Genomic DNA, 113314 nt, shown 5'->3' with positions numbered 1-113314 from the left:
TCCTAAGAATTCACAACCAGCCCTTACAAGATTTGCAATCTCGCCAGGTTTCATCATTGATTCCCTTCCCCTCACGTACCTCGGAGTCCTGCTATCTAAAGGGAGAATTCGTCCCATCAATCTTATGCCATTGACCCATAAGTTTTCAAATAAGTTTGATGGATGGAAAAGGAAGCTTCTCAACCCAACAATTAGATTGGTGTTAATTAAGCACATCCTCTCCAGCTACGCTGTACACATTCTCTCAGCAGTCAATGTCCCAAAAGCCACATGCAAGTTCATGGAATCAACCTTTGCTAACTTTTTTCTGGGGTGAATCTGAGGTAGGTATACGTAGGCATTGAGTGATCTGAGCTGAGATTTGTCATCCAACTTCAGAAGAATGTCTCGGCATCAAGCATGTGGGGGACGTTATGTCTGCTTTCCGAGCTAAGATGGGATGTAACCTTTTGTGTGGTCTGTCTGGGCTAAATACTTCTCAAAATATCTCCCTTACTTCCTGTGAAGCAATGGTGTTATTCCTGCTCATAGTTCCTTCCAATGGAAGGACATTGCAAAAACGTTGCTCTTCATTATTCACAGATTCAGATGGCTGGTGGGGAGAGGTGATGTAGAGCAGGTCCCAGGCAGTTTCATAGTCAAGATAGATCAAAAAAGGCCCGATCGACAACAGAAGTGATCCGGACCGTCATAACTTAAAACAGACGTATCTTGCAAACCGGAATGAGCCATCGGACGTACCATATATGATTTTGAAGTAGGACGAGCTACTTTAGCCACCCAACCCACTATACCGGGTTGCCCACGCCGAATTTGCGAAATAACATTAGATCGATGGTAGAAATATTGTTTTAATTTCGTTTTTACAGTAAGTTTTAGTTTGAGTAGACCTTCTGCAAATAGTAAGTTGCAAATTATAAGAGTTTTAGTTGTAGTTTGATTCCGAAACTTCTTCCATGGCTTAGTATCCCTATTTAAAGGGGTGTAATCTCATTTTTCATAATCAATTAAATTATTTCGAATTTCATAGAATTATTTCTATTTTCTTCTCCTCATCATGGATTCGAGGTTTCTCTGTGAGGAGTCCAGAGAAGTTCCGTGGATTCGGAACAGTTATCCCCCTGAGGAAGACGTGCTCGACCTCACGTCCTTCACTGCGTCAAGAGGGAACATTAATTTTTGGACTTACAACTGGCCAGGGGAAGGAATGCTAGTAGGAATTGCGTCTTCTCCGATTCCTGATCAGCTTCTTAATGCGTTGGTCAAAGATTTTTGGAGGGCGGAAGGTGGATGGGACTTCTCTTCTGTGGAAGGCCTCCTTCCCTCTGCAGTTCTTCAATCTATCTCAAACCGCCATATTCGCATTTCGAACAAAGAAGATAGGTTCATATGGAATTGGACAACCTCGGGCAATTTTGAGCTCAAATCAGCATGGGATGAAATCAGGCTTTGCAGCCCAAAGCTGACATGGCCAGACAGGACAGTAAGTAAGCTTGTTCCTCCAAAGAATGAGATTTTCGCTTGGAAAGTAATGGGCATGGCTGTCCAAACGGATACAACGATTCAGAAGATGGGTGTTTGTTTGGTATCCCATTGTGATTGTTGTGATGACGGGTATTACACTGTTACTGTTAATTGGGCCTACTGTGAATTCATGTGGTTTATCCACGCCGTCCATCCGTTTTTACAGATCATTTTAGGGGTTGAACCCAAAATTTAAAGTATATCAAACTCGCAAGTAGACCATACCAAAGGAAACAGTTGAAGTATTGATTTCCACCGTTGAAACCTTTCAAAGGCCCCATTGTTGTTTATTTATCATCCAAACTGTTCATAAGATCACAAAGACATAGATGGAAGGAAAATACAAATATCATCTCGATCTAAAACTTCCGTGGGCTCCCAAGAACTTTTCAACGGTAGACTTCCATTTACTCTTTTTCAGGTGGTGTGGTCTACTCGAGGTTTGGATATGTTTAATTGGTTTAAAGCCATAAAATTATATTATAAAACGGATAAACAGAGTTTACTCACTACGCAATCCGCTTCCGCTCAAATGGGCCCTGCCGTTTGAGCAAAATGTGAGTCCAACCTTGTTGAAAAATTTGAAACATTTATGACGTCCATACGGTCTGGGTAATTTTTTAGGGATAAGGGTTTAGGGCACGTTCCATCCATCTTTTTTTTTTTTTTTTTTTTTCGACTCTAACAAAATTTACTAAGCTAGACCTCCACCTGTACAGACAACCCAATAAAGATGAAAATACCTCTACTTTTTTAGTTGCTTTTACCTAAAAACTATGAATATTTTTGTCCAAAACTCTCTTTTCATACCTGAAAATTTTACTTTCGTAACATAGTTTTCAGCCGTTCAGGAAAAAAAAAAAAAAAACTATAAAAAGTAAGTGTCTTTGGTGCTAATTTTTTCCGTCCATATGGCATAGGTCCCACCTTGATGTATAGCATAGAGCACCCACTGTTTTGATAAAATGCGGACCTCAACTTGATGAATGTTTGTACAACACGCTGTTTATTCGTATCATTTACGTCGCCCACATGTGTTGCCACTTTATTTGGAGTGTGTCTATTGCTCGAGACCCACCATAATACAAGTGCTTTATATCCACGCATTCGTTTTGATAAGTCCCACCTTGATGATATATAAAATGTGGGCCCTTAAATCCACCCACTTGATAGGTAATTATATAATATTGGGCATTGATTGGGCCACACAAGTATTGTGTCAGAATGTTGTAATTGGGCCACCTTTGGCATGTAGGCCGGCTACATGAATGGCTCCTTTAAAGCGAGATTGTAATCACGAGCTTTGACACGTTTGATGTGTGATTGTGATTCTTGCTCATTGGTACGTAGCTGTGATGATTATGATTTGGTTCACTTGGTATGATTCTTTTGTTACCTTCATTCGGTTCGTTTAACATATGTGTAATGTTTGTAATAAGCCTACTAGGGGCATGGTTATGATGTCAGAAATTATTTTACTTGTTAAATTAATTGAGCCTTTAAAATGGGTCACTTCCTTATGGAACATGGGTCTTAAGACGGCCTATTAAAGATATATTAAGGGTGCTAATAAGCCCACTTCCATGATCAAGTGTGCTCAGTGCAAATATTTGAAGATGGTCAGTGCATTCAAGAGTGTGTGTAAATGGTCCAAGGGATTTAGGAAATGTGGCTTATTGGATGAAAAAAAAAAAAAACATAATAGCTCGTTAGAAACTAATATGCATATATGACTCCTTAAATAATGTGAGATACTTGCATACATGTACCATCCATTTCATGTTCATACATGCATTACAGGAAGATGGTGTAACCTGACTTTGGGACCACACGTTAGTCGAATTGAATATATTTGAGCCCTCTTGTTTGCCAAATTATAAATTGGAATTTTATGTTGGGTTAGATATTTACCAGTAGCCCATCATATACGAGGGAGTGACAGGACCCAGTGCTTATATGAATGTGTATTGCCGGCCCATCGTACGTGATGTGGAGATGGACTCAGTGATTATATGAATATTTATTGGTCGCCCAGCAATGTAATGACAGGACCTAATAATTGTATGGATATTTACTGGTAATCCATCGTACACAGTGTGATGGTAGGACTTAAAGATTGTATGAATATTTACAAGTGGCCCATCCTATTCGATGTGGTGACGGGACCCAATGATTGTATGTATATTTATGGGCGGCCCATCGTCCCCCGATGTGGTGAAGGGACCCAATATCATATAGCTTTGAAATTGGATGTTTGATAATAGCCCTTGTATTGGTCAAACTATACTTAGTGATGGTTCAATCTAGACTTGGAACCATGATGAACACCTTGAGGATATCAGAGTAACCTCCCTTTTGAGGCAAAAAGGAGCCCCATCTGAGCAGATAGGAGTAGCAAGTGACCCTAGGGAACCAGACCCAAAACCCCCAAGTGGTTCATGTGTATTTGTTATAAGAGGGGAGAAGGGGTGTGGAGTGCCCACTACGGGAGGAATGATAAAATGTGCATTTCCGTTCTTATGTAAGGGAGTGTGAGGTTGTCCTGAGATAATGCTTATTATTTATTGTACTAGAGGACCTTGCCTCCCCCTCTTTCTTATGGTCCCTCGGTTTGGCTTGGCTTGAGGGAGCCAGTCTCTCCTGAGTATCCACTGTACTCTCAGGGATCTCCTTTTTGGCTTCTTCTCTGTTTTCCCTGTACATCATTGTCTTGGTGCTCCACGTGATAGGCGCAGCCCGGATCTTTTTTGTTTGGACCAGCCCGAATGTCTGGACATCCCAATTTTCATGAATCTAATCCAGTCACACAACTTTATAAAAAAATTAAAAATTTTAAAAAAAAGAAAAAGAAAAAAAGGAAGAGTTGGCCATGGCAAAAGGTGCACCGCATGCATCCATACAATTGCACTCATGATTACATCTCATCCCATCCGGTTTTTAATTCTAAGTAGCATGTTTACATATGTGGATAACTGTATTTTACTCTGATTCAAATTACTAATGCTATTTGATATGGTAGATGTATCCACTGAGCTCAATAGCTCATCCTAAGCTTATTTTCTTTTTCAGAAAAGGCTCACCACTAAGGCTACGTAGGCCAAAACCTAGAATTACATTTTCGTGACTTTAGTTGGTTTTTTGTTTTTTTCAATATAATAGTAAGTAAGATGAACTTAACTTATGATCACTTAATGTTTATATATCAGATTTTGATTATTCTCACATGTTATACTTAGATACCTTATGATGTGGTGGACAATACCACTGGATTGGTAATTATGCTACTTTGACAAGTCCTTACCTTTATTTTTATAAGCGATTTTGACCGCCTCGATGTATGGTCAAATTCCCTAAAGAGATTCAACCTTTCAAATATTCTGAGGGTGACCTTCTGACGAGCTTTTGAAAATTACTCGAGTGAAAATTCTCTTGTCCTTCGTTCAATAGTTGTAGGGTTTTTTTTGTGAATAAGAAGTTGCGTCATATTTAATGGCAAGAAAGTGATGTGTAAGGAAGCCTTTTTTGTGCGTGGGCAAGGCCCAACTCGTGGGGCTCACGTTGATGTATGTATATAATCCATGTCGCCCATACTTTTTGCCGTGTCATTTTAGGGCTAGGGCCCAAATATCAGCCTGATCCAGAGCTCCTGTGGACCATATAATAAAAAATAATGGTGACAATGGCACCCACTGTTGAAACTTTCCAGGCTCACTATGATGTTTGTTAGAAGTGGACACTGCTTAAGTCAGGACTTTTTGAGCCCACAGCGAGCTGACCGACAAGGTGGATGGAACAGATCACTTCATTGTAGGCCTCAACTCTATTATTTAAAAATAATCAAGTTATTAATTACATAAACCTGGAAACCACGACTCTTACCACATTACAACCACGACCGTTACCATGTTATGTAAGTATGGGTCGTGGTTGTCATGTGGTAAAGGTCGTGGTTGTCATGCTATATGGGTCGTGGTCATGTTATATGGGTTGTGGTCGTCATGTTATATGGGTCATGGTTGTCATGGGCCTGGGAAAGGCCTAACTCGTGGTGCTCACATTGATGTATGTGTATAATTCATGTCGCCCATCCTTTTTGCCATGTCATTTTAGGGCTAGGGCCTAAATATTAGCCTGATCTAGAGCTCGTGTAGGCTACATAATAGAAAATAATAGTGACAATGTCACCCATTGTTGATACTTTTCAGGCTCACTATGATGTTTGTTAGAAGTGGACATTGCTCAAGTCGGGACTTTATTAGGCTTATGACGAGCTCTCTAACAAAGTGGACGGAACGGATCACCCCATCGTGAGCCTCAACTCCTATTATTTAAAAATAATTAAGTTATTAATTACATAAACCTGAAAACCACGACCCTTACCATGTTATATGGGTATGGGTGATTGTCATGATATATAGGTCGTGGTTGTCATGTGGTAAGAGTCGTGGTTGTCATGTTATATGGGTCGTGGTTGTCATGGGCCTGGGCAAGGCCCAACTCGTAGGGCCCACATTGATGTATGTGTATAATCCATGCCGCCCATCCTTTTTGTCATGTCATTTTAGGGCTAAGGCCCAAATATTAACTTGATTCGGAGCTCATGTGGACCACATAATAGAAAATAATGATGACATGACACCCACTGTTGAAACTTTCTAGGTTCATTGTAATATTTGTTAACAGTGGACACTACCCAAGTTAGGACTTTTTAGGCCCACGGTGAGCTGGCCAACAAGGTGGATAGAATGAATCACCCGATTGTTGGCCTCGACTCATATTATTTAAAAACAACCACGACCCTTACCACAATACAATCACGACGCTTACTATGTTATATGGGTATGAATCTTGGTTGTCATGATATATGGGTCGTGGTTGTTATGTAGTAAAGGTCGTGGTTGTCATGCTATATGGGTCGTGGTCATGTTATATGGGTCGTGGTTATCATATTATATGGTTCGTGGTTGTCATGAGCCTGGGCAAGGCCCAACTCGTGGTGCCGACATTGATGTATGTGTATAATCCATGCCGTCCATCTTTTTTGTCGTGTCATTTTAGGGTTAGGGCCTAAATATCAGCCTAATCTAAAGCTTGTGTGGGTCACGTAATAGAAAATAATGGTGACAATATCACCCACCATTGATACTTTTCAGACTCACTATGATGTTTGTTAGAAGTGGACATTGTCCAAGTCAAGACTTTTTAGGCCCACGACGAGCTGTCCAAGAAGGTGGAGAGAACGGATCACCCCATTGTGTGCCTCAACTCTTATTATTTAAAAATAATCAAGTGATTAATTACATCAACCTAACAACCATGACCCTTACCATGTTATATGGGTATGGGTCATGGTTGTCATGTGGTAAAGGTCGTGGTTGTCATGCTATATGGGTCGTAGTCGTCACCACCATCCACCTCCTCACTTGATTCCACTGTATTAGTCTCTTTCAGCGCATTCTCAGTCTTTTCTCCCTTTTAAGCCTTAGGGTTCCTGCAGTCCTTCGTCATATGCCATGTCATCTCATAATTTCAACACTTTACCTTACTATTTCCTTCTGATTTAAATCATGATCGAGAATTACCCTTTTTTCTTTTAATATTCCTTCCCCTGTCAACCAACGCGTCCATAGAGGTACCTTCGCCATTGTCCTTCTTTCTCAATTGCTTCTCATGAAGGTCTAGAATCACAATCTCAATATCGATGGTATCATACCGTAGATCAAAATATCTACTAAATTCTCGAAAGATGGTGGAAGCGAATTCAAAAGAATTAAAGCTTGATCTTCATCTCCAATCTTAACATCCGCATGCGTTAGTTTATACAGTGATTCACTAAAAGTGCTTATGTATTCATTAATGTCAAACTCCTCTGTCATCTTAAGATTATGGAATTGCTTCTTAAGATATAGATGGTTACTCTGGGATTTCTTCATATACAAACTATTCTGTTTCGTCCATATCCCTGTAGCGGTCTTTTGATGTAAGACATTGTATAAAACGTTGTCCTCTAAACACAATTGTATCGAGGTTTTAGCCATCTCGTCTAGCTAGTTCATCCTACTCTTCTTCGGTTATAGATGCAGGACGCTTCACCTTAACAAGGAAAGCATGTTGCAATCCTTATAGAACTAGAAGACCTGTTATCTTAACCTTCCGTAGTTCAAAGTTATTCTTCCTCGTGACCTTTTTTATTTCATACTTAATATTAGATCCCTTAGATAATATGTTTTTATATTTAAAAAACTCAAAACTCCAACGCTAGCTTTGATACCACTCATTTGGAGGGGGGGGGGGGGGGCTACTGTGATGTATGGGTCTTATCCACACCGTCCATCCATTTTTCCGTATCATTTTAGGGGACAAACCCAAAAATGAGGCAGATCCAAGCCTCAATTGGACCACCCCACATGAAGCATCTGTGATAATGATTCTCACCATTGAAACTTTTCTAGGGCGTACCATGATGTTTATTTTTCGTCCAACCTATTCATAAAGTTACATAGACCTGGATGAAGAGAAAACACAAATATCAGCTCCATCCAAAACTTATGTGGCCCCCAAGAAGTCTTCAATGATAAAAGTATTGTGATGTCTACTTGAGCCTTGGATCTGCCTCAGTTTTTATTTTAAACCCTAAAATGATATCCAAATTTTTTTTATTTGTTTTATTTTTTTTAAAAAAAGGAAAGACGGTGTGGATCAAACCCATATATCATGGTGGTCACTCAAAGTTGTTGCCCATTCCCAGCAGAAGAGGGGCGGGGGTAGGACGCAATCCGCGTCCACGTTAGAATTAAACAATGAAATATCAAATAAACCTAGCACACAAAACACAAGGATTTTATATGAAAGAACCTTCACGGAAAAAACCACAGCAGAGAATGACCGCAGATCAACTATAATAAACAATATTACCAGAGACGGAAGGACTTGCCCAACCAAAAAAGAAAAACCCCAAAAATCATACAAAATCTTAGCTTTGCTCCCTTTTGCTCAAAAAACAGCCCTAAACACGTGCTACATTCTCTAATCCCTGATTACAAAACCTTAATATAGTTAAAATCAAATTAGGAAATAAAAATTACAATTTTACAAAACTGCACAAGATGGTCCACGGGAGCTTGATTAGATTGAATACCCATCAATGAGATCAAAGCCATCTTCGATTAGATCGATTTGAAGCTTTTAATCCATTCAGCGAGCAAACATCAAAATTAGGGAATTACCCTATCTAATCTAATCCAGATTGATTGAAGACATCTGTTAACACCTTTAAAGCCATTTTTGCCCTTATCTCCCTGCACTCCATGACCATATCCATGGTACCTCTCAGGTGGACCGCACCACGTCTATGTTCAACGTGAACCCAGGCGGCTCCATTTGAGTTGCAGACCCGATTTTCTGAACCGTATTTTGCAGCAACCAGGTCCCCTATCGGATCCCAAATCTAGGTCCTCCTATCCATTTCTGCATTGTCAAAGTAGAGAGAGAGAGAGAGAGAGAGAGGATGAATTTGAGCCCCGTGTGGAGTCTTCCTCTCCAGAGACCGAGTTCGTGTTGGAGTCTAAGACAGAGAAAGACACCTCCATCTAGAGTTGTATTCCTATCACAATTAACTCCTTCCAACAACAGCAGCAGCAGCAGCAGCAATCACAGTACAACGGAGCAGCTGAGAGGCCTACTCGACCAGCTTCATACCGAAGCGAAGCAAACCAGTATCAAAAGTAAATTTATTAATGTAAAAATCGAATAATATTACAATTTCTATTCGCTTTTAGATTTCTCCAGTCGAAATTTTCAATGATTCTCTTACCACCCATATAATTCAAATTTTAACAATTCTTCTTCAGTGCTGCTATTTTCCACTGATCTTGTGAGATTCCCTGCCTTCTGTTGATTATCTGTTTACGATCTCAGCAAGAGTAGCTGTGTTCCTGTGAGCGGGCGCATGGATTGGCTTTGACCCAAAATTCTTCTGGATTGGATGACCTTAAACCCTTCTATCGGCATCCTGAGAATTGACAGTTAAGAAAAAATTGTAGTTATGGTGCTCATTCAATGCTTAAATAAAGGCCATAGATCATTGAATCGTGGAGACTGACAGTCAGGATCATTGAATCGTGGGGTCCAACTTGTTTGGGAATATGATGCATATCATTGGACCAAGGATCATGCATCTCTCGCCTTTACGATAGTTTGGTTTATTTTTTTTTCTTCGTTATTTTTGTATTTTACCTTACTCTATAGTGGTAATGTGTCATTTCTTGAGTTCGAATGAGGATCGTTTTTTCAGATTTTTAATGGCTCATCTCTGCATCGACAAGTATTTTTCAGTAAATCTATGATTTTTATGTATTTATTTATTTTTTTAATTTTATAAATCTATGATTGTTGACTCAGCAAATAATGCAAGAATGAGGCTTATGAGGTTGTCAGAGGCTGCAGAGAAGCTTCGGCGACAGGCGGCAGTTGAGGTTCAAGCTGGCAAGGAAAATGAAGCGAGGGAACTGCTCCTGCAGAAGCGGAAGGTGATGCAAGCTTTGGAGAAATCAAAGAGACGCATTGAGTTGCTCGATAAGCTTTCAGCAATGCTAAATGAGGTACATAATTAGTCACCGAATTAGGCTGCGTTCAGTTTAATCAAGAGAAAATGCCAAAAAATGAATGATTTTTCCTAGCATCCGTGAGAGGATGTAGCCCTTGGATTGCAATTCTTTACAATTCAAATCCAACTTGAGGCTTTGTGGAGGATTTGTCTCCTCACTGGCTTATGGTTAATTTGGGCTGAAGGGAACGGAAGATGCTTCTGTAATGGAAGTAGGGGGGTCGATCGGATTGCTAGCAATGTTTGGTTTTCTGTTGTTGAGTGAGTGCTGACCAGGGGATGGATGGGGCAATTGTAATTTCTTTTCCTTTTGTTTTGTTGTACATTTATGTAGCTTTCTGGTGCTATCTCAGTGCCTGTGTAATGAAGTTTGTTGTTATCTCTCGAAAAAAGGAAAAAAAAAAAAATCCAACTTGAAAGCAATATAATTGCAATTTAGAGACCAAATAATCAATATGAATGCTAAAGAAGGAAATCACATTTTGTTTGTTTCCAACTTTTTTGACTAGTAACTGCAAATCAATTTGATAGTGCATCCAAACAGACCATCATTGTTGATTTATAGTGCTGACATCTTGGTATTGTTAAAGTTGGTTAAGAACTTCTTGATAGGAGTCACAATTGTATTCACATTTCAGTGGTGACCGAAGGAAATCTCACTATCTTAGTTTTTTATTTGTGCTTGCTCATTTTGTCTTTTGAAAGATTTATTGATATGAGAATTTTTCTAACATGTGAGATTATGGTATGTGGTGTATATTATCCTCTGGCCCAAGTGGAAATATATGATCCTTGACCAAGATATATATGCATCCTTGTGCCTTCGTTGGAAAAAAGGTTCCCATGGTTTGTTGGTCCCAAACCATCTAATTGATGGGCCTCGCCTGGATGGACCATTTCTTAAAAAATAACCCAAATTAGAAGATTCCAACCATCCAATCTTTGGTTTTTTTTTTTTTTCAGTTGAGGATAGATTGCTGCATTTTTTTACCCCTCCTAATCATCTATTTATAAGCCAGCTAAGGGTAAGATTTTTCCATCTTGGAGATCTTTATGCATGGGCTATCATGGTTGGGCCCATGAGAGAGGCTGAAGAACTTATATATATATGCTCAGTTCAAGGATCATGTAACACAGCCCACCCCTCCTACCTGGTCCAGTTGTGTTTGACTGTTCATTGTTGATTCAAATCATGCACGCCATTGCTTGTCAAAACAAAGGATTCATCTATAGGAATATACTGACAGAAGAGGTGCATAGCATTCACCTGCCTCTTCGCTTGTCAAAACAAAGGATTCGTCTATAGGAATATACTGACAAAAGAGGTGCAAGGAAGCATTCTTCACTTCGTGTTAGAGAAGGCATAAATTATCAATGCAGTCATCATCTATTCTCATTATTATTGAGCACCCTAAGACCTGAGGTATAAGTGATGATCCACAGAAGCTTTGAAAAAAAAAGGGGTCGGCATGAAAAAAATCACCATATGGGAAATAAAAGAATGAATATCATAAGCTAAAGCAATGCATGGATTGGTAGACAATGGACATGATGGAAATATTTTAGCAACTTGATGAGTTTACCCAAAACTCAGACAAATTGACTGAGGTATAGTCCTACAGTTTTTTTTTTTTTTCAACTCAACTAAACTTGTGATGAGCTTTTTGCCAGAATAAAACCAGCTTGGTTGGTGCCGGCTTTACCATCACCACCCTTGAAACCGTAGATCCATGATCTTTGGCATTTTTCTTAGAAAACCTGCCTTGTTGCAAAAAAGGTAATTACTATTGTTTTTTCATCTTATACAAATGTTCAGGAGATTGTTTCAAGAAGCTGAAACTAGAAGAGAATTCTAGCAACTTGTCTACATGAGACACTACAAAGGACATTATAGATCTGTATAAATGGCTGAAAGTCACCAAAATATATGATTACCTTCTCCATAAAAGTGAACTTTTATCTTTTCAGATTGGCAATCAACAGCATCATCTTCTCACCATATTATCAAAACAATTACGAATGACCCAAAGCTTCATATCCCATGCCTCCAAGGACTTCTCGCATTAACTCAAGACCATAGCTTCCATTACATTTTCTGTTTCAGAGTTATGCACTGACACTGTTACACATATTCCATTTTGCTAAGGGTCCTTCCTTACATGTGAAAGTGTGTAAAATAGCCGTCTTCCCTGCTTAGGCTTTGATCCCCTTCAGGAAAAGATGGTTCAAACCTGAATTGAAACCTTACATTGTTTCAGGCAATTTCAGTGAAAGAAACACAACTAGTTGGGAATGTTGCTTTGGATCTTCAAGTTAGCAGAGAAGATGCTTCTCATCCAATTCGCATCATCTCTCCAAAGGAAGATGTCATAGAAGATTCAAAAGAAGCCAAAGTGTTTGAGTCAGGTGGCACTAAATTTGGTGAGGATCAAGAACTGGAGTTCCAAGAAGAGTATCAATCAAATGCACCTGTTGATTATCAGCAAGAGGATACTGAAGGGGCTCTGAGCATGGGAACTTGGAATAAAAACGAGAAGATCAGCAGTTTGAAGAGCATATCCTCGTATGAGAACTTTCTCAAAAGACTAGATCTACAGTTCCATGAAATTGAAGCAGAACTTCTGATGATTTTAAGGCTCACAGCCTTGGGAACAGAAAGCAATCAGAAGCAAAATAATTTGAATTTGCAGCAAACATTGGAACTTCTTGAAGATGTGCATCACATTAGATCAAGGTGAGTTGGGATTTTTTTTCTGTTATAGCAAATAGGAAAAGCAAAATGCAATTTGCAAGGATGCTAAAATATTGAAACTAATCATGCAACTTTGCTGATTGGATATGATTGGTACATCACCAAAATGAAACACCAATGGCGAGCTCTTAGTGATTATGATTGCAACAATAAATAATAAAAAAGAAAGTTCACATTACAGTTAATATGAGTCTATTTTTATTGAAATGTCTTGGTTTGTTCCTAAAATTCCCACTTTTGCATATCACAGGGTTGCAAACATCATACTGACCACAACAGACAGCAGATAAGCTTTATGCCAGATTTTTGCTTTTTCTTGGGAGGTAACTACGACGAGCATATCATTGTCTACTGCTTCTTAATCACTCATGTGGCCTATAAGTTATTATAATCTCCTTTTGTATTTTCAAAAGGGACATTCCAAAGTCCAAAGCCATTTGGACATTATTGGAAGAAGCTACAATAGAAGGTCAATAATCAGGTATCGTTTCAGTTGTTCCTTCCATATTTCCTCGTTCCTTCTTGCATTTAAAGAAAAATATAAAAGAAACTGCATATATGAAGGGAAAAAAATAAAATCATAGAATGATTTTATTTTCTGGGTGACCTTTCCACATAACAAATTATGTTGTTTAGTTGAAACAGTACGTTAGTCTGAAAACTTTGCCTCTAAATTTGAATTGCGAATATTTTTAAATTTCATCTTCTTTCTTTCTGCCAACTTCTTTGGCTTTCTAATTCAGTTAGTGCAGAACACAGGAAAAGCTTGCTTCAGGGTGTTTGTCGGCTGTCATTTACAGGTGATCTTTCCTCAAGTGAACCACAAATATCATTTGATTCGCCAAGAAGTTGTTACAAAGTTTGGCCTCCCTTCTGCATATGTAAATTGTCACTGGTGTTTGGCATAAGCTCAATAGGTTATGTGATACTAATATGCTTACGCCACTGTACAAACCCTCTCGTTTTCCTATCACTTAAAGAAAATAAAGCTGTACTTTTCATCAGTTTCTGATACATCTACGTATGCTGTTTAGGGTGCTTGCCCATTTTATTGGCAAATGTTGTTTCACAAACACAAATGAAATATGCACCACACACAACTGATCATGTTGCTTACTCCTAGTCTGAAAAAGCAATCCCTTTCAAGCCTTGTGCTTTAATCACCATAGCCCAAAGGACCCCCACTCTCAGACCACACATCCCCATGCCAAATGAATGTTGCTGTGTTCAATCATCTTTGGCTTCTGATTTTAGTTCTGTTGCAGCTATGGTAGAAATCAAAGAAATTGGCATGAAATAAAGTGGCAAGTACCAAAGATGGGCGTAATGAGCTTAATGAGCATCACCCTTCCAGAAAGGACAGATAATTTCTTTTCAGAGAGAGAGAGAGACCATTGGACCCAGTTCCTTTACTAGGAATGTCATCGATTTGAGAGGTAAACTCAAGTCCTTGCTATGTAAGGGAGCTGAAGATTGATGTTAGCTCCCAAGTGTATGAACCGAATGGGAACAAGAGAGGGATGGCTTGGGGACTCACTCACCCAAGAGGTTGTGGAATTACTTCACTCAACCAAACGATTGGGGAATCACTCAACTCTCAATGGAGATAGCAAGGCTCTCACAAATATAAAGCTTGTAGAAAACAACTCTAGAATGCCCTCCTTCATAGAATGACTACTACTTATATAAGAGGAAAATAAAAAGGAATCATTGCACTCTGAATAAAAGGGGATATAGCTAGTGGAGGGGCATTAAATGCACTCTGAATGTTGGAGAGCTTCTCTCCTGTGATTGTTGGTATCTTTAAAGCAGTATGAAATGGTGCTTCTTGGTGTACCAGGGGCTGCATCAATCTCCTCCCCATAAAAAAATTAAAATAAAACTTGTCCTCAAGTTTGGCTTAGTAATTCCTTCTCACATTCTTACTGTCGAGATCCTGTAAGTCATTGTCGTTGATCCAAGTATCTTCGTATTGGGTCTTGTTCTTCCACTGGAGAAGATATTTAGTATAGGTACCTTACCTTGTATAGTTGTACTCATGGAACATCGGTAGAATGTTACTAGGCCATGGAAGCATTGCACTTTGATAACCAATTTTGGAGTTACCCACTCCACACTTGCTTTGATCTCCTCTTCATCTACTTTAATGCCTTTGAATGAGACAACATAGCCCAAAAAGACTACATTGACAGCCATGTATGAGTATTTCTTGAGGTTGATATATAGCTTCTCTTCACGCAAAACGCATAACTAATAGTCTTCAGGTGCTCAAGGAGCGGCAAAAACTTTGCTAATAATAAGACTTTCACTTTCACTCAGTCTGATCATTTCATCAAGCACTTCATGAGCATCTTTGTCATAAATCAGCCCATCATCATTAAATTCCATGTATTAGTCGTTCACTTCACTTTCATTCTTTTGGTCCAGTCATTCTATCAATCACTTAACGAGCATCTTCATCTTAAGTCAGCTCATCATCATCAGGTTCCATGTGGTCTTCGTTACCTTCATTCGATTTGATCATTTCATCAAACATTTCATGTGCATCTTCATCATAAATTAAAATACCTATAGAGGCTTGGTGTAGGAAGTCTTCACAAAACCTCCTCCATCATGCATTGTAGATTGTTGTTGGCATGTTCTTTGCGGAAGTTGACATCTTGAATTGAAGTCATGTGTTTGGCCCAGTTTCCAAAGATATGCAATAAAGAAAAAGGAAAGAAGAAGAATTTTGTTGTTATAACTTGGATCAAGAGTATATAGGCCAAAAGGAAGAAGAGAGAGCTTGGGGACTCACTCACCCAAGGAGTTGGGCATCACTCACCCAACATTAAAAGAATCATTCAACTCTCAATGGAGATAAGTAAGGCTCTCACAAATACAAATCTTGTAGAAAATAACTCTAGAATACCCTTCCTCATAGAATGACTACTACATATATAAGGGGAAAACAAGAGGGAATAAATGCACTTTGAATAAATGGTATATAGCTATTGGAGGGGCATTAAATGCACTTTGAATGTAGGAGAGATTCTTCCTTGTGATCATTGGTACCTATAAAGTCACAATTGAGTATGATATGATGCTTCTTGGTGTACTAAGGGATGCATCATGAAGTAAGAAAAATAAGGACAGTCTATGACCAGATAATGTGGACCCGACCCAGGTTTTTAGAAGACATCTCTCCGAAGTGGAGGAAGACTTTGTGAGACTTTCTCACTCCCAGCTCAAGTGAAGATCAATGTCTCAAGAGAGGATCTTGTGGTATGCTGCTGGGATCCTTCTCTCCGGTTCACAGTCAAGTCTGTACAGGGAGCTTATAGAGGAGAGCCTCCGTGAAGCTCCCATTGGTTGGATTTGGAAAGCAAAGGTCCCTAGAGCCATTGCCTTTGCATGGCTTTGCAGATTGGGACCGTATTCTCACCATCAATTGGCTTCATAGGAGGAATATGGTTCTTGTTAGTAGGTATTGCATCTCTTCATCCATTGTTCATTCAGGCCTGCTGTTTGGGAGTAGTGCTTCCAACAGTTTAATGTGGTCTGGTTGATGCCGTGATCAATTCAGCAATTGGCAGCAGCTTGGAAGTTAGGCCCTTTGGGCCAGAAGTGCAAAAATGGTGGAATTTCTGTTTTCTGGTTATCCTCTGGGCAATTTGGAAAGAAAGGAACAGCCGCACTTTTGACGGCCAAGTTACTCCAGTTTTAGCCATTATATCTCTTGTCAAATACCTTGTTTCTTCTTGGATCGTGGCATCGGGTTCCTTCTATGTGTTTTCTTTGGTCAGCAATTCTCTCCTCTGGTCAGAGGTGTCTTGTAATGCTTTAGCTGTGTAGTGGCCTTTTGGCCTTCCTTTTAGTAAAAATTTTGATTATTACCAATAGGAGGACTGTTTGTCCCCAAAAGTTGGAATAAAAAAAGGATGGCATGTCTTTGGTATCTTTTTTTTTTTTTTTAAAGGATGGGATGCCTCTCGAAAAATGGTGGAATAAAGATGGCACATGTTTCATAAAATCCGTACGATTTTCCCGATCTAAATTGAGCAGGTTTTACAGGAATAAGATTTTGTTCAGCATGTTCTATTCGATACTGGTAGGAGAAGATTGGCATTTGGCCAAGATGTGATCTCTCTCTTTCCTTGGTTGGAGTGGAACTTTGGTTTTCTTTAGCGAGGAACCGTTTCACCCCTATCTCTTAAACAGACAGTCGATTGATCAAAGCGAAATGCTTTAGGCATCTTTGGAGCATGTTCAGCTTCAAAAATTCATGGAAGAATACGTATCTGATGAATGAAGGAATCAATCCCCTCCCACTCACACGGGTTCTTCTATTGAGGAGGTTGCCCTTTTCTATGTGAGGTGGCTGAAAGTCTCTCGGTACCAAATAAGACCTTTCCGAAGAAAGCTTATCGCTAGTTCGGTGTATGTGGGAAGATAATGTTTTGCCCACGTGTACATGTGCAACCAGCCATGTTCAAGAACCCTACATGTACCACCATCAATCTCAAGCGCCACTCATGTACCACCATCAATATTCAAGCACCCTACATTTTTATTTTTATTTTATTTTTTACACGCGCACCCAACACACACACCCACGCACACCGTAGTGGGATTTCGCCACATGTGCCACCATCAATCATCAATATTCGAGTACCCCCACCATCAATCATCAAGCGCCCTATGTGTAATATGTGTCAATGTGCACATGTGCCACTATCCATCTTAACCTCCCTAGATGTGCTAAATGTGTCATAGTCCATCTTTACTCCCTTTTCTAGGGTGTTTGACAAACAGCTACTTGAAAAGCTAGTTCAAGATAGCCTATCCAAGATGGCATGACCTGGACAGTTTGTCCAGAACAGAACTTTGCTTGCAGCCCCTAGGTATTGAAATCGTAAATAGTCTTTTAGCTATTGACCTTGTCTTCTTCCAGTTTAAATTACGCAAAAAAGAACTGTCAATTTACTGCTGTCACAAGTGAGGGAATGTCCCGTCTAGAGAATATGACTCTAGACAATACTCCAATGGTTCAGATTCTGCCAATGAATTCCATAGGATCCATAAGCCAGTCAATGTATTAAGACTGCCAGGTGACTAGGATGGCAACCACCATACAATTTCATCAACCAAAGTGTAACGTCTCGAAAAAATCCGTACAAAGACCCGAGTACCACCTCAGGCAGAAATCACATAGGACCAAAACCTTTAGAAATTAGGTTAATATTAGCAAGTGCTAGAATAGAGTACTTGTGAAATTAGTACTAATCGCTTTAAATATGATCTACAAGACCTAAAACATGCAGAATCATTGACACTACATTACCCTAAAATCTAGAATCCATCCCTAAACCCGGTTGCTCTCTGGAGTACACCGAAACTCCGTATCGGACTTGAACCGCACGTCGAAAGTCTGATGACCGCAAAACTATATAGTTATGACCGCATTACTGGACTTGACAACCCCCTCGGAAATCAAGTCTTAATTGTGTCTAGAAATGCACAACTTAAGCCTAGATCAAAGTGTGTGAGAAACGTGAATATCTTTAGAAATGAAATCCGAATTTAAGTAATCTAAGTCGTGTCGCTTGTGGGCCAAATATAAGGATTCAGACCATCAGAATCTGACTCAAATATACCCTCGGATCAGGAGAAATGTCCCACACATGTCGATGCACTTGTGGCCCTGATCGAGTGTCGGTGACCGTTAAACTGAAACTGGTCCGCCACGGCTGATCTGCAAACCCGATGGAACGAAAACTCAGCCTGACCTAGATCCATGGTCAGGGAGCTTAAGTCCGACCGCACGTGGAAAAGGGAGCACCAGAAGTGCTCCGTTGGGCTGAAACAGACACCCTTTGGATATAACCTAAGTATACCTTGGCCCTAGGGCCATTTCCATCAGTCTTGGGCCTATATAAGGACCTTAAACCATCTCTCTCTCACCTCATACGAATTTGAGAAACCCTAGGGGAGAGAGGAGAGAAAAGAAAAGGGAAAAGAGAGAAAGTGAGAGTGAAAGTTGGAGATTTTCCTGGGATTCGATCCCGCTATTCCACGCACTCAACCACCATTTCCGTGTCGCTATACAGGCGATTCCAATTCTGTTCTTAGGTAAGAAAACCTAACCCTAATCTATTTTAGGGTTTCAGATAGTGTAAGTGATGAAATAGCTAACCTAATTCATGCTATAGGTGGTCAATCCGCCGTTGACGAAGGCTAAGTGTCTAAAACGAATCCGTTACGCGTTTACCGGCGTAAGGTGAGGACTATAAACGTATAGGTTATGGTTTTCAAGGCTTTCAATGTCGGTTAATGGTTTATTATTGATGTGGGTGCTATTTTACATGCCAAATGCGATGTTTATTTCGCGTTTCAGATATATATGAATTAATTATATGGAATTTAGTGTATTCCATGTATTTATAGAAAAGATCGTATACGTATGGAATTTGAAAGTGTGTTTGCCATGATTAATTGTCATGTGTTTATACTAGTTGTATGTGTAACAACTCCTTGGCAAAAGGATTTGCCCTAGTGTATGTTATGGCCAACGTACGTTGTATATGTTATAAAGGTGTAGTCTAAGTGTTCGTAGAATTGTCTGAATGAGCAAGTACTTGGCATCAGGTACTTTATATGAGTGTTAAGATAAGATTCTCAACTATCTTGACTATGTGTATGATTTCCTCCATGCAACTTATATTATATTGTCTGTTTTACTTATGAAATGCGCATGTGTGAATTCCTGTGTATGTTGTATTTCATAACATGCTCAAATGGTTGTAAGATTGGAAGTATATGTCTATTACTGCTTTGACTATTTCATACGAATACTTGTTGGAATTGGATATGTTTGGGACTGCAATATAGTCCAGGCAATCGGTAACAGGCCCTGATTTGGTGGCTGAGGTTATTTTCGCCCTAAAGGATGTATTCGATAAGTCCGAGCTGTACTTCAGTTGTCAACAGTGGTTAGGCCACACGGAGTGCTCATGCATTTCATGTCGATCAATTCGATGTGCGCTTGTACCAGTCGAGCTCGTCAAGTAACCCGATTGACCCGATTTATGTTCACTATGTATGGACGCTACTGCTTGAATCTAAGGTACCAAACTCACCAGTGAAAACTCCTTTAACCTTGGTACCTCGATCCGCCAAGACTCATGAGCCGGGCATGGTGGTATGAGACACCGTGGTCGAGCTGTCGGCCTACGCTGGGGTGACGAGCCTCCTCGTAGTGTCCAGTGAGCAACACAGCCTCGTGAACCGAATACGGTGGTATGGGACACTGTATTCGAGCTGTCGGCCTATACTGATAAGGTGACAAGCCCTTTGTAGTGACCTCGAGCGTACGCTAAGACTGCGTAGAGGCGACGAGCCTTTCGGTAACAACAAGAGTACAAACTAGGCCTGCACTGATAAGGTGACGAGCCCTTTGCAGTGACCTAGAACCGTAACATCGTATGAGATTTACTAGGATTAACGACCCTAGAATGGATCATCGTTTGGGAATTAATATAAGGGATGTACCTTAGCTTCTCAATCCTGTTGTATGATACGGACTAATAAGAACTTGGTAATCACGTTCATGCACCGCACTGCATGTGCCGTTTGGCGTTGGGCAGAGCACTGAGGAAGTGACTGACATGCGCGACCGTTAGATGAAGATCGCAGAGGTAGTGCAGGCGAGGGCATGCATCATTTATACATACCATTCTTGCATTAATCAGAGTACTTAGGGATGTTTGATTGTATTGTTTTATCATTACTGCTTGATTGAGTTAAGAACATGTTAACCTTTGCTTTATTATTCCACTGAGTTGATCACTCACTCCTACATTACAGGACGGTGTTTTAAACACCAACCAGACTCTGTCTTAGTTGCAGATGGAGACCCGACTGATAAGGCAGCGGCGGACTTCGCAGACGATGAGGATGTTTTCTCATATATGCAGTATTCAGGCGGGTTCATATAGGCCGTTTTGATCGACGGGGCTTCAGGGTTATACTTGTAGAGGACTCTCACATTTTTGACATTTGTAACTTAAAACAGTAATTGTAATATTTCACCTAGGAGGTGTTTATACTCTGGAGATATACCACGACTTATATATTTTATATCCATCTATTACAGTCTTCCACTTGCGTAATTTAACTATCTCTGGAGTATAATACGCTGTTTTGGTATGTTCTCACTCATGTTTAATGTATTAATATGGACAACATTAATCATCATTTTCTATGTTGCATAAGTAATGTGTTGGAACTCGGGAGTTGGACTTCTACTCGACTCCCGATTTTCAGGGCGTTACACAAAGAGAGTTCTTACTTGCATGCAACAAAAACTCCATCTGTTTTTCCAGCTTGTGATAAAGTTGTGCATTACAAATCAATGTCTGGACCATATCTGGTTCAGTGTTAGCATCAACTCCCATGGGTTTGATTTCAACTGTATTTAACTTCCAGACAGGACTTGCCTTTAGAAGAAGTCTTTTTAACCTTCGCCTGGGTAAAAGGCTCTCCAAAGAGATGAGATAGCTTACTCAATCTTTTATCTAATTTTCCCTTAATGCTTGTCTACACCCCAATTGTGATACAAAACTGGCATCACCTTCTCTTGATCCGATGAGAAGAGATCCTTCTGATTTCAAGATTATAAAACTGAAAATGTGAAAATTAGAATTACTCAAACACCATTGACGATGCGCATGATGGTGTTTCACTTTTTTGTTTGCACTTATCAACACCGGGTATAATTATGAGGATTTTTTTTTTTCAAACAATTAATGAAACTTTTATTTATTAGAACAAAAGGAGTGCAATTGGATAAGTGGCATAGGTTCACATATATTTATATTGGAGAAGTAACGCTATTTTCTTGAATAGAAGAAAGAGGGCATAGATGAGGAATCCACACCCCAAAATCACAGATTGACCAAACATTCGCAGAACCAATTGAACAATTAGCGAAGGACTTGAGAGACGAGGCCCAGGCCATGACATCCAACTTCACCCTCCTGAACACCTCGTCAGGGAGCCGATGACGATTACAGAAGTTTCTCTAATCGTGATCTGCCAAAATGGACCACAAACCTGCTAAAAGAGAGAGATTCCACAGAGCTCTCCCTTTGTTATGCACTCTTTAACCATCTGCTGAATTGTCTCTCTTCCCCAGTCCCTGATGTTAGACCAACTTGCGTCGTAGGTTCCACATCCGTCTTTGTTGCCCATGAAATAACATTAGCTAGAGTTCCACCACCATGAGGTGGTTCAGCAATTGAGACATTGAACAATGTCAAAACTTCTGACAAAGCTTTAGCCTCAACTGCACTGGATCTTTGAGTCTGATTGGGATAGGTACCTGAAACAAGCTAGTGATAGTTTCATGAACATGAACAAGCAATTATAGAGGGCCCTGTTTTATTCTTCAGGGTTTTGCCAATGTGTAACTTTACATAATATGGTTTCTTGCCTATACATGTTGTACATGAGAGATGCTAAAGCAAAGGGCTATGGCAATTAAATATCCTGATGTTGCTGCCTCATTCTCTCTACCATCACTGAGAACCACCCTGAGAAAAAAATCAATGTTCACTCTCCATGAGATCAGAAAGAGTAATCTTCCCACACTTGCCCGTGTCTAATCCATCGAATTGGTTGCAGATCTGCAGTATGTCCTTCTCTGCTATCTTCCCCATTTCTTTTAGCTTGTATATAACATACTCAGATTTACTGCAATTTAGAAAAAAAGAAATGGAAGAAAATAATGAGCGGGTTTTCTATGGAAAGGAACCATTAAAAAATGTTCAAACCTAATATGATAAACCAGAAAAGAAGAAAAACTAAAGGAAATAGGAATATCAACAACCCTACAAAACTACACTCTCATTAGTAGGGACATCTTGGGAATAACGACATAGGTAGGATTACAAATTTGCAAGATAAGCTGTTGAATGCCAAGCTTATTCCAGATTGATTTGTTTGGTATTCACTTACCAGGAATGGTTTGTGAGTTCTAGTGTATTATGCTATTTTATATATGAAAATGATCATATCCAACAGGTTGGAGTATAAAGGGTCATTTGGATGCCAGTATGTTTTAAAGTTGTAAATAACTTTCAGGTGAAAGGCACATGTTGTCCGTCTGGATGTAACTTGTAAGTCACTTACAAGTAGTTTTTTGTGTTTGGGTAATAACTTACAGGTAAGTAGTTGCGTACTCACACCAAACAGAGCTCTCCCCCTAGAATCACTCCAAAATCTTTAAATAAAAAAATTAAAAATAAAAAAGCTTGGCATAAGATATGTCATTTGGTTGAACCCATTTAGATGAATCTTTGAGCTGATTCTTAGGCTAAACCGATCATTAGGTGGGCCACAAAAGTGGGCCCACAAATTCAAAAACTTATGCCAGTCCTCTTCACTCTTCATATCGGACACACTTTTAACTTGATTGTGATCCATCCAATAAATTACCAGCTAACATGGACCATTTAGCAGTAACTATCCATTTATAAGCATTGTTCGATGGTTTAGGATCAGGGACATATTTGGCCATGGCTCGTCTCTTAATGGGGCCCATCTTATTGCAGTTATTGAGTTTGGTTCCCTCATTCTTTTACTTTGAACAATCCATATGATAGCCACTAAATTGATGATTAGAATTGCTAAAAGGTGGACCCCATTTCTAAATGAAATATCAATGGCACATAGGCTGTTGATTAAGCCATTGAAATATGTTTTGTTTGGCAATCCATTGTTCCATCCAAAATGAGTTCCACGAAAACAGAAAAGGCCGAAATACAAAAACTACGCCCATTAACTCATTCTCCAGGCCCACTCGAGTTTCTCATTCTCTAGGGTTTTAGAAAACCCATCTCAAAAAAGAAGCATCGGCTGCCACTACTCGATCCTGGGGAAAGAGGAAGAGGAGTGTGCCTGATGCAGCACCAGCAGCTACATTGGGCGCATGCGTGAAAAAGCCTTCAATTCCCTTGACACCGCCTCCATCCAAGTCCTAAAAAATTCTAGGACACTTGGGGTATGTGGGTACACCATCCTATACTTCAGTTCTTTGAGAAAATTGTTATAAATTTGGAAAATAATGAACCTAATACAATTATAAAAATTAAATAAAAAATTTAAATTTTTTGTTAAATCGTATATTGCAAATTCTTGTGTAGCGTCCTTTGCCAGCATTGTTTGATACAGTTACTCTAGAGCATGTACAAGGATATAGGTACCACAAGATAGTCGTTACCGCTGTATCTAGCTAACCGGATCTGAAATTTAAGTTTGAATGTGCAGTGCAGATCATACCTTACAGACCCATCATTATCAAGGTCAGCAGCCACCAAATCACCTATAGTCATCTTCTTCTGGAGAACCCATTTGGCGACGGTCCGATTTCTCTTGTCAATCCTCAGCTCAGTCAGATAGAGGAAGGCTCTAGCAACTGCCAGCGTGCTAACTAATAGCCACATGCTCGCAAACAACCTCCCCTTGATCGTCTTGAATGCGTAGTCACCAAAGCCGACTGTGGTCACAGAGGTAACAGAAAGGTAGAAGCTATCCACCCAGTTCAGTCCCTCCAATATATGTACAGTGACCATCCCCATAGTTACACAACCAATCACAACCACCAATGCCAAGCCCACTTTCATCCTAATCCTCATCCTGCCCTTCTTCTTGTCGATTATGTATGTCCGAAACATCGCATTACGCCAATTCTCATCCATTGTGCTTAAGAGCACGGCTTCTTGTCTATCAAGCACGTAAGTTACCAACCCATTGAGCAAGATGTCGATGAAACCGAAACCAACTAAGATGAAAACGCATGTGAATATCTTGGTGAAATTGGTGTTGGGCACAATGTCACCATACCCAATTGTACATAATGTCACTACACTGAAGTAAAGTGCATCTACAAGCCTATTTGTGGAATTGCCTTTGAAGCCCTCACTCTTAATTGTGTAGAAAATGATGCCGATCACTACGTACAAGACAACGCCCACGAAAGCTTGCATGATGACCGATGGGGTAGATCTCAAGGTGGCTCGTCTGTCAGCGAAATCCTGGGAGGAGTCTTTGGCGTCTGTCAAGAGACAAGGAGCAGAGTGTGATCTATGTGTGATTATCCGTTTCTTGCTCAGATTGGTTACAAGGTTGATGAAAGATGAATTGGGTGTTGATCGGATGAAGGATCGGGAGAAGGCAGGCGTGATCGCTTCTATGCTTATGTGATGGATGTCCTGTAGATGGTGCCAAGATGATCTGTTATTAGGGAAATCGAAGGCGTCCTCTTTGAATTGTCTGCTTGACCCATCTAGTCTCTTGGGGAGCAACATCTCATCCATGATGAAGGATTATCAAATGGCATCATCCAGCTTTTGCAGTAGTATGCATTCCGTTGGATTGGATGAGTTCTTGGGACCTGTTTTTTTTTCTTTTCTTTTTTTTCTTTTTTTCTTTCTAAAATGGCATATGAAAATTAACGACGAGTCCAACACCAGCGTTTGACTCAAGAGCTCTTCTAACGGTCAAAGCTTCTCATTGAACCGTCGTTCCTGGATTGGAGGGGGTTGCTGGATGTTGGAAGCATCTCATTTGGGGCCCTGTTGTGGCTCCTCAGCCCCAATCTGGTCATCAGGTGAGTCACATGTCGTGGACTGTGGTCAGTTCATTTTAACCGTTGATACTTTTTCATGCCTAGCTCACCTTATGACCAGAACATCCTGATTTGTAGACCATTGCTTAGTACAATCTTTTGGAATAACATCGTCAAACTCGCTGACATACAAAGTAATGTATTTTCATTGGTTAATATAGCCTGGCCCACCCATATTTGTTTAAGAAATGGGAATGGATTAGGTGCGGCCCCGGCCTCACCCAAGACAGAGTGGCCCTCATCATGGGGCCCACCTTGATGTATTTATTATATATCCATGCCGTCCATATATTTTTCCAGATCATTTTAGATCATGAGCCTGAAAATGAAGCCGATCCAAATATCAGGTGGACCATGCTATAGGAAACAGTGGTGATTGAACGTCCTTACATTAAAAACTTCCTAGGACCCAATGTAATGTTTTCGTAATTTTTATTTTCCATCGAACCTGTTGGTAAGGTCACATGGACCTGGATGAAGGGAGGGAAAAAAAAAAAAACAAACAAACATCAGCTTGATTCAAAACTTTTATGGCTCGTTATAAGTTGTTAATGGTCAATCACCACTCTTTCCCATGGATGATATGATCCACCTGATATTTGGATCTGCATCATCTTTGGGCTCATGCGTTAAAATGATCGAGTAAAACGGATGGACAATGTGGATATAGAATACATGCATCAAGTTGGGCCTCATCATAAGGGTACACCACCTTGGGTGAGGGCAGGGCGCACCTAAGACCTACCTTAAGAAATCTTATACTTTCTAGCTTTTGATCCCATTTATGTGGGTTTTTTTTTTTTTTTTTTTTTATAATTTTTTATCACAATGGTTTTATGGTATGATGAAATCAAAGTTTTAGCATTTCCCAGGCCTTTTTTTTTTTTCTTTTAAGCCCTTGGGGCTTTTTTTTTTTCCAAGACAAAAATGCCCTTCTACCACTTGCTCCTAGGGGTGCACACGGGTTAGTTCGGTCCGATTTTAGGGTGAAATTGGAACCGAACCGTTCCTAACGTTTCTACTATTTTCAGAACCGGAACTGGACTATTAGCACCCTAGAACTGAACCGGAATCGGACCGTGAAAACTAGATTGGTTCCACAGTTCTGGGCTTTTTAAAATCCAGTTCAGTTGGTATGAAATGCATTTATATCTATTGTACATTCATGTTTAAAAATCTAGGATTTGTAGTTTTGAATTAGAATCCAAATCCATGTTGCCAAATGACTCCTGAGAAGTTTTAGATATGTCTATATAAGAAGACAATTCAATAAGTTTCGCATGAAAGAAACGGTGAAAATGAATGAAAAGACCTACACCCACATACATCACTATTTGCATTTTTCAAGTCACAGTTAAAAGACTTTCAGAGCAACGGATTATTAGATTCAAGAAATTATGTTCCATGGATCAATTTGCCGCCCAATATATGTGCATTTCCAAATCTGATTATTGTGGCTACAATGAGGTAATCTAGGCAACTTAACTATTTTTTTCACCCCTAAAAAAAGTAGGACTTCTAAAGGGGAATGGTATCCAAATGAACCTTGGATCCACAGTTCGGATCCATGGTTCGGATCCACAGTTCGGGTCCACGGTTCGGATCAACGGTTCACGGTTCAGTTCGGTTCTACATGCCCCTAAACTGGAACCAAACTGTATCCAACGGTTCTTGGATTTTTGGAACCGAAACCAGTGCAGTCTAGAACCGGATCATTTGATCGGTTCCGGTCCAGTTTCACGGTTCTACCAGTTCGATGTGCACCCATACTTGCTCCCTCTATGGTGATAGCTTCTCTGGTAAGTTGAGAATGGCTTTTCATATAAGGGATTTTAAGTCCCACTAAACCATGAATGGACCCACTCCTTGGCTAATCTGATCCATTCATTTATTTCAGGGCATCTTGGGACATCAAAGCACATTGATTTCATCTTCATCTAAAACCTCTATAGCCCCCAAATAGAGTTAATGTTGGCATTTCTCTTACAGTTGTTTCCTCTAATGTGGTCCATCCCTAATGTCTTCTTCTCTCATTCTTGAAGCCATGCTCTAAAATTATTCCCTCGAGCTAATGATTAGAGTGAATTTCACCATGAAGTCATGGTGGGCTCCAAAAAAACTTATGTTGGGCTATATCAAAATTTCTAAGACATTTCATTTCATTTTATTTTATTTTATTTTTGAATTTTTTTTTAAGAGGAGGCCATCACCAAGAAGGCTGTTAAGACCATTGCGGCCACTTTCATGGAACCCACTCCGGAGAGCATTCAACGCCATTCTCTCCATTCCAGCAAGCCTCTAAAATTTTTTTAGATTTCATACCACACTCTAACATAGAAGCTATAGTGGCCAAAGGTAGGTTTAGGTTAGGATAATAATAGCTTTTGTATGTTGTTTTTGTTAGTAGATATTAATGGAAGGGAGGAGGGGAGGGCATGGTGGTTCCCTTTATAGTTTTCTTTCTTTCTTTCTTTCTTTGGGAGTTTGTGAAAGTGGTGAATTTTGTAATGGATAAATTTTGAAATAACAGAATATTTTAATGGATGAGTATAATTAATGTTTAAATGAATGTTGTAACGCATGAATGCTGAGATGAAAGAATATGATCATGGATTAATAATTGTAAGTGGGTTGTCGTACTCATTGTGGGTCGTCGATACTCACTTTGAGTTGTCAATCTCACAAAAACATTCAAAAATCTCTCATTACATGTTCGGTTGAGATGATCTTGTACTCATTAGAAATATAATTTGATAACTTTTAAATGGCTTTAGAATCATCTCATTTAAATGCCATTTGATAGCCCAAAAGTGAGCCCAAAGTTCATCGTGGCATAGATCCACAGTGAACATCGATGATCCATAATACAAGACTCTTTCATTACAACATTCTTTCATGTCAACATTCAGCCATTATAGCATTCTTCCACTACAACATTCATTCATTTTAAAATTCATTACAACATTCATTCATTACAAAATTTATCCCTTTTAGAAACTCCCACCATTCATAACAACAAAAACTAAAAAATAATAATTATAAAGGGAATCACCACACCATCCTCCCTTTTATAAACTCCTACCATTGATATCCACCAAGAAAAACAAAAATAACAACAAAAAAAAAAATCATTATTATCCTAACATAAACCTACATTTAAGTGTTATAGCTTTTACATTGGAGAGTGTGGCCAGAAATCTTAAAAAAAAAAAAAAACTCATTTTTCACCTGAAAACTATACTCAGCTTCGTCAAATATTATCGTAGTCCCCTAGAGAGTGGGGTGGAACTCCATACAACTACCAATGTCATGGAACCTTAAGCGCTTGTACGGTCTCCTATAAATTATTTTTAAAAAAAACTGAGAAAAGAATAAGGAAAAGGCCAAATGGCTTTCCTGCGGCAGGGCTCCACCATAAGAACCCAACAAACATCTTATATGGGGCCTATTGGCTTGTTATGAAGCAAATCCAACCTGGTCAAATGAAATGAGTTTTAATTTCATGTCATGGACCCAAGTTTGTGGCAAAAATCATCATAGATGAACCACAATAGAGGAAATATTTCACAATTAACGAACAACGTTAATGTCATTGTGGGTCACAAAGAGCTTCATAAGAAAATTAAAAAAACATCCTTCTGTGATTCACAGTTGTCCATTTAACATGAACGGATCAGATCGGTCAATGAGTAGGCACAATCCTATTTTAGTGAAGGCCACACTGACATTTTGAAAACAACCTTTTGAGCCCCGAGACATGCAGGCACTTAACCATCATAAGGGCATTTTTGTCATAAATAAAAGCAAAAAGTGACCCCATAGCCAAAAAAAAAAAAAAAAGTTTAGAGGGAGGCCAAAACTTTAATTCCATCGTACATAAAGGCCATTATATATATATATATATATATATAAAAGGTTGCAAATAGAGATAAACATAAACCAAGTCAACTTTGTTGCCTTGCTCGGTTCAGTCCGATTTAGCTTGGCTTGGTTCAGCTCGAACAGCCTATTCGGATCGAGCCGATCTAGAAATTGTTCTATTTGATGTCTTAAATCTAATCAGATTCTGCGCAGATTTTTTGCACAACTGCGAAAGCGTGGGATTTGTTTCCTATTTCATTTATTATTCTTTTCAATTTTGTTTAGGATTCTTCCTAGAACTATATATAGGTGTAAACGGGATTGAAATATATTATTCTAAGGGATTTTAAAGCTTTCTAAAAGGGTTCTAAGGTTTGCAAAGGGTGTAGCAAGGGTGAGATTCAAGTTTGTTTGAATTGGGTAAGTCTTTTCACTTTGTAATTTCTGCTTTCATAGTGAAGATTTATCGCTCTGTGCCATGGTTTTTTCCCAAAAGGGTTTTCCACATTAAATCTTTGTGTTCTCTTGTATTTGCTTGGTGCTCTTGGATTGCTATCCTAGATCCATCTCTGTGTGATTCCGCAGTCCAAAACCCAACAAGTGGTATCAGTGCTATTGTTGGAGCATAGCTCTGGATTTACAGGATTAGCATCAATGGGAAACACCAAGTTTGATATTGAGAAGTACTCAGGCAAAAATAATTTTGAGTTATGGAAGATTAAGATGATTAGTCTATTAACTAAGCAAGGTGAAATTGTTGCTCTTGAGCAGCGAAAATCGACTATGAAAGATGAAGAATAGGATACTCTTAATAGTAAATGCTTTAGCCTCCATCCGTTTATATCTCACGGATAACGTTCTTTATAATGTTTTTAGGGAGAAAACTGCGACTAGTTTATGTGCGAAGTTAAAGGATATTTATGCAAAAAAATCCTCCGAAAATCGCCTACACTTGAAGTTACAGTAGTATAACTTCAAGATGGCAGAGAGCAGAGATCTAGAGGCCCACATCAGTAACTTTAACAAATTAGTTTGCAAACTGCTGGATATAGAGGAAGTGATCAAAGATGAGGAACAAGCATGTATGTTGTTGAATTCTCTTCCGGCATCGTATGAGTCATTCAAGGATACAATGTGTACCGCAAATAAAACCCTGATTGTCGACACCGTTATCTCAGTCCTTCAAGGGAAGGCCATGAGAAAGCTAAACGACATCATGGAGACATCTTCCGATGCACTGCTTCCGAGGGGAAGAAATGCTGAGCGAAGTATAGGATCTTCAAGACCTAGATCCAAATCCAATGGTAAGGGCAAAGGAAAATTAATGTGCTGGAACTGTGGGATGACTGGACACATGAAAAAGAATTGTACCAATCCTAAAGCGAAGAAAGAAAACTTAGAGGCTTCTTCCAAAGATGTCAATATTGTCACATCTGATGAAGAGACAAGTGGTGGTGATGTTCTATCTGTGACCATGATTGGTCACTTGAACGACAATAATAAAGATGAATGGATACTTGACATAGGATCATCATATCACATGACTTCTCATCGAAATTGGTTCGCCAGTTATAAGGAATGCGATGGTGGACAGGTCTTTATGAGTAATGACAATGCCTGTAATGTTGTGGCTATTGATACGGTGAGCATCAAGATGTTTGATGGGATGGAGTGTACCCTAACTGATGTCAGGCAAATTCCTGATATAAAGAAAAGTCTAATTTCTCTCGGTACACTCAAGGCTATAGGGTACAAGTTCACTGGTATTGATGGTGTTCTTAAAGTTTTAAAAGGGGCACTCGTGGTTATGAGAGCGCAAAGGTACGGAAATCTTTACAAGTTGATCAGGATCACTTCAGCAGATAGAGCGACAGTAGCTATTGTAGATTTCACGTTTCTACGTATGTGGCTTGCTCGTTTGGGCCACATGAGCGAGCGGGGCATGAAAGTACTATCTGATCGTTGTTTGATTCCAACTTTTAAAAATTTTAATTTAGATATATGCGAGTATTGTATATATGGTAAACAATCTAAATTATCTTTTAAAACTGAAAAACATGTATGTAAGGGACTACTTGATTATGTGCACTCTAACGTATGGGGGTCATCACCAGAAGTTTCCGTTGGAGAGTCGTCATGGTTTGTTTCATTCATTAATGACTACTCCAAGAAAGTTTGGGTTTAGTTCATGAAATATAAATCCGAAGTTTTCACCATATTCAAACAATGGAAGGCAATGGTGGAAAAACAGTTTGGACGAAAAATAAAAGTTTTAAGGATTGACAATGGTGGAGAATTCACTTCTACTAAGTTTAATAAATATTGCAAGGATGAAATGATCATTAAGCACAACACAGTGGGCCACAAGCCCGAACAAAATGGTGTAGCTGAGCGAATGAATCGGACTCTCTTGGAGAAGGCCCAATGCATGTTAAGTAATGCTACGTTGGGCAAGGACTTATAAACTGAGGCCGTTAACACGGCTTGTTATTTGGTGAACCGGTCTCCTTCTACGGCAATTGAATGTAAAATCTCAGAAGAAGTATGGAGTCGTCATAAGCTAGACTACTCAGGTTTGCGTATACTTGGTTGTGGGCTTACTCTCATGTACCGTTAATTAAGAGAGATAAGTTAAACCGTAAAACCAAAAAGTATATTTTTGTTGGCTATGGTATTGGTGTGAAAGGTTAAAAGTTATTCGACAAGGTCACACGCAAGGTTATCTCTAGCCGTGACGTCAGATTTGATGAAAACTCTTTATTCCATAAGAATGATCAAGAGGAGTAAGAGGAACCAGAAAAGTTGATCGTAGACGTCCAGATTGACACAAATGATACTCAGACAAAGACAAATGCACAAACAGAGGTACAGGAGCAGGTGGAGCAGCCGCCTGTGAGGAGGAACTCACCACGTAATCACAGGTTACCGACAAAATACAAGGACGACTATAATATCACATATGCCCTCACTATATATGGGGGGACCCGTCAAATATTCAGGAGGCTCTTGATGGGCCTGATGCAGAAAAGTGGAAGGCGATTATAGATGATGAGATGGACTCGTTGAACAAAAATCACACATGGAAACTGGTGGAGCTTCTAGTGGACCGAAAAGCGATCAGATACAAGTGGTTATTCAAAAGGAAACAGGATAGATACAAAGCGAGGTTCGTAGCAAAGGGATATGCTCAAAGAGAATGAATCGACTTCATAGAGATATTCGCGCCGGTGGTTAAGCAAGTATTCATAAGATTCATATTGGTGCTGATTGCCCAATACGATCTCAAGCTGGAACAGGTAGATGCCAAGACTGCATTCCTACATGGAGAGTTGGAAGAGTAGATCTACATGAAGCAACCAGAACGTTACGAAATTAAAGGGGCAGAGAAAAAATTTTACAGGTTAATAAGGTCATTATACGGCCTGAAACAGTTACCTAGGCAGTGGTATAAGAAATTTGATTCATTCATGTTGAGTCAGAAATTTACTCGAAGTAAATATGATCACTGTGTCTATTACAAGACACTAAGTAACGAAAAATTCATCATCCTAGTATTATATGTTGATGATATGATGATCGCTAGTCATGATATGTCTGAAATCAACGTACTGAAAACTCGGTTATCAGGGACATTCGAGATCAAAGATCTGGGGTCTACAAAGAGGGTTCTTGGCATGGATATTCATAGAGACGGAAAGAGGAGCAGGCTTTGGTTATCACATGTAGAATACCTTAAAAAGGTGCTGATCAAGTATGGGATGGATCACGCAAAGTCAGTGAGCATTCCCCACGCGGCTCACTTCAAGCTTTCCTCAGAACAATGTCCTAAATCAAATGAGAAAAAGTAAGCTATGTCTCATGTGACTTATTCGAATGTGGTCGACAATTTAATGTATGTCATAGTCTGTATGAGACCAGATATTTCACAAGCAGTCTGTCACGCCCCAAACTCGAAAATCAGGCTCACAAAATCTCGATCACCGAATCCGATGCCGACACCCTCCGTAGTACCCCATTCTCGGCTCCTGGTACCCATTTACCAGGTTTCGATCCTGAGATCCTACAAGGAGGATTTTCGACATCAGTTTGATTCGTAATAAGCATAACCAAAAGCATAACCCACAAACAACAACCAAAAACTCCATCACATTTCCACTATAATCAAAAACATATAAATACAGTGCGCATAAAAGGAAATACAATGATGATAAACAAAAGCTCCAAGATGATCTGTTATGCGCTCCTGCCTCAGCACTGCTACGATCCAACATCACCTGCGCACAATAGTCGTACATAAGCTTACAGAAAGCTTAAAGGGTGGTGAAAGTGTGTGCGCAATGTAATAATGCAATTATACAATATCAGGGTAATGTGGAACATGCTGAAGAATCCATAAACACTATTGGTCGTACCAAGGCCATGTGATGAAAGGCATGAATGATGTCGGCCATACCAAGGTCATATGATGCAAGATGTAATCCAAGCACACCAATCCTCATCTAAGTCCACATATCAATATATCTCAACTCTAGGATATCACCGGGGTCTAGTACACTCCAAACCAGATTGCCGTCCCATCGCGCGCAACAAGGTGAGTGGAAGAGACCTCACTATCCACCTGCCAATATCAGGCCCTGCTCGTCGATAGCGGACCCATTCCTCGAGCTGGTCAAACTCAGCCTAGCTTTGCCCCCTCCTCTTGGGCGGGTAAGGCCGCACCCCCTTCCAACCAATCACGACACAGTGGAAAGCGCGATCTCCTGTTATTCGGCACTTGGCACCCGGCGCTCATGCATCCACTCGGTCTAGACGTTGGAGCAACCTCCTGGTACCATAAGGGTTTAGGGACTTTCACCCAGGGACATCTATAGCACCCCATGTAGAACAAGATTTTTGGTGTCGAATCCTGCCAACCACGATATGCCTGGGGAGGCTACGGCCCTGATGTCCCTAAGGCATACAGTAATCATGTCACACAATGTGTAATGCATGAATCACACTATCCAATCATGCAGAAATCTTGCGCGTATCGTGCGCTCATGTAAGGCAACTCCGCCTATTCGGGAGCCCATAAACAATTTGCCCGAAGGCATATGTTATGATCAGTCACTCCTCATATTAAGCATACATATGATGCGTATGAGCATGAATCGTGGAACTATACTAAACATGTTATATGGTGATGGATCCTGTTCATAACGAAGATGGGCCTAGACGGCATACACACTACAAGTATGGGCCTAACAATAGGCCATCGGGAGAGTTACAATGCGAATATTTAACCATCATTGCTCTTACAATGTGGACGTCAAACCATCATTGCTCTCAAGGCATGACCGCCAAAAACTTCATCACATACATCATGGTAGAATCTCACATTGCAATGGGCCTCATATAAATCAAATGGGCCGAATCAAATACACCGAATCAAATAGGCCGATTCAAATCGGCCAAATCAAATGGGCATCATGTATATCAATTGAGCCCACCCTTCTGTATTTTGTGATCCGACCTATTCATAAGTTAACATAGAGATAGATGAAATGAAAACAAATATCAACTTAATTGGAAACTACTGTGGTTCTTAGGAGTTTGAACGGTGGATGTCACGGTCCACTATTTAAATGGTGGGGTCCACTTGAACTTTAGATCTAACCCATCATTTTGCTCATGCCATGCAAACGATATCTCATTATGGTTGGATGGTTTGGATACAACGTAGCATCATGGTGGGCCCCAACGTCGAAACAATGGACGGTGTAAATAAGACACATACATCATGTGGGGCTGCGGGCTTCCTACTATCAAGAGGAGCAGCCACATAGCTGTTGTACGTGCAGCTTACTGCACACAAAAGGCAAAGGTGGGTCCCACGTAGGGCCCACCATCATGAATATTTTATTTAATATATATAATATTATATTATATTATATATATATTAAAATATATAATATATATATCAACGTCCAGGCTTGGACGGCCTGGACAGTCACATGCAACAGGGGAGGAGGGGTATCCCCACACGTGTGATGGGTCCCACCGTCCTTAAACAGTGGATGCATCACATGCGCGTAGTGTGGCCCATCTAATGGATGGACGGCGTGAATGGGTCCCACGGACCTTGCTGTCCACCACGCTGCTGCACGCTGCTGCGCTACCTTTAAAAGGGAGAGGTGGGTCCCACGTATGGCCCACCATCATGTATATTTTATATATAATATAATATAATATTTATATATATGCCAACGTCCAGGCCGACGGTCACGTACATCAAGGTATGGCCCCACACGTGGGCCACCACACATGGTGCATACATATAATATATTATATAATATATAATATTATATTATATATTAAAAAAAATAACCAGGGGTAGTGGATAGTACACTCCAGCATCAGATCACACTTCACGTTAGCTACACCCCACTATCCGTTTACACTTCACTGCTAGCCATCCCATTGCAATTAACACTTCACTGTTAGCCATACCCCACTGACGGATGGTGTGGGTGTATACCTCATCAAGGTGGGTCCCACATGGCCCACCTGTTTTGAATCAACCTGATATTTGTGTTTCCCTTTCATCCGGGCCTGTGTGACCGTCCGGTCATGCAGGCCCCAAACAGGGATCAAGGTGGCCCACTAGTTAGATGGCATGGGTAAAATACACACATCATAGGTGGGGCCATGATCATAGAAAGAGAGAGAGAGAAGAGAGGAGAGAACGGAGATAACGGAGGGGCCCCGCCACTATGGGCCTCTCTTGGATATAAGCATACATCAAAGTGGGTCCTACCATATGTGGGCCCTTAGATCTCAAAAAGACAATTACAAAAGAATAAAAATATGGGTCCAAGATCACCCATCGTCCACTTCTTCTTGCTCCCTTGGCTTCCTTTTCTCCGTAGCTTCGATCCTAATGGAAGAGATGGAGTTTGGATGGTTGAGATGGGAGATGAGAAGGTAGGAAGTGAGCCACACACAAAGCTCTCTTGGAGGCTAGAAAATGCTTGGACATGGGATTTTTTTTGCTTGGGAAAGTGAGTTTGAGAAATGAGAGAGAGAGAGAGAGATGGGTGATGGAGTGATAGATGTGGTGAGTGATGGGTGTGTAAGAACTTTGTTGACTTTAGGGGTAGATGATGTAAGAAGGGTATGGGGTGTGTAAGAAATTGTTGACTTATGGGGTTGCTTGGGGATGGGTGTGAGGTGATGGTATACTTGACATGTACTTGACCCTTGATGGGATTGATTGATGGATGGATGTGACATTGGGTAGAGATTCTCTTGGATTTTGTAACGCGCGACGTTTTTCTCGAACTGAACGCGGGCCCACATCTCCTGGCCTGGGTATCGCCTCGACACGTAAGACACCGCATCGGAACCGCGGCGACGGCGCAGTCACCAGGGTACGAGTCTCGGGTTAAGCCGACTCTGGTTTGCAAGACTCGGCTTAGGATCATGCGCAAACGTTGAATATAGATCGAGAGTTACCGGAATTCAACAGGGAGGATTGCAGGAACCTACAGAATGGTACAGACTTTGATGCGGGTCTTACACAATCGATGTTATGAGCAGATACATGTCAAACCCCGGCAAGCAACATTGGGAAGCAGTGAAATAGCTCGATACATTCAAAGTATAAAAAACTACGTCTTAACTTTTGAAAAGATAGGGGCAAAGTTAATAAAGTATATGGATTCAAATTACGCAGGCAGTGTGAATTCAAGAAAGTCAACTTCAGGATACTCGTTTGTACTAGCGGGTGGAGCAATTAATTAGATGTCGAAGCTTCAGTCCGTGGTAGCACTTTCCACGACCGAAGCAGAATATATGGCAATGACGAAAGCATTTAAAGAAGATTTTTGGTTAAAATGCATCATAAATCAATTGGGACTTCAGCAGGAGGTTATGCCGGTTAATTGTGATAGCGAGAGCACTATTAATTTGGCTAAAAATTTTGTTTATCACTTTCGCACTAAACATATTGATATTCGTTACCATTTTATCCGACAAGTACTTGAGGAAGGAGGCGTAACTCTGAGAAGATTTACACCAACGTAAATCCAGTAGACGTGCTCACAAAGGTTGTTCCTACAAAGAAGTTCAAGTTCTGTGCAACTTCTCTGGGCTTGGCGATGGCGTAAAAGGAAGACAGAGTGTGCACGAGAAACATTGATGAAGCTATGATGCGATGCAGAGATAAGAGAAGAGGATAAGGAGCTACACGTTTGAAGATTGAAGACATGGTGGATATTGTTGTATTTGATATCTTAAATCTAATCAGATTCTACACAGATTTTTCACGCAACTGCGAAAGCACGGGATTTGTTTATGAGTTCGTTTATGATTCTTTCCGATTTTGTTTGAAATTCTTTCTAAAACTACATATATGGGTGTAAACGGGATTGGGAGGTATTATTCTAAGGGACTCTAAGGCTTTCTAAAAGGGTTCTAAGGTTTGCAAAGGGTGTAGCAAGGGTGAGATTCAAGCTTGTTTGAATCGGGTAAGTCTTTTCACTTTGTAATTTCTGCTTTCATAGTAAAGTTTTGTCGCTTTGTGCCGTGGTTTTTTCCTGAAAGGATTTTTCACGTTAAATCTTTGTGTTCTCTTATGTTTGCTTGTGCTCTTGGATTGCTATCCTAGATTCATCTCTATGTGATTCTGCAGGCCAAAACTCAACAGAAATCCCAACTCATTTAAAAATCAGGTCGAGCCTGAGCTATATGCAACCCTGGTTTGGTTCAGCTCGAACCTTAGCTCGATTCGGCCCAATTTGGCTCAACCGAGTATTAATGTAAAAAATAATAATAATAAATAAATAAATAAAATAACTTGAATGTTTGAATACGATATTATTCTAACTTTTGTTTAGTTTACAATAAATTATGGTTCATAAGGTTTGAGTTTTATTATTTATTTATTCTCCAATTCACTTCTTTTGTCTACAATTACAAAATCAAATCAATTAAAGGTGCTAAACTTGATCCAGCCTAAAATATATATATATATATATATATATATATATATATATATATATATATATATATATATAACTTGAATGAGCTTGAATCTGGCTCAAAACTAGCTAAAACTTGAATCATCCCATACCTGGCTTGAGTTCAGCTCGATTTGATTACCAAATCAGGCCAAGCTTACCAAGTCAACTCAATAATCAAGCTGAGTCGGGCGCTCCTTAGCTGAATGAGCCTAGCTGAGCCAGGGTAGAGTTCGCCTAGTTCAGCTCGTGTACAGTTCTAGAAAAAGACAAAATTAGACAACTTAAATACAAGCAAACCCCTTCCGTGCTTGAGAGGCGCAGATTAGGTGTGGCTCAGCCCTTGCCATGGGCCACCTTTATGTATTTATACTATAACCAAGGTCCCTATCTGTTTTTCCATATCATCGTAGGGCATGAGCCTAAAATTGAAAATCTCAAGTGGACCGTACCATAGGAAGCCTTGGTGATTGAATGACCCACCATTAAAAACATCTCAGGGCTCAGCTTAATGTTTCATATTTATTTGTCATCCAACCTGTTGATAAGGTCACATAAACCTAGATGAAGAGAGAAAACAAGTATCAGCTTGATCCAAAGCTTTTGTAGCCCACAAGAAGTATTCAAGTGTCAATCACCACTCTTTCCAATGTTATGATCCACTTGAGATTTGAATTTATTTCATTTTTGGGCTAATGCCCTAAAATGATATGATAAAACAGATGGGCAGCGTGGACACAGAATATATATGTAACATCCTGGATTTTCACTGTTTTGGATTTTCAAAAAAAAAAAAAATCCTTAAAAATTTCTTTTAATTAACTTATAAAAATCACTTAATGACCATTAGCACTCAATGTTAGTGTATACTGGGGTGGACCAGTCTGGTCATGATAGGACCTGGTGTGGCCCGCCAAGCCCGATGGCTGTTTACATTTAACAACAGCTCGTGTGGGCCGCCCAGCGACCGAGGAAGGTCAGAAAAATCTAAAAATTTAGAAAATCATAGATCTCACTGGACTTGTGGTCCATCGCGGACTGCGGACTCAGTGGACACCCAGAAGTACCATCTGGCGCTTGCCCAATGCGCCCCACCAATGCCAGATAAAAATCTGGCACTGACAAAAGAAACTGAGACTCCGGGCCTTCCAGCCGTCGGATTTCTTCCAAATTTACGGTGAAGGTTTAATGTATTTTTCAACGCCTGCCCACCAAATCTGGGCCCCGATCGTGGCACGATGACCGTTGATCGCGAATCGGACCCGTACGACCAAACCCCGCATCCGTTCGTTCCCAAATTTTGTAAGGCCCCTCATCGGGCCATGGACCACTTATCCTATAAATTCCATGGCCAGAGGGCCATCAGAAATGCTCCAATCACCAAAATGGCTCCCACAGGACCACTTAAAGGTTGGAAACGCTTGCTCAGATCATATATCCGTTCATCCGTTCGCCCTAAATTTTTGCATGGACCCTAGTTAGGCCATAAGGCACCTACACACCAAATTTGGTGGCCAGAGGGGTGATAGGGCCCTAGATCCTAGAAAGACCCTCCCATAAGTCTAGTATAGTAAGAACCTAGCCCTTGGGGCCATTTACACCAAACGTGGCATTATAAAAAGGCCCCATTTGGGCACCCCCTCTCCCCATACGATTTTACCCTAGAGAAGGAAAGAGAGAAGAGAGAAAAAGGGAGAGCAAGAGTGAAAGGAGAGAAGAAAGTGTGGGTGAAGAAGAGCTAGGTGGACCTTAGATCAAGGTGGGGCCCAAGGAAATCAACCATTTCAACTTCCTACTTCTCCTCAAGGGAGAATCTCTCCTCCACAACCTCCATAATCATCCGTTGGCCGTCTAGGTAAGATCCTTCACTTCTTCTTCTTGGAATCCATGCATTGAGAAGGGATTGACATGAAATTTCTCACATGCAAGGTTTGGTTTTAGGGATTCCGGCCGATCTACCCCGAAATCCATGTCTCCTAGGTCGTTTCCAAGCCTCCATCAAATCCAAGGTGTGGACTATTGTTCTTAGGTGGCCTAGCACCAATTTTATTATGGGTTTAATGATTTTGATTGTTTGGATGTTATGATTGGAGAAACTAGAGAAACCCTAGGAATTGCATGATTGTTGAAATTCGTATGGGATGCATGTTGATTCTCATTTGGTGTTGCTATTGCCTTTCACATGATTGGGTATTTGGATAATTAGGTGTTCATGCCTTGTTGCTTTTTCCCTACATTGTTGTTTCATAAAATGTATGATGATCGTGTGCATATGATTTCTTGCAATGGTGGAAGTGCTTAACTTCCTCCCACACACACACACACCTCACTTGCACTTGTATTATGATATTGTTGACCTTACTTGGTATGAGAATCTGAATTGTATGTTGAGAAGCATGAGAACATGAACGTTGTATATGCTAGATGACGCATTGGTAGTCGGCATGCTAGGGATTGCTACTCGAACCCTTGGGTTAGTCAGGAAACATGAGGAGAGCGAAGGTGGCTCCATTGGTAGGACCGCCTTGAGGCTAAACCCGCGGATTTGGGCGAGTGCGTGAGGGCGACAGTAGTTGGACTACATGGGTTGCATGCACCCGATGTCGTACCACCGTGTACTCGCCTGGACTCGTGTGGTCTAGCCTACCGTTGACCAACCATGATTTGTTAACCTTGTTTGCTCACATCTGTATGGAACCTGTGACATCCTGCAACCGAGGTAGCCCATCCATAATCCACCGAGAAATGGTCCACAGCCTCGTGAGCCGGGCATGGTGGAATGGGACACTGTGTTCGAGCTGTCGGCCTACGCTGGGGTGACGCGCCTCCCCGTAGTGACCGCGAGCGACCCCATATTCAGCACCCCCATGTGCTTGAAGTCGGGGATGGGGAAAACCCGACGGGGTCAAGGACCGCGGGGTCTCGGCCTCACGCATTGGGGGGCCTTGGCCTCGCATCTAGTTCAGGGCATGTGATATGTGGGGTGTGACAGATTCCCAAACCTGCTAGATGAATGGACTTAACTAATAACTCGGCTAACACGATCGCATCGCATCGCACTAGGTAGGGTAGCGACTCGGCAGTCGAGGTCGTACTGAGGGAGTGTTGGCATTGGCGATCGTTAGATGTTGTCGCACGAGGGAGCGTTGTTGTGAGGGCATGCATCATATCATGCTGCATACATGCGCATTAATAAGATTTATGTGATTATATGCCTTTCATTAAGACCATATTTAAATTGATGCATATGATAACCTGAGATTAATAGCACCCACTGAGTTGATCACTCACTCCCACTCTGGGACGGTGTTTTAAAACACCAACCAGACCCATTCATAGATGCAGGTGACTCAGGGCATGAGGAGCCTGGCGAGGCGAGTTTGGACAAGGAGGACGGACTCTCCTACTTGCAGCTGATGGGCGGCTCTCCATGGCTTGATCGGGCTGAATTTGGATTTGCTGAGCCGCGAGCTCAGCTTTACTCTTTTTGGACATAGCCTTCTTTTATTATCCTGTTGGGCAACGCCTTGGGCGACCCTTATTTAGTTTTGGACCTGTATATTTGTGAGATTTCCTTCATTTCAATAGACTGGTGCAATTGTGCTTCATGCTTCAGGTGATTCCAAATTGCGCAGTTAAATTTGATTAATCATAAAAAAAACCATAAATGCATGATAAGTGACACTCGGGAACTCGGGAGTCGAGTCTATGCACGACCCCCGATTTTTCGGGGCGTTACAATATATACATCCAGATGGGTCCCACGGTAAGGGCCGCACCATCCTGGATGAGGCCAGGCCGCACCTAATCCGCTCCTGTGCGTGAGTAGACTCTTTTCAGTTGTAGGGCTAAATCATGGATGTATCTGATTTTTGGTCCTTGGCCAAACAACGTACGCCGATGACCATAGTAGATTTTAAAAATACATCATGGTGGGCCATCGTTACAAAGGCCAAAGTTCTGACACATCATAGAGGGAGGAGTCGGGATCCTCTGTTATGAGGTCAACAGAGAATTCCTGTTACCCTAATGGTTTGGCGTCCGAAGCTGTTTTTTTTTTTTTTTTAATCTTTTTAGTGAGTGGTGACGTGGACCAATGAGAATTTGGGTATCAGGAATTCTCTGTTGACCTGATAACAGAGGATCCGGACTCTTATTTGTCATACAACATGTTAATAGGATCGTACATATATGGATGAATGGAAAATATTAAAATAAACTTGATCCAAAACTCCTTTGGCTCCTAAGAATTTTTCAAAGGTAGATGTTCGCTTCACACTTTTTCATGTAGTGTGGTCCATTTAAGCGTTTGATATGCTTCATTTTTGGGCTAAAGCCCTAAAATTAGGGTGAACACACAGAATTTACTCAGTATGCTTTAGTGGGTGTTGTCCTTACTGTGTTGGGCCCACATTGATATCCACACTGTCCATCCAAATTTCCAGCTCATTTTAGAATGTGATTCCAAAACTTTTTTTTTTTTTGGTTAGTTTGTTAGTACACTCCTGTCAGTTCACACCTCACTAGTAGCCACCCCCACTAGGATATTCATACCATGACCTATGTGATTCCAAAACTTAAGCATATCCTAATCTCAGGTGGACCACACTACTAGAATTAGTAAATAAACATTAAAAACTTTTTGTGAGCTACAAAAGTTTTGGATCAATCAAATCTATGTATCTCTCGGAAGCGGATTGTCTACCGAGTAACTCAGTATGTTAAACTCTGTGGGGTCCACCATGATTTATGTATTTTATCCACTTTGTCTATCCATTTTAACAGATAATTTTAGGGCTTAAGCCTAAAAATAAAGTATATAAAAACCTCAAGTGAGCCACACCATAGGAAAAAGTGTAAATTGAATATCTACCGTTGAAAATTTCTTGGAGGCCACAAAAGTTTTGGATCGAGCTTGTATTTGTGTTTTATCTTCATTCATGTCTGTGTGAACTTATGAACAAGTTGGATGAGAAATAAACATCACTGTGGGCCCTAGAAAGGTTTCAACAGTGGAAGTCATTATTCCAACTGTTTCCTATGGTATGGTCCACTTGATCTTTGAGTATGCTTAAATTTTAGTCTCAATCCTTAAAATAAGAAAAAAAAACGGATAAGCCTGGATAGACCGGATACATTCACAGTGGGTCCAATAGAGTTTACTCGATAAGAGCCTACTTAGTAACTAGTGAGCAATCCGATTTCGTATTTTTCTGCAGAAGTTCCTGCGCAAGAATTCTGGGTGGGAGCCACCTCCATGTTTGTAGGACATCTACCCCATTCATCCGTTTGGCAAGCTCATTTTAAGTTATTTGACCAAAAATGAGGTTTATCCAAAACTCAATTGGGCCACACGGGGAATCAGTGTATATTCAGTTAAAGCCATTGAAACATTCTCGTGGCCATAAAGCTTTTCTTCAGGCTAAATATTTAGTATTTTCACTTCATCCCACTGGTAAAGACCTTATAAACGGTTTCGATGGCATATAAACATCACGGTGGATCCCAGGAAGGTTTCAATAGTAGGTATTTTTTTTCCCCAATTTTTCCTCTCCTGTGGCCCACTTGAGTTTTGGATCCACCTAAAATTTTATTTCTTGCCTAAAATGAGCTCGCCAAACGGATGAACAGGGTAGATGTCCCACAAACATGGCAGTGGGCCCCACCCAATACCTTTGCGCAGGAACTTCCTGCGGAAGGCTTTCTCAAAAATTCCGCGTCCTATTATTTTTTTCCTGACATTATCAACAGGTTGGATGGTAAATAAATATTATGGTGGGCCATATGTAGTTTTTATTGGTGGGCGTTCAATCACCATTGTTTTCTTTGGTATGGTCCGGTCGAGATTTGGACACCACCTCCTGTAATGGACCAGAAAAACGGATGGACAGTGTAGATCATATACAATAATAATCAAGGTGGGCCCCAGTAAGGATAGTAACACCTAATCGGCTCCCTCACGAGTCCGGATCCTCTGTTATCAGGTCAACAGAGAATTCCTGATACCCAAATTCTCATTGGTCCCCGTCACCACGCACTAAAAAGATTAAAAAAAAAAAAAACAGCTTCGGACGCCAAACCATTAGGGTAACAGGAATTCTCTGTTGACCTCTTAACTGACGCAGGGATGAACGTGATGAGGATAACTACCCCGAATCCACGGAGCTTCTCTGGACTCCTCACAGAGACTTCTCGAATCCACGAGGAAAAGAAAGCAGAAAATAGAAATAAATTCTAATAAATTCGAAATTGATTAATTGATGATTAAAAACGAGTTCACAACCCTTTAAATAGGGCTACCAAGCAATGGGAAAGAAATTAGAAGCAAACTACAACTCAAACTCTTAGAATCCGCGACTTACTATAAATAGTAAACTTACTATTTATAGACGGTCGTGATGTCTACTAGTGCGCAAGGTTTTCGGCCAAAAATAGTAAGTGTCCTATTTGGCTTCACCAAACCGTTCTCCTAATTATTCTAAGCTCTTTTCACGTTGGGCGCAACTCCTAAAGCCCGACGGATGAAGAGTTATAATCAAACTAAAACTTACTATTTATAGTAAAAACGAAATTAAAACGGGGAAACGACCATCGATCCAGGGGTTTTTCGCAATTCCGGGCTGCGCAACCCGGCGTAGCGGGTTGGTTGGCTTCAGTAGCTCGTTCTACCCCAAAATCATATATTTTACGTCAGATAACTCATTCCGGATTGCAAGATACGCCCGATTTAAGGTTCGATGGTCTGGATCACTTCTGTCGTCGACCGGGCCTTTTCTGATCCATCTTGGCCATGTAATTGTCTGCGACCCGCTCTACATCACTAACAGAGGATCCGGACTCGACAAATAAACATCACGGTAGGGCCTAGCTAGGTTTTGGCAGTGGAAATCATTAAAGGTGCTACCCACCTAACGAAATCGGACTGCATACTGGGTTTCTCAGTACACTTTTACCGTACCGATTAAAGTGTAAGTTGAGTCTACCGTGAACTGAAAACATAAATACAAGCTTGATCCAAAACTTCAGCGGCCCTCGAGAAAATTCCAACTGTGGAAGCTCAAGTCAATTGTTTCTTGTAGTGTGGTCCATTTGAGCATTGTATATGCTTCGTTTTTGGGTTCAAACCATAAAATTATACGGAAAAAATGAAAAAATAAACGAGCGTAGCAGATAAAATACATAAATCATGGTAGACCTTGTAGAGTTTACTCGGTAGGTTAAATGTAGTGAGTTACTCACTACGCAATCCACTTCCGGGCACAGGATTTGAGATCTGCCTATTGTGAGGACTTGTGGGCCACAAATCAATCACAATGAACATCATTTGAATGGTCTAGATTGACAAACAATATGATGATATGGATCACATTCCCTCTATCCATGAGCTTCCCACTATTTAGATGTGTGAACTGCTGTACATGAGCACGGAGATCGATTGGGTACTACTCCCACCATGACCTAACCTAGGATTCTGTGTCGCTCATGTGTTTCATACACGGCTTCGATCCATTTTGACGAATCATTTTGGGGCACATGAGCCAGAAATGAGGCAGATGGAAGGCTTAACTGGACCACACCACATGAAGCAGATGTGCCGCTGAAAATTCATCGGGGCCACAGAAGTTTTGGGTCAAGCTAATATTGATTTCTTTTTCCCTTGATCCAGGTCTATGTCATGACTTTATTAACAGGTTGGATGGTAAATAAGCATCAGAGTATGCCTTAGGAAGGTTTCAACAGTTGGTGTCACTGTCACCACTACTTCATCTGGTTTGGTCCACTTGAGTGTTACATCTGTCTCATTTTTGGGCTCATGCCCTAAAATGATTTTTCAAAATAGATGGATGGCGTGGATGAAACACAAATATATCACGGTAGGCGTCCGTCTCTTACTATGTCCAGGTGGGGGGAGTACCCAATCCGCGTCCCATGAGTACATGCGCGCCATGTATACGGAGTCACCACCGTTTAAAATTCATCAGTGTTTTGATAGAGTACGATGCCCCTGCCACATTACTGTACGGGATTGCATCCTTAGATAGATCTAAACCGTTCGTTTTCTCGTTGCAGTTAGGGGGCGTGTGGCACAAGGTATTAGATGGGATTATAAGAGGGATAGAATTGCATTGGATCCGTGCAATTCCATTTAGCATTGGGAGAGGATGGGAAAGGTCGGGATTAGGCGGGATGGAATTGCATTTGGTCCCACCGAATTGCGTTTGGTCCCATGCAGTATTTCAGTGGATTTTGAAATCCACTACACATGTGGGCCCCACATTGATGCATGTGTTTATTCATGCCATCCATCTATATACACTATTCACACATGATATTTTGGTTACATGTGTACAAGTGAATGACATTCATTGTGAATTTGATACGTTGATTACAACTCTATGGTCCATTAAATATGATTTTGCTTAATCACGTACTCTCCCATAGCAAATTTTTTATCCCAAATATAGGATTGAATGGCTACAATACCATCGTATTTCTGGACATGCAATCATCTAGCAATAATGATATTAATCTCATCTAATACAAATCAATACCATTCATTTCCACTAACCAAACACCAGCTTGTTTTAAAATTGAATAGTATGAAATAGTGTTAGATGCGATTAACATTATTATTACAAAATGATTGCATGTATAGAAATACCAGGATATTGTAGCCATCCAATTCCATGTTTATTAAGTAAAATCATGTTTGGTGGACCATAGAATTGTAATCAATGGACCAAATTCACAACATATTGTTCACTTGCATACATATATAATTAGAATGTTACTTGTAAACAGTGTATATGGATGGACGGCTTGGATAAAGGCATGCATCAATGTGGGCCACATGTGTAGTAGATTTCAAAATCCATGGAAATCTGGATGAGACCAAATGCATTTCCATGATACTAAATGCAATTCCATCCCACTCAATCCGGGCCTTTCTCATCATCTCGAAACGCGGGATGGAATTGCACCTACCTAATCCCATCTAATGCCTCGCGCCAAACGCTCCTAAAATCATGATTCATCGATGATCCTGTCCTTTGAATGTTGGGTTTGAATATTAGCCGTTAAACATTCATCATCAGACACAATCAGCCGTTCAATGTATTTTTCTTAACATGGCCCAGCTAGCATAGAATCAAGACCATGAACGGTTCATATCATCATTTAAGATCCACTAGGGCGTGGAAACAGCCCCGTACAATATTGTATGAGAAGGCAACGTAATACCGTACCCTATGGACGCGGATTGCATACTGAAAATGCCAATAGTCAGGTTGCTACTGGTAGGTTCTCTGTGGGCCCTACAATGATGTATGTGTATTATCCACGCTGTCCATCCACTTTTTCATATCATTTTAGGGCATGAACCAAAAAATGAGACAGATCTAAATCTCAAGTGGACCACACTACTGGAAAATAGTGGTAATTGAATGCCCGCCATTAAAAACTAATGTTCATTTGCCATGCAACCATTTAATTAGGTCACACGGACCTGAAAACACAAATATAAGCTTGATCCAAAACTTTTGTGGCCTACAGGAAGTTTTTAATTGTGCGTGGAAAAACGGATGGACGGCGTGGATATACAATAATATATGTAGATGGGACCCACTGTCAGGGTCGCACCCACCTAGCTGGATCCGCGGTCGCAGCTAATCCGCATTCGATGCGCCGTAACTTGTCATTAGGGAAGCGGAATTAGGTGTTACCCGAGAAACACCATAGTGGGTTTTACCCTTACCGTGGGGACCAAATTGATGATTTTTTTGATGATTTGTTGTATATCTACGCGGTCCATCAGTTTCTATTATGGCGTAATACCAAAAATTAAGTATATCCAAATCTCAAGTGGGCCACACGAAAGGAAACAGTGTTGATTGAGTGCCTCACCATTAAAAATTGCAAAGTGCCCATCGTAAGGTTTTATTAATGTTTATTTTCCATCAAACCTTTTGATGATATCAATAAGACATGGATAAATGAAAAAAACAAAAATAATATTGATAAAAAACTTTCGTGGCCCATAAAAAGTTTTTAATGGTCATTCGTCACTGTTTCTAGTGGTGTTGTACATATGAATTTTTTATCTATTAGTATTTTGTATTATGTATTAAAATAAAATATAAAACATATGGACGGAGTGGATCTACAACAACTACATCAAGGTGGGCCCCAAATGGTTATCGTAACACCCACTAAGGTATTACCCGGTAACCGCTCATCCGCTCCCTGTAATCAGTAGAAGGGATGAGATCCAGCGCTCTTGGAAGCATACTACTTTCGTACCTCCACCTTTTACGTCAGGACACACAACATATCTATATAATGATCCAAACCGTTAATTCATAAAAACAATCCTTAAATAGACCACACAATGAAAAAAAAAAAATCTAAATGATCTGATAATCCGAAACCACGTAAATATGGCCCAAAATGGTTAGAATTGTCTGATCATTATGATTTTTGTTCTGTGGTCAGTAAACGATTGTTCTTATGAATTAATGATCTGGAACATCACACACAGCTCCACGTGTACGAAATATTTGGCTACCCTTCCTATACAACCTACCAAGAAATTCAAACATATTCAAACACAACTCACCAATCATCCTAACCAATTACAATAGAATGAGGAATGTAATTTTATCTATCCAATCAAGGGAGACGTAGATTTTATCTTCACAGAATTCTCGTTAGAGAGTTATTCGATCTCCTATCCAAATCCGAAAATTTTAAATTTCAGTTTTTAAATATAGTATCCAAACAGCTTTCATTCCTCTCTCCTTCTATATATAGTCTCTGTCTCACCTCAGTTCCACGTCCAAAACCAATCAACCCATTTCAGATTTAAGTCTTCTATGATGGCTTTACGTTCGAGTTCTATGGAGAGAGATCGACGACATCTGGGTTGGTTTTTTGTTGTCGTTGTCTTCGCTCTTTTGGATTTGTCGGTTTCATGTGGAGAAGATGGTATTTCAGCTTTGGGAGATCCTGGAATGAGAAGAGATGGTTTGAGAGTAGCTCTGGAAGGTTGGAACTTCTGCAATGAGGTGGGTGAAGAAGCTCCTGGCATGGGAAGTCCGAGAGCGGCGGATTGCTTCGATGTCTCTCAGTCTTCTCAACATATTGGTGAGCTCCTTCTTCTTTTGCATCGACCATCCATAATGTGTCACTGATCAGACAATCCTAACCATCTGATTGATATATATTCATCGCATCGATTTGCGGGTCAACGATCCAATGGTGAGGATTGATCGATGGGTGAGACTATCTTCGCGTGGATTCTGTTTCTCTGTGGTTCTTTAAAGTTAAAAAGATGTTTCTCCACCGTCCCTGTAACTGACCATGTGCAGGATGATTTTCAGTTTTGGACCGTCCATTAGATAGGGCCCACCATGGATGGACTGTATGCTTAAAATCTCCACCGTCAGGCAATCCTGTCTGCTCTTTGGCTGGTTGTATTTAATGGGGGGAAATCAATTAGACAATTAGGATAATTCAATTGGTGTGTGCTGGCTAATGCATGGTGTGGCCCACCTCATGGACTGTTTGGATGTGAACAATGTCTGGAGGGGAGATTGGACAATGTGGAGTATTTTCTTAAGTAATCAGATTGGCCCACCTGCTCTAAGTAATTAGATAGTGATAAGTGTGGATGTTCTCCCATGTAGCGATGAGATCAATATGTGGAAGAACCATGCATGCCCATTGTTTCCCGAGCTTATAGGCTAAGCTAACTGACGCGGGGATGGACGTGATGAGGTCGATCATCGTCTTCCTTAAGGGAATAATTACTCTGAATCCACAAAGCTTTTCTGGACTCTGACAGAGATTCCTCGAATGCACGAGAACAATTAGAAAATATAAATAAATTCAAAAATAAAATGATGGATGATTAAAAAAAAAACGAATTTACAATCCTTAAAATAGTGATATCAATTCTAGGAATTTAAAGTAGACTTTCGACTGTCGACTTATAGAATCTCGCTTCGACTATCAATTTGATAGAATCTCGCAAATCTGGCATGTGCAATTGGTGTAGCGGGTTGTAGCTTCTCCTACCCCAAAATCATATATGATACGTTGAATAACTCATTCCAGTTACCCCTGCTTTAGGGTTACGACGTTCCTGATCACTTTCGCATCCAATCAAGCCCTCTCTGGTCCATCTTAGCCATGAAAGTGTCTGCGACCTGCTTTACATAACTAACTGTGAAGACGAGTGGTGGACGGAATTGTGCATTTCAGGCCTGGCTGGAATGAGTGACCTTAGGTGGGCCCATGTGCGGTCCAAGACCTGACGATGTAAGCTTGCTTAATGATCGGGCTGAGCTTGGACCTAGTGATTAGGACCAATCAACACAACATGGGTATGGTTTAATCAGGCTAGCTAGGTCCTAGGCCTGGGCCTCGAATGCCAATCTTCTTCTTCCTCCTTGTGATCATTAAAACATTTTTACATCTTTTTTTCCACTTGCTCTGAATTTTCAGGAGGTGATTCAAACAAGTACACATTAGTCCACAAGGTCACAGAGTTAGACAACAAGCTATCCGTGGGCGAGCCGTATCTCGGTGGCCCACCTAAAGACCTGCACAACGTCGACCTTTACGCCGTCGACAAGGAACTCTACTTGGGTTCCAAATGCCAAGTGGACGACAGCCCAAATCCATGGCAGTTTTGGATGATCATGCTCAAAAATGGCAACTTGGACACAAAAGCAGCACTGTGCCCTGAAAATGGGAAGAAGGTGGGACCCTTCAGCCAACGTCGGTTCCCTTGCTTTGGGAAAGGGTGCATGAATCAGCCCTTGGTGTACCACGACTACACCAGCTTACAAGGAGATAATGGGACTACTCTGAGAGGAAGGTTCTATGGCACATATGAGTTGGATGCTGATCTTAATAAAGGGTATGATGACATCTCCTACTACTCTGTGACTTGGGAGAAGGAACTTGGGAAGGGCGGTTGGGTCTTCCATCATGTCATGAAGACATCCCCTAAGTACCCATGGCTCATGCTTTATCTGAGGGCTGATGCCACCAAAGGTCTTTCTGGTGGATATCGTTACCAAACTAGAGGGATGATGAAGACTGTAAGTTCTTTCATTTCTTCTTTATTTTGATTTCCAGGTGCAAAGACGCCTACGGTGAAGTTTGCCGGTAGCGAATCTTATCACTTTGCGATCTAATCAAGATCGAACGGTAGATGATTGAGTGGACCCCAACTCATCCCACTATCCATCACTGTATAATCTTGATCAAATGGCAGTGAAATTCATCTGATCTGAATCATAAGTCCTATTTGATACTTATGGAACTGGTATCATTAGCACATTTTCACAATCAGATCAAGATCAAACAGTTTGTGTTTAAGTGGGCCACACATCTAACTGCCTAGTTTAATCTTGATAAAATGGTGATAGATTTTCCTGTTGATGAATTTTATCTAAGCCATGTATGATGGCATGTGCAATTGGTATTGTTAGCACATTTGCACAATCAGATCAAGATCAAACAGTTGGCATCCAACCGGTCATTACTGTATGATCTTGATTGAATGGTGATTAGATTCACCTGCTGATGTATTTTATCCGAATTGAGACATAAGGCATATGTGATGGCTTGTGAAACTGGGTCCCATCTCATTCTACTACCTGTCACCAAAATGAAATCCATCTGAATTGAGTCACAATGCTAGTATCATGACTTGTGCAATTGTTATCTTTATCACATTTGCGCGCCGAATTCTAGTTCTGTTTAGCTAAATTCACTACTTGAAAATCAACTGGTGCAGATTCCAGAGTCACCAAATTTCAAGGTAAGGCTTACACTCAATGTGAAGAAGGGTGGCGGCCCGAAGAGCCAGTTCTATCTGATGGACATGGGAAGCTGCTGGAAGAACAATGGCCAGCCCTGTGATGGCGATGTCTTAACCGACGTGACCCGTTACAGCGAGATGATCATCAATCCTAGCGTGACCGCATGGTGTAAGCCTGATAACCTCAATGTGTGCCCACCATATCACACTCTCCCGAACGGGACCCGCATCCATCGTACCGACAAAGCGAATTACCCATATGGGGCGTACCACGTCTACTGCTCCCCTGGAAATGCCAAGCACGCCGAGAAGCCATTTAACTTCTGTGACCCATATAGCAACCCTCAGGCCCAGGAGATAATGCAGATACTGCCCCACCCAGTTTGGGGTGATTATGGGTACCCCACCAAGCCTGGCCAGGGATGGATCGGCGATCCCAGGACGTGGGAGCTGGATGTTGGGAGGTTGTCACAGTCACTCTACTTCTATCAGGTCTCAGCTCTTCTCCCTTCAACAATGTTCAATAATACAGGAGTGCCCCACCTTTTAGTAATCTAAGCATGGATTGCTGACTCATCCTGGTCGACTCAATCCATGAATCTGAGCCATTCATATGTTGTCTCCATCATGGCTACTGTAAGATTATCCTAGCCATCAAATTCATGTCCTGCAAATAAACGGCTAAGATCATGTGGGACACTGTTGAGACACCTCCCATATATGAAGGGGAGGCGCACCGTATGAATGCTATGTACAAGGAGTGTGGGCCCACATGATCAGTTTGGTGGGCCTAGAAAATAATTGATTGATTGGATATTGTGTATTTGTACAGGATCCAGGGACCCCACCAGCAAGGAGAAGGTGGTCATCTTTGGACGTTGGGACAGAGGTGTATGTGAGCCCTGAAGGTGAAGTTGCAGAGTGGACGCTTAGCGACTTCGATGTCATTGTTCCAAAGGCCAGTCATTGAAATTTCTCCCTTCCTAATCTAACATGCGCCTGGGAGAAAAGTTACCCACACACTTTTGATTAGTGGCTTCGTCAAACATGTGGTCATTTCTTGCACACGTGTGTGACTTTAGTATCTTTTCTTTACATTTTTTTTTTTTTAAATTTTTTTTTTTATTGGATGATGCGTTGTGTAGATCTCACGGATATGACCGAATTTATTAGTTTTATTTCAAATGTCATGATGATGACATGAACCTTCGGTGGGACCCACCAAACCATTGAACCTTTTTTGTGCTTTCTTTGTTAACCGTCCAATATGGGATGTTTCAATTAATATGAAATTTTGGAAGATGATGTGTACAAATTCAATATGTACAGTTCAAGTGCCCACATACAATCAATCATATCCATTCCTGCCGTGCCAGAGTATCAAATACACACACGGTTGAATATGTGGCATACATTTAACTGAAATCGCCTAAATTGTGGGACCCAATATAGATTAGGCCATGACACCAAATCATATTGATTGAACTGGACTGATCTCTGGCGGTTAGGTATTTTTCATCTTGCCCATTGAGTAGATCCCTGTCCAATGGTGCAGTCACGAAATCATGGCAGTGCATTACTTGGCTGGTTCTCTGTCCAAAGTAGGGCCAAGGATTGAACCCCATAATTGAGACCCACATAATTGATGGTCCACATCCAAGGTTGGCTTCTAATGATGAATGGCACACATCTAAGATAAGCCCCACATGATGGGCATCACACATTGAAGGTGGGGCACACACAATGGATAGTCTACATCAAAGGTAGGATCCACATGGTGCATGGTGGATATTGCCCACATGATGGACAATAGCATCGATGGTGACACACATCTAAGGTTGGCCCAACATGATGGATTGCCCACATTTGGGGCCCATGCAATGGACAGTCTACATTAAAGGCAGGCCCCACAAGATGGATTGCCCACATTTGGCGCCCACGCAATGGACAGTCTACATTAAAGGCAGGCCCACATGATGGACTCCGAAGGTGGATGGTCCACATTGAAGGTAGGCTCTACGCGATGGACAGTTAACATTGCAGGCCAAGGTGGGCTCAACATAATGAACATTCCACATCAAAGATTGTGTCCCAGATGATGGACGGTGAATACTAAGAGTGGACCAAACAAACTGGAGGTATAAGTGTTGGACAACCAAATATGCTTTTATTTTTGGTTGGTACATTGTCTACTAAACATGCCTATTTGGTGAATAAGTAGAAATTAAGATAAGCTACTTGAAACATGAGTATTTATTTACTAAATAAGTAGAAATTAAGATAAGCTACTTAAGATATAAGTAGCTTATATAAAGTAACTTATGCCAAATTGGCAGAGGTAATACGAAAAGACATGATAACCTATTATTTACCTCAAGATATGACTTTGAGGAGCTTGACTGATTGGAAAGGTGGAACAGGATTAATGTTGCTGACCCGAATTAGCTGATTCAACAAATAGTAAATTAGGGTAATTTAGCATAGAATTAATTAAATATGAGAATGTGATTGTATATCTATTTCTGAGATATTTATTCAAGGGTTGGCATATTTCAGTCTGAGAGAACTTTGGGCACCCGCAATCTTAAGTAGAGTTCAGATCAACGGTTTTGATCATAACAACATAGCCACTGATTGCATGGACTAATAAATTGAGAGGCAGTTCGTTCTTATAATTCGTCTTTCTAGTGTTTGAATGGGTCATCATACTATAAAAAAACAAAATTAATATGTGAATACCTAACCCTCTTTGATAGCTAAGATGGTTCGGTTCACACACATGATTCATGGAACATGTGCCAACTAGGCACACGTGCAAGGCCAGGCAATTTATCATGTGTGCCCTAAAGTCCCAAAAATAGGCTGGTCTGCTACTCAGGTGGGGATGGATTGAAGACTGGGGCCACTGGGACTGACTCATTTGGTTCTGGGTCAAGTCGGGATCAGACTAGACCCGAGAGCTATCGGATCAAACTCTACTCGTGGTCAGACTCAGAACGAATAGTCAATCCATGCATGCATACAGACCCATGGCATTTCTTTCATAACAATCTATATTTCTTGAACGATACCGTCCCCACTTGATGAACGGGCCAACGCTGATTTTTCGCTCCATGTTAATGGATGGCCCACCCAGATGAACTGAAGGGACACATGTGAGCCATAGATTGCCTCTTCAAACTATCCTCATGCAAATAGCGTCATCATTTCGGAAAGAAATATAAATGTAGCACTCTTTTAGGTTGCAGATAAATCACACAGGGTCCATCCAAGACATTGTTTCTTTCACTTTCTTTAGGTACCAGACTATAGCCGGTGGTCCGAAATTTGGGCCCCAGTGTGGAAGTAGATATGGGAAGAAATGTGAAATAGATGCCTTCTTATTCCGGGTTCAGTCCAGCCAAAAGATGGATGACCTTGTCTTCTTCAATTTGAGTGGCAAGCATGTCATGTGCAACCCTTGTTGGAAGTGGTTGGCATGATTCAACTTCAGCCCAGTTCGACATCGTCTGATTATTTTAAGTTTTTTTTACGTAACTTGGGGAATTGTATTTATGCAGGGGAAAGTGCCACTTTAATTTCGCAAATGCGACGTAGAGAGCATGGGCCTTCCAAAATCAGGATTAGGCCGAGTAGGATCCCCAACCCAAATGGGGTAAGCAGGTTCTGGTTATTTCTCTCCATCACATACCACAAACCAGCTGTTCTTATTACCATGTGATATGGGAAATCGAGCAGCCAACCAATGCCCCAAAAGTCAGGTAGTTCCAGACCACTATGTGTATCTAGATGTTTTTGGGTGGTTGTGCATTGTTTTTTTATTTTTTATTAAGGCGTGGAGCAACCTGATTGCGACCTAAACCAGTGACCTGAGTGGGACCCTGACCATAGGCCCCGCCTTCCATGTATGCATTGTATCACCCCACCATCCATCTGTTTTGCCAGCTTATTTTAGAGCATGTTCCCAAAAAAAATGATGTAGAAACAAATTTCAGGTGGACCACACCACAGGGAACTATTATTATTGACAATTAAAAACCTTGTGGGCCGCCAAAGTTTTGGATCAAGCTGATATTTGTTTTCTTCCTTTCATCCAGATCTGGACCTTATCAACAGGTTGGATGGTCAGTAAACATTACAGTGGACCCTGGGAAGTTTTTAATGTTGGGCGTTCAATGACCACTGTTTAGTGTTGTGGTCCATCTGAAATTTGTATTTGCTTCATTTTGGGACAATCCCCTAAAATAAGCTGGCAAAACAGAAGGGCAGCGTGAATATACAATGCTTACATGGAGGTGGGCCCTGTGATCAGGATCCCACACATTGCCACCTAATGCAATTGGATCGGCCCAATTTTTTGGGTGTCTATTCTCATGATAGAGCAGCCCTACCGGAGAGGTTTCATTGACCCATGGAGGGCTCCACATGCAGCTGGTTGCACATCTTCCTATCTAATGTCTTTGTATGTCATTCGTGGCTAAAAATTAAAAATTAAAAATAATAATAATAATAATAATCATTGCATGTCATGGAACGTATTTTGATCATTCTGTATAGATTCCTCTAATGCCTCCCAACGGATGGGATGTATCTGCAAAATTGAAAAACAGATGGGTATGTGTAATTGTCATATGACATAGTGGAGGTTGATGCAAACAACCGGGAATATATATATATATATATATATATATATATATATATATATATATATATATATGAAATTTTGCACTGTAACCATTTGGTGCAATAAACAAGAATATTTATTTAGGATTTGGGTTGGACATTTTCAAACCATGCACAGCAACACGCAAGTGCACAAGCAATAAACGTATACATATCATCCACCATAAGGCCCACTTCTCGCGTTCTCAAAATGCCGTGGATAAAAAGATTAAACTCCGTTTCCCTCCTCTACAGGCTAGAACTTTGAATGGGCCGAACTAGGCTTCAGTGAGCCAAAGCTCGTCCAACCACGATCATGGGCTAAGACCCAGACCTGCTTGATACCTTGCTTCTTTTTTTCCCAAACACACACCCACACCCACACACACCACAATGGGTACTCGAACCCATGACCTCTGTGTTAAAACTCTTATGAGTACACCGACCCTCTTGATACCTATATAGGTCAAGACCAACCTTGCCCACTAGCCAGTTCGGTAATATAAGGGAACGGCCACTCTCCATTGGGTAATGTAACCATGGTTTTAGAACTCATCCAAATCAGGTGCGATTCAGATGATTCGACTCAGACTCAAGGACTTGATCCTGTTCGACACCACAAGCTGGGCAAAACTTGGTTGACTTGGGCCAAGTCGAGCCCACCATGATGCTTATGAGCCATCCAACCTGTTCATAATTCCCACCAGGATAAAGGGGGAAAACAATTATCAGCCTGATGAAAAAACTTCTGTTGGCCCCAAGAAGGTTTCTACCTTCTTTGGTGAATGTTCAATCTCACTGTTTCTTGTGGTATGGCTCGCTTGAGTTTTGAATGTCTGATTCTAGAGATCAGGTCTTGACATGATCTGGCACAACAGATGCACAGAGTGCATAGCCTCACTTTTGCCTAAATTGGGATGATACGAGGCGTCCAAGTCAAATCTCGGAGTCTTTTAACACCGAATGTAACTAAAAAAAAAAAACTGTCATACATCATCCCCTCCCTTACCTTCAAATAAAGGGAGTTATTTGATACTCTAGCTGAGTATGACGCTTGATATGCAGTCACTTGAAATGGTACAGGAGACATATATTAACTCAAAGTTAAACCGACTAAAGTGTGAACCTACAATTGCGAAGTCACAGTTAAAAAACAAAAACAAAAAAAAGTTGTTTGAAGAATCCTTTCTTATTCATGGCACTTGTTCCTTAAAATAAGACGATTGGATATTTTCTTCTTTTTTTTTTTAACCATCCAACAAGTGTCCACCATTCTGATAGTATCAGATAATCAAATAAGTGTAATTTTTATTCATAATACACCTAAACTGGTGGCACATTATTTGGAAGGTTTAATTTGGATAGGAGTAAATGTAGGTAAATGGAGAGAATTGAGAGTAAATGTAGGTAAATGGTATTTTTTAAGTGTTTTTGGATAGAAGTAAATGCATGCAAATGAAATGAAAGTAAATAGGCTTGTAAATGAAATCCATGATATAAGATTTGTAAGTAAATAGGGTGAATTGTAAACAAGGGTGGCGCTACGCACATGTCCACCATACACATGGCATGCTAGTGATGCTCCAAAACCATTCAAATACCGGCTACATCACTAAAATCACACCAATAAAATTATCAGAACCATCGAAAGGTTGGCCATCTAAATGGACAGTTAAAAAGCATTGGCAAGTTACTTCTTTGTGATTCTTGTGTTTGTAGCCCACCCGAGGCTCAAGATTTTTTTTTATTTTTGGTTAAATTATATATTTCAATGGGCTTATTACAATCGATCTATTAAATATCACATATTACACTAATTTGAGATATTAAAGTTGATTTGGGTTATCAAATATGTTATTGTGAATATATTGAAAAATTCCAATGCATTCCAAATCCTCCCAATTACTACCATCCAAACAAAATATTTGGATTTTAAATGCGTTTCATTTATTCCCATCCAAACACATGCTGAGCAAGCCATTTACTGCAAATTCATTTACCTCCAATTCCATTTCCCATTTACCTCCATTTACAGGCTCCCAAACAAGGGATAATATGCCATGCATACAATCTTTAAGTAATTTCTCAGTGCCTGCATATCATCCATCACACTCTGTCACAGTATCAAAGTTTCTCTCAAGATAAATAACAACCATTATTTTGAAAGACAGCACAGAATAGAAATCATAGGGTCATCAGCAATGGCCTGCTGACGAGCATGATTCATGCATGTAGAGCCAATAGTCAATCATCCGAGCCATTGATTTCATGAGATACTTATTCTATGGGGGCTGCCTCGAAAATCTTCAAGATTGGAAAGATTCCTAACTGTTCGACAAAAAAGCTGATTAATGAGATGATCCTCATTCATAAGAAAATATTTCAATCTGCAAAGAGTTTTCTTTTTCTCTTTCCTTTTTTTTTTTTAAAAAAAAATATAGGTAAGCTAGGCTCTAAGCCGAGATGTCAATGTCAAAAAATGTGCTATCTACCATTGAGATTGAGATACAGGCTCAAACCCAAAGATGAAAGAGTTGAAATATTCCCAATCGGACAGATTATTGGGTGTCCCCTCATCATAAAATTGGTTTGAATCGTTGAAAGAAATCTTCAGCCATACAGGTCATGCACATCAAAGAATGTTGACAGGCGGTCATCAGGTGCAGCCTACTGGAAGCTTACCCTGGCCCAAAATTCAAGCTAGTCCACTGATCAGTTGGCTCATGGTAACCAACCCATGGCGTGCTGAGAACCACCCAAGAAACAAATAAAGATTAAATGAAAGCTAAGCTTTCTGAGACCCACCATCCATTTCTGCCAACGCTCTCTGGATGGGAGGAATCACATGACCCTCCAGGATATGCATTGTTTTGAGTTCGTTTGAGGGGCTCGGTGAGCCAGACTGTTGATCTGATGGGCCCCATCATGGATGAGGAATTTTCCAGAATTCCTCCTCATGGAACAATCCTAACAATTGAATTGCTCTCCCCTGAATAGACAGTTATGAAGTACCTCCAGATTGATGGAAGAAAGGCCAGAAAATGGAGGGCTCCAACTTTCTCAAGAATTCTATGTTTAAGCAGATCAATTTCTTGATCATTAAGCCTCAGACCCACATGTACGAACTCAAGGCCCAGGGATCAAAAAATATAAGGGTTCTGTTATGGTCATTGTTATCATCGTAGCCTTCTCCCTATTTATCAGCCTTAACAAACTCCTAGCAAAAACTGGTATTCAAACCTATACTTCTCCCAAGGAATGATCTATGGTTTAGTGACAATATAGTCCATGATAGAGTGGAATGATGGAACAGGACTCATATAATGTAACCTACCGCAATTAGTTGGTAGTTTATATAAGGCTTAGATAACCATGATGATGACGACGATGATGATGATGGTGATGATGATGATATTTTTTTTTTCTAAGGATTGGGTCTCCTAAATCCAATGGTAGTAGAAAGAGTAATATCCTCAGTCCATACTTGCAGTTCACACCATTAGAGGCCCCTTGATAGATGTATCATCTCTTTTCTAATTTCTAAGATCCAACAGCAAGTTGTGCTATTGTATTATCAGAAGTAGACAGAAAAGGGTGCATTTATCAACCAAGGTGGGGATAGACAACAATCCCCAAGTTCCCATGCACAAGGAATGCATTCAGACATATAACAAATGATGCCTCTCTCTCAATCCTCATCACAGTCTTCAAAAGCTTACATTCTAGCATTTATCACTTCGTTTGCAAAACCAAAGAGGCACAAGCAAAGCATCCAAAATCAAGATTGCTATAATATCTCTCTATCTATGTAATTGTATGTGATTTGAAAGGAAGAACAAATCCAAGAAATTCAAAAACAGGAGTCTAGAAGCCATAAAAAAGGGGGAGGGGGGGAACCTAATTTCTTTCCTTTACCTTTGCCTTGCATGCCTCAGATAGATCATAGCCGCAGCTGCCGCAACCGTTCCTGTCGATGCTGCTGCTGCTGCCGCCACCGTCGTTGTCACCGGCCACTGAAACTTCAGACTCTTCTCCTTCACATCATTCTCTTTTCCACCTTCTTCCTTCTCCAATTGCTTCTCTAATTCCAAAACCCTATCTTCGAGCTCCAAGTTCCGCACCTGGTAACCTGCCAATTTCTCTTCGATTTCTGAATTCTTTGACTTCAGTTCCTTCACCAACTTCTCCAATTCCTCGGATTTCTCATCTGATCGTTTCTTCTTCTCTTCAAGAGATGATTTCGCAGCTTCCGTTTCCTCCTTTTCATTCTGCAGCTTCCGCAGCAGCTCAGAAACCTTATCTTTTGCCTCTTGCTCTAGATCCCGGATTCGGCTTCCCATCTCAACCGTCAATTTCTCCATTTTTTCCATCAGTGACTCCTTCTCGTTCTCCAGACTTCTAATCTTCGAATCCTTCTCCCGATTCCTCTGCTCGAGCTCTTCAACAGCTTTTTTCAGCTTCTGGAGCTCCGCAGAGGCCTCCTCGCTCTCCGACATTACCGAGATGAGATCGTGCTGCAACCGAGAAACCTCAATCTCAAGCTCCGCCGCACGACCAGCCACAGCCTTCAAAGCCTTCTTATCTTCCTCCGACCGATCCATCTCCTTCTGCATCTCCCCCAACCTCCCTTCAATCTCCACCCGATCTTTCTTGAGCCCTTCAATCTCCACCATCAACAACTTGATCCTCTCGCTCTGTTCTTCTTTTTCGCTGATAAATCCAGATTTCTCCTCTTCTAAGGTTTCGATCTTCCGCTTCAGATCCAAAACCTCCTCAGTATCGTTTTCAAGATCTCGATCCTTCTTCAAGATTCCATGGGTCGCCGAATCGACGGCTGGATCGACGCCGTTGACTACCGTTTCGTCTGCCATGAATGGAAAGGCTACAGAGAAGAAAACTCCATTAAAATCAAAGTAGAAAGGGGAGGAAAAGCAAATCCAAGAAAAAGAAAGGATCGGAAAAGGAAATCCATCCAAACAGCATAAAATAAAAAATCAAAGAGAAAAGAGTCGGAAGAGGAGAAAAATACCTTGAGAAATGGTGTGGAAAGAACGAAATGTAGAGAGGGAAAAGAGAGATATATATCCTATCGTCGCTGTGTCTTTCCCTCACCTCTCTAAAAATATATAATTCTCAAAAAAATAAATAAATAAATAAATATTGTAATAGTTTATCACCTTTTGTTTATTAGCGAGTGGACACTCACTTGCATTTTTGGTATAATCCAGACCGCCCAAATCGTTGAGGCCATGGATAATGTCCCAGAAGTGAGACTGATCGGACCAGTGTAACTATGACGGGGTTAAATTATGGCCATTTGTCCAAGGGCTAAGTAGTTTAGAATTTGATTCATACCGATAGGGGACGTTTGGCACTGTCGATTTGGGGATATGAGGGGATTTCCGTTTGGCAGCACAAGGGCCTGTTTGAGAACGTGGATTTGGAACCCCTAGATTTTAAATTTTCTTACTGTGTTTGGCACCCTTTATTCATAATCAACTTCAATCAATAAGTAGTCATGCATAGTATATATACTGGGGTTTGAATTTTAGTAAACATTAATGTTTAACACAATAGTTGTAATAAGCCAGCTGATATATATACTTTGCCTGAAAATGATGAATTTTCAATTCTTGGATGTGCCATAAGCACAAGATCAAGTAATTAATGATTTTTAACCATTGATTTACATGGACAATGTTTGGACAGCATTGATGATCATATTAAAGTAATCATAGTGATGCAATTGATAATCTATTAAGTTTGGGATATCATTACTAGGTCATGTGTCCAATAAATTAATAAAGCGATACACATGTTACATATGCAACTCTTGGAAGGAATTTAGATGTAATTCAAGCTTTCATGGTATAAACCACCTCTTTGAGGGGATTTGAAACTCCCATATACTTTATGGTGCCAAACAACTAAGGATTTGAAATCCCTTCGAATCCACCGTGCCAAACAACCCCAAGTATTTGAGGGTTTTAAATATAGGGGAAATGTTATAGCCTAATTCTACTTGAGCCAATTAGGAAAGAAAACATGTCAGTACAAGAAAGAGTGTGGCGAAGATATCAAGAAGTCAATTATGGCTAAGGATTGACATGGTCGAGATACGAAATGTGAAAAGTGGTTGAGTAAAGCATAGTGGAGCACATAATGGATGATCAAAAAGATGCAGAGAATGGTAGAGTGAGGGCACGATCGATGATAAGTTCAAGAGGTAAGGCTTAGTCGAGGGAAGAAGAACAGTAAAAATAAAATAAAATTTAAATATAATAAAAAGAATGATTTAGAGAGTGACTCTTCAGCTATTATAATTGATGAATTAAAGGAGAAAGACGTTTTTTTAAAAAAAAACAACAAAAGAAATATACAAGCAATAGAGGAAATCTACAAAGCAATGACCCAAAAAACAACAAAATCTAATACAATTAAATCAAAACGAATCTATCATTTATTTCAATTTATCATAGAAGCAGTAGTAATTCTTAGTGATAATTCTTAATTATAATTCAATTCTACACTCATACGTTGGACTTAACCCTTACCTAATATCAAGCAGTTTTTTTAAGAGACATTCCTACAATCAGTCTTAGTGATCAATTGTAAGTTTTTCCTTTTGTTTGATTGCCCTAATATATTAAAAAGTTCTTTCATGTAAAATGTAAAGCACAACTCATTTTTGGAGGAAGAACCCCGCTATCTGATTATCGATTGATACAAATTTTTACAAGTATTTAAGTAGGCGACCGATTTTCTCAAATTCTGATAATATACGTTCATATTGGACGTATCTACTTATTTCGACGATTTGAGTCAAAGTTAATCGGTTTGAATCGAGTCATTAAATCGATTCTTGCATGCCTGCACACACCACTCGTGATAGAAAACAAACCAAGTGCCAATAAGATGGAAGGTAGGATTTCATCTAAAATCCTCCCATGAGTCGCATGTGTAATATGTCTCACTACACTATTAATCTATTGGGCACATGACCCACTGATATTTCAAAACAATTTGATTATCAACTGCATCACTAAAATTATTTTAATAGGATGATATGTGCAATCCAAACATTGTCCATGTAAACCAATGGTTAAAATTTGTTGGTTAGTCACTCGAATGTGATCCTAAGATTATGGCCCATCCAAGATTTAGAATTTCTTCATTTTCGGCCAAAGTATATATTTCAACGGACTTATTACAATCATTGTGTCAAACATTTTATATACACACACACACACTAGTAAGGGATATTAAAGTTTATTTAGTAATTAATTCAAACCCTGTAAATATACTATCCATAGCTACTTTTGAATTATATCCATGGTACTAAACACAGCTGGAGGATTCTAAATCCAGGGTATTTCAAATCTATGGTGCCCAATGCAGCCATAGCATGGCCGGCCTTATGTACATGTTCCATTAAGAAGGGGGGCGATCAGATTGATTTACATGTATCCCAAGCATGCCTCTGCTGAGGCTTCAAACCAGTAATGTGGGTTAGACCCTAACCATAGGGCCCATCTCGATGTATCCATTTTATATCCATTTTGTCCATCTATTTTCCAAGTTTAATTTAGGATGAAGTAGATACAAATTTAAGGTGGACCACACCATAGGAAACAATGGTCATTGAATGCCCACCATTAAAAACCTCTAACATCCACCATAATGATTTTTGACCATCCAACATGTAGATAAGGTCACACATACATGGATCAAAGGAAAAAAATAAACAAATACAAGCTTAATCCAAAACTCTTGTAGCCAGAAAAGGTTTTTAATGGTTGATAACCACTATTTCATGTGTTGTGATCCACCTGAAATTTGCAATCTGTTAGGTGCTGTGACCATGGCTTAAAATAAGCAGGGGAAACAGATGAACGGTGTATATATTCAATACATACAGCGAGGTGGACTCCTACTGTCGGGGTCTCACCCACGTTACTGGCTCGGGGTCCGTTACATTATAAAATGGTGGTAAACTATCAATGCAGTTGCTATAGAAAACGTGGACATATCATTATGGGACCCTTCGGGACCTTATTTATTGGAATTCAGTTCTTCCAATGACCCAAATCATTTACCTGATACGGCATCTAAGCCATTTATGTAATTGGGGTACCCTTAGACAGGGCATGCCCAAAAAAACTTATCAAATAGAATGTTTTAACCCTTTAATTATGGTGAAAATTATGGTGACCGTCTATCATCAAAGTAAAGGAGCTAATTTTAAATGGTTGAAATAATTCAATTTAAAAAATTTTAATTTTTATGTATTTATTTTTTAAAAAATTTGAGAGTCATAAGGTAAATAATTTGGACCGTTAAAATAGAATCTAAATTTAAAGCATAACATCACTTTTTCACTTGGTGAGCATGTGTCGGAGCAAAGGTGTAGCAAAGGATAAGAGAAAAGCTTTGATGCTCTGGCAAAGTAGTATGGATGATACGATGGCACTTAGTAAGTCACTTAAAAATGCATATGTTGTTAAGTGAAAATGATTAAAAATATATATTATTTTTAAATTCTCATTAACAAAATTAGCTCCAACCACAATTGTGAAACATGCATAAAATGGAGAGAGAAAATAAAAATAAAAATAAAAATAAAAAAGTCAGTTAAAAATGATGATTCTCAACTCTAAGGGAAGATAATATATATATAATACGGGACATCTTGATTTGGTGGGTTTGCATGTCTAGGAGAGAGAATTCCTCTAGGTATGGAGCAAGAGATGAGAGAGAAATGTTTTAAATAAAATTTCTATACAAATATCGTAATAGAATTTAATAAAAAATATCTACATGTATCAATAATAATCTAATGGGCCACACAGTCTAAAATAGGTAGCATACAAGTCACCCAAATTAATTGTCCAAGATATGGTTCTCAATCTATATTATATATATATATATATATATATATATATAAAGAGAGAAATGCTGATGCACGATTAGTTGTAGCTCTAATTTGTTTCTTAATTTATGGTATATTTAATGCTAATAAATGATGGGAAATGGTTCTCTGCGGTCTGAGTTCATGGGAACTTCCTATGAGGTCGAGTTGTGTGGGCCCCACCATGATGTGTGTCGCAAATCTACCCCATCAGTCAGATGCACCATTATATGGTGGGCCTCGGGCTTAAAAATCAATTCAATTGATGACTTTTGTGGGCCACACCACATACAAAAGTTGAGAGGGGCTAGTCTCCCATTAAAACATTCATAATCATTTGTTGGGCCCACCGAGGTATGGTGCACAAATCCAGCTCATCCATTATGTGTGTCTCACTTGGATGAGGGGTCAGACCAAGTTTAAATGCATCCAAATTTTAGGTGGCCCCACCAAGTGCTTGTATATGTTTTAAGCATGTATTCACATGATTTTAGATGGTATGATCCACCTTAAATCCGTGTACTGCGGATTTTTGGGATATCTCATAATTTAAAGGGGACTCGTCAAATGCACAGTGTTGATGTTCAACACGCATCACAATGGTGCCCACACAGCTCAACCTCATGAGAAGTTCCCATGAACTCGACTGCACGGACCCATTTCCCATAAATGATATAGATAGAATTTACATGGCTATGCAAAAAGGAGTGGCCGGCTTAGGGAAGCTCCACCATAGTGTTAATGTGAAATCCACCCTGACCATTAGGTGCATCACCCTGTGCTAGACAAAGTGCTCAAAAATCAGCCCGATAGACCACATGAATGGAAACAATCTATATGAAAAGCTTGGCCTCCAAATTTTGTCTCTTCATGTGGCCCCATTTGAATCACATATGGACCTATGTTTTGAGCTCCAGGCCTAGTTTCTAGTGTGGCATCTAATAATTAGAGTGAATTTCACATAATTATTATTGCGGGCCCCATAAAAATCAAGGGTGGACAACTCTCTCTCTCTCAAATAGTTCCATTTGTATGGCCCACTTGAATCACAGGTCAGCCTAATAAAGCTTTGGGCCTATAATGAGATTACAACTTTGATGATCAAAGTTGATCTCACGTACATATCACGGTGGGCTCCAACTCAGGTAATAAGTTTGTCCTCGTAAATATCACCTTTTAAAAAACTCTACAATAATCAATTATCTAATAGGCTAAACTTATTTTTCATTATTTATCAATATCTAAGCATTGTTTCATATGGTGTGCACCACTTGATGGGTAGATATTGTTGAGGATTTCACTAGGTGATCCTTGTGGTGGGGCCAACCTGTTGAAAGGGTTGAATGTTTCGTGAAATTAATATTATGAAAGTTATCATATGAATGAACTGTAACTTGTGGTTTAACCGGTTGGACTCGGGCTATTTTTTGGGAGCTCATTAGGTGTATGTTCGCCACCCACATTATTGTACGTATTGTATATCCACTCATTCATCCATTTTTTTCATCTCATTTTAGGATATGATCCCAAAAATGAAGTAGATATAAAACTCTAAGTGGACCACAACACAAAAAACCATGGTAATTGACTATTAAAAACTTTTGATGGGCCATGTAAGTTTTAGATTGAGTTGATATTTGTTTTTTCCCATTTAGATTTTTGTGACCTTATCAACAGCGTAGACGGCAAATAAACATTATGGTGGGCCTTAGAAGGTTTTCAATAGTAAACATCCGATCACCACAATTTCCAGCAATTGATCCACTTGAGATTTGGATTGATTCATTGTTGGGCTCATGCCTTAAAATGAGCTGGAAAACGGATGGGCTGCATGGATATACAGTACATATGTCAGGTAGACCCATGGTAAATGCAATGCCTATCCCACTCCAATTTTTTTTAATATATATCACTTTTCTCTGAAACCAAACTTCTATTTTTAGCTGCTCGTATTATTTTATACATGAGATCCACTCCAATCATCAGTGTGCAATCTTATTTTGGGCTTAAATACATAAAAATAAGGTTGACTTTTATTTTAGGTGGGCCACACTAATGAAACAATTGAGCAAGAGATTTTTACCTTTAATTTTTAAGGGCTCGTTGAGCATTGAGTTGGTGAAATTCATTCTACCCATTAAATGCAACACCAGAAGTTAAGTCCGGGTTTTTTTTTAAAAAAAATTTAATTTTAATTTTTTAAAAAAAGAGTTTGATTCAGGTGAGCCACGCAAGGTAAAACAGTTTGGAGGCCGAGCTTTTCATACGTATAGTTAGAGAGTGAGTTAACACAATGTAGACTGTTTAAATTTGAGCTAACGTGCGCCATTTCCGTAATTTATGACTGCTCGTGTAGCGTTACGCTCCGCCAGAGTATGAAATAACTCCGCAAAAAGAGAACCAGATGATCCACGACAGCAGACTGGGAAACGATGCGGTGGAGCCGGTAGAGAACTCCGCAAGAAGATAACCGAAGGACCCACGACAGCATAATGGGAAATGATACGGCGGAGCCGGTAGAGCATCTCTCAGAAGTACACATTGCGGGATGACTTGCTATTTTAGACCGTCCATTTCACTCTACTTACCTTGGATGGAAGATGGTTCAAAATACACATTGATGGGATGATCCTTGCCATCCAATCAGTGGCCTTGAGTGCAACGGTTCTTGTTCAGCAAGGAGAAGCAAAGAAAGAAAAATGGTAGAGCATCAGCAGACTAGCAACGATTGAGATGCTTTTTACGTTATCATCCATGTGGAGGCAGTTTTGGGCGCGGATTCAGTGTCGTGACCGTGGGCCCACCTTGACGTAGGGTGTTGTATTTTCAGCTCATTTTAGAATGTGGGCCAAAACTGAAGCAGATCAAAATCTCAGGTGGACCACACCACAGGAAACAGCGATGATCGACCATTAAAAACTTTTTATTGGCAACAAAAGTTTTGGATTAAACTGATTATTTGTATTTTTCATTCATCCAGTTCTGTTTGACATTATCAAAAGTTTGAATAGTAAATAAATATCATGGTGAGCCCTAGGGAGATTTCAACCGTGGACGTCATTACTTCCCTTGTTTTCTGTGGTGTGGTCAACCTGAGGTTTGGATCTGCTTCATTTTTGGGTCCGCATCCTAAAATAAGCTGAAAAACCGGATGAACGCTAAGGATATACAACAAACTACATTAATGTGGGCCCCACGGTCACGACCTGCCGAACTCGGCCCGGTCCCGACCTAATGAATCCGCGCCCGGCAGTTTTGATAGGTCTGGGAGTTGAACGGTTACAAGCGGCTCTTCTTTTTTCATTTCTAACCGTCCAATAAATGTTCGCAATCTGACGGTTAGATACCTAAGTAAGAGTAATTTTCGGTTCACGAAACATCTAACTGGTACCCCTAATTTAGACTGTTTATTTTGAAATCCTTTTCATGCCACGTAAGTAATTTTTCAGTAATTCCCAACTGCCTGCGTATCATCCATCACAGTCTGCCAGAGTATCAAATTATTCCTCAAAGCGAGATATGAAAGCGACGAAATAAAGTGGACGCGTGTTATGCATTTACCAGCCTAATCGGGATTCGGGAAAGTGGAACTGGAGTCCTGATGCATCGCAAGGTGTAGAGTGTTACGATACACCATCATCTAATGGAGCCCATGGTTCGGTCATCCTGACCGTCGATGCTTTGTACGGTAGAGTGGAGGATGGATTTCTTTAATAAAAAAAATCTTTCGTATTACGTGGTTTTCAACGCTTTGATCAGAAGCACACAAGTAGACAGTTACAAAGAAATAAGGCACGTTCAAGAAAAAGGCCAAAGATTTCATGGTACGTTTTTCCAACCTTGAAAAAAGTTGTTTTCATTCTCTTCCCGCGAGGTCGACTGCGTGGATCAATCCGCAGAGGCACAGAGATTCGGTACTCTACAAATCCTCTGGACGAAATGAGAAGTTCCAACGGGGATCCGTACTCTTGCTCGGGTGGCGGACTGTCGGGAGTTTCAAAACCGAGTGAGCGTCTGGGTCTATGTGCGCGTGTAAAAAAAAAGGGAAATGGATTGGCTACTCCCCTGACACCAGCCAATGGCTGGTGGTCGGTGCTCCGTGGAGCCCACCTTAATGTATTTGTTTCATCCATTCCGTCCATCTATTTTTACAGATCATTTTATCGTATGAGACCAAAAATAAGATATATCAAAATCTTAAGTGGACCACATTACAGAAAACAGTGTTCAATGAGCATCGATCATTAAAAAATATTTTGGGGCCATAAAAGTTTTGGATCTAGCTGATTTTTATTTTTTCCCTTCATCTGAGCCTGTATGACCTAATCAACATATTGGATGTCAAATAAACAGTACAGTGGGCCTTAGGAGGATTTTAATGGTGGATGTCCAATCATTATTGTTTTCATGTGGTGTGGTCAACCTGAGATTTATATACCTCTAATATTTGGAATCAAGCGATAAAATGATCTGAAAAAATGGATGAACGGAATGGATGAAATATATACATCATGGTGGGCCCCACAGAGCACCGACCATCAGCCACGGGGCTGGTGTGAGGGGAATAGCCAATCCGTTTTAAAAAAGAAGAAAGAGAAGTTCCAACGGGACTCGTGTGAGTGAGAACGGACTTGCCTCACAGGTGTCCGATGGGACATTCGAGAAGACCACCAGACCACCTGACGGACGCGGATTGGCTGGTGTACCACACACCAGCTATAGCTGGTGTATGTACGTGTCGTGCGAAGACGAGCGCATGCACTCCTCGAGCTCCGAGTTGTACGAACGGTTCAAAGGAGATCAAAGTTGCATGCCCCCAAAATGATGTACTTATTATATCCACACCGTTTATCCAGTTTTCGAGATCATTTTAGTCCATTGGCCAAAAAATACTCATATCCAAAGGTCAAATGTAGCACACCACAAATAGCAGCAGGGTCAATGATTTTCACCGTTAAAACATTCGTAGGCCAATAATAACGTTTATTTTCCATCAAATCTGTTCGTAACGTCACAAAGACCTGGGTAAAGAATATAAAAAAATATATCATATTGATCCAAAACCAAAACTTGTATAACTCCCGAAAGGGTTTCAATGGTAGACGTTCAATCCCCCATTGCCTTTTGTAGTGCGGTCCAATTGATCTTTAGATCTGCCTTATTTTTTGTATCAAGCCTTAAGACGAGCTCTTAAAATGGATGGACGGTTTGGATATAACACATAACTCATGATGGGACTCACAGAACTTGCTGACGTCGATACACCAGCTATATCACTGGCGTGTGGTGCACCAGCTAATCCGCTACCCTTTCGGATGCAAATAATCAAGCCGCTCCGCTTATCAGGTGGACCGCAAGTTACGTCATTTTTATTTTTATTTGTTTCCGTCCATTTTCAAATTTTCAAAAAGCAAGTGCGGTCCACACGCTAGCGGACCATCCTTATTTTCAGGCCAGGGTATTCCCATGGACGGTGGTCTCTACGTGACACGAGATGTATCTCGCACACGTGTGCAAAAAGCCCCTTTATCTCTCCCGCGCGGGTCCTTTTGCCAGGGCGCATCCCAAAAAGGTAATTATCCGCGAGGCACGTGCACTACCAACAGGCTGCCGGAGTGGTACAACCGGAAACGGATTGGCTACTCCCCCTGACACCAGCCAATGGCTGGTGGTCGATGCTCTGTGGGCTCCACAATGATGTAATTGTTTCATCCATGCCGTCCATCTAGTTTTACAGATCATTTTAGGCTTAATCCAAGAAATGATGTATATCAAGATCTTAAGTGGGACCACATTACAGGAAACAGTGAATGAATGAGCGTCGACAATTAAAAAATCCTCCTAAGGCCCATAGAAAGTTTATTTGACATCAAGATGATTTTTGATTTGGTCCATAAAGATCCGCTGAAGGACCTAATCAACATAATATCGATGATCAAATAAACATTTATGGCCCCAAAACGTTTTTAATGATGGTCGATATCCAATAACTATTGTTTTCATGTAGTGTGGTCCACTTGAGAATTGAGATATAATTTATTTTATGTATAATCACTATAAAATGATCTATAAAAATGGATGAACTGAATGGATGAAACATATATATCATTATGGGCCCAATAGAACACCGACCACCAGCCACCAGGATGGTGTCAGGTGGAGTAGCCAATCCGTTAGTGGGTTTCTCTCGAAGTGGATTGGCTGGTGTAACTCACACCAGCTATATTACGTGTCGTGCGAAGATCAGGAACGGATTGGCTACTCGAGCTCCTGAGAACATGACACCCTCAATTTTCAATCATATGGCCCCAGCATGATATACGTGTTCCATCCATTCCGTTCATCCATTGATACAGATCATTTTAGGCTTAATCCAAGAAATGATAAGGATATAAATCTTAAGTGGGCCACACCACAGGACAAAAATAATGAATGGAAATTCACAATTAAAATCCTCCTAAGGCCCACTGTACTGTTTATTTGACATCCAATATGTTGATTTGGTCATAAAGATCCAGATGAAGGGAAAAAATAATATCAGCTTGATCCAAAACTTTTATGGCCCCCAAAACGTTTTTAATGGTCAAAATTCATTCAACATTGTTTCCTGTAGTGTGGTCCACTTGAGATTGAGATATAATTCAATTTTTTTGTTATATCATAAAATGATATATAAAAATAGATGGACGGCATGGATGATACACATACATCACGGTGGGTCCCACAGAACACCGACCACCAGCCAATGGCTGGTGTCAGGGGGCGTAGCCAGTCCGTTAGTGGGTTTCTCTGGAAGCGGATTGGCTGGTGTGCCTCACACCAGCTATATTACGTGTCGTGCGAAGATGAGCACGGACGCTCCTCGAGCTCCGAGTTGTACGAACGGTTCAAAGGAGGTTAAAGTTACATGGCCCCACAGTGATGTATTTATTATATCTACACCGTTCATCTATTTTTAGAGATCATTTTAGTGCATTATAAAAAAAATGAATCATATCCAAAGATCATCTGGACCACACCATAAATGGCAGTGGAGATAATGATTTTCACCCTTAAACAATTTGTAGGGCCCACTCTAACGTTTATTTTCCATCTAATCTTTTCATAAGTTCACAAAGATATGAATTAAGAGGAAAAACAAATTTAGTATTGATCCAGAACTTCTGGGACACCAAAAAGGGTTTCAATGGTAGATGTTCAATCCCCCACTGCTTTTTGCAGTGTGGTCCACTTGATAGTTAGATCTGTCTTAATTTTCTTCTTAAGATTCAGGAGGAGCTCGCCAAATGGATGGACGGTTTGGATATAACAAATATCTCATGATCAGACCCACATACCTTGCTGACGTCGATACAGCAGCTATATAGCTGGTGTGAGGTACACCAGCCAATCCGCTTCCGGGTTTCTCTGGCCGCGGAACTACCTCGATGTATGTGCCTAATATGCATCGTTACAGCTCATTTCAGGGCATTGTCCCAAAAGTAAAGCAGACCAAATCTCAAGTGGACCATACCATAAAAATTTATCAGGGCCCACCGTAATGATTATTTGCCAAATATCTGGATGAAGGGAAAACACGAATATCAGCTTGATTAAAAACTTTCGTGGCCACTAGAGTCAATTATTATTGTTTCCTGTGGTTCAATCCACTGAGATTTGGATCTGCTTCATTTTTATTTTTTTATATCACGACCTATAATGAACTGGAAAAACCGATGGACGGTATGGATATATAACACGTACATCAAGGTGGGTTCCACGGTCAGGAAAACAAGCCGCTACGTTACCTGGGAAACACCTGATTCGCTCCAATCATTTGAACATTTGCGTCTATTTTCAGCAGCCAATAGACCGGCAGGAGCGTGGTTCAAAACCGTCAAAACTGCACGTACCTGTACAGAGAACCGTTAAACTAGTGGGTCCCACCGTTTCAGATGGTTTCCATAGCTAAGAACCACCAAAAAAGGCACCTGTGTAAGACGTGTTTGGCAGACACGATTCGTTCCCCTCTTACTGGAACCAATCCGTCGGAAAGTAATCGTCCGCAACACCCGGAACATATCAAGTGAATTTAATGTTTTAGGCCTGATTCTACCATTTTCCCTACATAGAACTGATATTATTTTTTTCTAGGTAGAATGAAAGTAAGGTGGCACAACGGATTAACCAAGTGGATTTCACACATACATCAATGTGGGCCCCATAAACCTAGAGAATTCTGGTTCCACACGTTTGGCCCAAGTTAGTTTTGGAACTTATTCTTTATAAAGACACGATAGATTAGATTAGCCAAGCCCAAATCCTTCAGCACTGCCAGATCAGTCATTGCCTAATGGGCCCACACCAGTCCATTTCCGTTCTTAGCGCACAGACTGGTCATCAGCTAAGCCTGCAGCCTACTCCAAATCGAAAATGCAGAACCACATAGGCCTGCACCTTGGACCGAGATCAACACAAACCCAACTGCCCAACCAGATTCTAAGCCGGGTCAAGTCAGTCGGGTTGTGTTGAGGTCCGGTTTCAGTTAGATTTTTCTAACTTGATTCTGATTCTAGCAGGTTTGAGTCGAGTCATAACCTGGCCCAACGAGAATTCTCATGCTCAAACCAGTCAACTCCCAACGTTGGAGGGTTTTGGGTCATCCAAAGCTGGGACCTTCATATCAATGGTCTGGATCAAGTTTCATCCAAATCCAGATTACAATACGATTGGTTTGGGTATTAAGAAAATGCATCAAAATTCAGGTCAGGTTGGGACTGATAGCCACGTTCTTCAGGTTGACCTCAATCAATCCGATCCGAGTTGCACCCTTAAACCACAACCGGGCCAGCTCCTGTATTAGCTGCTTTTACTGCCCAAAATGGGAAGTGAGATGAGAACCGCAGAAAATAGTAGAAATCGTCCTGCCACCAAAAGTGGATAACTCCATATGTGCCTGAGATTTCCAATCCAATGGTTGAAGGCAGAACAGAGGAAAAGGTTGAATAAGAACCAGACAATCAAAGTGCATGGAATAAATTTTGATAAAAAAAAAGAAGTTCATAGTGGATGTGGGGCCCACCTGCTGTAGAAACAGAAATACAATAAAATAAGATTGCAAATTGCAATAAATCATGTAGAGGCAAGAATTCATGCCCCTTATTTTAAGGATCTACTTTGGCATAATAAATGAGGTACATGTTTGGAATCTAATGGGAAGGGCATAAAATCCAATGGAGAGGATCTAGCAACAGACAGCACAATTTCATCATCATCATCATCTAAACCTTTACCTCAATTAATTGGGATTCAAAGCATATTCAATGTGGTAAGTGGTTGTCCGACCCCACCAGCGGATCGCGGTCCACCTAACACACTCCATAAGATACATTTGCTTGAGGCATGAATCTGTGAACATTCACGGCGAATCCGCATTGAATATAGGAAACAATCATGCAGGAAATAGAAAGGGCTTCAAGTTAGTAAATCCTCTCGGCAGTGGAGACTGGGCGAAGGAAGACGACAATGACTGTGATGTTATCTTTGCTTCCACGTTCAGCAGCTTCTGTGGCCAGTCTCTTGGAGCACATTCCGGGCTCTTTGACAGTGTCCCTGATGATGGACACTACTTCCTCGTTGCTTATAACATCCCAAAGCCCATCACTAGCCATAACCTGATAAATGACCACGATATAATGATTAGCTCTGTATCCATCCAACGTCTACTCTAAATGAAAGGGCAGCCCATTGGGCCACGAGATCCTGCTACTGGACACCTGCCCATGTCAGCACATATCCAAGAGCCAATCACAAGAATTTTTATTTTTTTGGAAAGTTGAGAAACTTTATTAGAAAAAGAAAAGGAAACAAAGGGGAGAGAGGGAGGTCCTCTTGCAACAAGAAGAAGAAAACAAAAACAGGAAGAAAGAAAGAAAAAACTGAAAAAACTAAGACCAAGGAAAAAAAAACAAAAAACCAGGCCCACGCCCGGCAAGAACACCCCACAAAGATCCATTAGGGAGCCCAATCCCTAAAGAACACAAGGACGCTGGAAAAAACTCCCTCTTGATAAACATTTTTGTTCCTAAAACATCTATTATTTCTTTCTACCCAAATAACCCAGCAAACCGCAAGTAAAAGGGATCTCCATTTTCTTTTTCCTACAATCCCTCCTGAGTCTTCATGACACATACTGAAGAGGGCATCAACTGATGTGGGCATAGCCCACAAAATACTGTCCAATCTTAGAACTCCCCACCAGACATTGCAGGAGAAAGGGCAATGGATACAGACTCCTCACTCCTAAAGCATAGAAGACAAACACTGGGAAGAACCATTCCTCTTTTCTTCAGATTGTCAACTGTTAGGATTCAGTTTCTTCCAAGCAGCCAACTAAAAGCCGCCACTTTTGGCGGCAAACCATATTTCCAGATTGCTCCAATATGGCTGCAGCGATTTAGCTCATCTGAAGAAGCTAGAGAACGATAGAAGAGATATGACTGAGAACTACACTGAAGAAGACAGTCCAGAACAGTGAATCTTCCGCTTGTGGAGAGGGAGAGAATTCCTCCAATCGAGACAAAAGAGCAATAAACTCCATCTCATTATCCACAAGGTTCCTTCTAAATTGAGGGAGCCACATCCCTCCATTAACATTGGAGGAGAAACAGCTCTCAACAGAGGTGTTTGAGTCTATAGAGATGGAAAACAGGGTTGGGAAACTCTCAGCTAGAATAAGGGAGCCACACCAGTTGTCCAACCAAATTCTGATTCTTCAACCATTACCCAGGAAAAAGGAGATCTTTTCAAACACCACATGGCCCTTCTTAGCAATATGAAAGAGGCCTTGAATAAGGAAGAGTCTTTGGTTCTCCAACCTGGAGGGGTTGTTCCATATTTAGCAGCCACAACTTGCCTCCATAAACTCTGTTTCTAATCTGAACCTCCAAATCCATTTCCCCATAAGCGCCTTGTAGACCAGATCTAGGTTTCTGACATCCACTCCTCCCTCATCGAAGGAAGTACAAACCTCCTTCCAAGAACCTAATTATCCTTTAAAATGATCAAAACAGATTTGACAGAAGTGCCTGACTAAAAGAAATCATAGCCATTAATTTTATCAGTGCATTATGGTCTTCCTCTTGAAATTCAGATTGGTTTATGTCATTCAAGTATGGATGGGCAGATCTTACACCCAAGTGGAATTAGCAGTTCAGCTTGCTGCTGCAGAATTTGAACTTTACTGACTTGTTTTCATGGCTTGATGTATCTTCTTAAACCTACACTACATACCGGTATCTTCCACGGGCAATACAGTTATATTGTCCCAATAACAACCCGAACAAGGGCAATATGACCCATATCATTGGTGAACAATACGATGTGGAAAAACCTATTTAGAAAACCATGCCTGTTTTTCTCAAGGTCTCAAAGATAACAGAAATTCCATCACCTCTGTTTTGAAACCCTATTAGTTCGGAGGGAAGCACAAGGCTTCCTTTGGTTGTCTTGAAATAGTGATTGCTCAGAATTGATTTTAAGCAAAATAATAGAAAAATAAATAAATAAATAATAACAACCTGTTCATTTCAATTTGCAAAATGAAACAAGTGTAAATAACAATTCCAGGCCAGTTTGGCAGTAAATGGATAGCCCGCTCAATGCGGAGTCTTTATTCTGTGTCTACCCAAATGCATCTACTTCCAATGTGGGATGTCTCAAAACGTTTCCATCAGAAACCTGGTTAGAGCATACTTCCAACCGCAGCATAAACTTTAAGCCAAACTTATAGAAATCATAATACATTCAATGGCAGGTTAACAGTTACCAGGTACTCATCCTCTATGGACAGTTTAGTCTCCGTTATCTCAGGCTCTGCTGTTACGGCAGGCTTTAAATCATCATCGCCAATCGATCGAGTGACCTGTTGAACATACGGCAATTTAAGAAATGGAATTCACCAACTAAACGACTTTCAAAAATTGCAGCACACGGCAGGATTGAAGGCAAAAAAGTAATGAAGGGTGATCTTCCATGCAAGAAGAATCAGAGATTGCTCTTGCACGGGTGGTAGACTCTCAGGAGTTTCAACACCCGGTCAAGGGTTCGAGTATCCATGGGTGGTGAAAGCCCACTACGGCGTGGGTGTGTGGGGTGTGCATGTGCGTGTGTTAAAAAAAATAAAATAAAATAAATTAAAAAAATTTTAAAAAAAATCTCTATAGAACAGGATCCTAAATAGAAGGTTACTTAGCAAATTCTGGTTACCGATGATTTGAGGTTGATTCATCTTAACACACAGTTGCATAGTAAAAGGCTGTTCCCTACACCAAGGTGGCTTTATACTAAACCCAAGAGATTGAAATTGTTCAGATTCTCCTTTTTCATACTTGGATGCATCATCTCATACATCTGTATGGAACTCAGTGATGGATAAATCCAAATACTCATGAGGATAGTCCTAGCTTTATGAATTGGAATTATATACCTTAATAGTTTGCATGTTCTACAAAAAGTTGATGGTTTTACATGTGCTTCCTCTTCATTCTTTCTCATTTTATTGACAATATTTTATATTTAGTTAATCAGAAAAGAAATTTATCACTTTCAATCTTGGAAGAAAACATAAATCTGGTCCTTTTGCACTTCCCAATGATAACATATTTCACAAAGATATTGAAGGATAAAGATAAAACCTGAAGAGCAGCTGTACCAACCCTCCACGTGTCCACCTGCCATTTTACTTGTCCGCCTGCCTTGGTAACACGTTCTCTTTCCTCGGGACAGCTTGCTACATGATCCTATTTAGAGGTGCATTTAGTACAGCTCCAAGTGAAATAACAAATACTCTCAACATGTGGGTAAACTCATAGTGAACATTCAGGTGCAATCATGCAACAACATTGTCAGAAGAAGCATCTGCCTACAAAGCATGATTATCACCTTACTAAGAGCATATGGACGGCCACTGCGACATATGATTGTCCGACAATCACCAGCATTTGCAACGAAAAGCCTGTTCCTGACAATTAATGCAGCAACTGCAGTGCAACCAGGATGCCAATCTTTCTGAATAACTCTTTTCGATTTAGAGTGTGATGCCAACACATTCCTGAATGCAATGTCTGTCTTCACGAATGCTTCAGATAATGCATCTGACGGGCTGCATCGACATCATAAATGAGCTGAGTGTGCACTAGTGCACTGAAAACAGAAACAATGATGAACATGCATGGGCAGAAGAAACCTGCTTGTAGAACCCAATGATTGCAAGAATCTTGGTAGTGCTCGAGCAGAAAATTCAGCAGCGGCCGCACCTGCATGTTAGGATTCAGACACAATGCATCCTCACTTGTACAAAAGGAAAGGGAAAGTAGAATTTTTGGTGCACCTCGATGACCATCGAAAATCCCAAACGCATGGATATCCTTCTCATTGCACAACTGAGGTAGCAAAAAATGTGTATCTTCCATGGTCTCCCTTCTCCCGCACGTTGCGAAAGATCCCCATGTCAATATTGGACGGTATGTAGAAAGATCGTGTGAGGAATTGGGCCAGATGCTGAAACATGGGTTAGCTGTAGCAGAACTTTGCTTGGACGATTTCTCCCCTTGACTGAACCAGTTTATATGTTCTTGGTAATCTCGAGGGTCATTGATTTCAGTTAAATGCTGATCACTGAAAGAAGCAGGTTCTCCAGGGATCTTTTCCACTTTCTCTACTTTGTTTATGTGCTTCATGATTGAACTAAGTTCCTCAACTATTTCATCAAAAGAAGGCCTGTCTTGAGGATTTGAATCCCAGCACCTCTGAATAAGGGACAGTAGACTCGACGGTGCACCTGATTCAGGACCAGCAAGAACAGGACGCAGGCCTTCAGATACAACAGCTGCTGTTAGTTGTTGCTCAGTGTAGCTCATTTCGAGCACTGTGTGCGCCTGTGGACAGGATACATAGCCATGTTACAAGTATTGATGGTTCAAGAACAAAGTCAAAGCATCAAAACAAATTAGTATCATAGGTTCATATGCCAATGAAATGAAACATGATGACGTGTCAGGTGGCATCACTAGTGATGAGGACATCACATTACGGACGCCATTGCGCACATATCAGAGGAGGGTCCAAGCCCCAGTGTCCCTGTAATGCAGGGGCATTTTCACACTGGGCTCAAGTGAGGTGGCCTGTGGAATACAGGGGCACACTTGAGGTGGACGGCCTGTGTGAGACGGGTGGCTTGTGTGAGGCGGAACCCATATGATGTGGGGCCCACGAGGGGGGTTCAGTCAAGGACCTAACCCATGGGATGTGGGGCCTGGGCTATGAGATAAAGGGATTGATTCATCATGCTCTATCAGTTCGAGCTTTTAGAGCAGGTGGTTAGTTGTCCCGTGTCAAAGTGGTATCGGAGCAGGAGGTCTGGTGTTTGAGACTCCTCATTAGGGGTGATTAATGCAGGGGTTCGGCCGTGGACCTAACCCATGGGATGTGGCCATATGGGGGCCTATGAGATGAAGGGATTAATTCGCCACGCTCTATCAATTCGAGCTTTTAAAGCAAGTGGTTAGTTGTCCTGCATCACGCTGTGGCTAGGCGAGTACCCGTTCGAGTCCCAAGGAAGAGCCAAAGACCCCGCATAGCATGTGGATTGCGTGAAGGATGTTTTCAGACTATTGGATCTCAAGGAGTTCACGATCGGACCATTGAATGCTACTTGATCATAGCTCGCCGTGATCGTGGACGTCTTCAGAGTTTATCAGATAGTCTTAGTTTCTTAGGATGTTAGTGATTTTTGTTTTTGAGCAATTAGTTTACTTTTTGAGACTTTATTTACATGTTTTATTAGTTTTATGCTTTTACAGTAGAGTGTTTGTAATTTACAAAGTAGGGGGTTAAAAGCAAATAGGTTTTGTATTAATGGTCTTCCTGTAAAAGACCAACTTTTAGACCATAAAGGCTTGGATGTCCAACCTTAGCCTTTTTTATGATGTTAATGAAAAAGCTTGAAGTTCTCTTCTCTCTCTTGTGTTTATGGAGAATGTGGTGTGAAACCCCATTCGGTGTGAATCCAAATGAAAGCTACATTGGTGTGGTGTGAAGCCTTGTTCATCCATCTCTTCTCTCTTCTTAAGCTCCAAAGGTATTTTCTCTCATCTCTTCTCTCTTTTTTCCTCTCAAATATTCTTCTCCTTTATCTTTTTTCCTTTTCTTCTTAAACCCAAGCATCCTCAACCCATCCATAACGCAAACCATCCCGACCTATACCCGAATAAAAGTCCAGCCATACGACTATATGGACAATCCATACGGATTGTTTTGTGGACCCCACTTCAGCCATTTTCTTACCTCCTTCCTTATTCTTCTTTCTTCAATAAGACCCTAACCTAAAACCCTAGATTTTCCTTTCAAATAGACCCTAATTTCAGATTTCTCCAATTTCCAAACCCTAACCCTAATTTCCCTAAACACGGAATCCTTTAAAATCCCTTTGGGACTTATGTGATTCGCTTTAAAATAGTCCTACCCTCATGTTTTGAATGGAATTTCTTGATTCCATTGGGCCTATTTCGAATTGACATCTTACTAGTTCCTTCGTATGAGCATGTGGTAGCCTAGGATTACATGTAATTGCTTATTTGATTAATTGTTTGGTTTATAATGAGCTTGCTGAAATTTCATACTTCTGTTACTCATGTTTAAACTGAAAATCTGATTTCATCTATCATCCTACGTTAGAAAACCATCCTGCATCAACTAGTAAATCTTATAACTTATACATCCATGAAAAACTAAATCCTCATAGTAGTTTAGTCGAATGAAGCTTCAACTAACATGTGGATGCAATATGTCAAGTGCAAAAAAGCAAATAACATATACTGAGAGATAATACCTGGGCTTCTGCACGAAGATCAGTGTAAGGAACAACACCTGTAAGAAGCTCACTGCAACAGAATATTGGAAGAGTCAGAATTTCTGTACTCAGTGAAGTTAGGTAGGAGAAGAATGGCTGAAATCTACTGATGCTTTGTGTACAAGTAACACATAAGAGAGATATCCGAGCCATTGGTGAAAGATTTCGACCAGATGAGCAGTTTATTTCTCACAAGTGATCCATTGTTCAGAGTCCAGACCCTAGAGATAAGCAAAATATACTTATCGGCATGGTTTGAATAAACTTTCAGGGTAAACTGCGATATCTGACTGGGACATTGTGAAATATAGTCATAACATACGATGTTTCAACTAAATTCAAGAATAGGTAACATAAAAGTGCATGAGACTCATAGCACTACTGACAGTCGACGAGGCTCTCACAAAATAGAGGAAATGCCCAACTCTGAAATGCATCAGTTGATCTGAGACCTAATAAATCAACAGCAAGGTTTCAAGTATGTGGACAAACTTTCTCAATTTTTAGAAAATCATAGTACATATAACACTCAGAATCCCAATCATGTCAAGTTCGCTCAACAAGTCTTTCTAGTACTCAGCTGAGTTATTAAATACAAGTCACAACTATATAATCACCATTGGATATTTTGAGTTGAGAACCATTGGCTTTAATCAGTTTTAGATCAAATTGGTTACATTTCTACACTCTATATTGCTAACTCGACAACAACTGTGGAAACAGAACATGAATATCAATCTACACTTGATTTACAAGAGCTGCATTTAGGAACTCTGATGTAATGTACTGACAAGTTTCATATTTTCAAGTGCTTACTTGATTGAGATGGAAAAACTGTAGACATCTGATTTCTCTGTGTGTACATCTTTCCTCAATATTTCAGGTGCCATGTAAATGAGTGTTCCAACCATATTCTTTTTATGAAACCCACCAGTTGGCTTTCCAGATGATCTCCAATTTTCAACAGAGACCTGCTTAAGATCTTTCTTATATGCTGCCAAGCCGAAGTCTGCAAGGTGTGGCTGAAGGTTTCCATCAAGCTGCACCACAAGTGCTAGCTAGATGTATCAAATCACGAAAGTGGCAATCAAATACATTCAAAAGGGTATTGTGATTAGTAAGAGTATCAGCATTAATTAGAGCAAATGAATGCCAAACGAAGAAGAGTCTAGGAGCATTTGAAAGACATTTACAAGAATATTTGCTGGTTTCACATCTCTGTGAAGAATCCCGAGGTTATGTAGGTACAGCAGAGATTTCGCTGGTAAAGGACATGGCATGCATGGTTAGAAAGGTTATTCAAGAGAGATTTTTGTCCAAATCATCGAGTAGAGAATAACATAGATAAAGAATGCATGATATTAAATTTCAAAAAAGGAATAATAATAATAATAATAATAATAATAAATAAATAAACAATCAAGCTCAAGAAAGTGATTGTAAGGAAACAGGGGGTAATACAAATTAGGACTTTTGTGAAGTTCTGAAGTTGGTTTGATACTATTAGGATGACATCATGATGAGTGAGCATATGATCATGTAATGAAGGATCCCCCTAATAAATAGATTCTCACAGCCCCTCCAGAGGGTGATATGAATAAAACCTGAAAGCAAAAGGCCGGAACAAACGTGGGATGGAGTAGGGGAGAGGTTTCTTATTGGTGCTTGCTCCTCCATTCTGGTACGGCCACCTCAACAAAATTAAATGGAAAAACCAAGCACAAGAAAGACCTCATGATCTGATGGGCAACTGACACTGTGCTAAAACTGCTGGGAGGATCGCCCTCCCAATTTGAAGTTTTTCCTTGAACTCTCAACCTTGTTGACTATAAACAGCATCAGCTGAAGAGCTGCAACAACCTATATTTTCAGCAGCTGGTGCCCCCTACTAGATTGGGCTCTGTTTTTTTAGCAGAAAAGCATAATCTCCCCTCACATGATAGCTCACATAGGATTTTCTGTAGTTACCCAAGGTGGGTACAGAGGGAGGTCAAACATAACATCCTATGAAGTGGAGTAAAGTCCGATGTGGAGTTCATGAACAGTAAATCATGGGAGAATATCTCTTGTTATTCGGTGACTTCGGAAAAGGAGATGGGACATTGGGTTTCCCATTATGTATTGAAGATGTCTGAGAAGCATCCACCTATCCAATGTTGGTTCTTTATTTGTAGTCAAATGCCACCCATGGTTTCCCAATGGTTAAAGACATAATTACAATGCGCAAAATAGCCTAGACAATTGACATTCCACCCCACAATAGGCACCTAGCTAACTGCCCATGGAAATATCGAATGAACTATTCAACCATCTAAAGTCAAGAATTTCATGTGAATCAAATCATCATAATTCACGATTTTTAAATCATAAATCAAGAGCCTCATGTTCATATTTCCCATGTGATGACTCAAGGTTAGATTAGTCATTCCTTTAAATTCTTTACAACCTAGCCTTATAAAAGTTTAAGCAACCATGGTACCTCGACTATGCCTGCGGTGATCGTAAGCAAATCGGAGTGATGAAGATAGTAGTAACCAAACCCTGGAAATGGAAAATCTAGGATGGATCCTTAAAATTGGCGACCTAACAGCAGCAGGGCAGGAAAGGGATTTTCTCACAATGTTTGTTTTAAAGCATCATTTTAGGGGAAATGTTAATAGGTGAACAGTCAAAGTCAAACAAAAAGAAATGTCTCGCGTGTAATCTAAATTTAGAACCCTGCCTCCCAAATCGATTTCCCCCTACTTTCGGTTTCTCAAACAAAGGAAATTGTCACATCAAGGGAATACATTTTCCTTTTCCATGGTTGTCCACAGCTCTCTCTGAACAAACAGGCCCTAAGATCATTCTTTCCTACTTCAAAGTGGAGATTCAAAAACCCCCAGAGTAAAAGCCTACCGGACCCTTAAAACAATGGCCAAATTTCACTAATACCCACACTCAATCTTCAGCTCACAAGTTTTCAGTCAAACCCAATCGTTGTGATTCCCAATTTCGGTTTGAATATGGTAGACTAAAAATTTGAGATAAGAATGTGCATTTAAACTTAAAAATAAAAAGATTTTCAAGACAAATAGTTCAATTCCCACATCAATTGTATCGAAATCGACGCCGGCAGAATCTAATTAATTAGAAGAAAACAGAAAGTAAGAAGTAGAGAGTGACCTAGCTGGACCGCAATTCCCAGCGCCTCATGAATACCCGCATTCCATTCTTCCACGTGTAACTTCTCAGCAAGATTTCTGCCTTCATAGAATCGGAAGAAGAACATGTAATTGGGGGGCCTCGCATGCACCGCAACCAACGTGGCCAGACCAGGATGCTCCAGCTGGCTTCAAAAACCGAAACACGAACACAACATTCCAGATCAAACGCGAGAAAACCACATCCAAGAAAAAATACAGAAATCGATGGGGAACCGAAAATTAACCATAATAACTGCAATTCCCTGTGGAATTTGTCGAGATCGTCAGATGTAGATAGAATCGGCTTCTTGACTGCGACTCTTCTGCCATCTAGGCTTGCTTCGTAGACGACACTTTCCGAACCTTAGAATGAGAGAAATAAGATTGAGGAAATATCTGAAAGAAATCTCCTGAATGAGAATGGGATTTTGCAATACCTCGAGCGATTGGTTGGATGAGAGAATATGAAGAAGAGCGGAGATGGAGAGGGATTTTGGCGCTGCTACAGCAGCCTCGTATGCAGGTGTTTGGCTCTAATATCTCTGGCATCCTTCTTCTGCCTGTTTTCGGGATTGGAATCGATTGGATTTTGTCTCCGCCCAAACGCTCTGTAGAAATTGAGATTTCTGAACATCAAACAAACAGATGAATCAGAGATGAGTTCGTTTTCGCTCTGTCGCGGCTCAGACACCAGTGTCTGTCGCCGCCCGTTGTGCCCACATGCTGAGATGATCCGATGATTTGAACCGTCCATATTCTCACTAGAGAGCCTTAATTGATTATCCTAACCTTTGATTTTATATTTGAATTCGATCCTTGGAAAATTTTCTTTTCGTTTTTCTGAACTCATCTACCTATAGTGCTAGTCAAAATCATTCGTTCGGCTCATTTTTCTTGCCACAGCCCCTGCAGCATAGAGGACGCAATATGGACGGTTCAGATCATCGGAAAACTCATCATGTGGCCCTAATGGACAACTTGGAAACGGCGAGATAGTCCACTTGGACCGTTCATTAAGTTCTAAAATGATAGGAACGGGGTGGGCACGAATTACAATTTGAGTGCCAGCTCCCTAAAAGCGGACTTCTTGATGACTAGGGTGCGTAGTCATTGGTACACGTGCGAATAAAAATTATAAACCGTCCCACCCGAAATTTAAGATATCTATCATTTTTAATAATACCCATGTTATTAGTGTAGCTACGTGTGTTATCAACATTGTCTACTAAAAACAAAATACAAATAATTTCTATTAATACGGAAATATGGTCGTTCTGCTTAGACTACTTAAGATCTACAAAACGAGACAAAGATGGAAACCCTGACTATAGCAAGAGACTCTCCAATGCTAAAGTCAGACAAGCAAGATAGGTCTACTAGAACATAGGTTTTAAGTGTGTTTTCTTGACTGAAATGGGTGTATCTTTCTCTATTAGGAATCCTACTATTTATAGGCAAGAGGTGGCAGTGATGTAAGGGTCTCCCTATTTAGGAGCATATCATAGGGGGATTCGGATCTCAGATGTTTTGTAATGATCTTCCAATATCTTTGCTGAAAATCTCGGCTAGACTATATTGTGGTTATTTCTCGAAATCCTCAGCTGAGATCTTGGACAAGTAGTTGTCAGTACTAGATCAAAATTAACAAAAAGTGTACGATAAGAGGCCGAGGTGTAGAGTCCAAGGTGACTTATACGGCTACCTTTGAGACTGTATTATAGACCTGAAATCTCTAGCAAACCGTGTTTGGGCTTTGTCATAAGTAGATTAATGACCTGCCTTACAGCTACCTTTGAGAGTGTATTATAGACTTGAATTCTCTAGCAAACTGTGTTCGGGCTTTGTCATAAGTAGATTATTGACCTACCCTCGAATGATCAAGACGGAGCTCATTTTCTTAGTAAAATACGGATGGAAGACCATACTCTTCATTTTGTCATGTGGCATTAAGTTGTATTTTCGGGGTCTTTGCTAGGAAACATTTTGAATATCAGCTCAGAATGAATAAGACCGTGGAAAGGTTGGTTGCCCTTTTCATATCGCGCATATATGTTCAAGCTAGTTTTTCCTTACTGGCTAGTTCATTTTTACTTATAACAATTTCAAAATTATTTTAATAATATCGAGATGCTCCGGACAATGGTCAAACTCATTTAAGCAACGTGCCTTCCAAAGTTAAGCCTATGATAAAAAAGGTAACTTGATCCTGGCTCCCATGTGCCCCAATAAATGGAACAATGGAGAATGTCATGGCGGTGACATGTGAATACATTTATTTCATGAGCATTTGTACTCTCTTTTTTACGGTGTCCCACTTGTGTTTTGGATCAGTTTTGGATCATGAGTATCATTTGTATCTATGCTAAACTTGAGAAGCCACAATTCATTGACGGTTTGGATTATACCTAACCATCATGGGTGGACCCCACAGTTTATACTGCAAACTGCAATTACTATATTGCATTTACACATCAACGATTATACGGTTGCAAAAAGTGTAGTCGAACACTCAGTTAGTTGCACTGCTGAGTTAATTACAGAAATGCCCAGTCTATAAAAAAATATAAAATAATAATAATAATTATAGGTGTCCCCACCATCTCATATAAATGGTTTTGATTGTTAAAACATGACCTCATATTTAAGAGTGGATTTAAAACTGCACATAAATATTGGAAACTGCTAATGAGAGCCTTTGAATTTCCATTATTTATAAAAGCAAGTGAGACCCACTTGATACTTTAAACGTGCCAATGGGCTGAGCTAGGCCATTCACTATTGGCAACCGTACTTACAATCACAAACATGGTAGACAGAAATGAGAATCATCATTCAATTAAACTATTTTTATAGAACAGTTTATCTATCTTACCTATGCTAAACTTTGACTAATAGAACATTAGTAAAAGTAAACGGTTAAGTGAAAAACTAACCTTTTTACACTTGCGGATTTGCCTTTCATAGTGGGGATTGAACACCTGCCATTGAAAATTTCTTTGGGGCCACAAAAGTTTTGGATCTATCTGATATTTGTGTTTTCCATTCATTCAAGTTTTTGTTACATTCATGAATAGGTTGAATGGCAAATAAACATTATTGTTGGCCCTAGGAAGGTTTCAACAATGGGTGTCATTATCCCCACCTTTTCCTACGGCGTGGTTCGCTTGAGCTTTGGATTTGCTTAAGTTTTGCTCTCATGCCTAAAATGAGTTGACAAAACAGATGGATCGTCTAGAGATAAAATACATACATCAAAGTGGGTCCCACTTATAAAAATCAGACCAAAATCCACACATGTTCACTCCCCAAGTATAGGGTTGTGATGTAGTAATAAACTCGGTAAGACCGAGGTCGAATCCACAGGGACTGATATCTGTACGTTATCTGAAACCAAGTAGAACTAGAACTAGACTAAGATGCGATCTAAACAAAATAGAATTTAAGAAATAATTGTGGAATACTTATCTAAAACTTTAAGGAATTCTGAGGAAGGAAACTAGGGATTCAGAGGATCCACTTGTAGGGATCAGGGAGATCTTTATGCCTGTTTCAAAAATCATGGAAATTAAATTGAATTTTCTCTGATATAACTTTAAAGGGATGAAAGGTATTTGAATCAGAATGGATTCCATCATCAAACCATGCCTAGGAGACAGAGCAAATAACAGAATTAAACTAATTACCAACCAATCAGATGATTATGAAGGTTAGGAAGGGTACCGACATCCAACCATGCCCAGGAGACGATGGCGAACATCAGGGCTTCCTGACATTATAATCAAAATAAGAGAAGAGGAATACTCAAAGCCATTGCAAGCCCATTGTAATTTCAGTCACAACATGCCATTAAAAACTAAAAATATTCCCATAAAATTAAATAAAAAATCTCTTCAATCTAATCAAAAGGCACAAGCAACATCTCTCCCATCAGGCTACAAGCTTCACCTCTTAGCCCTAGCTAAGAGGTTCAACCCAACATGAATGGGCTGGATCCCTTAAACCAAAAAACAAAACAAAAAGAAAAAGAAAAGAAAAGAAAAAAAAAAAACTACTATCTTTCTCTCTCTCACGTTCCACCTGAAGCTCCAAACCGAGATCCCTTTCTCCCTCTTTCTTTTCTCTCTTATAGCATATCTGACCGTGGCTGGGTCGGTGGAGTGTTTAACAAGCAAGTCGGTTTCCAAAACCGACTCTGCTTCGCAGTTGAAGACGTCTTACGCAACCAAAGAAAACAACAAGTTTTGCCGTTTTGATTGCTCATGCACCCATGATCCTCACCGTGCGAAATATACTCCTCTTTGTTAAGTTATGGATGGCTGAGAATATGGACGGTTTAGATTTCCTCAACATTCAACCGTGATGGCCCACCTGGAGCGTCAGATCTGTACGCAAAACAGAGTTTGCGTAACCTCTAATTGTGCTGATGAATGGTGGGGTTCAGGATCATCGCCGAAAAGGAAATCCATTCCGATCATTGGATTCAGCTCGTGAAAAAGGTCGGAAATGGTGCGGTTCGTCTCAGATTTGGTGTGGTCCACCTGGAGTTGTGCTTCTACCGTCCATCTTGCGCTTGAGTCTTCATGTACGTACGATGTTTGCCTGGAGCAAAACTGCCGCCTAGGTTTTGGCCAGTGGATCCGTGGAATTCCAATGGACAGTCTGGATCGGAGAGACCGCTCGTGATGGTGGCCCACAAGGAAGAATCGCAAGCTCTGTTGCGTAACAGAGCTTCCGCGTCGTTGCTGTGAAAGACGGTGGGCCCATGACCAAGGTATAATGAGAAATCCGATCCGTCCATTAGAATCCTTTCGAAAAACCGTTGGGTAAGGGCGAGAACGGGTTGATTTCGTTGTGGCCCATGCGATCTTTGTTCCCACCGTCCATCCTGCGTTTAAACTGTTGAAATCTGATCCACGTTATTTTTCCGGAAAAATCCACCTAGGTGAGGGTCAAGCCCTCCCTCTGGACTCAATGGACGGTCCAGATTGATGCTTTGGATGAAAACTGGGCCCCACTGCACGGAACCGGCGGACGGCGTGAGAACGCTGTCCGTGTTTGAATTGGAGAAGAAGGCGTCGGTCAGCGTGCGCTGACCGACTTTGAGGAATTCAGTGCACGGCTGGTGCACTTGTGTACCGTGCACACGTGATGCACATGCGGTCCTACGGAGATGGAGAAATTCGCTCCGTCTATCCGTTTGGCCAGCTCATTTAAATAGTTGAGACCAAAAATGGAGAATATCCAGATATCAGGTGGGCCCCACTTAAGGATTTAAGGTGCTGATCTATCCGTTGGGATGCTCCCGCGATGATCCGACGGATGAATTTCGACATGTACGGTTCATTTAGAGTCCTCAGGCCCTGTATAGAGTTTTGAGCCAGTCAGATGGTGAGAACCCTGTGATTTTGCATTCTAGCTTATTTCCAGGCCACTTGAACTTCAATTTCTCGGTTTTCTTGGATCTCTGGCGTTGATCTTGGTCCCTGGAGTCTGGCCCTTATCATGGTGATTCCTGAATGTTAAATCCATATTTTTAGCCTTCTATTTCAATCCATGCTTGTAAATGCGTCCTGTGTTACAAATACAATTAAAACATGCCGTCAAACAATATCATATTCGTAAAATCGGATAATTACTGGGGTCTGATATGCAATATTTGACCCTCAACAACACATCTCCTCTCCCTCTCATTGGAAAACTTATGGGATCCACTGTGATATTTGTGATAAATCCACCCTGTCCATCAGTTTTGCCCTATCATTTTGGGGTGGGCCCAACATAAGATAGATATAGGACTCAAATGGGCTACATGTTAGGAAACGGTAGAAATTAAACATCCACCATTAAAACACTTGGGCTTCTTGTTATGTTTCTAAGAAATCCGCCTTGTCTACAAGCTTAGCAAGTACGTTTTAGGGAGTGAGCCCAAAAATGAGGCAAATAAAAAACACAAGCGGTCCGTGTGGCAAGGAAGAACTAGTATTGAATGCCCACAATCAAAACACTTGGGGTCCACCCTAATGTTTGTGACAAATCCATCCCATCTACTAGCATATAATTTTAGGGAGTGGGACAAAAAATGAAGTAAATCCAGACTCAATTGAGCCACATGATAGAAAATAATGAGTATTGAATACCCATTGTTAAAATAGTCATGGGGCCACCATTAATGCTTCTAAGAAATTCACCATGTCCACCCAATACGCTAGATTATTTTAGGCCGTGAGCCCAAAACAAAGCAGGTCCAAAACTCAAGTGGGTCCGCACAGCAGGAAGGAATGGAGATTGAACGGCCATCATTCGAACACTTGGGCCCACCATGATATTTCTAAGAATCTATCCTATCTATTAGGTCCACAAGTTTTGAAACAGGCTACTATTTTTGCATTTCATCCAAGTGGTAATGACCTTATGACCAATTTGGATGGCATATAATAGTATGATGGACCTCAAGAAGGTTTTGGCGGTGGGCATTTCCGTCTCCACTATTCCATATCATGTCGCCTGCTTGAGTTTTGGATTTACTTCATTTTTCAGCTAACCCCCAATGTGAGATGACAAATTTGAATGCATGAGGTGGACTTCTCAAAATCATCACAGTGAGCCCCATCTACATCACGGGGCTTACAGCCAACGTTGAGTTAGCAGAATCAGGTGAAGTCGAAAGTGAAACTGCGTGCAAGACTAATGACTTGCAGTTATTTGACTAAACGTGAAAAAGGCAAATAGTTACATGGAAATAGTTTAAAAGTATATCATTTTAAATTTATAGTTAACAAGACAAGCAGTCATATAATTTTATTTTTTTATTTTTTTCCCTTCTAACCTTATTTGATTTGAATAGTTTCACCACCTTCATGGCATAATTGCATTAATTAAAGATAGTTTAGCTGTTTAGGGCTGTGTTAGAGACGTGTACAAAATTGAGAAAGCAACATTTTCATTTATGGAAATACGTGATAAAGCAAAAAAAAAAAAAAAAATTCACATCATTATCTTTGGACCAAATGTTTCCATTTCTGAAAGTGCCTTCACGTAAGCATTGAATATTATATTTCCTCTTGACAAGGATTGAAAATAATCCTACCCAGCAACAATCAAAATTTCTAGTGCATAAATGGGATTTACATAAGTGAGATGAACTCGTTTCCAAGCACGTACCAGACACACCCTTGTGTGATTAAGACATTTGGATTTTACTTGATATTAAATTGGTTGGTGGCATATGTGGCACCAGTGTATCACTTCTTAAAATAAACGGCTTAGAACATGTGCCAGTGTATCACTTCTTAAAATAAACAGCTTTGTATATGTGCATGTGTGGCACATTAGCACATGTTGGACGGTTCAAAAATGATAATGGCACCGAGCATATGTGGGCATTTGAAGATGGATGGCAACACATGGGTGCTTTAAGATAGGCTATTAGGTCGTTTAACAGCTCCGTTTCAGACTTATTCAAATGCAAATGGATTCTTCATAGTTGCTTTTCTGCTTTCAGCTCTGTGTTTGATAAGTGGAGTTGAAGGTATTTGAAATACACCATTTTTGTTTGTTTTGAATCTCATATTTTTTAAAAAAAATTTAATTGAGTTTAAATGTTTTTTTTTTTTTACTCTATTTTTAAAGATAAAAGAGTCACACGTTTAACATAAGTATTGTTAGACTACTAATTTATTATACAAGTGGCACACTAATGATACTCCAAAATAATACTATCATAAACTGCAACACTAAAATCACATAAGTGGAATGATAAGAATTGTCCAAACGTTGGCCACTAAAATGAATGGCTAAAAAACATTGGTGAATTGCTTATTTATAATATTTACTTGTAGCGCATTCAAAACGTGGAATTTTATCATTTTTTGCTATAGTATATATTTTAATAAGCTTATTAGAATCATTCTATCAAATGTCTCAGTGTGTACTAATTTAGAATATTAAAACTAATTTAATTAATCAAATTCAAGTTCCTATAAATATATTAAAGAATTTCAATACATTTTTATGCATTAGAAATACAAAGCACTCCTAAATAAGGGTGTCAATGGGCTGGGCTCAGGCCTACAAAATCAGAATTTCGAATAGGCCTGGCTAACGGCCTAGCCAGAAATAATTCAAAAGCCGGGTCAAGACAAGCCCTAGGCCCAGCCCATTGACAGACCTACTGCCAAGCAAGCTATATATCTTACTAGAAACAGAGCTATATTTGTACGTTGAACACTGAATACGTTGCCGTACGGAGAAACCTCCCATCTCACCATCCCAACCAATAGCACTAGTGTCTCACAAGTTTGGTACTCAGGTAGTTTGAAATCGCTTTTAGAAGTTGCATGCGTGGCATATAAATTTTCCAATGAAACCGTTCATATCAGAGGCCATAAATTAGATATATCAAAAACCAAAATTTGCAGTTATTCAATAATCCAAATAACGAGTTGGTACATTTATTGCAAGGTTAAAAAATGAAATATCCAACTGTCCGATTTCAACAAGCGAGTGTCCATGAATCAGAGGTTAGTTGTCCAACTAATCTGATTTTGGGCCAGTGCAGCGAAGCGGCTTCCATAATATGGCCGGTTCCGTTGGTGTGATGACATGACATTCAGGAGTTGCACCTAGTCAAGCTTGGCACAACTCAACTCCGCTCGGCCACCCTAGCCCGAACTCGGCTCAGTTAGGTCCTCACGCCTGACTGCCAGCTCGGCTCGGTTCAGTCAACATTTTGGATAGTTCAAGCCAAGTTCGAGCTAATGTCGAGCCTCTGCGGCATTTTCTCAAATATAGAGTGAACCTTTAATTTCTCACGGAATGTAAAGCAACAGCATCAATTTACAAGTATTTCGCCGGACACTTAGTATACAACATTATTATTATTTTTAGATTGTTAGTACACCCATTGTCAGTTTACACATCACTGTTAGCCACCCTTACTAGGGAATGGATACCAATACTTCAGTGTTGAAACGACGTATCTTTCACTCAGTTTACCACTTGAGCTGTGGATCCAGGTGTACTCAGCACTCAGCATACAACATAGAAATCAAGATACACAGGTATTTGTTTCAAATCCATAATTCCTCACCATCGGTGCCGACACTTCGTCGAGTCATTTCATCAAATACTTGTTGAACAACATCCATGTCAACATAACTGAGGGTTCTACGTGGGCGTGTGTGTCGGGTGCGTGAACTGGTTCGATCCGAGTTCTATTCTGTTTGGGGTTCGATAGGAGTCAAGTCGAGCTAGGGCAAGCTCGTACTGGGCTCAAATTTTTTACAAAAAAATCAGCTCGACTCGGCTCGAACTCAGTTTCGAACTGAGTCGAATCGAGTCGAGCGAGCTAACTCGGTTCGTGTACACCTCAAGCACGATGTCTGCGTGACCACGTATCAGCACGCATGGCCGATGCCACGTTAACGGCTCAGCTACTGCCACGACTCGCACCCGAATCGGTTGACTCGGAGTATTTCCCTCCCTTTCTCTCTCTGTTTCCAAATAGAAGACCATGAACCGGGTGCTGCAAGCCTTCCTCCTTTCTCACTCCAAGGTAAATGTAAATAAAAATAAAACCCCCAAATATTTAACTGCATCGTCTAATAAATCTTCATCTATTGCTCCAACACCATAATCACACCTTGATTTTTGTTTTTTTTGTTTTTTTTTTTTTAACTTTTCCTTTCCTTTCCTTATGCTCTCCAATCTCTATCGACAGGCTCCAACGTCCTTCTTCAAAACCCAGTTTGGAGAGCATGGAAGGTACATCTCCTCCAATCCATATCGTCTCTGAATTTCCTTGATAGCTATTCTTTTAGGGTTTGGATCCTTTTGGGGTATTGTATTCATCGTTTATGAGAAAGCTGGGTGTGTTTATCATAGAGCAGTGTCGAATGACGAGCACCATTTTAGAAGAAAAATGGTTTCTTATAGATTACTTTTTTTTTTTTAACAAAGGAAATTCGTGGAAAGGGTATATTTTAGACCTAGTTTGTGTTAGTTTTGTTTGAATTAAAACAACAAAGAATTTTCTTGGAGAATAAAGAGGTAGTGTCATTTTGTGAAACCCATATTCTTTTGTCTTCTAGTGGGAGAGCTTTAGTCCCACAACTTAAAAATTTTACAGGCATCCAAACGACCCCTTGAAGTTTTTAAGTGGTAATCCGATTTACAGGCAATCGGATTACAAGTGTAAAGTGTTTACAGTTTGTCCTATTTGGCTTTAAGCTGTAATCTATTTAGTAGTAAACAATTGTTTGTAAGGGTGCACATCTAACCGTTGGAACCGTGTAACCGGACCGGAACCGTTGGATCGGTCCGGTTTGGTCCGGTTCTAGGGTGCTAACGGTCCGGTTCCAGTTCCCAAATTTTCTGAACCGTTGATTACGGATCGGTTCCGGTTTAGGGTCCTATAGAACCGAACCGAACCGTTGATCCGAACCATTAACCGAACCGTAGATTCGAACCGTGACAGGAACCGTCGATCCGACTTAGTTTAAAACCAAAAAAAAAAAAAACCTAAGCACTCACCCTTTTTGAGCGCCCGCCCGTTTTGAGCGCCCTACCCCTACCCTTTTTGAGCGCCCTACCCCTTCCCTTTGCCCTCTCTCTCTCTCTCTCTCTCTCTCTCTCTCTCTCTCTCACACCGTCTCAGTCCAGCGCCCTCTCTCTCTCTCTCTCTCTCTCTCTCGCCATATCTGGGTGCTGCTACAGCACCTGCAAACCCCTCTCTCTCTCGCCGTATCTGGGTGCTGTTGTGGCACTTGCAAACCCCATGCGTATTGCTCTCCTCTTTGACTATGATGGAGTGCTCGTTGACACTGAGAAGGACGGCCATCGCATTTCTCGCTGAGGTACGATTATTAGTTTTTTTTTTTTTCCTTTTCCTGTTGAAATGGGTTTTCATTTCTTTGTTCGTCCCATGCACCGGTTCCGGTTCGGTTCCGGTTCCATTCCTTTTTCACGGTCCGGTTCCGGTTCCAAAAATTATAGAACCGTTAGGAACGGTTCGGTTCCGGTTTCACCCTAGAACCGGACAAAACCGACCCGTGTGCACCCCTAATTGTTTTTGATTGGATAACCTGTAAATTGTTTGCAGTCTATAATTGGGTATTCAAACAAGATAAGGCTAGGAGTGGGAAATCCTTTAAAAATCATTAAATGACATATAAAGTCTTCATTTAAGATTGATCATTAGGATAAATAGTTGATTCTCATGCTAAACCAATCATTTGGTGGGCCACAAAAATGGGCCCACTAATTTAAATTCCTTTTTGTGATAAGAAATTATTGAATATAAATAAGTATGATCCACATATATAGTGGCTCCCACATATATTGGCCACGTGTACATGGCCATGCATGTACAGTTGGACATACATGCATGATCAACCCATGTGTACAGCGGGCCATACATGATATAATGAGAGGTGCATGATACAAGGAGAGGTATAAAGATAGATTAGAAAGCGGGGCCATACATGATACGTGATTATGTGTATAACGGGACATAGATGGGTGACCCCACATGTACAGTGGGCCAAATCGTGACTGTTAATTCCCTAAACATAGATGGACGATACACAGAGAGGATACAGTGGGCCCACGTGTACAGTGGGCACCATATACAATGCGCCATAAATGCACGATGATCTATATCACTGAACCATGGGTCTGGCCATTGGAACAAGGAGAGGGTGGGAATGCCGAAGCTGCGCCACAATTCTCCCTGCATCGAAAAGTTCTAAAAAATAGATCCATTGCCTGCAATTTGTTTTGCCATGTTTTGGATTACAGCTAAAAGTTGTAATCCAATTACAGCCTATAATCCCATTAAAGGCAAATACACCCATCCAAACGACTCATGTAATCTGATTACCTGTAATCAGATTACTACTTGGAGACTTTATAGGCATCCGAATGAACCCTTATAATTCGGGATGCACAATTCAGACTAACACTTATCATCATCATCCCAATCATCATTATAGCCTTATTGTTATTAATTTGGGGTCAGTTTTTGAATGGTAGATTGGAGAAGGTTTTACAATTTGCTACTCACTTAACCTAAAAAGTTCCTCTTTTGCTGTCTTTTTTATCCGGCGATCAGATATTGACACTCCAATAAAGAATTATGTGATACATGGGACCCAATGCACAGGAATTATGGTTTGGTAGTCCAGACTATTGGTCTATTGTGTTTCACCGACTTCCAGATTGGCAGATTCTAGTGACTGATCTTGTGACTTCTTTGCTGGCCAAATGTGAACCTTTGTCATATGTCTCTTTTTAATCTTCTACATGTGGGCTTGCAAGGCAATGTTAAGACTATCCTGTTAAGGAGATTTTTGGGGCAGAGTCCATCCACACTGGGATGCAACAGGCCAACTGAGTTACATGCCTTATGTACGATAGGGGGGGCCCTCAACACTGCAATTGTGGTATCAAGCTCAGCAGCTTATCTTTGTGCATTTGAGTGCATCAGTTATTTAAAGATTTCAAGTTACTTAGGTCTAACTAAAATGTCCTACATGTTGGATTGTATAGATCGGGTGGCCAAATAGCCCTCAATCAATGGATAATAGTCATGGATGATGGAGAAACATCTTCAAACAGTAGGATAAGAATGAACGGGTGAGATGCTACCAAATCAAGGTACATGGCCCTTAGTTGGATGCATTAATGTTATGTATAAGTGCATTCATAGAATCTAAATCCATTGGTCATGTTTGACCAAGTTTGAGGGTTAGTTGAGATTTGGTAATACATGGTGCCATCTCATGAGTTGGTCACATAACTACCGCATCAGATGGGGATTTTAAGGTGAACATTATCGAAGTGGTTATTGCAAAGTGCACTTATATAAAGCCATAACCATCCATGAAAAACAATTGTCTTAACCATCTTTCATATTCCTCTCTTTTCACCATATTATTTTGTTGGTTGGTGTTTTCCTTTTTACAAGTTTTTTTTTTTGGTGGAAGTAATTTAATTGGATATGCGAAAATAGGATAATTTGGAGAGCATCAGACTAAATATTTGAGGGCCTACAGTTGCATAGGTATTAGAGCATAGGTCAATCATCCCCAAACAAAAAGGAATTTTTTTTTTCTAGCAGCTGAAACTTCTAATCCCACCTTTGGGCAAAGCTGCTACAAGAGGCAGCTCTCCACTATTGCCTCCAACACAGATAACATAAGCGTTGAACCCCACGGTTGCTGGTGTCTCCATTCACTGACATTGTTTCTGTTGAGAGTTTCCACTACCCCTGTTGTCATTGACATAGCTGCACAAGGCAACCAATGCAGCTTCTGCCATCACTGGTATGCAATCACCACTTTTGCCACCCATTATAATGGCCACCACTGCCTCCATTGTAAAAGGCGCTCCTAGCAATCTTCGTAGCCGCCTTCATAACAAGCAAAAATTCTGCCGCCCAGAAACAAACGCATACTACTCCCCTTCCTTCTCTAGCTTCAATTGTTGTCACCGCTATGAACTGCCACCAGTGTTTACGACACTAATCACCTCTACTTCGGGTCGTAGCCGCAGCAACCTCCATTGAAAAGTGCTGCCTCGAGTGGCCATTGCCATCACTCATTGTTGTTAGCACGCCATCATCAAATGCATTGGTTGGATGCATTAATGTTATGGATATATGCATTCGTAGAATCCAAACCCATTGGTCATGTTTGACCAAGTTTGAGGGTTGGTTGAAATTTAGTAATATGTGGTGCCATGTCATGAGTTGGTCGCATAACTACTGCACCGGATGGGGATTTTGAGGTGAACATTATGAAAGTGGTCATTGCATAATGCGCTTATATAAATCCCAATCATCCATGAGAAACAATTGTCTTAACTGTTCTTCATATCCAACTCTTTTTACCATAATATTTTATTGGTTTTGGTGTTTTCCTTTTTACATGATTTTTTGGTGGGAATAATTTAATTGGATATATGAAAATAGAATAATAGAGAGAGCATTAAACTAAATATTTAAAGGCCTACGGTTACTCGTTGGTATTAGACTATAGGTCGATCATCAGCAAACAAAAAGGGAAAAAAATTTCTCGCAACTGAAACTTCTAACCCCACCTCAGGTGAAGTTGCTGTAAGAGATAGCTCTCCAGTATTGCCTCTAACGCAGATAACATAAGTGGTGAACACTGCGATTGCGGGTGTCTCCATCCGCTGTCATTGCAGATCTAGCAATCGTTGTTTTTGTTAAGAGTGGCTACTACCCTTGTTGTAATTGACATAGTTGCACAAAGCAGCCAATGCGGCTGATGTGCAGTCACCACCTTTGCCTCCCATTGTAACAGCCACCACTGTCTGCCTCCATTGAAAAAGCCACTCCTGGCAATATTCATGGTCACCTTCATGACAAGCAGAAATTGCCGCTACCCAGAAACAAATGCATGCGACTCCTTGTCCTTCTCCAGCTGCAATTGTTGTTGCCACTATGCGTGGCCACTATTGTGTACTACATTAATCGCCGTTGCTTCGGGTGGTAGCTTCTTCAACCCCCATTGAAAAGCGCTGCTCCGAGCGGCCATTACCATTGCCCATTGTCATTAGCACGCCTCTGCCCCTTGTCTTTGGTGCAACGAAGGCAACCATTGCCGCCTTCGTCAAGGTCAATGCTGCATGCGGCCCATCATATGCCCCCATCGAGAAAGGTGCTCCTAGCGATCTTCATAGTGGCCTTCATAACAAGCAGAAATTGGCGTTCAAAAACAAACGCATGCTGCTCCCCTTCCTTCTTTGGCTTCAATTGTTGTCGCTGCTATGAGTGGCCACCATTGTTTACAACATCGATTGTTGCTACTTTGGGTGGCAGCCGCCACAACCTAAATTGCAAAGTGTCGCTCCAAGTGGTCATTGTCACCGCCCCTTGTCGTCGTTACATCACCACCCCTTCTCGTTAATGCAGCAAAAGTAGCTATTGTTGTCTGTATCAAGATCAATGCTACGAGCGGCCCATCCCATTGCCATCACTAACGTTGTTGCCACCACGAGCAACCGTTTCAATCACCACCATCCAGAGCAGTAAAAACCCGTTGCCACCATCATCCAGATGCCTTCTTCAATGGAGGCGGTGGTGACTGCTATAATGGGCCACAGTGGTGGTGGTGTGCAAAGCAGCAATGATGATGTCTCGGTTGTGTTTACCGCTTTGTATGGCTATATCAAAGGCAGCAGGAGCGATGGCCCCTCTTAACTGCAGCGGCTATCACTAGATCTATAGCGATGGTGGCGTTTGTCAATTATATTCTTGGTGTTGAGGGAGGTATTGGAGGTGGCCACTCACGTCCTCAATGTCTAATCAAGCAACAACTAAAGGTTGTCTCGGCAGCCGCATCAATGGGTGTAGTGGCATATGCCACTGCAGGCGGCCCCAATGATAGAAGATGGAGAACGTGTGGGTGGTGGCGATGATGGTCGTTCTTGATGGTGGCAGTGGAAGCAACAACGTTAGAGTGTGTTTTTTTAAAAAAAAAAAAAAGAAAAAAGAGGGCAAACTCATATGCTGCTTTTGTTGTCGGTGTATAGCTATGCCTGCTAGCTTTTGCAGTGCTAATGAGGGGGTGCCGATGTCAATAGCCATTATGTGTGATGGAGGAAATAGCGGTGGGTTGCCTCTTGTGGCGGCTTAGCCTGGAAGTGGTGTCAGGAGCTTCGGTTGCTAAAAAATTCTTCTTACTTTTTTATTTGTTGCTGATCAACCAATGCTCTGATACCAATGAATAACCGTAGGCCTTTTAATCTTCAGTGTGATGCTCTCCTAATTATGCTATTTCCACATATCCAATTAAGCTATTCTCACCTAAAATTTTTATAAAAAGGAAAACAACAAAATAATATAGTAAAAACAAGGGTATGTGAAGGATAATTGAGAGTTTTTTTTTTCATGGATGGCTTCCCTATTGGCTGAGGCTTTCTATTGATGCATTACACAATAAACACTTCTTAATTTTAGCCTCTAAATCCCCATTTGGTGCAGTAATTACATAACCAACTCCCGCAACGACGCAACATATTACCAAATCTCAATTAACCCTTAAGACTTGGTCAAACATGAGTGACTTACAGGTTTGGATTCTACAGATGCATTTATATATAACCATTGATGAATCCAGTCAAGGGTTGTGTACCCTGATTTGGTAGCATCCCATTTGTCCATCCGTTCCCCTTTTATCCTACAGTATGAGGATGCTTCTCCATCATCTGTGACTAGTATTCATTGACTGAGGGCTATTTAACCACCCAATCTATCTGGTCTAACACTATGTCGAGAGTTTGTTCTCCATTCAAGAATACTTAACCTGCCACTTGCATGGACATCCGAGCTGTGCATCAAATGTGCCCATCTGTGTAGATGATGTGGACAAAGAATTCGGCCAGTCCCTAATCAGCAGGCCCATGCATGTACATTGAATTTGGACTGTTGGCTTCTTCTTTTTTTTTTAATACCAAGCACTACTGTTTTCATACTGGTCTCTTTACGATAGCATTGGGCACTTAAATGGCAACGTGAGATACACTAGCAATACAAGCAATACTTGGAATTTATAGTTGAAAATATTGGCGGTATTGGTACATTGGCGATACCTCACCGATACCTGGAATTTCTGATACTACCAGTGTTATCGGTATCACCGAGATGGAGATAGAGATAATATAGGAGATACTTCGAACAATGGTTGTGTTATTATATCATGTGCTATGTTACTGCTAAAATCTGGCCACTTTTTTTTTTTTGGTTGTTGAATTTAGAGATCACAGACTACCAAATGACAAAAGAATTTTGGCCGTATCCCCCATTACAATTGTATAGGATAGTGTAATTGCAAAATGTTCCTGTGGTTTCAGTCTTCATTATTCTGAGGGGTAGTCATTGAACTACTAAAATGGTCTTTGTCTTGAATGTATTCAGTCTTCTTTTCCATCACTTCTTGTATTGTTACTTTCATGTAAATTAAATGTTGTATGTATACAGTTCAAGTTGTCGAGCAAATGAGAAACTTCAGAACCATGTCAAAGTACCATCGAATAGGAAGTCTCTTTATCAATTTAGTGCTTTTTCCACAGCCAAAGGTGCGCACTAATCTTATATTGCCTAAAAATTGATGCTCTGGTGTAGCCACTGTTTTTCAAATAACTTAGCCGAAAATCCATCCATTTTGGGCTTCCACCAAAATCCCCAATGCTCTACAAGGACACCACAGTCTTTGAAATTGTGACATGACGTGATGTGTCTATATCCATGTTTCCAACACTATTGAACACAGCTTATACAGTAAACTCTTTTTATGCTTAATCAGTATTATGCTTTATTTTTGGGATACTTCTTACATTTAGATGTACATCTGGGCTGTATACCTGGAGTTCTGAAAATAAGTTTAAAACATAATACTCCCAAAAATATCTGGGGGTTGAACTCCTGATGTACTGGAGTTTTTACCTTTAGACCTGACGGTTGTTTTGAATTTATGGTGGATCATGCCCATCGGTCCACAGAACCCAAATTGTAATATTGTTAGTGACATGTTATTATGGATATACTTTCAAGTTGCAACCAATCCTTGCAATACCTGTATTTTGAAAATTTGGATCTTGAGGATCCTTTGTCTCTAATCCTTGTATTTGATTGTTGTACCCAAAATTTGGTAACATTTCCATCTACTCTATTTTTTCTAACAGAAATAGTGTATTGAACAACCAGCCCTTGATGTGTGTGTGTGTGTGTGTGTGTGTGTGTGTGTGTGTGTGTATTTTTAAAAAAATATTGAGAGGTTAATCTAGATGCCTGGTTGTGAAGATGAGGTCATGGCTATTGAGTTTGGGGGGACTACTTTTAATGAGAGAATATGAATATACCTTTTTTTTCCATTAAAAAAAAGTATGCCTTTGTTGTATAATTTCTTTATTAATGGTCGTATTGTAGCATTTCTTTATTAATGGTTATCCATCATAATGTCACAATCGAACTCTTTAACCTGGAAAATTTTTTATTTGTTTACATAGGTTATAGGATATAGATAACATTTCAATGTTTGTAATGTTAGATTTGTCAACAAAGAAGTGTGTACCTTGTGACTCGAAGGATATTAGGGCGATGGTTGAACAATCAGCAAATGAGCTAATTCCCAAGGTTCATTTCTAAACTGATATTTGACCTTCTTTAATGAACTTCTTGCGTGCTTGTGTGCATGAGTATTTTTGTAATATGCAATGTCTGAGTTGTGTATATATACATTCAGGTACCAGGGTGGAATCTGGTAAATGAAGGTGGGACTTTGAAGCTGCAACGATCATGGAAAGCAAAAAGTTTCATGAAAGGATTGGAGTTATTTCAGGCTGTCGCAGATGTTGCAGAGGCTGAAGGTAACGATCACTCACTGATGTGTAGCTATACTAAAACAGACCAAAAATCTTGATGGGGTAACACTGTTGTGTTGCAACCTATCCTATTGGTGGTATTAAACATTTTACTGTATGACTTTTGGCGTTGGTGTAGGTTTATGCTTATTTGAAGGCATGTACTCTGGGTTAACTAGGGTTCTTCTTTATGTATCAGTTTTTTTTTTTTTTTTTTCATCTTGAAGACTTCTTCTTCTTGAATGGTGACTGAAACTTATATTGAAAGGGAGAAAAACTGTGTGATTGCAAAAGTGGATGATGAGAAATAATCCTATTAATACAAAGAAGAGAATCCCCCCCCAACTGCCCTAGAAGGCCTCCACAGGACTCCTCCCAAAGACACCCAACGCTCTAACCCATTTCGCGACCATCCATTTGCTTTTTGTCTTATGGAAGATATTACATGGTAAGAGGCCATGTCTTTAAAAGTCATACTATTCCACTCCATCCCCAAATGGCCTGTAGGATGGCTAGAAACATCAGTTTTATTTGCGCTTTATCCAAATAGTCCTGGTAATGTGCTTCATTTTGAATATTATCTTGCTCAAAATTTTAGGCAGTCGTTGTCATTAAGTCAACATCAGAGTGCTAGGACATGCTGTTGTCCTCGTGGCTGCTAAGGTGATTAAAAATTTAGGCAGTAAAATACATGCCAACATTGCTTTTGTTTAGGTAATCCAAGACGGGTATAATGTGGGAAGCAGCCATGCAGATCATATGGTCAAAACTAAAGATGTTCAACCATCATGTAGGGCATCCATTTAATAATGGCCGGACTGGAAAACATGGTAGTTCTTTCATATGTGTGTGGCCTACCCAATAGTCAAACAACCTAATTATTTGCCTGATCATCCACAGTAGATCCCAACAGATACATGGCTTGGATCACGTACCTATGTGCCAGGTTAGCACATGTAGGTGCGTGTATAGGTACACGTGGGACTAGCAAACCTGCGTTTAAATGCTCATGTAATTAATGTTAATGTCTACTGGAACTGGTTCTGTGAAGAATCTGTGTTGTATTAATTTTGAATGTGCAGAAGGCACTTGCATTCAAATATATGTTATTTGTTTACCATTCCAGTCAAAGATATATTCTTCATGTATGAAGGGCATCTTAGTTTTCAATGTTTTTGCTTGGGTGGTAAAGAGTTCTGGATTGTGGAGATAAAGGATTTGACTAGAAGAGATGAGGCAGTTTATTTATATATGAAGAGGGGCAATGAGGTGGCCCACTATCTAGCCAAGGGAGGTTTGATATATAGATCAAGGTGTTCCATAACGGTAACAGTGGTCGTAATGCCCACCACCGTTATTGTTACGACTGTTACGGCCCTTCTTTTTTTCTCTTTTTTTGTAAAAACCTATTTTGGGACCGTTACAAGGCCATTATGGTCCATTACGGGCCGTTATGGGTATTTTTTTCTGTAACATCTATTTCAGCTCCGTAATGCGTAATGGCTATGGTTGTTACCATTATGTAATGGCCGTTCGTAACGTAACAGTTTTTGTATACCATGATGTAGATATGTTTTACATGTTGGGCAGGCTTTATCACTTCTGGAAGCATGGTATGCAATCTCTTACAGAGATTCTTCTAATGTATTGCCATTGATATATTTTTGAGAAGCCAACCCAAATTAGTCGAGAGGAGGCTTAGATGTTGGTGATGATGATGATGCATTTTTGAGAAATACGTTCTTATTTGCCCCAAAAGAATATAGAGAAAAGCAAAGTAGAAGATAAAACCTGAAAAAGAGAGAGTGTAGTGCAGTTCAGTATAGAAGAATTGACCTTAAGGGGGTGGCACAATTTTTAATTAATAACAACAACTAAACTGCTAATTGCAAGTTCATGTGTTTCAAGTCAGGCCTGAAACAATTGTATTTTCAGTTTGGAGGCTGGCCCCTAATTTAAATTTCTAGGGATTGAATTGAGTTGTTGCAATGCAATAGAATTAGCATCCAAACGCTCTGATAAAGATCCCAATCCTGGCAAGTAATAATGAATAAATGACTACACTGTCCTTGTTCCTGTCATGCAAATAAAACACAAAAGTTCAACTCTCTAAACAACTGAATTTTACAAAATCATCAGTGTGTTTTAGTACGTCTCATTCTGTAGGTTTGTGTGGGTACCCATTAGTAGAAAACCATACAGTACATTGTGAAGAATGAATTTCCAGAAGTCGGGGGAGAAGGTGCAAAATGTATTTGGAAAGTTGAAGTGGATAATCTTCCCCTTTTTTTGTCTCTCATGCTAGACGTCAAATATGCGGCAGGTATTGAATGATACAATAATCATATGGTTTATTAGATGAACCACAAAAGGAAGTGAAACTGATATATACTCACAACATGCGGTTTTCTTCACAGGTCATCATCCCGACCTTCATCTTGTCGGTTGGAACAATGTGAAAATTGAAATATGGACACACTCAGTCGGTATTGATTCCTTGTTAACTATCTTTTATGGAAATGGATTGATTGCACTGTTATATTCGAAGTGTGATTCTTTCATGACATTACCAGTTCAGCACTCATTAAGGGCAGTGAACAACGAATGCTCTGTCACCAACCTTGGAACTGCACCGAGTGCAATAGAACCCATGATAAATACATTTGTGTGCAGTTACAATGAAGGCTCACAATTCACAACAAACCATTAGGCTACTACAAAGATCATCAGATTAATGTGAAGTATTTCCCATTTTTTTATGTGCTTTTTGTCACCTGAACACGGCACAAATATTGCATGTTACAGGAGGGCTGACTGAGAATGACTTCATACTCGCTGCGAAGATCAATTCCCTTGACCTGGTTCATCTACTGAGACGGAAAGCTGTAGCCTAGGAGTATGCACGTCTTGCTTTACTGCAAGGAACCCTCTCAGTCTGCCGACTTCCCTTGTGTAAGCATTTCATGGACTTCCTGTTTGTGAGCATTTCATGAATGTCTACATATCTCGATCAATACTTGCCATGTGGATCATATTGTTATATGGAATTTACCTTCAATATGGTTGCATGCAATATGATCTTGATTCGCAAAATAGCACATGTTGGCGCCTAACAAATAGATAATAAACCAATCTCATTGCCCCAGATGAGTTAAATAGCATTTTCTTTGGACCCAACAGATTCCGTCATGTATATGTGCTTTTATATCAGCCTTATTGTACCAATACTTTTCAAGCACTTTGCAAGATAGTAAAACCCAAAATCTTGATGAGGACCAACACACTGTAAGTTTCATCGATTGCTTTTCTTCCGAGTAGTGAAGATTTCATTGCTTTTCTTCCAAATACTGAAGATTTCATTAGAAAAGCCAATCAATCTGGATTGTCCTCCAACTCACATTTGGACCATCATCTGAAAATCAAAACCAGTTGGGTGATCCTATCCATCAGTAGTTCAACCTTTATGTAGCCTTCCATTTTTCTGGTCATGGATGAGATGTTTGAGATCGTCCCATCAAACTGATTCTTCGGAACCATTAGCAATATGTTTTATCAGCAACGTTTTAAAACCTGCACTGGCCTCTGACTTGCGCTGGGGTCGATTGAGTCGTATAGCCAGTCCAACTTCTCAGACCCATTGTGACCTGTTTTGGCCTCATCTACATTAAAAGATTCATCAAAGAAAAAGGAATCAACAACCATTTTGTAATGCGGGGGCATTTTCACACCGGGCTCGAGTAGGGTGGCCTGTGGGATGTAGGGGCACATTCGGGGTGGACAACTTACAGAACCCATAGATTTGGGGCCCGTGTGAGGCAGGTGGCGCGCAACGGGGCAGAACTCATGGATTTGGAGCTCATGAGGAGGGTTCGGCCGAGAACCTAACCCATGAATTTGGGGCCTAGGCTATAAGATAAGGTGATTAATTCGTCATGGTCTATTAGTTTGAGCTTTTAGAGCAAATGGTTAATTATCATGTATCAAATTGGTATCAGAACAGGAGGTTTCGTGTTTGATCGTATCCAAGACTCCTCACCGGGAGTGATTAATGCGAGGGCATTTTCACACAAGTGGTTAATTTTATTTTATTTTTTAAAGCGATAGGATAATATATATAAAAAAGCAGGGAATACAAAAAGCAGAAAAGAAAAGCAAATTTGCTGAGATAGCAGTTAACATCCTGGAAACAAAGGTCGTAATCTTTCAATCCCTTGACATTGACCACCCATTCGAACAGCAGCCTTTTGGCCCTGGACCCAACTGCGGTGGCAGGAGAAGAATTGTCATTGAAACATCTTTCATTCCTCTCTACCCAAACAGGCCACCAGATTGTGGTTAGGGGTTTGTGACACTTGCTTTTTAAGGTAGAGGTCCAAGATCTGCTTACCAAATTCCATTTTTAAAAAAGATACAGTGGACCAGTTTGACCCAGGTTTTAAGTGATCCCAAATGTCTTGGGTGGTGTCTGGTAATTTTCAAAGTGGTGTCATGGACAACGTTGTCCAGCATAGCAGGATGCTTGGTTCACTGGTCCTATGAAATGATGATCGGTATCTGAAAATAGGATAATAGTATCCTTGGTTTACTGGTCCTGGAATTTAGATAAACTATTATTAAAAAAAAAAAAGGTTTGATGCACGTCTTCGGTGTGTGTATCACATGTGCACCCCAAATATGCCATTCTAAACATATTCAAGGGGTGGGCTTCGGTGGATCCCCGACTGTGGGGCCAATGATGTATGTGCCTTACATCAATGACAACCATACGTTTTGGCAGCTCATTTTAGGGCATGATCCAAAAAATGAAGCAGATCCAAATCTCAGGTGGACCACACTACAGGAACAGTGGTGATTGACTTCTCAAGGGCCACAAAAGTTTTGTATGAAGCTGATATTTGGCAGTCCCTTCATCCGGGTCTTTGTGATCTTATCAACAGGTTGTATGGCAAATAAACATTTCGGTGGTCCCCAGGAAGTTTTTAGTGTTGGGTATTCAATCTCTACTGTTTCTATGGTGTGGTCCACCTAAAGATTTGTATCTGCTTTTTTTTTTTTTTTTTTAATCATGCCTAAAACTAGCTGCAAAACAGATGGATGGAAGCACATATATCACAGTGGGCCCACAGTCAAGGATTCACTTCAAGTGCCCACATGAGCTAGGATGCATCTTCTAGCAATCTACATGTTCCACATGTCCCACCGCCCATCTTCATTTTGTACACATGATGCATGTGACACCATAGTCACTCAATGAACAATTTCAACAACCGATATTGACCCTTCATTTGTAGGCTACTGGTCTAAAAGATAGATTGGCCAGTGCCATTGCACTGTGGGCCATGATGTTGGAGGACCCAACGAACAGCCAACATGGCGGTGTGACATTTGCAAGGTGCGACTCATGCAGTTTCAGCCGAACCGAAGGACAGATAAGATAGATCGATTGCACTGCCATCCCTTTTTGTAGGGGAGCGGATTAGGTGAGACCCTGGACTCACGCAAGCTAGTTCGGCTCTTACCGTGGGGCCGCCTTGATGTATGTATTCTGTGTCCATCCGTTTTCCCATATTATTTTAGGGCATTATCCCGAAAATGAAGCAGATCCAATTATCAGGTGGACCATACCATAGTAAACAGTGGTGATTGACCATTAATAGCCCACCAAACATTAAGGTGCACCCTAAGAAGCTTTTAATGGTAGGGCATTCAGTCAACACTGTTTTCTATGGTATGGTTCACCTGATAATTGGATCTAGTTCATTTTAGGGACAATACCCTAAAATGATCTGAAAAACAGATGGACGGTGTGGATATAGAATACATACATCAAGGTGGGCCCCACGGTAAGCGCTGCACCGTATTAGGTGAGTCGGGGTCTCACCAAAGCCGCTTCCTTTTTATGGTGCACTTGGGACAGTGGTTTCTCTAGAGATTAATAGCCAATGATCAGATCATCTTTCTTCTTTTGCAAAAATGTCAGCATCGAAAAGCATTTTTTGTGAAAATGATTTTTAACTACACCAACGTGACAGCTCCATTCTTCTTATATCCTCTGACAGTAACAAACACCATACGACCTTTTCTTCTATTTGCCAAAAAAAGGCTGTTTCTACTGATATTTGAAGAGACATGATCCAGTGGTCCTAGTTGCTCAGGAATACGTAGATAATCCAATCAATGGATCTGGAACGTACGTTAGGACCATCCTACAGTTCATGAGCCACTGGTAGAAAATCACACTGATTAGATGATTCTAGTCCGTCGGATCAATATCCTATGAAATGGGCAGTTAAGATTGTTTATATAAAATAGGTCGGTAATAATTTGACCATCCATTTGGTGGGCCCCATTGTTGATTGTTCAAGTCATAGGGAATTACGTGTGTGAAATCTGAGCCGCAGATCGGAAGGGTAGTCCTGCCATGGACTTAATGGAATGCTGGCCGAAGTTTTAAAGCCGTCCATATGCATCCTTAAGTCCCAGGAGTTTCAACTCCCGGTCAATGGTTCGAGTGCCCGTAGGTGGTGAAATTCCACTAGCGTGAGTGTGTGGGGTGTGTGTGCGTGTGTTTAAAAAATAAAAAATAAAAATAAAAAATAAAAAATTCCGGTGGTAATGACCATCTGAAGAACGGACGCGGATTACCTACTGACAGGTTGAGTAGTGAGACTCGCTGCTGAAGTGACGTCACCAAGTTCTGTGGCCCCCAATATGATGTATTTGTTGTATCCACACCGTCCATCCATTTGGAGAGATCATTTTAGAGCATGATCCAAAGAATGAGTAAGATCTAAAGCTCGAATGGACCCCACCACAGAAAACAGTGGGGAGAGTGACGACCACTGTTGAAACCTTCCTAGCCGCCACAAAAGTTTTCAATTAAGCTATTATTTTTGTTTTCCCTTCTTTCATATATGTGTTAACTTATGAACAGTTTGATCTCAAATAAATATCATGGGGACACCAGGAAGGTTTCAACGGTGGACGTCACTCTCCCCACTATTTTCTGTGGTGAGGTCCAGTCGATCTTTGGATCTGCCTAATTCTTTGGCTCATGCCTAAAATAATCTCTCCAAATGGGTGGACGGTGTAGATACAACACATATATCATATGGGGCCCACAGAACTTGGGAACTTCACTTCAGTAGCGAGTCTTGCTACTCAACCTGTCCGTACATAATCCGCGTCCCTTCACGGGCTCGAGCAGCAGCCCAGATTTGAGAAAATTACTACTGTAGATGCTACCTTTTATCCAGCGTTTTTTAGAAAGAGTCCAAAACTTACCTTCCCAAGTTAGACCTTTTACGTACGGACAGAGCATTTCAGGACGAAAATCCCCTGCTTTTCTCATTTCATTGCACGTACGAACGGGGTATTTTCGTTCTCAAACGCTCTGTCCGTACGTACAAGGTCTAAGTTGGGAAGGTAAGTTTTGCACTGCTCGTAAAAGACGCGGGATAAAAGGTAGCATTTACAGTGATAATTTTCTCCTCAGATTTCACACATGCAGGGTTTAAAGTTAAAGACGTGCGTTACAGAGTGGTAAATGAATACTCAGGGATTAATGATCCGGTACTCTCGCGTGCACGATTTCATTTTGCAGAATCCATGTACCTGTTACCTGGATGACCGGTCCTGATCAGGGGTGTCCATTCAAGTAGGCCCGCTTCTTATACAGGCACCGGTGTTGGATACGTGTACGAAATGTAACTCATCCGATGGGTTCCGCTTTGAACATCCCCTGAAATAATCTAGTCCTCTTAATAGGTGGGCCACACATCTGACAGAACGGATCAGTGGACTGGCCTATGTTTGGACAGGATACGTTCATCATAGGTCCCGTTTGATGAGTGGTCCGCATCCCACACACGTACTTCGTTGTCTGACATGTCTTCTCGATTCTCCCCTTTGTTCCCGTGCGTCTCGGTAGCATTTAAGTAATGTGATTGCGGCCGTGTATGCGTACGTGCGAGATCGAAGCCGCTCATCAGGTGGGCCCTATCATTTAAGTTAGTTGAGCCAAAAATCAGGTTGATCTACTGATTTGGTGGATCGGACAAGATCGGTGAGTGTGAACGATCAATCATATTTTAATAATCCATTTCTTCACACGTGGACCATCATCTCAACAGGGCCTGACATATGATTCAAGACTCGACGCTGGATTATACACATGATAAGCGACTTGGATCTCGCACGTGAGCACGTGTGCTTGCTAAAGTAGTGCACCTAGCAAGCCTACATACGACCGCTTGATAAAAACACGGAAAGGACACAAGTCAAATGCATCGAATTAAAAAAAATCGCAGCAGTGAAAGCCTTCACGTGAAACTGCAACACGTGAGCTCCGGCATTGTTAAAGGAGGAAAACTTTCATACTCTGGTACGGTGTGATGGATGATACACAGGCACTGAGAAATTAGATATGTGACATATAAATAGTTCAAACCGGAACCGCCTGAATTATGGATTCTACTTTAGATGTATTCTGAACCAAAAACTACATCATTTCATTATATAATATTCGATAGGTTGACATTTATTGGACGGTTAAATTGAAAAAAAAAAACTGACGTTCCTGTATCAGCACACAATGACCATGATCAGAGCTTGGGTGGTGGAATTTGAGTAAATGTATGCCACGTGTACAAATCCTGACTGAATGATATCAAGATCATTGATGCCGGTGTATGAAACATGAGACATTAAATGGTTTTTTTTTTTTAATAGGTAAGAGGTATTTATGGACGGCCTGGATTTATCCAAGTAAACATGAGGTATTGTTGTATCTACTCTCCGGATTTTACTCTTTCGGACACTCTCATACACTTCCTCGAGTTAAGATACGCGATAACACCCTTACCTAACCCAAGTGAATAAATTAATGATATGATAATGGTAGAGAGAGAGAGTCTATTACTTGCGTAAGCCGTCACTTGGATCTTACTCTCGTGTAAGAGATCCGGGCCCTTCGTGAGGTGGGCCGCGCGTGAAGGTTCTTCGTTCCTAAAGTAAAGCGAGTCGGTGGCAGCAGCATGTGGGCCTCACATGGAAGGAGATTAGCGGCAGAGTATTCGTTGTACACGTGTAGGCCCGGCCTTACCCAACACGGTGGGGCCATGACCGTGGGGCCAACTTGATGTATGTATTGTATATCCACGCCGTTCATCCGTTTTATATATCATTTTAGGGGATGATTCAAAAAATGAAGCAAATCCAAACGTTAGATAGACCATGCCATAGGAAATAGTAGTGATTGAACGGTCACCATTAAAATTTTCCTAGGGCCCAGTTAATGTCTACCGTAACTTTTATTTTCCATCCAACCTGTTGCTAAGGTCACAGAGATATGGATGAAGGGAATAAATATATTATCATCTTAATCCAAAAATTTTGTAGCCCACGAGAAGTTTTTAATGATCAACCACCACTCTTTCATATGGTGTGGTTAAACTGAGATTTGGATCTTCTTCAATTTTGGATTCTTGCGCTTAAATGATCTGGAAAAACAGATGAACGGCATTGATATAAGATACATACAACAAGGTGGGACCCACGGCCAAGGACTCACCGTGTCTGTTAAGTCCAGAGCCGCACCTAATTGCTGCCGTGGAGCAATAACAAGAGGCTCGCTCGAGCCGTGGTCCCACCTTATAGACCAGAATCCCATGCAACAGCTGTGGTAGGAAGCAAGGGCAGCAACCGAGTTCTGTGGGCCCTACCGTAATGTGTGTAATATCACTCCGTCCATGCCCATTTGTTTAAGTACGTAACAAAAATCAGCTCCATACAAAACCCAAATGGACCACACCACAGGACCAATATAAAATCACGCCTAGACCATGAGGCTGATTTTGAGGATATCCATTCATCCTGGTGTGGCCCACCAGATTAACGGGTTAGATGTCATATAAACACAGCACGTCAGTGTCGTCGCCCCCACTTTTCCCTATAGTGTGGCCCAATCAAATTTCGGATCCGTCTGATTTTTTTAGAGAAGGTCTAACACGATGTATTTCAATGGATGGACGGATCGGATCTCATATA

General features: G+C 40.5%; 6 protein-coding genes across 30 annotated transcripts; 3 read left to right on the top strand and 3 right to left on the bottom strand.

The window, feature by feature from the left end:
- Positions 1 to 8837: 8837 nt before the first annotated feature.
- On the top strand, positions 8838 to 24323 carry LOC131245653 (uncharacterized). Of its 20 annotated transcripts, none has more exons than XR_009170941.1 (7): positions 8838 to 9248; positions 9925 to 10124; positions 12388 to 12863; positions 13132 to 13204; positions 13295 to 13362; positions 13641 to 13681; positions 24194 to 24323. XR_009170941.1 is itself a non-coding variant. In XM_058245250.1 (5 exons), the coding sequence occupies exons 1-4, from the start codon at positions 9032 to 9034 to the stop codon at positions 13169 to 13171; spliced, it is 933 nt and encodes a 310-aa protein (XP_058101233.1). In that variant the 5' UTR covers positions 8838 to 9031; the 3' UTR covers positions 13172 to 13204; positions 13682 to 13895. The 20 variants fall into 20 exon arrangements, 4 of the variants coding, with proteins under 4 accessions (XP_058101233.1, XP_058101232.1, XP_058101231.1 ...); XR_009170933.1 differs by having other exon boundaries at positions 13634 to 13681; XR_009170937.1 differs by having other exon boundaries at positions 13625 to 13681.
- On the bottom strand, positions 21647 to 25502 carry LOC131245652 (two-pore potassium channel 3-like). Its single transcript, XM_058245245.1, has 2 exons — positions 24201 to 25502; positions 21647 to 22613 (listed from the first exon to the last, which is right to left on the bottom strand). The coding sequence occupies exons 1-2, from the start codon at positions 25235 to 25237 to the stop codon at positions 22466 to 22468; spliced, it is 1185 nt and encodes a 394-aa protein (XP_058101228.1). The 5' UTR covers positions 25238 to 25502; the 3' UTR covers positions 21647 to 22465.
- Positions 25503 to 48537: 23035 nt separating this feature from the next.
- Positions 48538 to 53659, top strand: LOC131247243 (uncharacterized). The gene is made up of 4 exons (XM_058247651.1): positions 48538 to 49550; positions 50913 to 51518; positions 52223 to 52731; positions 53072 to 53659. The coding sequence occupies exons 1-4, from the start codon at positions 49280 to 49282 to the stop codon at positions 53207 to 53209; spliced, it is 1524 nt and encodes a 507-aa protein (XP_058103634.1). The 5' UTR covers positions 48538 to 49279; the 3' UTR covers positions 53210 to 53659.
- Positions 53660 to 60567: 6908 nt separating this feature from the next.
- LOC131245651 (peroxisomal and mitochondrial division factor 2) lies at positions 60568 to 62016 on the bottom strand. Its single transcript, XM_058245244.1, has 2 exons — positions 61931 to 62016; positions 60568 to 61783 (listed from the first exon to the last, which is right to left on the bottom strand). The coding sequence occupies exon 2, from the start codon at positions 61770 to 61772 to the stop codon at positions 60813 to 60815; it is 960 nt and encodes a 319-aa protein (XP_058101227.1). The 5' UTR covers positions 61773 to 61783; positions 61931 to 62016; the 3' UTR covers positions 60568 to 60812.
- A 12872-nt stretch (positions 62017 to 74888) lies between these two features.
- LOC131245649 (protein kinase and PP2C-like domain-containing protein) lies at positions 74889 to 85600 on the bottom strand. Of its 2 annotated transcripts, none has more exons than XM_058245242.1 (12): positions 85321 to 85600; positions 85129 to 85246; positions 84864 to 85030; positions 82892 to 82959; positions 82515 to 82756; positions 81678 to 81729; positions 79179 to 79725; positions 79035 to 79104; positions 78731 to 78950; positions 78484 to 78588; positions 77616 to 77711; positions 74889 to 75462 (listed from the first exon to the last, which is right to left on the bottom strand). In XM_058245242.1, exons 1-12 carry the CDS (start codon positions 85430 to 85432, stop codon positions 75268 to 75270), a joined length of 1992 nt encoding a protein of 663 aa, XP_058101225.1. In that variant the 5' UTR covers positions 85433 to 85600; the 3' UTR covers positions 74889 to 75267. The 2 variants fall into 2 exon arrangements, with proteins under 2 accessions (XP_058101225.1, XP_058101226.1); XM_058245243.1 differs by having other exon boundaries at positions 82515 to 82738; positions 85321 to 85599.
- Positions 85601 to 94257: 8657 nt separating this feature from the next.
- LOC131245648 (pterin-4-alpha-carbinolamine dehydratase 2, mitochondrial) lies at positions 94258 to 106428 on the top strand. Of its 5 annotated transcripts, XM_058245237.1 has the most exons (7): positions 94273 to 94436; positions 94602 to 94645; positions 101886 to 101983; positions 102955 to 103040; positions 103150 to 103273; positions 105685 to 105753; positions 106073 to 106428. In XM_058245237.1, the coding sequence occupies exons 1-7, from the start codon at positions 94395 to 94397 to the stop codon at positions 106159 to 106161; spliced, it is 552 nt and encodes a 183-aa protein (XP_058101220.1). In that variant the 5' UTR covers positions 94273 to 94394; the 3' UTR covers positions 106162 to 106428. The 5 variants fall into 5 exon arrangements, with proteins under 5 accessions (XP_058101222.1, XP_058101220.1, XP_058101223.1 ...); XM_058245239.1 differs by lacking the exon at positions 105685 to 105753 and having other exon boundaries at positions 94258 to 94436; XM_058245240.1 differs by lacking the exon at positions 101886 to 101983 and having other exon boundaries at positions 94379 to 94436.
- Positions 106429 to 113314: the final 6886 nt, after the last annotated feature.

This window comes from Magnolia sinica, chromosome 5, assembly GCF_029962835.1.
Source record: "Magnolia sinica isolate HGM2019 chromosome 5, MsV1, whole genome shotgun sequence".
In the NCBI taxonomy this organism is placed as follows: Eukaryota; Viridiplantae; Streptophyta; class Magnoliopsida; order Magnoliales; family Magnoliaceae; genus Magnolia; species Magnolia sinica.
Note: the sequence above shows the minus strand (reverse complement) of the source record. Positions and strands in the feature narration are given on the sequence as shown.

Excerpts from the sequence above, each read along its gene's own strand:
- LOC131245653 (XM_058245250.1), top strand. The coding sequence starts at position 9,032 with ATGAATTTGAGCCCCGTGTGGAGTCTTCCTCTCCAGAGACCGAGTTCG. Across the intron at positions 9,249-9,924 it reads GAAGCAAACCAGTATCAAAA|CAAATAATGCAAGAATGAGG; the intron begins GTAAATTTATTA and ends TTGTTGACTCAG. Across the intron at positions 10,125-12,387 it reads TTTCAGCAATGCTAAATGAG|GCAATTTCAGTGAAAGAAAC; the intron begins GTACATAATTAG and ends ACATTGTTTCAG.
- LOC131245652 (XM_058245245.1), bottom strand. The coding sequence starts at position 25,237 with ATGGATGAGATGTTGCTCCCCAAGAGACTAGATGGGTCAAGCAGACAA. Across the intron at positions 22,614-24,200 it reads GATAATGATGGGTCTGTAAG|TAAATCTGAGTATGTTATAT; the intron begins GTATGATCTGCA and ends TCTAAATTGCAG.
- LOC131247243 (XM_058247651.1), top strand. The coding sequence starts at position 49,280 with ATGATGGCTTTACGTTCGAGTTCTATGGAGAGAGATCGACGACATCTG. Across the intron at positions 49,551-50,912 it reads TCAGTCTTCTCAACATATTG|GAGGTGATTCAAACAAGTAC; the intron begins GTGAGCTCCTTC and ends CTGAATTTTCAG. Across the intron at positions 51,519-52,222 it reads AGGGATGATGAAGACTGTAA|AGTCACCAAATTTCAAGGTA; the intron begins GTTCTTTCATTT and ends TGCAGATTCCAG.
- LOC131245651 (XM_058245244.1), bottom strand. The coding sequence starts at position 61,772 with ATGGCAGACGAAACGGTAGTCAACGGCGTCGATCCAGCCGTCGATTCG.
- LOC131245649 (XM_058245242.1), bottom strand. The coding sequence starts at position 85,432 with ATGCCAGAGATATTAGAGCCAAACACCTGCATACGAGGCTGCTGTAGC. Across the intron at positions 81,730-82,514 it reads AGTTTTTCCATCTCAATCAA|TGAGCTTCTTACAGGTGTTG; the intron begins GTAAGCACTTGA and ends ATTCTGTTGCAG. Across the intron at positions 77,712-78,483 it reads TTGGTACAGCTGCTCTTCAG|GTCACTCGATCGATTGGCGA; the intron begins GTTTTATCTTTA and ends TATGTTCAACAG.
- LOC131245648 (XM_058245237.1), top strand. The coding sequence starts at position 94,395 with ATGAACCGGGTGCTGCAAGCCTTCCTCCTTTCTCACTCCAAG. Across the intron at positions 94,437-94,601 it reads TCCTCCTTTCTCACTCCAAG|GCTCCAACGTCCTTCTTCAA; the intron begins GTAAATGTAAAT and ends CTCTATCGACAG. Across the intron at positions 103,041-103,149 it reads CAAATGAGCTAATTCCCAAG|GTACCAGGGTGGAATCTGGT; the intron begins GTTCATTTCTAA and ends ATATACATTCAG.